This window comes from Alligator mississippiensis, chromosome 2 (assembly GCF_030867095.1).
Source record: "Alligator mississippiensis isolate rAllMis1 chromosome 2, rAllMis1, whole genome shotgun sequence".
NCBI lineage: Eukaryota > Metazoa > Chordata > Crocodylia > Alligatoridae > Alligator > Alligator mississippiensis.
Window position 1 is genome coordinate 82074075 of NC_081825.1, and position 144179 is coordinate 82218253.

Below are 144179 nucleotides of genomic sequence, written 5' to 3' on the forward strand. Positions count from 1 at the left end.
AAGTAAAATGTGGAGATAATGCTAACTTGGGCTTCTTGTAATGGATAGGCTGAACCAGAACTGGGGTGTTTTAAATCATAGTCACATTTTGTACAACTCAGGGAAGTTTCTACAAGGTATCAGATAAATCATTCTAGCCATGACTCATCTCCAATACTTCAATAGTACTTTACTCCCAAATGATCCCACAGTGAGTCACAAGCTTTTACAAACTAATTATGCTAATAGTGTGCAGGATTTTGTACTTGCCAAAAATACTAGTAAAGGGGAATTCAATGTGCAAATGATATGCACTCTCGCGTAAATAATTTTTTTGCCATCAGAGACAGACCAACTACTTCTGAAAATTCAGCTGACCCCAAATTTAGCCTTTCTCCACTTCAGCTCAAGTGGTTCTCCTGGGAATTAAGTCATATCAGAAAAGTGTGTTTTAATATCTACCCCAAAGCAGTTCCTACTGGAACTTTATCTTCCTTCTTGTTAATCTCCAGTAGATTTGCAGGAATAGTTTAATCATTAGAAGGAAGCTTTCTATTAATAAAAGAAAGTACAAATTTGTAATTCATATTTTGCTCTATGGGTGCTGACAAACAAAGAGTTCACAAGGAGCCCTTTCTTCAATATTCTATATTCATAATCTGCTATTTAAGATGAGTGACTAGCAACATGAAACATATTAAAGAAACTACTGAAATATTAACTCTCAGTGAGACTGGGGAGTGTCAGTGGCATGAGCTTAGTATACAAAAGAGAAACTAATCTTCTATTTTGTTTTACTATTTCAGAGAGGGCATTAGTATTTCACTATCTAAATGGGTCCCAGGGTTCAAAGTAGCGCACTGCATCCTAACATAGCAAAAGAGAAAGGCATAAGCCAGGTTTTAAAGCATGGCTTCTATAATTGTGTTCTCTTGTGTACATCTAGAGGCTTAACTCTGAAAGTTGTAACCACACTCTTGCCTGACCCATTTAATTGTGTGCACAGAAGTTTTGAGCAGCAGCTTCCCTCATGGAACAGTAAATACTGTGCCACATCCTCACCTTGGATGCAGTCATGCACCTCCAAGACACTTCCAGGATGTTCTCACACTTTCCATGGTGCCCTAAGGGCATCCTAACTCCTCTTTGCCATCTTCTGCTTGGCCACTGAAGACAGATTGAGATGCTCAAAAAATCACTTCCCTGCCTAATGGTGCTTTAGCTTTATGCACCTCACCCAGAACTTGCCAGATCTTAGGAGAGGGATTTTTTCCAGATAGGAAAAAAAAAAGAAACCCACACCATTGCCTGATCATGCACTCAAAAATAATAGATCCTTCCTCTTTGGAAGACACCTGCGTATGTGGTCAAGTGCTTTGAAGTAACACGTTACCACTGATAATAAAGTTATACAAATAACAAAAGGCTTTATTATAAACTAGACATTTTTTTTTGTTATATTTATTATAAAAACAAGATCAAATATAAGCAATCAGTAACCATGTGTTGCTTTCCATAAGCATAAACAAATATAAATAAATATACAATAATCTGATTTTACCCTGCATTTCATACCTAAGAATGTAGCTCCTCTCAGCTCAAAAGGCTAGAAAGCAGCTCATGCCTCTGACCTCCCTATCAGGGCCTTCTGGAAATTCTATTAGCCTACTTCACTCCACAGGGGCTAAGGAAAGGTAATTAGCTATGTTAGTCAGGTCAGATTCAGACCTTACTGTGACTTATTACAAAACTAACCCTGGGACAAGGGCAACATACAGCCACCAGCTTAAACACCTAATCTCCAGCCTCTCCTAAAACGGGGTTACTGTCTCAAGGTAGCCACAGGAGACCAACCTGTCCAACCCCCCCAACCTGAAACAGCATCTCTCAAACAGCAGACTAATGAACTCCCATCTTCACTAAGGCACAAGCCTGGCAATGGACCCAAATGCCCACTGTGTCCCCACATCAGTACAGAACACATGATCACTGGACCTAACAAAAAGGAGTACAACATCCAAGGTTCATTCACTTGCAGTTCTACCAATGTCGTATAGGCCATCACCTGCTTACAATGCTCATTTGCTATCTACATTGGACAGACAGGGCAATCTGAGCATGTAAGAATGAATGGACATTCATCAGACATCAGCTACAAAAAGACACAAAAACCTATATCAGAACACGTCAACCTCCCTGGACATTCCAGGTCCAACCTCAGGATTCCTGTTCTTAGGCAGAAAAAATTTTAAAACAGTTTGAATAGGAAATTGTGGAACAAGAAATCATCCACAGACTGAGCAGTGTTACATATGATTTAAACAGAGACTACAGTTTATCTCATTATCTGGATTATTTTTTGTGACCCCTTTGATCTTGTGGGTTCTTTGCTTACATGCCTCTTGTAGCACTCCTCCTCCCCATCTCTCCTGGCTTTTCCATCTATTGCATTCTAATTACTCACTCCACTTCATAAACCCTGTTCTGTCTTTCACAGCATCTGATGAAATGAACTTGGATTCATGAAAGCTTGTATGTGCATGATGTGCTATGTATGTAAACCAAATTAGTTAGTCTATAAAGGTGCATATCTATACTACCTTCTGGGGGGCCCAAAGTCATTCCCTATGACCAGGAAAACTGAAGAAAAAGCCTTTCAAAGCAAAGCATATGTATGGTTTCTTATCTGTCTATTTACATACCTTATCCAATGGATCCTTGGGGAGCCCATACTATGCCTTTAACTTCCTGCCACCAAGGGTGCATTTGTTTACCAAATCAGGAGTTTTCCCATGATCTAATTAACACCAGGAGAAGGTTTGCACTAGGGTTGAGTGAAATTTCAACAGGTGTTTCGTTTCGAAGCTGTTTCAAACTCAAACAACAAAACCAAAACAAAACAAAAGGCTTTGAAACAGCTTCAAAATGAAATAAGGGAACTCAAAACATTTCAAAATGAGGGCAGCAGCCTCCTGTCATCCCATGCGCAGATGCAGGGGCTTCGCACCCCCGGAAGGAGTCCAGCACAGCCCCACAGCCCTCCCGGGGATACAGGCCTCCAGATCTGCACATGGGATGATAGGAGGCTGCCACTGCTGCCTGGGGCCAGCAGCAGCAACAGTATTCCCAGCACTTGGTGTGGGCTGACCTAATTTTTTTTTTGATCATGCTCATGTCTACCATTCCGTACAATTATCACATATATCTTGTCCTCCGATGTCAGCACCAAGGCTCTGGCTTTAAGGATGAGTTATAGAAACTCCCTAGGCAATGATGCCACAGAACCTGAGCAAACGTATTCACCAAACATGGATATTACATTTCCTAGGCATATTTTTTTCCTGTCTCTATTCATTATCATCACTGTCAATTATGTACATGCTTTGACCTTGTACTGGTGAGAGACTTTTTGGCTGTTGGTCAGGAAGGATCTATAGAACTAATTGGTGCTTATACTCTGGCTCAATATCTAACCATATTTCTGATGCTGAAACGTGAACAGAACATCTCTAGAACAGGAACCCTTCAGCATGCTCCAGCAAATTTCTCCTTCCTATATCCTTTTTGTTGCTGCTCAGAACTGAAGTTGTATTCAATCCCTGTCACCAAACAACCTAATGTTCCAAATAGCAATGCCACTGAATTTTTCAGGGTAAGAGAGAAAATGCAAGTTTTCATGCAGGTCTGTTCATTAAAAATAACTGGATTTGCACAAGAGAAAGTACTTTCACAGCCTATCCTGTGAAGAAATTATCAGGGAAAAAGTCAACAAAACTGGGTTTGGGTAAGATCAAGTTACACTGCAGTTCAGATTGTCTGAACACATTTGTGAATAATTGCATGCAATTCATTCTGCATGCTGTACTGAATAGCCCCACAGAGTTGAAGAGTTTTAATGTTAAAGATGGAGAGCTGTAGTCCCAGATTTGTGTAAAGTAATGCCTTAATCATACACAAAAAATCGTCAAAGGCTTTGAAACTTAAGGTTTAATAAAACTCATTGTAAAAGATCTCCTTAATTCCCATCCCTTTTAAATGTAGAAAGGGAAAAATTATTTCCCAGACAGACTTTTAGATGTTATTAAAGATGTTGATAAATGCCCTTGCTGAGAAAAAAGTCAATGTTAGGCGGTAGCTTTTAGATTGTTGTTGTTGAGGTTTGATCCTGTTCCTTTAAAAGACAAAACACACACAGGGACAGAGAATGAAAAGAACAAAAGACAGAAAAAGCAGCATTTGTAGCTGTGGTTGCCTCATTTATAACTTAACTAGTGGAAACAGCATAAGGTAAATATCACTGTTCACTTCACAGTTTGAAGAAGTTCAGCTGAATTAAGTTGTATTATCTTGTAAGCAAAGGGCATTTTTACAAGTGCTCTGGGAGGCACGTGGCAGGGTGCGGGGGGAGGGGGGAAGGGGGGTACTTTAATTAGTGAGCTGCACTAATTAAAAGTGCCTAGGCATCATGTGTATCAGCATCCCCTGCACTGAAAAATGGCAGTGAGGCACTTAGAACTAAAGCTCATTGAATGAGCTTTAGTTCCAAGTGCTCCACTGCCATTTTTCAGGGTGGGGATGTTGATACATGTGATGCCAGGGTCTGCTGGAGCATGTTTATTTCTGTACTGCAGCAGACTTGATTAATCAAATCTTCTCTGGCACGCTGGATTTACCTGTATGTCTATAGGATCCCAAAGAGTCAAACTAAAACTATGTTGCAAAGGCAGATGCATCCTTGCTGGACAAGTTAAACTCAATTAGAAGTGATATCTACATAGTAAATTTACCTTGGAGATACTATGCTGCTCCAGGCAAGCTGCTTTCTAAAGCAGAAGCTGTGTGACCAAGTCTGCACAGTGTTTCAGGCAGGCTAATTAGCCATGCCAATTAACCTACCCTTTCTAAGTAGGAAAGCCTGCCCAGAACAGCTAGGTCCTTGAGGGATCCACTCTGGAAAACACTAAGTTTTATGTTTAGACATGGCTAGAAGGCTTATTGAAAGAATGATATGGTCCATGATCTCACATATTAGTGGCATCATCTCAAGAGGAACATATTTTGTGATTTTTCAAAAAGCTACTACTATTTAATAGAAAAAAAAATCCAACATGTGAAACATAAGGTCTTGCAGTACACAGCAACTTTTGCAGTATGTACCCATTAAATGGAGTCACTTTTTTAGCTTAGAAAAAGAGTTTAAGAATACATTATCATTATCTTCAGCATTTATTTTTAAGGCAGTATAATTACTTCAAGATTACTTTGAAAAGATATAAGTTTAAGAGTATAAGCAGCATAACCAGGGTGACCATACATCCTCGTTTGGCTTGGACAGTCTCAGATTCTATAAGCTGCTCCCAGCCAGTTGGTCAAAAGTCCCATGCTGGAGTCCGGTAGGGAACTGGAATGGCATGGTGAACCTGATAGGCAGCTGAGCAGGCACCACTGCTGCTATGCGGAAGCAAGGCAGGCAGATGTATGGTCACCCTAAGATGCTATATCTGAGGTCCCTACATTCCTTGCTCCTGCCACTTACCTGGAGCACAAGGTCACTCTGCCTTCCTGCTGGACTCCAGCCTGGGACTTTCGAGCAACCAGCTAGGACTATCCTATGGAATCTGGAACTGTCCTGGGCAAATTGGGATGTATGGTCACCCTAAGAATAATCCAAGTTTGCAAAGAAGTCAGCTGCTAAAGCTTTGCACACCAAAGGCTGTTGACCCATTTTATAGACTTGCTCTTTGACATCCTGCTATATGCATTTTCTGCACAGCCTTCACCCCATTATACTCTTTAATGCAAAGCTCACCATCTAAGACTCCTCCCTCCCTTGACTTCTAAATTCATACATGTACTGTCAGTCAGGTGATGAGGGACTGAAAGAGTACATAAGAATTGACATAAACCTCTTCATTTAGAACTGGAACAGAAAAAATAACCCCTTCAAAAACTGTACATCATTTTCCTTTTATTGACTTAAAAACACACATTATTTAACAACCATTCCTCTCTAAAAAAAACCAAGAGTGCTGTCAGCTTCTCAAGTACTAGCTGTTTGAATAAACCTATCTTTTTGAATGACTTATTCCCATTTTGGATATAAAATTCTCATTCCTTATGAGAGTTTACAATGTTTATACCTTTGTTACTTTTGCATAAATTACAATGCAACTCAGATTCAAGATGTACAGTTCTATTTTGGATGCAAGATTCATGATTTCCCAGTACCATCACTTCTTGAAATATTGTTTTTAGTTGTTTTAAAAGTTGTATATATGCAGCATATGAATATCCTCTGGGATACAAGGAAGAAATATGACAGAAGACAGTTAGCATCTGTAACTTTCTAGGCTGGAATGCATTCATCAGTAAAGCTTGATTCTATATGAATGTCAAAACTAAACTTTTTTTTAATCCTCTTGTGGGTACCTCTTGTGTGTAAGATTAAAATAGAGACTGTAAAGTTTCGCATTCATGTGCAATATTTTGAGTTGCCATAGATTACTTTAAAATATTTCCCTGCAGAAAAATCAATCTTTTGAATAACATAAAGGAAAAAATCCGGAAATCTCAACAATACTTAATGTTCTCCATAGTCCAAGCAACAACAAGCAATTAACATTTCTTATAAATTTCTACTGGAATTAAGATCTTTATCAAACCTTTACTGTTATACCTTCCTCATACTTGTCTCAATCAGTCCTATCAGTTGCCATCTGCTGTGGGACAAACACTCTTCAACTGAAGTATTTCTAATCCTATTCTAATTAGAGGTATGTGGATGTTGAAAGTATCCAGAATTAGTGGCAGGCTAGAGTGGCTTGCTTACAGATAACCTCAGAACATCTGCTGCTATTAAGTGATCTGACTTCCTTGCTGCTCAAAAAAAATCAAGTTGATTTTTTCATATCCAATTCCCCCAGGATGTATTCAGCTAAGCAATACCATAGCAAGTAGAGGGACCTTTTAGATAGGGTGATTGATCATATGTCCCATTTTAGCTGGGACAGTCCTAGATTTCAGAAGCTGGTCCTGGCAGGCTGTTGGAAATAATAATGGGTTTCCCAGAAATGCCGGGGCAACACTGACATGCCTTGGCTTCACTGACATGCCCTCTGACGCAGGCTTTCGGTCTACCACTTCTACACAGAACTAGAACAGCACATCCTGCGAAGAGGCTCTTTGTGGCTCTTGAAAGGAAAAGAAAGACCCATGCCAGAACTTAGCAATGACCGCAGTCATGACTCTGAGGCGAGGAACCCTGGCAAAGCCAGAACTTTGTTTACTTAACCATTGAGCTAACCATTGCATACTCTGGATTGGTTTCCCACGCAACACCCAGTCTTTTTCTGGCCAGGAACTTTACCCAGGAGGAGGCTTGCATGAGGAGAGAGAGCCAGAGCAGGAGACATACTCTCCATAAAGTCTACAATACCTAGCCTCAGAAATAGGGTTTGAGTCCAGATGCCAGTCATTGAACTCAGAGGAGCTCTGACAGAGCAGCGTTCTGCTGAGCAAGCACCAGCTGAGATTAGGTTCTGGGAGCCAAAGGACTGCAATGAGAAGACCCTAAGGGACAGGGAAGTTTTCTTTTGATTACTCTTTTGCATGGATTCCAGGACTATTTAGCTCCTAAGAGGGTATTAATGCTAGTAAATAAGAGATTGGTTTGAGCCCCTGGAGGAAACAGGACAGACTCAAGAAAAGAGGAACAGCTTAAAGAAGCTGTATTTTAGAAACTGACAAATTAAGAGTTTCTTTGTTTCTTTTTCTTTTTTTCCCTGTTTTTGTTTGAGAGGAAATCCTTGCTGTGGCAGGTCAAGTTAAGGACCAAAACTAGAAGAAAAAGAAGAGGAGAGAGAAAAACACCAGGAATAGAGTACAGGGAGACTCAAATAATCTCAAAACTAGTACAGGGGACATGGTCAAGATTATAAAATGAATGTAAAATACTCGGTGCCTGGCCTCCTGGGACATCCTCACAAGTGTCTTCAGTGGTGCAGGTGACTCCCTTGAAGTGTGAAGACAGGCAGGACAGTAATGAAATAACCTGTGAGAAAGATTATAGAAGCCAATTTTGGTGAGAAGGCTAAATTAGGTTTTTCTTTGAGAAGTTATCTGACAGTGCACACTAATAAGATAACGACTGGTTGATGTAAGGCTGGCATGTAAGGGGAGGTCAGAGGCCCAGTGGGAACAAGCCTAATGCCTTAGTGATCGACACTCACCAAAACACCACCTCCCATAGAAAAAGTTCCATCAAGTCATGGCAAGAGAGAAATTGGGCCATGAGCTGAGTCTAATCACTTAATGCTGGCAGGCATCAGCTAACAACGTATACACCTAAGTCACCAGGATGTTGAGGGCCATGCCCATACACTGTGCCCCTCTGACACACCCCAGCTAGGTTCCAGTTTGAGCCCCTTCCCCCTTCCTCCCCACCCCAGACTCCTTAATAATATAAACACAACATTTTTCAGAATTCCATGTTGGGATTATTCACCTGGACAGTAACCACACACATACACATGCATGCACACACACACCCCCTCTGTAATGGTTCCAAAAAACAATCACTCTTTACTCTAGATAGCAGAAGAAATAGTCCTGTTAAAATGTCATTACCAATATAAAGGGCTTCAGTCAAAAACAGCTTTGAAAATGTATTGTATATAAACCATGTTTTATATTATAATAATAGGTTGCATTAATGCACTGCCTTTCCAAAGATATACACACCAAGACACTGGTGAAGCTATACAACGGAAAACAAGAACATAGACTATACTTATCAAAGTGTCACCTTCTTAAAATAGAAACATACACAATTAAATTATGGAGTTATTTAAAAAATTAAAGGACATGACTGGGAAAGTGAGAAATTCTAGTGAATAGCTATCCTTCTAAAATCATCTCTGGAAAATAAAGTTTTTAAAGGTGGATAGAGCAAAAATTAAATGGATTATAGCGGGAGTGGAGGACAGTTCTACTCTAAGAAAAGCGCAATCATTGCTGAATAATTTGGACACTGGTTCTAGGTACTAGGCCTGTGTGAAGCTGCTAGTATTTGCTTCAGATTTGGATTCAGCTGATTCAGGGAACAGTGATTTGATTTGGTGATTTGAACCACTGTCCCAAATCAATTCGGCCAAATCTGATTTGGAGATTCGGTTGCTGCTGAATCTCTGAATCACCCAGGCTAGGCCCACCCCCCGCCTCTCTCCCAGACTGGCAATGGCTGCCCTGCCCACCCCAGCTCCCAGCATTTTTGCGGGGGAAAGCCCTCACTCATTGGGTGTGGCCAAGCAGGGGGGTGATCCCCACTGCCCCTCCCACCCCACGCTGCATGGGGGACTCTGAACAAGTGCCCCAACCCCCCCTCCCCCCCAGTCCCCCAGTCCCCCTCACAAGGCTGCCCCGCCCACTGTGGCTACAGCCCTTTAATTATTTGGAAATTATAATCCTACTTGGCTTTACAGTTATATGGATATTCTAATTAGCTGTATTTATGCAATGGGATTTTTAAATTTAGAATCACTAGATTTTACACCCTTCAGAATCTGCCAACCAAAGTGATAGCTCTTTGTTCTATTGTCAGAAAACAAAACTCTCAAATTTTTTGAATAATACTGAAAAAGATAATCGTTTGGCCATCTGGTAACATTGATTAATTCACCTAGAAAAAGCAAAGTTAAAATGGCATTTTCATCAAATGTCACATGTCTACTGACAACAAATATATATAAACAATACCATTCTCTATCTCTTTTGAAAAGAAGCTAAACTCAAGGATATGTTAATGAAAGAAAGATTACTTTGGCTTAGAACATTCAATTTCCATGTATGGAAACTCATAATGCAAGCAATCATTCCCCCCAAAAGTATAATTATTATATTGGAGGTTTAGGAATGGAAGGTATTTGTGCAAATTGGAGTGGGGAAAGGTCTTTTGTTTAGCATGATGTACAGCTGTGTGTCATTAGATTCAGTGTTTTTGCTGTACAAGGTAAGTAGGTGAGTTAAGACTTTCTCATTTCCTTTGTTGGGTGCATAAGCTATTCATGTTGCTTAGGAATCTCTTGGCTTTCCTTGTAATATAAATATATTCATTAGAGAGGATGACATGCCACTTCATAACAGCTGATAAATATTAGAAAGAATAGCATGACCTACCTACCTTCTGTTTACTTTGAAATGGAAATTAATACTGGATTTCTTCACTGCCAGCAACAAAAAGGACTAAACAATTCAGAATGCTCTAAATGCACCTGATGATCAGGGACAAAGATACTTTTTTACTTATCTAGAGATAAACTTGAATCTGATAATTTTACTGTAATTTTTAATGTAACCTATGGTATCAGATAATGTCAAATGAATAATTATCAAGCAACTTTTTAAAAAGTTGCATTATATTACTTAGTGCTTATACAAATACAGGATTCAGTTATAAACTTCTCCCAAACTCATATAGATTCATGTCACCTGACCTTGGGTCTTTAAGAATTAATAATTAGTACTTATTATGTCTTTTATTAATAATAAACATGTTTGGATTCAGTAATGCTGAGCATAAGTGTGCTCTACTCCCAGAGTTTCAGAGGTCTGTTCAAATTAATAGTTGTTAAAGTTACTGAAATACATTTTCATAATATGTTTAATACAGCTGGTCAGAAAATGGAAAATTTTGACTTGTTGAAAAACAAAAAACCCAAAAGCTTTCACCCCCCCCCCCAAATTTTTACAATTAAGACTCAAATATTTAAAGGAAAGTATATAAGTATATAGGGGGACACACCAGGATCTGGGAGAACAGCTGTTCACCAGGGCTTCCCAAGGGATAACAAGGTCTAGTGGCCATGAACTTCTGGAAGGCCAATTTAGACTGGACATAAGGAAAAAACTTCTTTACAGTCCGAGTGTCCAGGGTCTGTAACAGACTCCCCCCCAGAGGTAGTGCAAGCACCTACTCTGGATTAATTCAAAAGGTATTTGGATGCTTATCTTGCTGGGATCATTTGACCCCAGCAGACTTCCAGCCTATGGCAGTGGGGCTGGACTTGATGACCTTGCAAGGTCCCTTCCAGCCCCCAATGTCTATGAAGTCTATGAAGTAGGAATTATGTGACAAACAACAATGAAAACTCATGAACTCAGTTTTTTTACTAAAATAAAAATTTGACAGAATTATTTTGACTAACCCTACATAAAATGTAATGGGGGAAGATAGCTGAGAGGTTATGGTGCCTTGCTATAGATCCAGCACTGCTTGGGACTTGCCAATTGACCTGTATATTTGCATATGGAGTTACAGTCATTCTTCCCGGTGCTGAAGAATTGCTACCATCACTGCCTCTCCTGGCTCCCTTCTAGGGGAGGGATAAGGACCAGGCCAGTTACCGTCTTGGAAACCCAAACTGAGGGAGAAGGTCCTAACCAAGGAGGGGGTCTTTGAGCAAGGAGTGGATGGTGGAAAGGTTTCCCGTATCTGGGTGTGAGTGGCAGTTGGGAGGTGTGGTTGGGATTACTGGGAGGGTTTGCTTGTGTAGGAGTTTGGGCAGGAAGGTGATGGTTGGGTGTAGGAAGGGTGTTAGAGTTCTCAAGTTTTGGGATGTTGCTCAGGGAATCCTGTCTGTGGGTTTTTTTATTGTAAACCACTCTGGACCTTTTGGATAGGGCAGGATATAAATCTATGTATGAATTTATTAATTATTTCTTAATAAATAAATAAAGCAGACAAAAGTGATTCTAGTCATATCACTCCCTCTTATCATTGGCTATAGAAACTGTTGTGCCTCAATGATGTTAGTCCTTTAAGCTGCTAGGCTTAGGAGGACCTTTGACTCAGAGGGTGCAGACAGAAGTGCAGTTCCCCACTGTAACTGAGACTGCTTTTAAGGAAGCGTTCTGACTTACAATTCTACGGACCAAATAGAAGTTTCACTGTTGGTTCCAGGTGGGGAGGGAAATCTAGCTGCTGGCTGTGAGCCTGTAGGTGGTTTCCTCTAGTAATGCCCACTCTTCCCCGATCAGATCCCTGCCACCCGCAACTGTTTTCAAAATGGGAAGGGGGAAAGGGAGCACAAGGAGCTCATTTTAGGTGTTCCCCAGCCAGTGTGGGAGGGTAGGGTGGGTGAATTGGAGCCCACCCCCCCCCACCATGGGGGAGCTCCAATACACCCACCCCACCATCCAGGGGGGGCTGAGAAAACCCCAAACCAAACTCCCTCTTCTCCCTTCCCCCCTTGCATTCTGCAAATAACACAGGCTGGGAGGCAGCACAGGCAGAAGTTACAGAAGATGCTATGTTTTAACATATCTTCATCTAGATCCTCATGCAATGAGGGTTCCCATTTTCACCTGATTGGCCATTTTTTAAGTGGTCTGCAGCCGTGCACTTGTGTTTGGTCACAGCTATAGACCACTTTCTGTGGCCACATTGAGTGAAAATTGTCACCTCTGTTTGCACCCAGAATGTATTAATTCTTCCATATAGGAATCCCAAGTTGCAGGGGACAAAGGCATAAGGGGAGTTATAGCTGGAGGTAATCTAAAAAGGCAGCTCAGCTACTGGGGATTAGGGATGGAAGTACCAGATCTTATGTGAAGGAAAGCAGGACAGGATTTTTTTCAACAACATTTCATTTAAACCAAATGTTTATCTATTAGGCTCGTCTTAACTACAATCAGGGAAGCCTATGTATATAATACACTCTATTTGGACTGTCAACAACATTTCATCAGGATAACTGTCTGTTTTGTGAGTTTCTCCCTCTTATTCATCAAAATGTATTGAAATTAAAAAATCTTAACAGGATAAAAAATGTATGTATTCCCCAGTTAGCTCTAGCATGAAGAACATAGTCTTCATGTAGATGGCCACTTTCCTCCTCCAGGTCCCCACAGATTCATTAGTTTTAGAAGCAAACCTTGCTGCCTTTTCTGAAGAGAAAAAAAAAATCCTATTTCCACCTTGACCAGTTTGACTTGAACGACTTTCAACAGTCCCTGTGAATTTTAATGCAGGAAAGGGCAACTAGATACTATCAGCAAAATGTTCACAAGCATTCCAAATGCATGAAAGCCAACCTGTTTCACCCGAATAGTCAATACTATCTTTTTGTGTCCAATTACTAGTCATGCTATTTCAAACTGGCAAGCTTAAATATTATTCCTTGAACACAGTTATGAATCACATAAAGGCATAGCATCCCAGAAGAGATCAGCAGCAATACGAGGACACATTCTAAACCATCTAGGGACCCTCTTTTCACAAGTGGCTATGGCTTTGTTCATGCCACTTAAGTACTCACATTCTGAAGAAAAATGGTCTCATGGAGACTGTAATGAAATCTGTGAAGTCTCTTTAATGAAAACTGATGTGTTACTATTTTACCGGGTAATGCCACTTTCAAATGGTTTCAGCCCAGCTGAACCACTCATGGGCAGTCAACCCTGTACTCCAGCTCCAGTAGGCCCAATACAACTTCAACCTCACATCCCTCTTATTAGCACTATTTAAGGAAGGGAAGCAATTGGTTAGTGCAACAAAAGGGAAATTATGGGATCCTGGATAACTCAGAGTACACGAACATCCTGAACTCCAAGTTAGTTAGTTTGGATGACCAAAATGCATACTAATGGACTAGTTAAGGAGATACATTCCTTTACAAGACTGTAGTTGGGTTGCTATATAGAAACATATGTTCCTCTATGTCTCATCCCAAGAATCTGAAAGAATCACAGAACTCCAGCAGTACATCAACATTCATTCCTCATTTAATTGTTGAGTGAACTATTGCTGTGGCACTTCAACTTGTAATGCCAGTTGATTTTTTTTTTATCATGAACCAAACTCAGGAACTGATGTTAGATAAAATCTCCCTAGAGACTACATCTCCAAATGCATGTTTCATTTATTTTCAAATTGTGTACCTGGGCTTTTAAAGGGGGAGATGTGTAGTAATTAAATTTATTAGGGCATATTCTGGCCAAAAGTTGTTAGAATACAGCCATCCTGTTTATCAGGGATTGATTGCCTAGGTCTATGGTAGGGACAAGGTCAAAGCACATTATACTGACTAGAGAGTAAAATAAAGTATTACTCGGCTCCTATACACATGCAGGGAGCCTGCTCTGACATGCTGGAAATCCAGCGTGTCAAAGCAGGCTCAATTAATTGAGTCTGCTAGAGCATGGAAATTAATGCACTTCAGCAGACTCTAGCATCACATGTATCAGTGTCCCCGTTCTGAAAAATGGTGGTGGGGCACTTTGAACTAAAGCTTGTCAAATAAGCTTTAGTTCAAAGTGCCCCACCACCATTTTTTCAGTTCGGTGATACTGATACATGTGATAATCAGGAGCTTTTAATTAGCACAGCTTGCTAAACTGCCTCCCACCATTCCCCTTCCCCCCACCCACCTCCTGGAGCACATTGAAAAATACCCATTTTTCCCACTACTGGGAAAATTGTGCTTATGTTGTTCAGTCCTAAGTCCCAAGTAAAGCAGCTCTTTCTGCTTTGAAGAAAATATTGCATTATAGTCAGCTATCAGACATACAACAGAGTGATAAAGAAGCAATAATAGAGCACCAGTCACATACAGCATTAAAAGCAAAAAAAGTGCTGAGCAAAGGCACAACACAGAATTGTTCTTGGCTATTAAACAAAATAAGAACAAATACAGTAGATGCATATTGCTGCAGGGCACTAAAATGTGTCTGCACCTTTAAGGGCAGGAGCAGCTTAGCCAGGGAACTCGCAGGCTAGGCAGGACACCACAGCTATAGGCTGCCTGGGCAACAGGCTAATGCAGTAATTAGCTGACACATGAAGATGGTCAGCTAAATGGAAGGAGAAAGAGCCTTGGGAACAAATAAACTCCAAAGCTGAGGCTGGCAGGGGTTAGTTCTCTGCCAACTGCCAGGGGAAGGAGTTCCTGCATGGAAGAGCCAACCTGAAACATTAAGTTGTCTGGTCTGCTGCCTACAGGACTCATAAGGTTCCAGGAGTTCATAAAGTACCCTGGGCTGAGAGGCACGCTATATTAGGGGAGAAGTTTGTCCTCTTAAAGGGGCAGAGCGTGGCCCCATCATTATTGTTATGTTATAGCCCAGGAGCTTATGTTTGTGTTGTCGTTTGAACTGGTGGTTTGGGATGAGGCCGTAATGGGAGGTACGGAGGCCTCACTAGTAGCCAGAGGGGGCATGCAGTCACCTTGAGCCTTGCCCACAGCAGGCTCAGACTCAAGCAGCTAGAGAACCTGTAGCAGGCACAGTGGGTGCAAAGCACACAGCCACATGGGGTCAGAGGACCAGGCGCCAGTGGGGTATGGAAACACAGGGGCCAGAGAGCCCAGCACCAGAGTGCGCCTAGGCTAAAAGTCCTTGCCAGATAAAAGGGACCAAGGCTGAGTCAGCTTAGACCCCAACAGAGGGAACAACATCTGTGTAACATGCACAAGGCATAGGGCATGGTAAGGGAAAGGCTTAGAGCTATGCAATTAGCCTACAAGGTGTCCCGTGAGGCACCGACTTGGAGAGGGACCTGGCGAGGGTCCCAAGGACCAGTAGGGTCGAGGAGGGTTCTGTGGGACCATGGCTGCACAGAAACTTGTAGACAGCCTCCCTACATGTTATTTTTTTCCAACAAGAGGTGGCAGGTGAAATTAAAAGGCACCCTCAGAGTGGAACTGGCAAGGTCATGGAGCCCCAGGGTTATCACAGCCACCCCTCAGGCCTCTGCCCTGTGACAACTCGTGCATTGGCTGGGAACCTAGCCATGCATGGGGAAGAAGCCCATGGCAGGCTAGCAGGGTCACAGGGTGGGGTTGGGGGCATTGGCAGGATCAGAGTGGGGCTAGTGGGACTGTAGGAGGGATGGTTTTTATGCAGGGGGTGGCTAAAAATAGCCCTGTGAAGGCAGGGGAAGGGTAAGAAAAGAACAGTCCTGGGTTGGGGCAAGTAGCTGGGCTTTCCCAGCCCCTGAGCTGTGCTTGGATCACACTGCCCATTTTTTGCCCAACCTAACCTTCAGGGAATATCTGTACAGTCTGACACTTAGATCAACCTAACTAGGGATCTAAGTGTAAGGCCTGCGTTAGCCTGGGCAAACTATCTTAGATCAGGCAGTTATTTTTTTACCCGATTGAACCTCCTAACTTCTAACTGTAAATTCTGTATATACTCTGAGTCTGGATGCTGAAGCTATGGTGAGAAACAGGGTCAGAGTCCAGGAAGCCAAAGCTGTGGTCAGGGAGAAACCAAAGGTAAGGAGCCAGAATCATGAAAGCCCAAGTCTAACTAGAGTCCGAAAGTCACAGCTCACATAAGCATGAGTTCCTGAATGGGTAGCCAAGGTCAAGAGCCAGAGTTAGGAATGGTCCAGGGTTGTACCCTGAAGCAAGTCAAAGATCAAAAGCTAGACAGAAGTGCCAAGAACATAGTACCAAGAGAACTACTTCGACAGAAAAATCACTGTAAGTCTACAACATGACAGCAGCATCCCTCAAACCTGTATATACACTGGGAGGCTGTTTTCTAGTGTTTCTTGGAAGCTACTCTCAAGTACACCAGTCTCAAGAGAGGCTGCAGAAGGAGTACCTGGAGTACCTTCAGTGGTATATTTCTGGGTTTAAATCACACTAGCAGGAATGGGTGAGCAGGGCATTCTCAAGTATATCTTGGCCAAGATACACTGCTGGCACTGCTGACCTTACTCTGCTTATAGCTCTTCTTTCAGTGCTACTATCACTGTTCGAGGTAGCATGTTGGTTTATGTTTCCAGGCTAGTAGTCCATTCATCTTCTGCTCCAGTGCTATCCATTGAGACTATGGAGAATTCTATATGAAGAATTCTTTTAAATTAATGGTGCTGTGGTCACTCCTTTTTCACATGTTTGACCCACTCTATCCACATTTTTTTTCCAAATGTTCAGCATTTTTTTACTTGTGTTTGCTGTTTTTATGGATTATAACATGAAATGTGTGTTCTTTTCAGTCTCAGGTTTTTCTTCTTGTCATATTTGGGATTCTTTTTCATAATCCAGTGTCCACAAACACACTGTCTACCCTCTATCAACATTAGTCCAATTTAGGTGATTTCCTTAATTGGCAAATTTTAACATCTGTTTGATGGTCTAATTCAGGGGCTTGCAGTAGTGCTTATTCAAGTTTCTTTGTCCCAGATTTCAATCATGATCTGGATTCTTACTAGGGATGTAAGTGTGTGTGGGAGGCGGCAGCTGAGTGGAGCCGGGCCGGGTCAAGCCCCGCCCAGGCCCCTACTTCGCCCAGCCCCCCAGGGAGCCACGCGACCGGAGCCGCACGAACAGGCTGCACAAACAGGCGCGCTTCTCTGCCGGCGCGTGAGTTAGTGCGGAGTTCGCGCGGGAGGGCGTGCGGGAGGGCGCCAGACCCTGCCTGCGCACCCCCCAGGGTAGACAGTCCCAGCCGTAGCCAGCCTACCTGAGGCATGACACGGATGGGCACGCGCCGCACCCCGAGGGTCCACTCGGGCTCCGCGGCCCCCCCCCCCTCTGGCACCTCAGAGACGGCCACCCAGACGGAGCCCCTGGTTCCGGGCTCCACGCAGACGGAGCCCCTGGCTCTCGGCTGCGGGGGCTGCCTGTCCCTTTTTCAGGCTCTGGGGCCTGGGAGCATGGCGACCTCCCCTTGCGGGGTCTGCTCCCTTTTGGGGTCTCTGGCACGCCAGCTGGAGGAGCTCCAGGCCACAGTCCACAGACTGCGTGCCATCAGGGACTGCGAGCAGGAGATAGACTCCTACTGCCAGGCCCTTCTCCCCCGGGAGGCAGAGGGTAGATCACAGTCTCCCTCCAGGCCAGAGGAGGACTCTGGGACCTCCTGCTGTGTCCAGCCAGGGGCATGGACCAAGGTGGTCAAGGGCCCTAAGGCCCGCCGCACCAAGGCCCCTCCCCCGCCAGAACTGAGCAACAGGTATGCACCTCTTGCTGCCCCAGCAGAGCCTGCTGAGTTGCCGGCCCCCACAGGCAACATGGGCCTAACTGCAACTCCCGCCCCTGCTCTCCCCAAGACAAAACGTAAGGTTTGTTGTGGGAGACTCCCTCCTGAGGGGGACGGAGGGCCAATCTGCCACCCTGACCCCTTAGCCCGGCAAGTCTGCTGCTTCCCAGGGGCCCGCATCCGGGACATTGCAGAGAGGATCCCCAAGCTCCTCAAACCCACAGACCACTATCCCATGCTCCTTATTCATGTGGGCACCAATGACACGGCTCGGAGCACTCCCAGCCAGGTCATGAGGCGCTACAGGGATTTGGAAGCGGGGCTTAAGGGTCTGGGGGCACAGGTGGTGTTCTTGTCGATCCTCCCAGTGTCAGGCTATGGGCTGAGAAGGGACAGGAGGATCTATGTGGTCAACCAAAGACTGCGGCACTGGTGTCATCAGGAAGGCTTTGGCTTTCATGACCACAGCCCGCTCTTTGGCGAGAGAGGCAGCGAGCTGCTGGGAAGAGATGGTCTCCACCTCTCTCCCCTAGGGAGGAGGCTCTTCTCAGCCAGACTGGCTGACCTGCTCCACCGGGCTTTAAACTAAGCCCGCTGGGGGACGGGGGGACTACCGCCACTGCTGGCCCGCTGAACAATCCTTGCAAAGCCAGCGGATCACGGCACTCAAGGGAGCCCACCCCAGCCCCAGCCCTGGTAAAATCTGTGGGCAAGGAAGGAGCCCCCCAGGGGGCACTTGCCTGCCTGTACACAAATGCCAGGAGCTTGGGAAATAAGCAGGAGGAGGTCATCCTCCTGCTCAGTGCAAACAATTACGATGTCATAGGGATCACGGAGACCTGGTGGGACTCCACCCATGACTGGACCACGGGGATAGATGGATATACCCTGTACAGGAGGGATCGTGTAGAGAAAAGGGGCGGGGGTGTAGCTCTCTATGTTAAGGAAAGCTACGCGTCCCTGCAAGCCGATATTGGCGACCAGGGTGGACGGCTGGAGACCCTCTGGGTTAAAATCCGTGGGGAACACGGCACAGGGGACACAATGGTGGGAGTCTATTACAGACCTCCCACCCAAAGTCCTGAGCTAGACCAGGAGTTTGCCCAGGAACTGGCTGAGGCAGCTTGCTCCAGGACCATGGTTGTCATGGATGACTTCAATTACCCAGACATCTCGTGGGAGGATCGCTCAGCAAAATCTGAGCAGTCGCAGAGCTTCCTCTTGTGCGTGGATGACCTCTACATGACTCAAGAAGTCTATGGGCCAACGAGAGGCAAAGCGCTGCTCGACCTGGTGCTGGCTACTGGGGAGGACCTAGTCGGCGACCTAGTGATCGATGGGAAGCTGGGTGACAGCGACCACGAGCTGATCACCTTCACCATCCGCCGAAAAGCTGGCAAGTCAGTCAGCAACACGCAAGTCCTTGACTTCAGGAAAGCCGACTTTGACAAGCTCAGGAGGCTTGTCAGTGAGGCCCTAAGGGACTGTGACCGCAGGGAGAGGGGAGTTCAAGAAGAGTGGTTGCTCCTCAAGGGAGCGATCCTCAATGCACAAACTAAGTCTATTCCATCTCGGAGGAAAGGCAGCAAGAGGGCACAGCAGCCCCCCTGGCTCTCCAGGGACCTAGCAGACCTCCTGAGGCTAAAAAGAAAGGCCTACAAAGGATGGAGGATGGGAGTCACCTCCAAGGAGGATTATTCTGCACTGGTCCGGTCCTGTAGGGAGCAGACCAGGAAAGCCAAGGCTGCAACTGAACTCCAACTAGCTTTGAGCATCAAGGACAATAAAAAGTCCTTTTTCAGATATGTGGGGAGCCGGAGGAAAAGCAGGGGCAACGTTGGACCCCTGCTGAACCAGATGGGGCAACTGACAACTGACGCCCAGGAAAAAGCCAACCTATTAAATAGGTACTTTGCGTCGGTCTTTCATCAGCCCCATGGGACGCCTGTGCCTGCTACAGGACTGGGAAGTCCGGGTGAGGGTGATCCCCTGCCCTCCATTAATGCTGACTTTGTGAAGGAACATCTTGAGAAGCTGGATACCTTCAAGTCAGCCGGCCCTGACAATCTTCACCCCAGGGTACTCAAGGAGCTGGCGAGCATCATAGCCCAGCCTCTAGCGCGGATCTTTGAAAACTCTTGGCGCTCTGGTGTAGTGCCCGAAGACTGGAAGAAGGCCAACGTGGTGCCTATCTTCAAGAAAGGGAGGAAAGTGGATCCGGCTAACTATAGGGCCATCAGCCTGACTTCTATCCTGGGGAAGATCTTAGAAAAGTTTATTAAGGAGGCCATCCTTAATGGACTGGCCAATGCCAACATCTTAAGGGATAGCCAGCACGGGTTTGTTGCGGGTAGGTCTTGCTTGACCAATCTCATTTCCTTCTACGACCAGGTGACCTATCACCTGGACAAGGGAGATGAGATTGATGTCATATATCTTGACTTCAAAAAAGCCTTCGATCTGGTGTCCCATGATCGTCTCTTGGAGAAACTGGCCAATTGTCGCCTTGGGTCCCCCACGATCCACTGGCTGGAAAATTGGCTCTGGGGTCGGACCCAGAGGGTAGTAATTGATGGAAGTCACTCATCGTGGTGTCCTGTGACCAGTGGGGTCCCCCAGGGCTCTGTCCTTGGACCCATACTGTTCAACATCTTCCTTAATGATGTGGACACTGGAGTCAGAAGCGGACTGGCCAAGTTCGCCGATGACACCAAACTTTGGGGCAAAGCATCCACACCAGAAGACAGGCAGGTGATCCAGGCTGACCTGGACAGGCTCAGCAAGTGGGCGGATGAGAATCTGATGGTGTTCAACGCTGATAAATGCAAGGTTCTCCACCTTGGGAAAAAAAACCCGCAGCATCCTTATAGGCTCGGCAGTGCTATGTTGGTTAGCACTATGGAAGAAAGAGACTTGGGGGTCATCATTGACCACAAGATGAACATGAGCCTGCAATGCGATGCTGCCGCTAGTAAAGTGACCAAAACGCTGGCTTGCATCCATAGATGCTTCTCAAGCAAATCCCGGGACGTCATTCTCCCCCTGTACTCGGCCTTAGTGAGGCCGCAGCTGGAGTACTGCGTCCAGTTTTGGGCTCCACAATTCAAAAAGGATGTGGAGAAGCTTGAGAGAGTCCAGAGAAGAGCCACGCGCATGATCAGAGGTCAGGGAAGCAGACCCTACGATGACAGGCTGAGAGCCCTGGGGCTCTTTAGCCTGGAAAAGCGCAGGCTCAGGGGTGATCTGATGGCCACCTACAAGTTTATCAGGGGTGACCACCAGTATCTAGGGGAATGTTTGTTCACCAGAGCGCCCCAAGGGATGGCGAGGACGAATGGTCACAAACTACTACAAGATCGTTTCAGGCTGGACATAAGGAAGAATTTCTTTACTGTCCGAGCCCCCAAGGTCTGGAACAGCCTGCCGCCGGAGGTTGTTCAAGCGCCTTCATTGAACACCTTCAAGATGAAACTGGATGCTTATCTTGCTGGGATCCTATGACCCCAGCTGACGTCCTGCCCTTTGGGCGGGGGGCTGGACTCGATGATCTTCTGAGGTCCCTTCCAGCCCTAATGTCTATGAAATCTATGAAATCTATGAAATGTAGTTAGTTAGCCCTTCAAGATTGGCTAACTGCTCTTCAGCCTTATATCATTTACAAACTCCTTATTTTTCATCTTCTTTTTGCACGCTCTGTTTAAAACCATTGCTTTCATATGTTTCATTTTTATACAGAGTGCAACACTCCTCAAATTTCTGTAATACAGTTGCAGAGTTAGACTTCTCTCATTAAAATAAATGTAAGTTATTATTAACATCAAGTGCTTCAGAACCAGCTATTATTGGAAATAAGGCAACCTTCTTATTATATCGCTTTTTGCTGGTGACATGATTTTTAAATCTTCTCCAGTTGTTCTCCCTATTTCTGTGCAGTTTTAATTCTGGCAGAGTTTTGAATGGTTCCATTCTTCTTCTCAATTTATTGATCTCTTTTTATTTTACCTTTGGTACCCCATGTTGCTCAGTCATCACTTAGAGCCCTGTTATCTGATAAAGGTCTACTTTCTTTGGTGTTGGGGTTCTGATCAACATACTGTAACATGAGCTTCTGTGAAATGTAGAATTTGCCCCAGAGGGTCTGAAATTTTCCTCTATATATACTGGGATTTACAGTACCTACAGACATTCAGGGTCCCATCCTAATGCTTTACATAAAGTGCCATGAGTTAGAGCTCTCCCCCCACCCCAAACCAAACAGATGTTCACCTGTTGGGTGGAGAGAGCTAGAGCCTGTTTCACTGGCCCTAGCCAGCAGGCAGGGGCACTCCAGCAGCCTCTGAGGAGGCTGCCAAACTGCCCCCCTCCCCCAGATCCAAGCCTGTCACTGGGGGAGGGAGAAGAAAGGAGAGGGAGCCAGCACAGAGCCGCCAGCTGCTTTTGAATGGCCAGAGCGGGGGGGGGGGAGGATGGAATAGAGCCCTCTCATGTCATGGGCTTCCCCCCCCCCTCCCCCATGACCCCAGCTGGGGTATTGGGGGGGAGTCGGGCTAGGCCTGCAAAGTGAGGGGGCTCCATTCCACCTTTTGCCCCCCCCAGATCTGGCCATTCAAAAGTAGCCATTAGCTCTGTGCTGGCTGTTCCTTTCCCTTTCTCTTCCCTTCCTGATTAACAGTTCCATGGATGGGGCTGGGCTGGTGCTGCCAGCATGAATACCAGCCCAGCCCTGTCCCTGTGTGAAAAATAAACCCTGGAGGGAACACAAGTTCCCTAAGGAACTCTGTTTTAGAGTGCCTTAATCTCATACTTCATCTGACCAAGGTTAATTTTTCATGTGATTGGCTATTTTAAAAGCACTCTGTATCCATGCACATGTATTAACTCATGACTGTAGAGCATTTTCAGGGGCCAAACATGCAAAAATTGCACTTACATAAGCACCCTTAGTGTGAGACTCAGAATTCTGCAGCCCTGAAACTTAATTTTGTGTTTTAGAGCCTAATCCAAGGCCTCCTAAAATCAGTGGAGAAACTCCTATTGATAGCAATGACCTTTCTTTCACGCCTAATCACCAACCATTATAAACTAAATGGGAGAAGGTGGTATCATTTTCATTGCTAGAGGAAGACAGAATTTAAAAATCTGATGCAGTCAGTCTCATAGTTTGAGCCCAGGATACTCTTATCCTGTAAGCAGAAACCACCTTCAATTTATTGTTACAATAACCATAAAATGCCAAGCCTTTAGCATGAAAATCAATAGCAGAACATACCATTCACAAAAAGGATACAGAATTAATCTCATAATTGTGTGAATCTCATAATCACGTGAGGAAATGCAGACAAGAGCTACAGCATGAGAAAGTGAAATCTAGATTCAATGTAAATGCTAAATTGTGCCTCTTAATGCAGATGCTCTGTCACTCTTAAGCAGGAGCTGTTCACATGCCTCTTTGGGTGGAATTTGGTCCAGGCAGAAGCATGAGGAAAATGGGAAATTATGGGCTTAATATCATGTTTTAATCATTTGATAATACAGGATTCCCACCACTGTCACCATTTGGAAGACATGTGAAAAGTGGCTTCTTTTGTAAAAAAAAGTTTCAAGAACTGACAAACAGCAGCAGTAGCAATTAGTTCTTTCATAGCATTTTCATCAGTAAATCTTAAAACATTTTCATGCACTGTCCAATCCATAGTTAAGTAATGGATTGTTTTGCTGGTTCTAGAATATGGCAAAAAAAAAAAAAATTAGTATGAACAGAAGATATACTAAAACCTGTACCATGAAATGAGCATTTATTTAAAAGGGTGAGGGACCATTGTGTTTTGAGAAAATACTGACATTTAATTATGTCCTTTCATAAGGGAATTGTAATCACCTTTCTTTTGTACAAAAATTGTGTTCCTGAGTTACAAACAAAAGTTTAAATATTTAAAATAGTTGATGTTCTTAGAGATGACTTATATCTATATAATTTATAGCACACAGCCAACAACTTGGGCCATGACCCTTCAAACAATCATGCACAGTTTCAGTGGGGCTACATGCAGTGTGGTGGCAGAGTGATTAAGTTGGTTCACCCTGGTAGAATTTGAGCCTTGTTCCACACTTCGCAAAGACTGTCCCATGCCACCCAACTGCTAATGGGCACTTGCTCATTTGGGCTTGGGATTTAAAGGTCGATGGCTGTAACTTTAGCCACATCACTCCTTTGTGTGCTGCTGGTTCCAGAAACTGGCAAGTTTTTACCACATTAATTAGGCTCAAAAGATCTTTGCCCTTTCTGACTCACAGCAAGCATCTTTGTATCCTTAAGGACTGTCACTATAAGCAGCAAAAAATATCTACACATGTACAGAGGAAAATAGGAGTTAAAAAAAAATACTAAGCATTCATGCAGTTATTCCCATACAGTTAATACTGTTGCTCCCTGACTTGTATGTGTATAACTTGGTACCTTAAAATTACAAACATGAAATGTCCTGAATTGTTTTGCTGCAGAAGAAAAAGTAAAAAAACAAAACAAAACAACCCCCCCCAAAAAACCTCCTTAAATGGATTCAAATTAACGACTATGGATCAGTAAAGCTTAAAACAGTGAATACATCCAAAAACATTTTTTTTAAATAAAAAGGAAGACATCAGGGAGTACAATGCAGTCTGACCCTGTTAATATAAATGGAAGTATTGTTACTATGACAACCATCTTTGATAACCAGATGGAGGTAGTTACCACATCTTCCTTTTTTCTTTATTTTTTCTTTTATTGTATAGTCTCCCTATAGGGTAAAAGGGGAACCCAGGAAATATATCTTTTTTGGATGTAAAATTTGTGTTTCAAAGGGTATTTAAGAAGTTTATGTATCATGTGGCATTATTAGTCTGAACTGAAAAAGTAAGGAGCATAAAATGGCCATATTTATTACTGGTATAAATAGATATCATACCATTGAATTCAAAGGGGTTGCATTCAATTGATCAGTTGTAAAGTTGGGTCAGGCTTTGGAGTGCATACAAATCAGAGGATATACTAAATCCCTAAGCCTAAATTAATTTATTTTTGCATACTTTTTTTTTTTTTTTAAAGAGCTATCATCCTGTAGTTATGGAATAGACCATGATGTTTTTAAAACTGTTCACATTTTATTTCCTGTACTGCCAAAGTAAGAATTCAATGTCATGGTAACAGATGATGAAATCTCTCACTGTCCTTTGTTCTCCCTTTGTTTGAGATTAGTTAAATGGTTAATGGGATATAATGGCATTACCACTGTGAAAATTAGTTTATTGGCTTCTTAGCCAAAACAGCTCCTGTGGCTGGGATGCTTGGTGAAGTGAGTAGCGTGCCAGACAAGTGCATTTTGCTTCATCTGCATTAATGCATTTCTGCCCAGACAGAAAATGCCTGGGTGAGCAAAGTGAACTTTCACAGAAAACAGAAGGAAAACATGAGTTATCTAGGAATATGTGGGCAAAACTGCATTATTTTCTAAACTTCAGATTTCTATAAATTGTTTCAGCTTGAAGAAAGATTAAGGCCCAAGTGAGCAGTTTCCTTTGTTGTCATGTGGGGCACTGTACCAAGAAGGTGTTTTGCCAACTGCTGATATAACAAGTGCTTCCCGAAGCCACTATGTTTGATAAAAATATTGACACACAAGCCATTTTAGCATTTGTGTTAAACTACCAATAGTTTAGCAGGGTATCACGATGCAGTTGCCATGATAAATTATCCCCATAAAAGAGTCACTGTATAGTCAATCTATATAAAATAACAATACTACAGTACTTTGGGTGATCACAAAAAGAACTACAACATCACACACTATGGGTGTGACGAACAGCAGCAATGGCCAAAGGAGAGGCAAAAAGAGCCTATGACAAAGCTCTGATGCAGTGGTTAGATTACTGCTTTTACCAGATCTTGCAGAGTAATGGTAGAAAGTCTTCTTGTTTGATTTCAAACAAACACCTGTCTGAGGGAAACAATGCAACTGTGGGACTCCACCATGGTATACCAGCAAATAATATATGTAATGAAGGAATGCTGTATGTTAAATTCAGACTCCCACCCTATACTATCACACTTGAACTTAGTCACTATATTTAAGTGTAAAAAGCTGACCTTTCAACTATGGAAAAAGCTGAAGAGTAAAAAGTTTAACACTTCTAGGATAAGGAATAATTTTAAAAAAACCAAAACCTTTTAATAGCCTTTAGACCAGATTTCAATTCACTATATTTGATATACATATATTTCTATAAACTGACTGCATTACTAGGAAGGACTAATTTCTAGGTAAATTTAAAATGCTGGAATCATCTATTTTTGAGGGGGGGGTTGTTTCTTTAGAATTAGGAAAATCATGAGGTGTAATTAGCAAAACTTTATGAGGAACCAGAATACTTCAAACCAAAAGATTAACTTTTCTGAAAGTTATATGTAACTAAAAACAAGGCTTTGTAATGAAAGACCCATTAACTATAGTGATCACTGCCAATGAATGTTATAATTATCTCCTTTAACAAATTTTTTGACTTGATTTAAAATGTCAGACTAGATTTTCCTTTATTTAAATTTTCATTACCAATTGAACATTTCAGATTCAGAAGAACTCCAATTATAAAACCCAGACACTTTGCTAGAGATATTCTTTATCTGGTCCTAACTATGAACTCACGTTGCCAGACAGTTTAATATAAAGTTGTAATCCTCAAGGCTTTCTCCTTTGTTTTTCACTTGACAATTCTTCTTTTATAAGGGTCATAAAGGCAACAGTCTGTAAAATCTATTTCAGATTTTCTTGCTTGGTTGTACTAATCTTGGTATCTTTTCCCTTTTATAAGAGGCTGATATCTTCCCTTTTTCAATTAGAATTCTTTGAATGATTCTTCATGATGTGGAAAGTCTTCATCTCTTCAAGGAATCTGATTCAGTTAACCTAAAGTGACCTCAATTTTGTACACAATAGAAATAATTTGTTTTCTTTACCTCTACCTTTTAACACAGTCATGCTTAGATGATCTTTTCTGGTAACCTCAGCAGGAACTTAAAAAGGGGATTTAGGTAAAACATTATAGGAACAGAAAAGGTAATAGAAATTTCAATAAAAAATTAATTGTCACATCCCACTACAATAAAGAGGTCAGGCCATCCTCTTATGTTCGTAGTGTACATTACCAGAAATACATTAAAGTAGAAGAGACTGGTGAAGACACAATGTATCTTGTATTCATTTGCAACTGAAAAATGTTTTGTTAACCCTTCTCTCATGACTGTCCACTGAACTAATCTAGAACAAAGGTGAGCAGTCTACAACTTATGGGCCATATCTGGCCTGCAAAGAGGTTGGACTGGCCCACAGTGGTTCAATCTGGCCCTGGGGTGACATGGGGAATCAGCAGCACATGGCTGTGCCATGCTGCCCAGCAGAGCTTGCCTTAGGGAAAACAGTGCTCTGGGTGAACCTGTATTTTGCCCCTTTTCCTCCTCCCCCACCCAAGTCAGCAACACTGCTTCAGACTGAGGCAGGTGGACAGAGGTGCAGAGGGCTTTTCATTCCCTGATTCCCGTGTAAAGGCCAGTTTCCCCCTTCACTGCTCTCTGTGGAGAACACCCGGGCACACCACTCTGTTACCCCATGGTTAGGCCTGGCATCAGCAGCGCTCACCTCAGGCCTTTTCTGAGGGAAGTGATATCAGTGTTACTCCCAGCCCACTGAGATGGGGCTGAGCACAACCCAGGGCAGCCTCAGGCATGGAGAGCCACTGGCTTGCCATGCCCTGCCCTGCCCTGCCACCTCCACTTGGGGACACTACCAGGCCACGCAACTGCAGATCACTGAAGCTTGATGGGGCTGGGAATGTGCAGTGCCCAGAGGGATCCCTGCAAACCCCTCTACGCCCACTGTGCTTCAGCACCAGGACCACGGGTTGCACAATGCCTCCTGCAGGGTCACTGGAGAAGCTGGTCAGGGCCATCTCCAGTGGTGCCATGAGGATGCTGGCACACTGCAGGTGAGGCTTCACCTCCACCAAACTGAGGAACAGTGGCGGGGCCGGGCTCATGGTGGCAATGGTGGGCACCCTGCATTCACTGGACAGGCTGGGGTGAACCTTAAACAGCTCTGCCACAACCTTTAGTGCCCACCTGGCTCTGGGCTGTGCTCCAAATACCCCTGTGATTCCCCCTCCAGTGCTGCAGCAGCCAGCAGTGCAGGCACCCCCCCTAGCAGGTGCAGCGGACAACTCAGCCTCAGCCCCCAGGCAGCAACACTGCACTCCTCAGGGTGGGACCCTCCTCAGGAAGGCCTCATGGCATCTCCGCTATGTTCAACTGCCTATGGCAGTCTTGCTTCGGGCATGGCGGGGGGCAGGCATCCCTTTGGATAGAACAATGCTCAGGTGATGTGTGGGGTGGTAGTCAGTCAGTCCCTGTCAGGTCCAGTCAGACCTGCCCCCCTGCAGGTACAGTAGGGCTGGGTGGTGCCTAGTAGACCAGATCATCCAGAAAGGCATAGTCTAACAGCAGCAGCTTCAGAGGCCATGCCATGAAGAAGGTCTTGTTTCTCTGAGCCCACTGGTCTCAGAGGTTCTCCCCTGACCTGGTATCTGCTCACACTATCAGCTGTCCAGCCCCAGCCTCCTCTCCTAGGACACTTTCTTTGAGCCTGCCCACACAGCAGAGGCCATGCCCTACCCTGTGAAGGACCAAGCATGGGCTCCCTCCTGTCCCAGAGCATGTTCTGTCCAGACCCACAGAGCCAGCCTTAGGGAAAATAGCACCCCCTGACCATGGCACCCTGGACGGTTGCCCATGTCACCCACCCCTAAGGCCAACTCTGCTGCCCAGCCTCTCTGTGATACCCCGCTTCCTCAGCTGTCCCTGCTGCACTCTTGTGCCTGAGCTTACCCATGCTGCAGAATTTATCCCTCCCCGCATTGCTATTGGAGGTGGGAATGAGTGACAGGGAAGATAAGGACAGCTTGGGTACTCTAAGAGGTTGGGATTTGTGTGCTGTGGACAGGACCAGGGAAGAAGTGGTAACCTATGACGATAAATGTTTGTGAACCCTCCCTGATTTCAAAGGATAAGAACCACATCATTTAGGAAAAATGTTTGGATATACAACGTGAAATGCTGTACATAGAAAATATGCCCTGTTCAACTCATATAGACATTTAAGCTAAGTACAGGTATTCAGTGAGACTAGGGGGAGGTTAAATCAATTCAAAATGGCTGCCTGATATCAGGTACTCCAGGATGGTTAGTAGAGGGGGTTGGGGACCTGCCAAGGGATGGGGATAGGCTTGACCCATGAAGGGTGGGGCGCAGGCATGAGCTACAGGTGGGGTAGACAGGGCCAGCATGACATGCAGGTGTGGTGGGAGGGCAGGCACAATCCATGGGTGGGGTGGATATTCTAAAGATTGGGACAAAACAGTAGCCCCATCTTCTTCGGGGGATAGGGCCACAGGAGGACTTGAGGACACCTCCCAACCAAGACAGGTGATGTGCACAAAGAGTACCCAGGTAAGCAACAGGGGTCCAGATAGTCCTGGGAATTGTGGGGTGGTACACACACCAATTCAAGGCCTTAAATGCCTCTACAATGATCATAGTATGGGGAAAAAGCAGGAGGAACTCACCCTCCGGATAGCTAGTTCAAACCCAGACATAGTAGGGCTCACAGAAACCTGGTGGGATTTATCCCATGATTGGGCGGTTAACATTAGGAGCTATAGTCTATACAGGCAGGATAGAATGAGGAGGAAAGGCTGGGGTGTGGCGCTCTACGTCAAAGAGCAATACACATCCTCAACCAGCAGGATGGGGTCTGAGGAGGGGCAGGCTGAAGTGCTCTGGGTTAAGACACAGGGGAGTCATGGGGAAAGGGACTTGACGGTGGGGGTCTACTACAGACCTCCCAACCAAGGGGAAAAGCTGGACTGTGAATTTTCAGGTCAGCTTGCAGAGGCACTTAAGGCAAGGGATGTAGGTGTCATGGGTGATCTAAATTACCTGGACATCTGCTGGGAGGAGCAGTCAGCCAGGTCTGACTGCTCATGAAGTTTCCTTGCTGAAATACAGGACCTCCACTTCACCCAGGAGGTGTACAATCCCACCAGGGGGAATGCCCTGCTGGACCTGGTCCTGGCCACAGGCGATGACCTGGTGAGGGGACTCCAGGTTCTCAACCACCTGGGCAATAGCGATCATCACTTGCTGGAATTCACCATCCAGCGCAGGGTGTCAAGGGCCTGCAGCAAGGCAGTAGCCCTTGACTTCAAGAGGGCCAACTTCAATGAGTTGAGATTAGTGGGAGAGGCACTGGGGTCCTGGAGAGTAGGGGAAGTGCGTGCCCAAGATGAGTGGTCGTTCCTTAAGAAGATGATCCTCCGAGCCCAAAGTGCTGGCTCCTACCTTGGGGGTCTTTAAGAGGAGGCTTGACATTTACCTAGCTGGGGTCATTTGAGCCCAGTTTTCTCTCCTGCCCAGGGTAGGGGGTCAGACTAGAAAATCTATAAGGTCCCTTCCAACCCTGCATCTATGAATCTATGGGCAGGACCAGCATGACCTGCAGGTGTGGTGGGGGGCCAGGTGCAACCCATAGGTGGGGTGTGGTAGCAGGCATAACCTGCGAAGGTTGGGGGGGCAGGTGCTACCCCCAAGGCGGGGCGGGGCTGGGGCAACACACCGATGGGGTGGGAAGGGCCAGCATGACCCACAGGTGGGGGAGCAGGGGCAACCCACAGATGGGGTGGGCCGCTTCAACCCATGGATGGGGTGAGGGAGGGCCAGTGCAACCTACAGATGCAGGGTGGCATGACCCACAGGTGGGATGAGGGTCAGGTACAACCCATCACAGGTCAGGGAGGGGCTGGTGGGACGGGGTGGCAGGTATGACTTATGGGTAACGTGTGTGGGGCCAGTGCAACCCATATTGCAACCCTCAGGTGGGGTGAGGTGAGGTATGGGAAAAGCCATAATCCATGTGTAGGATGGGTTGGGTTGCAGCCCCCTCAGTGAACTTACACCCCCATCCCTTCTGCATATGCCCCAAGTGGAATTTACTTGCTTAGATCCAGCAATGGTGAACACTGCTAAAAGCAGCTGCACCCTGAGCAGCTTGTGAGATGAGGGTTGTGAAGGCTGGCTTCTTGGGGAGGAAAGGAGCCACGGGGGGACAAAAAATAGCCCGATGTGGGTGTGGGGGGGAGGTGAAAAGAGCATCTCCAGGGCTGGGGCTAGTGGCTGTGTTTTCCCAACACCAGGGCTGCACAGAGAAAGTGTACAGAAGTTGCATAAACTGGTTTGACTAAATCAAACAAATCTGATACTACATAGATCCAGGTTTACGTTAAATGGGGTTCTGCCATTTTTAGACTGGTTTGTGTGCATGAAACTTCGGTAAAGCTACATGTTTAGACTGATTGCCGGTCACTGAGTCCAGGTCTGTAAGTGTAAGGTCAGCACTGGGACGAGCTAAGTTTAAATCAGGTGGTCATTTTGAACCCAATTTAACCTCCCCAAACATCTGTACTTAGCCTTAGAACTAAAGGAAACTACTCTGAGATATGTCTCATTATGAAACTGCTTTAATTTCTTTGAACTAAGAGAAAATGTTGAAAACTGTCAAGGAGTTCATCGTACATTTTTTTTCACTGGCAAGGTACAGGGCTGCTAAAGCTTCCCTCAGGGTATAAAAGATTTTGCCTTCATACTTAATTTACTGAAGAGAATGTGCAGGAAGAGTGACCAGAAATGCTAGCACTTACAATCCAACATTTCCTTCTCTCATACGTTTACTAGCAATGCAGATCCACTGGGGCTATTTTATCGGTTCCTTTTTCTGGCCTTGGTTCCTCCCAGCAACACTTAAAGGATTCTTCTCTAGTGCAAAGGTGGTCCCCTTGGGAAAATTAATCAAACTTCTATAATGTTTTGCTGTGCTGAGCTTGTCGGGCTACCATGCCAGTGGCAGCACAGACATACATAGCCTATGGAGGCAAGCAAAGAGGTTTCCCAGGGACTGATAAAACAAGTAGAAGGGGCTAAGGTATTGATTTGTGAGTTTGACTGAAGGAGAAAATACCAGAAAAGCAAGGCAGAAAAGAAATACAATCAGTGCAAGCACAGGGAACATGGCCTGAGAGCTGAGAGAGACCATATTTGAGCTGAAAGCAGACTAAGAGCTGGGAACTGAGTCAAGAAGCATGCTCTTGTTTGATTCCCACTTGCTAAGGGTTCTGTAACTTTTTTGTAAGCAAACAGGATTGCACAATAGGTAATTAATAATGCTCGCATATTTCACTTCTAGATCTTGAAGCACTTTATCAAGCCAGATGAGCAGAATAAGTTACTTTGTACACAGAGAGAGAAACCAAATCAAGAGAATGAAGCAAGTCACCCAAATTGACCCATATTAGATTAGTGGAAGACCTGGACCCATAATCCATTGTCCAAGTATTCCAACCATGGTAGTGATACAATAAGGTAACATGCAACAAAATATACACTTAATATAATTTTCTGAAATAAACACATCTTTTATACACATTATTATGTATATAAATGTACAATGAAGAAACCACCCTACGTGTCTGAAACTGAAAGTGTCACAATGAACATGAGATGAGCAGAAGAGGAAAGACACACAAGGTACAGAAGGCAAGGATTGTAAGAGGATATATTTGGAGAGGGCATCTTCTTAAATAAAAAATTAAAATTGTGCAGTGGTGAGAATTAGAGATTGCTTCAAAGAAGTCAGTGGTTCTACAGCAGTTTTAAATTTGTGAGAGATCAAAACAATGCCCTAAAAACTACAATTGTTTCTAGGGCAAGAAACAAACCATTCTAAGTCTTATTTATGTTGTTGCTAGAATCTCTTGATGGGAATCTAGCTTTATGTATCACTGGGAGGAACAATGTTCATTAATTAAAATAAAATGAGTTTAAGAACACTGTAATTTGGCTGAATAAAGCACAATTGGACATAGGATGAATTACATCTGCATTATGTTTCTTTAACAATTTAATTAATTAAGATGCAGTTACTTTATTTTTATTCTGCAGGTGGCTATCCCATATTTTCAATATTTACATTCAAAAAGTCCCCATGTGTAATTAATAATACTAGCACATTTCATTCCTGGATCTCAAAACAGAAATGGCAAAGTCCTGAATCTCTGCCTGAAGCTACAAAGGTAATGTGGTTGCTTCATACAAAGATTGAAGCTATTTACAAAAAAGGAGAACAAAGTGATTTGCCCAAAACCCATATTAAGCCAGTGGAAGAGCTGGAACAACCCTCTAGACACTGACCATTGAACCACATTGCCCAAGTATCTTAATCAGCTTAGTGGAACAAAACATGCTGAATAGAATTTTTTTAAATGAATGCTTATTATTAGTGACTGAGATTTAATCAATTTGGGTAGACTTTAGCAGCTATTTTTTTTAATTAGAGCTTTATAAACTAAGATATGCTAACTGTATATAATGTCATATATCAGAACAATACTACAGACTATAACAAGATCACATTAGTGGCACAGGAAGCATTAATAAAAGCATATGTTGCTTGTAGTTTAAAACACACAAACATATGCATAGTAGGTGGGCTTTTCTCAGCCCATTTTGCAATGCAGTTAAAAATTTGACATCAGTGTTACAGCTCTATGGTTTCCAGCAACTGCAGAGACTTTGCCACTTTCACCTGTCTTCTTTAAGAAATATCAACACTTAAAAAAAATCTGAAAGTCTCCATGGGAATTTAGGAAGCTGCAGCCATCCTATCATTTGTGAGGAACCATCACTTCTATTACATGGCTAGGAAGGGCGATCTAAAATATCCATAGAAGGTCTACCATGAATTCATAGTGAATCCTTGCTCTGCCTAATTGCTGGAGATTTTGATGGCAAAAGCTCTTTTCCTCTACGCTTCTTTCAGCACCAAGAAATAACAACATGCATGGCTCACTTGTAGTGTAACCATTGCTTTGAAATCTCATTCATAGTAAAGTGGAAGAGCTGGGGCTGATCACCTAGTTTTCTCTAATTAAAAAAAAAATCCAAAATTTTCCAATTTAAAAAATAACAAACCCAAATCCACATATTTCTGTGATTAAAATAAAACACCACATATATGGTGTTTCGTTTTGATCATGGAAAACTGTGGATTTGGATGGGGGTTTTTTAAATCAGAAAATTTGTGATTTTTTTTATCACAGTAAACAAGGATCCCTGCTGATCACAGCAAAATTAAATATATCTCCCTCTTTTTTTTCTTCATAAAGATGGGCAGTAGGACCAGCATCTCGCCATTCAAATCAAGTACTATTAATTGCACACTTGCCAAAGGAATGCAGCATTTCTTCAGGGGTGAAGGATGACTATTCCATATTGAATTTAAACACAGAATTACAAAGAAGATAGAGACAGAGTAGACTATGGGAAATCAGACGGCTTGAGAAAGAAAGGACAAGTGTGGTCATTAGATCGGAAGTGTGTATGTATACAGGAGGTTTTTAATTATGTGAACAAATGAGGTGGCCCAAGGACAGGAAGACAGTAAATCTCAGAGTCGTGAAAGTGGGTAGAGAAGATAGGAAGAAGCAGAAGTATAACTGAGACAGGGTGTTTGGAGCAGCAGTCTTGGGTGCCATCTTGGGAGAGGGTGCAAAATTAGCCACTGCCAGTGTCACACCTGGCAACTAGATGCATTACCACCACCAGCAGTGCAGCAGCCACTTGTTGGCACATTTATTGCTCCTGCCTAAGTGCAGAGCTGCCATTGCACCTCTGGGAGGAAAACGTAGTGCTTGGCTGTAGAGGTAGGAGACAGATTAGTAGAGTATGCAGTATGGACTAACAATGATGGTCAGGAAAAAAAGAAAAAAGAAAAAAGAATTGGCTGACTTCAGAGAGCCTGAGGAGGTTGGGAATGAAAAATGTTCCCAATGAAGTCCCATGTGGTTCCACTATCCCAAGACCTTCCTGACCTGATTCTCATTTAGAATACCACTCTCTGCTGCAAATAAAAAGAGAATAGAAGCTTCATATGGGGAACTGCAAAAGGTTTGTCATGAATAAATCACTATTTTTAACATGAAAAATCAAAATCTTGACAACCTAGAAGTTGGCTAGACTGATAAATGGTAGCTGGCACTGCTATTGACAGACTGAATGTTTGTACCACCTAACCTGCAATCTGTACTGAACTGATATTCTGAGATTTTGGTCTTACCTTTTATGTGCATTTACTATAAATTACAGAAACATTACTTGGAGCCAAAATTCTCCTCTTCAAGGAGAGTAGCCTAACCACTAGGATTCATTATCATGCTCCCCCTTGCTTCCTCTTCCTGAAAGATGATTCATCTTCTGCAAAGTGGAACAGCTTCAAGAAGAGTGGTCACACCCCCAAGGAAAGTCCAATCACACCCAGCAAACAAAATCTGTCATAGGCTAAGTAAAGAAAGTCAAAAACACTGAGACTGAATTGATTCAATCTTTGCAGGTTTCTGTAAACTGCCTAGATTGAACTGATTAGAAAGTGAACTGTTGTTCACTTTTCAAATCTGAAAGGCAATCAGACCCCTGCAGTGGCCAATACCAGGAGCTGCAGGGTGCTAGAGTACGCTTCACAGCTTGGAAGTCACAGCAGCGAGACAGGAGACGAGTGATTCCCCCAGCCATGCCCACTCTTCAGCCTCCAGCCAACTGAGGACAGGGCACGGGGGAACTCCCCATCACACCGGACCCCCAGCTGGGGTCTCCCTGGTGCGGGAAAGGGGAAAGCCCTCAGTGGCATGTTTCTCCCTTTCTCCTCCATGCCAGGAGCTGGTTCCCCTAGCCATGCCCCCTCCTCAGTCCTGGCCAACTGAGGAGGAGGTGTGAGGGGAACCCTGCCACCCTGCACCAGACTGCTGGCTGGAGTCTCCCTGGTGCAAGGGTAAGGGGGAAAGGGGGAAGCCCCAAGTGGTGTGTTTCTCTCTCTCTCCCTCCACACCCCGCAGACCCGAAGCCAGAGCCCAGCAAATTACCCAGCCATGCCCCATCCTTGGCCTTGACACCCCCCTCCCCAGCTCCAGACCCCTAGCCAGGCTGTGCTTGGTGCGGGGCAGAGGAGAAGCATGCAGTGGAGGCTGCTTTTCCCACCTTCATTCCTCCTCAGCTGGCCTGGCCTGCTGAGGAGAGAATGAGTGGGGAAAGCCCCCTCCCCCCCCCCTTCTGGATTACCAGCCAGGCTGTGCCCAGAACAGGAGGGAAGCCTGCAGTGGGGGCCATTTCACCTCCCAGTCCCACCTTAGCCAGCCTGCCAGCTGAAGAGGGGTCATGTCTGGGTGATCACCCTGGCTGCCAGCTGTGGGGAAGCTTGCAGTGGGGATTTATTCTCCCTGCCTGAGGCAGGAGGCACGGCAATCACCTGGCCATGGTGTCTCCCCAGCTGGAAGGCCAGCTGAAGGAGTGGGAGGAAAATGGCCTCCACTGCAGGCTTCCCCACCCCATACTGGGCACTGCCTGGCTGGGGATCCAGAGCTGGGGCATGGAGGGCTTTCCCCCTGCACTCCCTTCTCAGTTTACTATGGAGGAAGCATGGCCGGGTGATCACCCCAGCTCCCAGGAAGCCTGCAGTGGTGCTTTACTCCCCCTGCCCACGCCAGGAGCTGGGGAGATTACCCAGTCACACTCCCTCCTTGGCCAGCAGGCTACTGTGCAGGGAATGGGGTGGGGGGGAGGGCCCCCCACTCCTTGCTCTGGATATCCAACCAGGCTGTGCCCAGCATGGGGGGAAGCCCAGTGGAGACCATTTCTCCCCACCCCCCACTCCCTCCTCAGCTGACCTGCCAGCCAGGGAGACAACTTGGCTGGGTGACTGTCCCAGCTCCTGGCTTGGGCAGGAGGAGTAAAGCCCCCACTGTGAGCTTCCCTGCAGCTGACAGCCAGGGAAATCAGCCATGGGGCCTCTTCAGCTAGCAGGCTAGCTGAGGTGGGACTGGGAACTGAAATGGCTGCCACTGCAGGCTTACCTCCTGTGCCGGGCACAGCCTGGCTTGGGGTCCAGAGCCAGGTCGGGGGCCGTTCCCCCCACATTCTCTCCTCAGCTGGCCTGCTAGCCTGGGAGGGGGCATGGCTGGGTGATTACCCTGGCTCCTGGCTGCAGGGAAGCCCACAGTGGGGCCTTTACTCTCCCCACCTAATCTGGGAGTTGAGCCAATCACCCGTCCAGGCCCCCTCCCCAGCTGGTGGATCCATCTGAAGAGGGGAGGAATGCCCCCCCCTCCACCTGGACTCCCAGAATGTCCCCCCCCCTCCCAGCTGGGCTATGCCTGACACAGGGTGGGGGAGCCTGAAATGGGGGCTTTACTCCCCCCAACCTGAATCAGGAACTGGGAGCCAGGGTGATCGCTTAGCCATGCCCCTCTTGGGGGCATCAGGTGGGGGTCTAGGACAGAAGTTCCATAAACTGGTTTGACTTAAATCAGTTAGGTCTGATACTACATTCAACCAGGTTTATCTTAAACCAGTTTTGGCCATTTTGAAAGTGGTTATGTGTACTGAACTTCTGTTCTGTTACAGGTTTAAACCAGTTTCTGATCACTTAAACCAGTTTATGTGTAACTTCTGGCCCTACCCCTAGGGTTTAGAGATCTCTCCTGGAAGGTTGGAGTTGTAGATTTAAATTCACTTAGGCAGAGGGTCTTCCATATCTAGATGAGTACCCTACACAATGATTCATTGTATAAAGGGGGAAAGGGATGATTTTCCCCTCAATGGCCACGTCCAGACAAGTGTGGCAATGTGGTATGCGGCGCTGCAAATATGTCTGCAGCACCACATACTGCACAATTGTATGTTTTCTGTACTGCAAGGGAGCACTGCTTGTGCTTGTGGATATCCAGGGGTAAAAAAAAACACACGGAAAAAAAGCAGAGCAGTGGCAGCATGTGCCCCTTAAAGGTAGACCTGCACTGCCCAGGGCCATGCTGCAGCTGCTGGCCAGGCCTGGCAAGCCAGGCCAGGCTTCTGCTGCAGCCCCGGGAAGCCCCCAAGCCTCAGGTAAGGCTGCTGGGCCAGCCCAGTGCTGGCCCCAGCTTTGCCTACTGCCCCTGTGGTAACTTGTTGCATGCCAAAGCACATGTGGCACGGCCATTCTCTGGGGACAAGTAACGGTAGTGCAAGGCACACTGTCGCTATTTGTCTCCAGGGAACCAAATATTCACCCTTGTGTGGATGCAACCCATCTGTATTTTAAAGAAAAGAATGACATAGGATCCAATTTTTAAGGAAAAAGTGCTGGTTCCTTTTTTCAAGAGAATATACAAGGTTGTAAATCCTGAGGCGAATAGGGGGGAAACGTAGCATGAGATAAGGAATAAGAGCTTCAGAGAACAGAAGGATCTTGGAATTTAGGACACACCCTCGCTTCAGTGATTTCTACTGTCTAGCTCCTTGCAGTTCACTGCTCAGCAGGGTAGGTTTTTTGTATTTTTTTTCAGATCTCATTGTAAATCAGCTCTCTCTCCCCCAGCACTGTTGAGGAGACTTAAGCACTTAACTTCAAGATTTTCTGAAAGGACCAGACACTTAAAAGGTTAGGCATCTCTTTGCTTAGCACTGTAACACTTATGTCCCTTTTTATATGCACAAAAATATCTGGGTTTTAATAAAACAATAATGATGATTTTTCTTTTTATTTTACAGTATTATCTATTATTACAGTATACAAGTTTGGTCAAGAAAATAGAAATCCCAATATTAATTTTTCACATTTTGGCTAAAGTAGCACAGATCATAGAGTTTTAAAATGAAATGTCATTAGATTTGTGGTTTGTATTTTACCATTCTGGATCCTGAAACCAAACAACTGTATACCAAAATGAACACACGTAAAATCTACCAAAGACAAAAATATCCAATTACATGTGGGCTTACATTTTTCACAAGACCATCACTCACTCTCTAATCTCTTAGTTCTAATCCTCAAAGGTAATTTACCAAACACCTTTTGTAGACTAGTTTATGAACTTCACTTCATAAATGTACTGAATACAAAAAATCATGGACTAAATATAGACATTGGATTTATGGCATATTCTAACCTGCCTGCCATCTGAGAACCCCAGACATGCATTTTGCATACTGGCTTCTATTCTACCAAGGAGCACACACAATTTACCAGCAGACTCTCTGCCTGAAGAAGGGTGTTTGTGGCTGAAAGCTTGCAAAGAACAATTTTTCCAACTATTTAGTTGGCTTAATAAAAGATACCACATCTACCTAGAGAACCCTGTCTGCCTAACTTTACTTACAGGCATTGATGAGAGTTGCTAATCTCAAATGTTTTGGATGTCAAGAAAAGCTATTCTTCCCTGCAAGCTGACATTGGTGCCCAGGGTGGACGACTTGAGACCCTCTGGGTGAAAATCCATGGGGAACATGGCACAGGGGACATATGGTGGGAGTCTACTACAGACCCCCTACCCAGGAACAAGACATTTTTAAGCGCTTATTAGCACTGAAAGGTGAATGTAACATTGTGCTAAGTACTGTGATGCATTTTTTCTGCAGCAAAATATTTGACAGTCTGCCCTTGTCATAGAACTTTTATTTTCTATCCTTTCAGTTTGCTGATGTCCTGATAAGGGAGATCTGTGACAGTGGATAAAAATAAAATGCGCGGTTGTATTTTAAAGTTGCTTCCTCTACTAAACTTTAGGCCAATAACAATATAACAATAGTTTAACTAGAGGTAGGCAAGCCCTGGGTGCTGACTGTAAGAGGTACAAGAATGTCAGCTGCTGCCTCTGCCATCCCAGCAGTCACTGCTCCAGTCTCCGCTGTCACCCAGGGATAAAACTTCTTAGTTATGCCTCTGCATTATAGTAAAGACATTACAAATTGCTAACTTTCAATCTTGTTTGCACTGTTGCAAACACATTTGATGAGGAACAATAGACATTTTTTCCCAAATCTCTATAGTCAGTAATAAATTACGTATACAATTTCTTACCTGATGTCTAATAGCCAGCCAAGGAAAAATGTCAAAAAATATCATTTTCACCTTTAGTGTACAACTTTGTTTCAGGAAGATTATGAGAAGCACAAGCAAACGTTAAAATGGAACCAAAAATAAACAATTTTAAAAATAATCTTTAAAAAAGGTTGGCTCAGTTGAAATGTGAGATAAAGAGTTTTTTTCCTCTTTTTAAATTATCCAGATTGATTCACTTTTCACTAATTATATCCTAGGATGATTTTATCATCTTAGTGATAAGTGAATGGGGCCACAGTGGGCATGGATTCTTAGATAATACTGTACTTAATGTAAAATACAATTAAATTATACTATTTTTATGTCCCAAATACTAATTTCTCTGATTCATAGAATGTTTTTATGTCTTTGAATCCATAATTGATCTTCAACTGAGACTTCAGTTTTGAGTCATTGTGCCTTTTATGACAGAATATGAAATGTTCATATTGGAATCCATACTGGGTTCGTGGGATCTGATATAACACTTAAGAAGCTCCTGTGTTTTCTCTATGGAGATTCTACAATGAGACTTTCATTTCAAGGTTATTAAGGTTACCATCTATTGTCAAAGAATGTTTAATCCTCATTTCACTGACATCATTTTAACCTGTGGAATATCACCAGTGGCTGCCAAGTATACAAAAAGACATAGTTAAATAATTTTAGGAGGGAAAAAAGAAGATATTGTTTCAGAATGGGGACTATCAGCCTCTCCATTTGTTTTATTTGGCATAAACTGTACCAGGTGCCCATTGCTCCTGTGCCCACTACTACTGTGACCAGGTCAGCTGATCAGGACTCCTGGCCATGGGAGCACATCCAAGCCCTTCAAGGCTCCATTGTGCTCCCCAGGTCACTGGTCAGCTGAGGAGCTGTGATCCCCAGTCACTGGTGAGCTGATTGGCACTGGCCACATATTCAATTTATGATGTAATAGGGACCAGCAACAAAGCAATTACACATTTTTCATGTTATAACTTTGTGGCTTGTTCCCAGTTTAATCACGCCATCAACTGAATGAATGTGTGGCTGGGTTACTACGTGATTAACCAGTTAATCGGGTCTAAAGTGTAATGTCTGTCAGGGGCTTGAGGACTATATATCACATGTATTTCAGCTCATTTTTTTCTGTTAACATTCAGTGCTACTGCCAATGCTTGCATCTTGCCGAGTAATTTTGTCATCTCTATCTTTTAGACTATAACCTTCTTGGAGTAAGAAATGTGTCTGGTTTTGTATAGCACAGTGCTTAATGCACAGCTGATGCTTAAATTAATAATTATCTAGGAAATTTTTCATCTTGAAATGTTGCAGCTCCTACATGTAGGAGGGGCTTCCAGGGGGAAGTAAAACAAATAAAATATCTATAAAAATAATTTACTTACCAGACTTAAAATTCAAACTTGGATTTAGAGCCTTTTCTGGCTCCATACTATACATTGATATAGCAGCACAGAGCTCACCCTAAACAGCAATAATTATACACTGGGCAGGATGATTTGGGCTGTGCAAGGATTTTTACTTCATCATTCAGCACTTACTGCATCAGCGTAATAATTCTACAAAATCAGCACCAGTTTTTCAGGTAGCACAACAAAAAAATAAATATATGCATGTAGCTGCCTGCTTATGGAAAAGCATCAAAATGTTCAGGTACGTGTATTGTTAATTTAAGCATTTTTGGAAACATTAAGGAAAAGAAAATCAACAGACTTTAAAATTAAGTTCCAGCACTATTCAGACAAAAAGTGGCCATGTAGTTACAAAGCTCATGGAAATTAAGCAATCTTGCCAATTCTACAGCAATGCAGACTTTTAAGGCTTTTTCTAGGAAGTCTGTTCCAGAGAAGATTATATTATGTTTACAAATACATTTTTTGTAAGAAAATGCCATTTTCAAGGAATCTTTTGTTTCCAAAAACTGTCAGCTTTTATAAAATTCTGTATAAAAAAAGTGGGAGTGCAGGGTTAAAAAACTGTCATAATGCCTCCTCAGAATATTTTCTAAAGATTTCTGCCACTTCCCCCTTAGAAAACAAAACAGCTTTTCACATAGACATTTACTTAATGTTTAAAAAATAAAAAGGTCAAAATCTAAGTGACAAGTTGTCACTGACATCTCAGTATATTTCAGAATGACACCCAAAGACTGAGGCAAGAGAAATTCTCACAAGGATTCAATTAGTGAAGTGGTATTTAGTCTTTGTTAGGAGAATTTTGGGCATGTCTACATGTTGCCATGCTCTACTACTTCCTTTGGAAGTACTAAAGCACAAAGCGATATGGGTGGTATATGGGTTGTTACTGCACCGTGTGTGAGGCACAGTGTTAGATTTTGCTGCTACATCGCTGTAGCAATGCACTATACTGGGGCAGCATGCTGCTATGGCAATGTAGCTGCCAATAACATGTAGGACCACATGATTGCTACATCACCATAGTGCACTGTACAGTGACATAGTGTGCAACTACATCACTGTAGGGTGGCATGTAGACATGCCCTGTGTGTCAAGTAAGAGACCGTAGGCACTGAAACAGAGCTTGCTCAAAGTCTGTGAATAAAGAACACTGCATAAAGAGCTACACACGCACACACACACACACACACACACAAAGACATTGCCTGAACACAAGTATTACCATATTTCTTTGCATACCACATGCCCCCAAGTAAGAAAGGTAAAGTACAGGAAAAAAAAATAATTTCAGGCATGGCTGTTGTTCTGCCTGCATGGAGCAGGGGCAGCACGCTCATCAACATCACTTGTCCTTTTCTGCTCATCCAAAAGCTGGAAGTATAACCCCTTCATAGCCACTGCCAATTTGGCAGCAGCTTTTTTCCTGCTGCTTCCATATATATAGCAGCTCACCCAAGAGCTGCTGCCAATTAGGCAATGGTTACACCTCCAGCTTTTGGCTTTGCAGCAGACACTGTCCGTTCTCCATATGGCTGGAGGGAGCCAGCCCCTTGTAGCCATTCTGTCAACTGTCTATTCTGGATTAGAAATCCCATTTTTGGAAGACTAATCTTGGGGGGAGGGGAGAAGGTGTATATGGTATGTCAGTAAAAACAGTATCATTTCCCAACCTCTTGTGGGCTAAGGTCAAGTCTAGTCCTGCACAAAACATACCTGGTTGCTCCATTTTCTTGACCATTATATGTTGATACCTTGGGCCATATGTAGACAAAACAACAAGCATGTGCACGACACTTTAAAGCCAGCTAAATGCTTTTGACCATTTTAATAGTGTAGGAGTTTGCATGCCTCAGCGGCGTATTGCACATTAATTCCAGCTGCCGTAGGAAATTCAATGGCGTAATGCGCCTTAAATGACTTGGGGTGCAGCAAACGAAAACTCCCTAGAGGAGTTTTCGTTTGCTGCCCCTACAGCTGCAGAGCGAAGCACTGGGCTCCGTGCAGCTCCATGGCTCTGCAGGAAGCGACATGGGGGTTTAATCAACCCTAAATTGAAGTGGCATTTTTTTACACCCACTGCTTCAATTTAGGGCTCCTTCTAACTAGTTATACATATGGAAATCTCTCTCATTTTTTAAAACAGTTCTCTAAAAATCTCTCTTATTAAGAAAGCTGAAAAATTTCATTTAACTATGTAGCCCTGAAATTACTAGACAACTTTACAGCCTTTCCATTGGATTCTAATGCTTTTCACTTTTTGTAGCTGTGTTTTTACTTGCTTACTGTTGCTGCAAATACTAATACCATAAGTTCCAACTGTGACTACTATAGTGACATGATCTTTCTTCATTATCTTTGGTTCCTAAAATCTCCAATAGATTCATCAGTAAGTGTTCCAAATTGACATAAAGAGGCTAGTTCAGGTAGCTTGGTTCATATTACATTTACTTTGAGTCTGATATGTGCATTTGAAATATAATTCCCATATATTGCGTTTCTTCAAGGCTCAAAATATTACTCTGAACTACATAAGATTGTAGATACAATCATTACTGTTTTCATCTGCAAGATGTGAGTGATTATAGGCAAGGAAGACCATGTCTACTCCTATATTCAGTGTTGCCAAACAGCCCTGTTGAAGTATGCAATCTATACAGATGCTGGGGAGCCAGGTCAAACTAACTCATTTCCTCTTCTGGTAAAATGCTGGGGGGGGGGGAACGGGACCTCCTTCATATCTGTCAGCACCCTAAGTAGCAGGAGGAAGGAGACTTACTTTCACTTAGTCACCGCTGAAAAAGTGGGGAAGCCTTAGGCTGCTTGTATGTGCCACAGGGGTTTACTTTGGCTTAATTCCCCCTAAACTGAAGCAGTGGGTTTTTAAAAATCCCACTTCAATTTAAACCAAAGTAAACCCCCATGGTGTGTACACAAGGGTTGGCCCCAATCCTTACCTGCACCGCAGCCACAGAAGGAAGCACCAGGCCCCTGTGCAGCTCAGGCAGTAAGGCAGGCTCTGGGGAGGAAAAAAAAAAAGATCAGGCTCACCATTGTTTTTTTTTCCCTTTGGTGGAGCCTGCCTGCACAGGCTGACTGCACAGCCCCTGAGCTGCATAGGGCCCAAGGTTTTCCTCCTCAGCTGTAAAGTAGCAAACTAAAATACCTCGGACATGTTTTATTTTACTACATCCCAAAGTCATTTAATGAGCAATACGCCACCGACAGCATAAACAGCAACCCATTGAAACAGTGCAAAAGGGCATTTAAGCCATTTTACAGGACAATTTCATGGTGTGTGCAAAGGCCCCTTATCTTTCAGGGAAGCATGGAACCAGAGCATCTGAAGAGTTGGCCAGCTCCAATTGAAGTGGGATTATTTTATTTAGCTACCCTTCAGCCCTGAACACCAACCACAAGGATAAGCTGGTCTTAGGAGAAACACCTGGGAAAAACTGATTAAAGAGATTTATTTTGTTGGATTCTTGTGGTCAACCCAGCTTTTTTCATTGTGGGGGAGGTTGTTTGTTCATTTGGTGTTCTTGCTACCTGAGAGAGAGAGAACTCTCTTTACTTGGGAATTAAACCAATTTAAGTTGAAAGGAAAAGTAGAGTGGTTGCAATGCCACAGGATCAGATGCCATCTACATCCTTTGCAGTTTTAAATCATAGCTCTTTTTCAAAGTGGCTAGACCAGAACTATAGTGGCCCTCATCCACCATTTTTCTATTTATCTTTATCCCAGTTTAAACTTTGAGTTTATCTATCTATTGTTTGTACGTAAATGCTCATAACAAATGGAATCTCTTTTCCCCACATGCTGTATAGTTGTTTTTATTTGTTTCCTGGTTTTACTTGCATATTAGTTTTGTTTTCCTATGCTCATCTAATTTATCTAGTTGAGTGTTTTGCACCTGTTTGTATGGATTCTTCAGGAAGCCAGCTGGAACCACCGGTGAGGTAACCGGGAAGAGCCGGCAGGAACTCCGGTGAGGGAACCGGGAAGAGCCGGCAGGAACTCCGGCGAGGGAACCGGGAAGAGCTGACTGGAACCACCAGTGAGGGAACTGGGAAGAGCCAGCTGGAACCACCGGTGAGGGAACCAGGATAGAGCTGGCAGGAATTCCAGTGAGGGAACCGGGGAAGCGCCGGCAGAGATGCCGGCGAGGCCATCGGGAAAGAAGCCTGCAAGGGCCAGAGAGCCCACGACGCGCAGTCCTCGGGCCGGGGACGAGGAGCAGAAGATCTGCGACCAAGGTGCGGTTGGCCGGGGTATAGGGGAGGTCAGAGCCCTGTGAGAACCCGCCCAGGGGCGCTTTGGCACTGGAGGCCGCAGAGAAGGGGACCCCCCTGCTGTTGGCCCAGCCGAGACCTCGGTCAGCGAGTTCCGGGGACCTGCCACCGGCTCCCGGGGTACCCTCCGGGGACTTTCCAGTGAGACCAGGGCAAATCCGGTTAGCTGCCCGCGCAAGAGTTGCCCAAGAGAGCCAGGGACCCTTGGTGGCAGCCCCACGAGAACAGGAGCGCAGGCGTCCGCCCGACCGAGGGGCTCCCAGGGATACGGTATGTTTCCGGTGCGGGCAGAAGGGCCATTTTTCCAGAGAATGCCCGCGGCACTCCACAGAACGATGGGTCCCGGATAACAGAACAAAAGCCCCAGCAGAACGGTGGCGAGGCCAAGGGCTCGGCGAGCCTATGGACTGCAGTTACGTGGTCGGCGGAGAGAACGTGGCTTGGAAGCGCCCGGTTGTCACGGCATGGGTGGAGGGTCGCCCCGTGCGAGCTACCCTGGATTCAGGGTGTGCTCAATCCCTCGTCAGGGGAGATTTGATACCACCGCATGATCGTGGGACGGCTCCCCCCATGAGAATAGCCTGCCTCCATGGGTTGCGAAGCAGACCGAGCGCCAATGGGTCTGCCTGCGGGTAATGGAGCATCAGGGAGAACTCCTGGTGGGCGTGGTGCCCCGGTTAGCATGTGAAATGCTACTGGGGCGCAACTGGGCGCCAATATACGACATCCTAGACAGGGTGAGGGATGCAGAAGTGGCCCGTAAAAAGATCCCAAGCCAAGAGGGCTGGTTGGGCGAGCTTGAAGAAGGCGAAGGGTCAACCGATGAGGCAGATGTGTTGGACCTCAACAACCTTATGAGTAGTCTCCTGTTCCGCAACGCCCAAGAGAAGGATCCGGAGATCGGGACACTTCGAGAACAGGCCCAAGGTACCCAGGGGGCCTCTGCGTCGCCGCCAGAAGGACGGGCCCACTTCGAGGTAAGGGACCGGCTCCTGTACCGCCTACAAGGGGGCAGGGGGGAGGAGATCGAGTGTCCGCAGCTAGTGGTGCCCACCCAATTCCACCAGGCTATTTGGCAGTTGGCGCATGCGAGCCCCATAGGGGGGCATCTGGGCCGGGACAAAACCCTTGCGAAGGTGAGCAGATGGTTTTTTTGGCCCGGGATGGGGGAGGAAGTAGCCTGCCGATGTGCGGCCTGCCCCACTTGTCAAAAGACAAGAACAGAACACCCTCCTCGGGCCCCCCTCCAATCCATGCCTGTTATCACCACCCCGTTCTCAAGGATCGCCTTAGACGTCGTGGGCCCAGTGCCCCGCAGTAGCTCGGGTCACCAATATATCCTAGTTATCGTGGACTATGCCACCCGATACCCGGAAGCAATCCCCTTGCGAACTGTAACTGCCCCGCATATCGCGGAGGAACTAATAAATTGGATAGCCCGAGTGGGGATCCCACAAGAGATCCTGACAGACCAAGGGAAAAATGTCATGTCTGGAGTTCTGAGGATGGTATGCCGGACCCTCCAGATAAAACAGCTCTGCACCTTGGTCTACCATCCCCAGACCAATGGGGTGGTAGAACATCTTAACGGAACCATAAAACGGGCATTGCGCCGGTGCATACAGGGGGATCCCCGGAAATGGGACCTCCTCCTCCCCTTAATACTATTCACTCTCAGGGACACCCCCCCAAGAATCCACTAAATTCTCACCATACGAACTAGTGTAGGGGCATCGCCCGCGAAGCCTATTACAGGTCCTAAGAGAAGAATGGGAACAAGGAGAAGGACCCTCCCAGGAGCCGAAGACATACCAGCAGACGTTCCAAAGGAGAATCAGACTGGACTGGGACCAGGCCCACGAGAACCTAAGAGAAGCCCAAACCCGCCAAAAAGGCCAGTATGATCGCCGGGCCAAGGAGCGAGAATTCGAGCCGGGGCAAAAAGTCCTGGTATTGCTCCCCACGTCCGCTAGTAAGCTCCTAACGCAGTGGCAGGGGCCGTTCGAGATCCTCCGATGGGTGGGGCCAGTGGATTATGAGGTTCACAGACCCGGACACCTTCGGGAGAAGCCGATCTATCACGTAAACCTCCTACGGGAGTGGCGGGATCCCGAGGGATGGGCAGCTTTTTCCAAAGCTGAGGACGAGGACCTAGGACCCCGAGGGTCAGAAGGAGGGGCAGAGCCCTCTTCAGAAAATACCCCAGTCAGGCTGGGGGAGGAATTAACTTTTGCACAACAGCTAGAGGCCCAAAACCTGGTAAGCGAATTCGGAGGGGTCTTTCGCGAAGAACCCGGTTGGGTTCGAAACGTGTGTCATACCATAAAAACGCCCCCTGGGGCAATAGTGAGGGAGAGGTGGTGACCCATTCCCCACCATCTCCTAGAAACCGTCCATAAAGAAGTTGAGTCCATGTTGCGACTAGGAGTTATTCGGCCATCTAGAAGTCCCTGGAGAAGCCCACTGGTACCAGTGCGTAAGCCAGATGGATCGTTAAGACTTTGTGTAAACTACCGGCACTTGAATGCCATGGCAGTTTTTGATGCATTCCCCATGCCTCACGTGGCAGAGCTGATAGAAAGGATAGGGGACGCACAGTATATATCAACCCTTGACATGGCCAAGGGATATTGGCAGATTCCGGTAGCCAAGAGAGACCGGCTGAAGACGGCATTCGGCACCCCGTGGGGGCTGTACGAATTTGTTAGAATGCCCTTCGGATTGCACGGCACCGCTGCAACGTTCCAACATCTAATGGACCAGATCCTGGCGCCCCACGCCAAATATGCAGCGGCGTATATAGATGATATCATCGTATACACCCGAACTTGGGAGCAACACAAGAGCGCCCTTCGGGCCATCCTCACAGAATTAAGGCACACCGGCCTAACCGCAAACCCTCGGAAGTGCGCCTTGGCGCAGAAGGAAACAAAATATTTGGGATTCTTGGTTGGCAGGGGCAGAATTAAACCTTTGGCCGACAAAGTGGAAATCATTCAGAACTTCACGGCCCCGCAAGATTGCCGCCAGTTACAGTCCTTCCTAGGACTAACTAACTATTATAGGCGATTTGTACCCCATTTTGCAGAGTTAGCAGCACCCCTGTCAGGGGCCCTCAAAGGGTGGAAAACAGGAGTAGTCAGATGGTCTAAGGAAATGATACAAAGTTTTGAAAAGTTGAAGAGGGCATTATGCGAAGATGTCATAATTCATACCCCTGACTTCCGAAAACCCTTTATCTTGCAGACGGATGCCTCAGAGATGGCGGTGGGTGCAGTCCTCACCCAGGAAGAAGGGGGGGGCGAAAGACCCGTGGCATACGCGAGCCACAAGCTACTACCGGCGGAGAAAAGGTATGCCACTATCGAGCGCGAATGCCTGGCAATTCGGTGGGCGGTGGACTATTTCAGGTACTACCTGATGGGCAGGGAGTTTACACTAGTGACGGACCACACCCCGCTGAAGTGGCTAAGTACAGCCAAGTCCGATAATGCTCGGATCACCCAGTGGGCATTAACGCTCCAACCATATAAATTCCGCATCATATACCGACCCGGGAAAACCAATACCGTGGCGGACTTCTTATCTAGGTGTGGAAAGGAAGACCAGACCGAGGACCAAAAGGATCCAGTGAAAGGATGGACCGACCCCACAGGTACGACCCGGAGGGGAGACAAAGCAGCGCCCCAAGGCATCTTAAGGTGGGGGTTATGTCCCAGGAACAACGGGGCTAGAGGGAGACCCCAGCCCAGAGCCAGAGGAAACGCTCGCTTACGCTTCGCAGGAGGTGAGAGCGGTAGCGGCGTGCAGGCCGGGGAACCACCCGCGCGGCTCGTTAGCCACGCCTTCATACAGCTGGAGCGGAGTGACGTCAGAGAGAGGCGCCGTGCGGCGGAAATAAAGTGCGGCCCCGAAGGCAGAGGGGGCACACTGCGGGAGGATGCGAGGCCCGGAGGGAAGCCCGGGACCAGAACCGGGCACCCACAGGGGGCCGTTGTTGTGGGCCAGAGAGGCTGCAGCAGTGCCGGGAGCGGCGGAGGCTGGGAGAGCCACGGAGCCGAGGAAGAGCGGCGAAATTGATGAGGGAGCCGGTAGAAGCGCCGAGGAGGAACCTGGAGAGAGGGCCAGCTGGAACCACCGGTGAGGTAACCGGGAAGAGCCGGCAGGAACTCCGGTGAGGGAACCGGGAAGAGCCGGCAGGAACTACCAGTGAGGGAACCGGGAAGAGCCGGCAGGAACTACCAGTGAGGGAACCGGGAAGAGCCGGCTGGAACCACCGGTGAAGGAACTGGGATAGAGCCGGCAGGAATTCCGGTGAGGGAACCGGGGAAGCGCCGGCAGAGACGCCAGCGAGGGCGTCGGGAAAGAAGCCCGCAAGGGCCAGAGAGACCACGACGCGCAGTCCTCGGGCCGGGGATGAGGAGCAGAAGGTCTGCAACCAAGGTGGCGTTGGCCAGGGTGTAGGGGAGGTTGGAGCCCTGTGAGAACCCGCCCAGGGGCGCTTTGGCACTGGACGCCGCAGAGAAGGGGACCCCCCCTGCTGTTGGCCCAGCCGAGACCTCGGTCAGCGAGTTCCGGGGACCTGCCACCAGCTCCCGGGGTACCCTCCAGGGACTTTCCAGCAAGCCCGGGGCACATCCGGTTAGCCGCCCGCACAAGAGTTGCCCGAAAGCGCCTTCTGGAGCAGCAGCGGGCACAGAAGGTATAAAGGAAAGGAAATATGGCACCAAAGGTGCTTGGTTAGACATAGTGCATGTGTAAGAGTTCAAATAAAAACACCAAGCCTGTAGATAATACTGACCTTTCTTTAAATGCAATCACCAGTTCTATTTCTACCTTCATACCTACTGTTCTAGTCTATTTCATATTTGTCATTTCCTCAATAAGTTCTGTATATTTTTGTGAAAGATTCTTTTCCTACATTAAACTGTCATGACTGAATGCAGAAACAAAATTAATAAGCAGAGCTTGCTGAATTATAAATTGCAAATTTAGTCCCTTCTATTGTTTGCAAACCAGGCCGGATTTCTGATAATGTGTTAGTTACTCATTGTTCTGCACTGAATGACACACTGAATAATTCAGAACATCTTTCAGTTTCTCAATTGAATGACAAAAGAGAAATAATCTAGTTTTCAATATGAATTTTTGATGAATAACAAAATTCATGAAACATTTGCGATTCGTGAATATTTTCAAAAATACTGTACATATGACTAACCATTCTTGAGCAATGGATAATATGACCTGACAAAATGCTAGAAGACTGAAGATGTCCTATTTATTTACAAGCATATAGGCAAATTTATTTTTTCATTATTCAACCTGCTCTATGTATAAGCTAGTTCACAATCTGTTGGTGTATTATCAGCATTGTTCTTTAGTATGTTATTCAAATACTGGATTGATAGTCTTTTAAACACCAATGTTCATGACTATGTCCATATCTCCTAAGTTATATTTCATTTGGATTACTTTCCTATGTGCCTAGCCAAAACATGGGACTGATTTTAGCTTTTATAGGCTATTCTATGTCATAACAAATAGAATGTTAAAAAAATGAATACTACCAAATTTTCTAGATAAACTGGCCAAACTGACCTTTAAAATTTATCAGCTCACAAAATATAAAAATAAAGGTTTGTATTATTAATAAGCCTTTGTAGCATGAGAAAGATCCTAGGATATGTTGAGCTATTTCTGGTCTTCAGAAGCTTTCTCTAGATACAGTGGCAAGAGTGGAGGTTAATCAATTGTTAGACTATGCTAATACTTGTCTTGATTAACATACCATATTTACTTGAATACAAGTAACAGGAGTTTTTTTCCTCCAATTGGCATGGGGCAAAAAGCTCCTTATCTTATAATCACATACACAGAAATCTCACTAAATACACTGTCTATCTGTTCAGCAATGAAAACCAGCTATGAAGTTAAATACATGTAGCCAAAACTGAGCATGACTATAAAACACATGGCCCATGATGGGTAAACGTGCTGACAGGAACCTACCACAAGAATAATTTGTTTTAACCTACTGCCCATTATGCACAGGCCCCTCACCACTAACTCTTTCTTTCCAAGTCATGATAAACAATGATATTTCATACATTTCACCCAGAATCCCTCTGTTGCTTCCTCTCAGCCTGGCATATATAATTAGTGTGGTGAAGCCAGACCAGGTTGCCCTGCACCTCACCCGCGTATACATTTTGAAGCATCACAAGACTTGCTGCAAGACCACCCAGTTCCAGTCATGAGTAGGGGCTAATTAGCACTGGATTATTTTTTTTGTGGGAGGTGGGGGAAATCTGGAGTACACACACATACTAAGCAATACAGAGCAGTTGTGGGGTCACCATGGCTTGAAATGCTGTTGATGTTGGTAGGGCACAGCCCAATGAACTATGTGATAAATTACGAGCCTGTGGCTTTGGACTAATATCATGCATAGCTTGCACCTTGAAAGCCGCATGCCCCCAGAGACTGGGGAGGCATGGTGAGCTCCCACAGGTGGCAGTGGCACTGTTGGTGGTGGGAGCATGGCAGCAGCAAGCAGGTATCTCCCACAAGTGGCTGCAGCTCTGTCGGGGGGGAGGGTGAGCACTGACCGGCAGTCGGCAACCACCCACAGACGCTGCTGGCAGTGTCAATGGTGGCCAGTGGCAATAGTGGACCACCCGCAGATGCTGCTGGCAGTGTTGGCAATGGAGGGGGAGAGCGGGGGGGGGCAAGTGACAACCGCTGCCTTTTCACAGGGGGTGCACCACCACACACAGGTGGTGCATGTGCAACCATGTGCACCCCGTATGCATCGCCAATGGCTTGCACTACATATAAGTAGGTGGCAAAGTACTGCTCAAAAATGTGTTACGGAGTACTTGTGCTAAAAGCTGCAGCTGTTTCAAAAAAAAGTAACATGCATCAACTCTCAATGAACTAAATGCATGAGTACCATATACAAATTGCTAAAGCCATGTTTAATTGCAAGGTAACTTGTTTTCACATTCGCTCCTTCCTTTCATATACTCAGGAAAAGCAGCGTCTATACCTGGAAAATTATAACAAATTTATAAATTTTCCGTGTATAGAATCTAATTACTGGGGGATTATCTTCTATATAAGTACATATGGTAAGTAATGACATTTACAAATCTTAAGATTGTGACTTTGGATATGTTAGTCTCGAAAGGCCACTTATTTTAGTCAAAAAATAAGTGGTGGTAAACTAAACAGAATCATAGACCGTTAGGCAATTGGCATTTCCACCCACAATTTTTTGGCAAGTGCCCAGATCCATTGCTCATTAAACTCAGTGTAGGTCTTTTCATTGCTTGTAATAGGTTATGGATCAGATTCTCTGTTTAAATTACTCACTTCTTTATTTGCGTAATATATACATTTTGCAGGTCAGGCCATTAATTCAATTGCACAGTTAGCCAATGACAGCCAACCTTTTTTAAAGTCTGTCACAAATTAAGACCTGTACTCTCTGATCCTCTTCCCCTGCTCTAGGTCCTGTTCTTCATTCTACTTCTGGTACTACTTCTGTGCTGCCTGTTCCATCCATAATCTGCTGCATGCCACACACACAGACTGCCCAAGCCACTTGTGGTACACATGCTGCAGGTAGGTCACCTCTTAACTATATTACAGGTGAGCAGGTACTAATGTTACTGCAGATATAAGCAGTGGTCATTTTTTCAGAATATGCTGAACGTTCAAAACAGTAGAATAATTAAACTATCATAAAAACAAATTCATATATAAAACATATTATGGTAGGCCACCTAATATTTGTTAAGTTAAAATTTTAGAATTTATGTACTGATTACTTATTATTTCAACTATGTTTTTAACTACATCCAATTTATTCTGTCAGTGGCCGTTCTATCTTATGGCCATGATACTCATAAAAATGCATTAAGAATTACATCAGGATGACTTTGTGCACCGTCATCAAGATCCATTAGGATGAAAGGCTTTTAAAAGAAATCCCTTTGATTATGTTATACAACGGAATGTCAAGTATTAGTCCACATTTGTAATAGTTCAATAAAGATCTTTCAGGCAGGAACTCATAAGACAGGAAAAACTATCATGGATTTATAAAAAAGAATATCAGTTTGAAAGCATATCCTTGACAAGAAGGCAAAGACAACCTGTTTAAAGCTATGTTTCCATTGTTAAAAATGTAAATAATAAGAGAGGCAATTTGAAGTGTTCCCATTTGAAAAGGAGTACTTTTTTTTCTAATGGGAGAGGACAGTCAACATTTTCAATTAAATTATGTGACACCAAATAGCAACAGACGAAATGACTATTGGGTATAATATGGAAATTAATGGTTACTTATACACATGCTTGTTCACATTCTAGTTAGAATTTCCCAACATTGCCTCTCCATCACATGTATTAAGCCCCTGCACATTTGAAAATGGCTACAGGGGTGCTTTATCTAATCTCATAGAATGCACTTTAGATAAAATATCCCCCAGCCATTTAAAAACACACAGGGGCTTTATACATGTGACAGTGAGCCAATTTAATAAAGCAGCTGTCCAGGAACCACTCTAATTAAAACAAGTTAAGTCAACATTTTAGTTTAATATTGTACTTAAATAACCCTAAAAATGTGATAGTGCATTTTAAGCTGGGGGAGGGGGGAGGGGTGGAACTGAATTTAGTCCTTGTTATATCTCCAGCTTGTGTGCCAAAAAGCAAGGGAATCCAAGAAAAACTTGATGAAATAGAAAATTATTCACAAACAGTGAATTTTAAATTTGTGTGTGCATTAGAAGTTTGATTCTAAAATTCTGCTTTTCTAATCAAGGAACAGAAGCCGTATCTTGTAACCCCTGCTACAAATTAAAATTTACGAATCATACTTGAATTTGTATTTTGAATACAATCAAATTGCTCATAAACAATAAATAGACTATGAATCATTTTCAGAAATTATTTAAAGTACAAGTTCAAATATATTTTAGAAGACTACTATATTGTTCTAAGAATTCAAAACAATCCAAAATAAAAATAACATTTCACTCAATGTATATTGGGGAGGAGTGGTTAACCAACCATAGAGCCCACTATGGTCTTGAGTTTTCCTCTTTCAGTATTTTTGTACATGCAATAAAAATACTAAGTCATAAATTTTTTCTCAGTGTAGTTTTATGTTGCTATTTTTTGGGTATTTAACACTTTGGGTCCTTTCCTTGGTTATTTGATTCTCCTGCGATATTTTGTGGGGCAACAGAAGCTCAAGGTTGTAATTGTAATTAGCTATAATTGTCATGTGGTTTTCTTGATCAGGCCTACCCTCACCAGTCAGCCCCTGGATCAGTTGACTCTCTACTTCAGCCTGACCCTACCTGCCAATGGTTCTGCAGCTTGCCTGACCCCTTAAAGTGGCAGGCATGCCAAATGCCCTGCCACAGTCAACTTATGGGCAAAAGCAAATCATAATTGGAATACAGGTACTCCTCACTTAACATCATCCTGGTTAAAGTTGTTTCATTATGTCGCTGATCTATTAGAGAACATACTTGTTTTAAGTTGTGGAATGTTCAGTTATAATGTTGTTTGGCCACCGGAAAAGCTGAGTAAACCACGGATTTTACCTTTTACCAGAGGCCAACTCAGATTTCTCATTTTCCAAGAGAAACCCATGGATTTAGCCGTTTTGCAGTGAGCTCCCTGCAGGGAGCAGTGCCAGCCTGCAGGGAGCTGGGAGGGAGAGGGAGGAAGGTGGTAAGACAGGGGGTGCCAGGCAGCCTGCAGAACAGCTCCAGCAGGTAAGTGGAGGGGGAGGGGGATTGAGGCCCTTGTACGGAGGGAGCTGGGTAGGGCTGGGGCTGCTGCTTAGAAGGGTGGGGCTTGGGGCCTAAGGCTGCAACGCATAGCTGCAGAACCCCAGTGGGAAGCAGGACTGGGCCACTGGTGGCTCATCTTGGGGAGGGCCAACTCCCTACTGCCGCATGCACTCCTGGGGGGCAAGGAGGACCTGCGCCCCCCAGATCTGTGCATGGGGCAGGCTGCTGGCACAGGCTCCCTCCTTGCTTCCTGGCCCTGTGACCTTCGCAGCCCTACAGGCATGACCCGGCACAGCTGGGGACAGTGGAGCTGTGTGGGGATCTCCTCACTGCTGTGAGCTCTCCCTCACTACCCTTAGGCAGGGAACTGCTTTTAACTTTGTTTGTTCAGCATTTTTACAGAAGTTTATTTTGAACTACAAAACTACTGGCATCAAAATTTTATCATTTTTGGTAAGTTCAGCAGAAGTCTGCAAAGAGTAGGTAGGGGGGATGGGGACTGACTGAATCAGTGTAATAGAAATAACAGGCAGACAATCAAATATCAGTATTTTCCAATAGACACTAGGCTTCTTTGTAGGAGACAGGAAGTGAACCCCTGAAAGTTGTTTAGCAATAAGACATATATCTTTAGTTTCTCTTCAATCCAGGGCATACTATTTTATTGGGTAATTAGTTATGGTGGACCAAATCTTGGGAAGCTAGGCACCTACTGAGTATCCAAAAGCTGTCAAAGGTAATGGGAAGTAAAAGGGCATGGCAGCTGTAAAAGAACTGTAGACAAATACGTCTAAAAATCATTTATTATTTTTCTGTGAGGCAAATAAAACTCATGCGGTGCTCTATTATCCTATTGTAACACTTCCATTGTTATGCAATATATGACAAAAGACCACTTGCTTATACAAGCTTTGAATCACAAAATGAAGATGGAGAGAATGTAACAATATACAAACAAAGTAATCAAGATAATGATGGACACAAATCTTCTTTGTGCTAGAATAGGTTTTTTAATGGCATCTGTCTTTATGTGCTCTGGTTACTAAAAAGCTTATGCCAGAGCTGTGAAGGTTTTCACACTATGTATATGAAAACTGAGTAATACAGTCCTATAGAACAAGCGCAGAAATTGGAAGAGGAAGCAAAAAAAACAAACCACCAAAAAACAAAAAAACTTCACTCATCATCTCCCAGCCCTATATATTTAACCAACTGATTAGCTTAATACTATGTGAATAGAAGTCTGGTGGTATCATTTGCAAGGACCCAATGGTCACTACATTTAAGTCTCTTAAACATACACTTTCCATTTTTCTTGCACAAAATCTGATTGACTTGCTTATAAATTGTGTATAATTTATCTATTTTTGCTCTCATTCCCTTAACTTTTCTACTTGTCTGTCCTTATACTGTGTTTCACAGAGTACAGATTGTCCTTGGGTGTTTGGAAAGACTAGCACATAGTGTAATTCAATGAGCCTAGTCCTGATTTAAAAAAGCTAATTCAAATCAATGTGAGGGAGTAGAAGCTGAAATGAAAGTAGGAGACACAGTCAACGAAGCATTTTTGAGAAACAGGGATAAAAGATACAAATTAGTGAATCAGCTCCTATAAACAGACAATGTTTCAGTCCATCAGCAAGAGTCCATCATAGGGACAATTATCCTCCAAGAAATTTATGGTCAGCATTCATACAAATGCTTTAGCAGAACTCAAAAATCTCCTTTAACTACAGCAATTATTAGAAATAAGTATTAGAAATAGTTTCATAGGCCTCCAAGTCTAGCGAGCCTACACTTTGGTACAGTCTGTTCTCCCACCACTGATTACCCAGGACACATAGGATTTCAAGATGTAATCTCTTACCTTCTGATTGCCCTAATTCAGAAAGCCTTCCTCACTCATTACTCTAAATCTTTCCATGTCTCACACTTTGAGACAAAGAGTTTGATCCTGTTCCCATTTAAGTCAATGAGAAAAGCCAACTGAATTAATCAGCAACTTCTCTATTCTGACTCTAAAGAGTAAGCACTATGAGCTAGATCCAATAAAGGACATAGGTGCATAGAATGTAGGGTTAATGTTCACGCTATCAGCCATTTTTTAAGCAGTCTGCAGCTGTACACTTGTGTTTGGTCATAGCTGTAAACTGCCTTCTGTAGCCAGATTGGGCAAAAACTCTCTCTCCTATCTGTGCCCCAAGTGGACAAATTTTGAAGTCTCACTTGAAGCCTGGTCCTGGAGTTTTGCATTAAGCATGTGTCCACACCCATTGAATCAGATTTTTTTTCCCCTTAAAAATGTGTTTGTGGCCATTTTCCTTCAAACACAAATTTCACATTAAACAGAATGCTGAAACAGCGGTGGGAATGTGGACCAAAACCTCAAACTACACCATCTTACATGAGGCTAGAGTTATGGTCATGTTCGTGCTTTCTTCCTGTCTCCTTGGATCTCGCATTATTTTCTGGACATAGGCTGAGCTTCAACAGGAAGGATAGAAAGTGACCGTTCACCCAAAGTAGCCTACTGCCAAATGGATAAATTGTTCCTCAGACAGGAGATGTGGATTTGAACCTTCTCAGCTCTGGTTCCCCCTCATCACTCAGATTTTTTGAAGTGTCATTCTGAGGCACCATATAGAAAGCTTAGGTGGCTAAATCTGAGTTCTGGCTCCCACAGGGGATTAGAGGCTTAAAACTTCCTTTATTAGATCTGGTCTAAGTCTAAGCCTAACAGCAATGATGGCACTGTTAAGTCAAAGGCACATGCAGTGTTTGGCCGCTGCAGCAGGAGTGCCCTTACAAATGTGCCCTTACAAATGATTCCATCCAGGAAGAGCACACACCAACTGCTGCAGCTTCCTTAGCCTGACGAAGGGTTTTTGAACCCAAAAGCTTGCTTAATAACTATTCTGCAGCCATTTAGGTTGGTCTAATAAAAGATATCAAATTCACCCAAGGAACCTTGTCTTACAAATGTCAACACTCTAAGCATTGTAAAGAAGCAATTACATAAAATGAGAAAAGGACCACTACATATAAATGAGCTCTTGGAGCACTCAAAATGTTGGCTCTTCACACACATTGCCTGGACTGATATTGGAGGTCACTCTTACATGTCGTGCATGGTATGGCTAACTGCAATTGGTCAGTGATCTTTGAAAGTATCAAGTCAGTTCCTGTATAAATCTGCTCGCCTATAAAATTAAAATGAAAGTTTCAAGAAATTGAAATACTAAAACAATCATTTTTTCAAGTATCTGAATAATATTCTGTGTCATGTGGAAACCTCATATTTAATTTTATCTGTGATACGGACTGTAGATTTATTACTGGGTACCTAGCTATCTTCCTACTAGATTTGCTAATATTTTTTTCAGTGCCCAATGGACAATGATAAATTATAGTAATTGAGATTAAGCTAAATGAGACTGAAGACTTTTATTTAATGTCTGTACTATCAGACTTGTTTTTGATGAGTAGTTCTTAAAATTGTGTGATAGCAATGAACAGGTTATATTACAGCTTAGCTAAAAATGGTAAAATCAAATGCTGCTAAAAATGTCGTTTAAAACGTGAATTAATTTTTCTTCATTCTGTTTCTTATTAGGCAGCAGACTTTGGAGACAGAATATGAAGGAAGGAAATTCTACTTTTCTTTGCCCTTTCATAGATTTAATAGATTTTAGGATCAGAAGAGACCTATTAGATCATCAAGTCCAACCCCCTGCCCTAGACAGAAAAGAGTGCTGGGGTCAGATGACCCTAGCCAGATGTTTGTCCAATCTCTTCTTAAATACTTCCAAGGAAGTGGACAGCACCCCCGCTCCTTTCGAAGCGTATTCTGTATTTTGGCAACCTTCACTGTAAATAATTTTTTCCTGACGTCCAATCTAAATCTGCTCTCCTTCAGTTCGTGGCCATTGTTTCTAATTACCCCGGTAGACACCCTGGTAAACACTGTATCCCCTATTTACTGCTCCCCCCCCACCCCCCGATGAGTTTGTAGACAGCCACAAAATCACCTTTCAGCCTTCTCTTGTGGAGGCTGAAGAGATTCAGGTCCCTCAATCGGTCCTCATAGGGTTTTCCAGACGGATGGCCCACCTCTGAACCCTTTCCAGGTTATCTACATCCCTCCTGAAGTGCAGCACCCAAAACTGGATGCAGTACTCCAGGTGCAGCCTGGCCAATGCCGCATAGAGGGGAAATATCACTTCTGTAGACCTGTTTGTGATTCACTTATGCAAGAAAGAGTGTGGTTAGCTTTACTTATTATTTTATCACATTGGTGACCCATGTTCATTTTGGAGTTGACTACGACTCTGAGATCCCTTTCCGCAGTTGTGCTACTTAAAATGGTACCTCCCAGGCTATAGGTGTGTTGATGATTCTTCCTCCCTAGGTGGAACACATGACACTTATCTTCGTTAAACTGCATCCTATTCTGTTCCACCCAGTTCCCCAGCCTGTACAAATCTGTGTGAATTCGCTCCCTGTCCTCTAGTTTGTTTACTGCCCCCCATAGTTTGGTGTCATCTGCAAACTTGGACAGGATGATTTCTACTCCCTTATCCAAGTAACTTATGAAGAGATTGAACAGTACCAGTCCCAGGACAGAGCCTTGGGGGACTCCACTGCCCACATTTCTCCAGGTAGAAACTGACCCATCCCCCACGACTCTCTGGGTGCATCCCATAAGCCCATTTTCCACCCACTGGACTGTGTAATAATCTACACTGCACCTGTTTAGTTTATTTATAAGAATTGGGTGTGACACTGTGTCAAAGGCCTTTTTAAAATTTAAGTAAATAACATCTACCTCTATTCCTTCATCTAAGCATTTTGTGACCCAGTCATAAAAAGGATCTGTCTGCTATGAACCTATACTGGTTGCCCCTTAGCATTATTTTACCCGCTGGTCCCCCACAAATGTGATTCTTAACAATTTTCTCAAAAGTCTTGCCAAGGATAGAGGAGAGGCTAACCGGCCTATAGTTACCTGGTTCCTCCTTCTTGAAAATAGGGACCACATTGGTCCTTTTCCAGTCTTCTGGGACCTGTCCTGAGCACCATGAGTGCTCAACCAGCCATGCTAGTGGTTCCACTATGACTCCAGCTAATTCCCCAAGTACCTTAGGATGAAGATCATCAGGGCATGTTGACTTAAATACATCCAACCTCTCCAAGTGCCCCTTTACTAAGCCAGGGCAAACAGTTGGTGAGTTGGTATCTATCTTGTACTTACCTAACGTCCCACTGGGATGCATGCTTGTATCCGTGTCCAGGAACACAGCTGCAAATAAATCATTTAGGAGCTCCACTTTGGCCATCCTGTCTATTACCAGTTGCCCAAGTCCATCTTGAAGGGACCCTATTTTACCCTGCATTTTTTTTGCTTCCTATGTATTTAAATAATGACTTTTTGTTATCCTTAACTTTTGCTGCCAACCTAAGCTCCATTTCTGCTTTGGCTCTCCTCACTGCTTCCCTGCAAGCTCGAGCCAAGCAGGTATACTCCTTCTTGGTGGCTGCCCCCTGCCTCCACAGCCTGTAGGCCTCTCTTTTCACTTCCAGGCTCTCCTGGATTTCCCTGCTCAACCAAGAGGGTTTCTTTGCTCTTTTGCCCCCCTTTATATGTGCTGGGATGGTCCCTTTCTGTGCCTGCGGGATCAGTCCCTTGAGAAATGCCCACCCTTCCTGAACTCCCATCTCTCCGATGCTTTTGCCCATCAGTCCCTCCCTAACTAATCTCCTGAGCTTGTTGAAGTTGGCCTTCCTGAAGTCTAGCACTTCAGCCCTATGAGTTATCTTCCCCACCTTTTGCCGGATAGTGAACTCTATCAGTAGGTGGTCACTATCCCTTAGGTTACCGTGTACCTGCAGAACCCCCACCAAGCCATCCCCTGTGGCCAGCACCAAGTCTAGTAGGACATTTCCCCTAGTGGGAACATTTACTTCCTTTGTACTGGTTAACATGAAAGCTGTGGGTACATCTATACGTACACTTTATTTAGGAGTAAACTAATTTGCTCTGAGGTAGAGCATCAACATCTACACATATACCACTATTAGATGGGAGTAGACTAATTTACTCTGCCATAGGACAGTCCCATCAGACACAAGTACTATCCTATGGCAGAGTAAATTAGTGTAATAAAATGCATGTATAGGTGGTAATAAGGGTGCAAATAGCACCCAGTAAGTTAAGCCAGCAAAGGGGCCAGACTGCTGCCTGCTGTTGAGCCACATGGCTTGGAAACTAGCTGCAGGAGACTTATGGTATGGGCAGCTCCTCTGCCACCCAGTGGAGCCACCTAACCCCCAATGCCCCCTGCCAGCCTGGGGCTGGCACCTAGGTAGCTAGTGGCCAGAGCCTGGAGCTCCCCAAGGATGCTGCAGTGGGACAGAGCATGGGAGGAACATCCCCTCTCTGGCTCAATTTTCTCCTGAACTAGGCACATGTGTAGATGCTACACCTGGGAGTAGTTTAATGCAGAGCAACTTGCTCCACAATTCATTCATGCACATTAACTGCACGTATAGGTGCACACTGTGTCATTTAGTTGGTGCTCTCTGATGGCATTTACAGGTTTGCTTTTGGAAACTGGTTTATAGGTAAAGTAAATATGCATTAGAATAATGGCCCAGGGCAACAGCAAGATTTAATTGATTTCTAAAAGCCTGGTTGTCACAGTTTCACAGCCTTCAAAGCAGATAGAGATAAATACACCGGCTGGGAAATTGTAGGCGTGAATGACACTATTCCATAACATGAGATAAGGTGGCACCAGGTCACAGTGACTAATGGTAGAGCCTTTGGGCTTTCTGGTTTTGGGGGAAAAGACCAAATTAGGAAGATAGTGGGAAAGCCCAAATGTGCATGTGATGGGTGTGAAGATGAGGAAAAGACCCCACATGCTTCCACAGCAGCAGGGGACTGACCAGACACGCTGGACCAAGTAACAACAGCAGAGAAGAGGACACTGAGGGGAACACATTTTACGAGCAGCCTCTCGGTCTGAATTGAATCGCCCCATATCTGCTCAGGTTTTTTTGGTCTGAGCCAGAGCCCAAGCTTTAACCCATGCTGGGAAAGAAAACAAAATAGGGCATGAGAAGGAGGAGCCAGGGGAGCTGAAAAAGAAACAGCTCTGGGAGAAACAGCTCAGGAGGGAGCAGAACCAGCTATCAGCTGGCAGTGAGGCTTGGGGGAGCTTCAATTAGCTGGAGGCACTGGTAGTGAGCCTGCAGTGAGGGAAAGCTGTGGGATCCAGCCAGAAACTCTGCCTGGGGGAAAAAGCCAACTGCAAGGCAGGCAGATGCGCCAAAATTAAGGTCCGGTGTTTTTTGTTGGTTTGGACAGAAGGAGGGAGATACTGGAAAGACACTGCAGAAACAGAGCCCACACACAGGCATACTTAAGATCCAGACGGGTCAGGACAGATTCAAGTCAAAGCACCCAAGGATAGGGCCTTCGCACCCATGGGAGTTTTTCTTTTAAATTGAAGGAATACCACCATGCTTGAAAGGGAAGCAACTCCATAAAAATAACAGACTATCGAACTACAGCAAGAAGGCTCTGCGTATAAGCTACCACGTCTCCCGCCCCAACAGAATGGGACTTGCTTTATTTTTTTTCATTTGCTTCACAAGTTCCCAACAGGAGGGCTGTTAAGGCCCAGAGGACTATTATATCAGGAAGATGGGCCAGATACAACCACAAGCCCATATAACAAACCAGAGAATGAGTCTGCCCATAAAGATCTTAGTGTGTGACAGACATGTTTACATCAAGGTAGCACATGGCCAGGATGTAGGGGAGGTTGGAGCCCCAGAGAACAGGATAAGCCCAGCAAATCAGAGCCAAGCTACAAGGGTAATTAGTCTCCTAATTAAAATATCTTATAAGATCAAGGTATTGCAGGCAAGAATCAGGTAATCCCTTGGTGACGCTAAACTCTTACAAACTAGAATCTCCCTGGTACAGTCAGGCTGGGTACAGGGCCGCTGGGACCCTATCATGGGTTGCACCCACAATGGGCTTGTGAAACAAAGGAATATACTGACAGGACAGAACATGGACAGTATGACAACCACAGAAAGACCAATCAGCAATGCCCACAGATGAAGAGTCATCAGGAGGGGAAAAGCATACAAAAGAAGTGATTTTAGAATGGGTCCCTGGGAGGGTAACCTGAAGCACCATGGAAAGAGGGCATACCACCAGCACGTCTCATCCATTTCACCGTGCGTGAGGTGGGGCAGCGTGGGGGGATGCAGCTTCTGACCTCCAGGCTGATGATATCTGACATTCAAGAGAGAACTTCAGAGTAAAGCTCATGTCTTGACTCTACAGCCCTAGGACTGATATAGAATTGCTTGTATTACCTGCTATCACTATGTATCAATAAAATTTCCCTATTATCAAATGGAAAGGTCATAGTCCGTCTGAGGATTTGGGTCCACCCAGAACAAGGAACTTGCATCATAAATCCAGTGCCAAGACTCTCAAGATATTTTGCTTCAATCCATGTTTTAATTTCCTAATCCAGCACTTTACCTTTCTTTCACTTCTTTTCTGTTTCATATGCATCTTTTCATTCATTTATTTAACAGATCATTTCAAATGTGTCATTTAGCCACTAGGATAAAAATAAGGATGCTCAATCTCAGTTGTCATTAGCTCTGCTAGTTTATAACCCTGTAATTCATTGCTACAAGGCTTAGCACATACATTACTTTTTTTAATTAAAAGCCAATATCTATGAGTAGCTTTATGCATGCTCCAGAGTGAGGGTGGGGGAGACATTTTAATTGGAGTGACTCTCAGGAGCCACTCTAAAATGACCACAGCATCTCGTGTCTTCAACATCCCACTCTTCAAACTGGCGATGAGGGAGCTATAACTAAAGCTCCTTCGATGAGCTTTAGTTCAAGCACCCCTGCTGCCATTCTGAAAAAGGGAATATTGAATGCACATGATGCCAAGGCTGCTGGAGCCTTCTTATTAGAACACTCCAGCAGACTCAGCTCTGACGAGTGTTCTAATTAGAACATATTGAAGCAGGCATCAGGCACATATATAAGTGCCTTATATGAGTAATACTACACAGAAATATAATCTTGATATTCCCTAATAAACACTATGGTTCCATTTATGGTATGTTTGACTTTAGGAAAATATTCAGGCATCTATTCTGCGAAGCCCAGTCAAGACACTAAACCACCTGCTTCATTCAAATTTCAAAGTGCTTTTAAATTCTTTCACTTCATATATTAATAATTTCCAGGAAAATGTGTGACTAAATTGGTGGCTCTCAACCTTTTTAGACTAAAAGCAACCTTTGCTAGGCTCAATGACCCCTTTCATAACTTTTATGAATTAAGCAGCACCCCATATCAAAAACTAATATATTTATTATAGTGCTTACTCCCTTGCAGAAGGGCCAGGCAGTGTGAGTGGGGGAGCAGCCATACTAAGAGAACCTGAGCCTGCCCTTATCTGCTTATCTCCTCATATTTCCTGAGTCAACCTTCAAAAGGATCTCATGGGACTGCAGAGTCACTGGACTAAATATACACAATTACAGTATTTAAAATTACAGTCTAAAACAAGTACATAGCAGTTTATGTATGCACAAAGGCAAACATATACATGAACAATACTAACAAATTTGCATAGAACTTATGACCTCTCAAACTGAAGGAAAAGAAACATACATGAACATTACAAATAATGAACAAGTCAATAGACCGTGATTTCACTGTGTTACTTGAATTCTTCATGGACAGTGTGTAGTCTGCTGATCAAAGTAGGAAGAGACAAGTTTTCAGCCTAACTTCTATTGTATAGCACTATAGGATGTCCAGGTCCAGAACAGGAGTGGCCGCATCTTACCAACCTGCCTAGTGACCACCTGGATCCTCCTCTTCCTTTGCTGACTGACCTCTCAGGCAGTCCACCCAGCCATCTCACCTGCCATGTCTTCATGTTATAGTTGGATTGGGAGGTTGCCCCTAGAGGTCAGCAGGGTTTGCTTCAGGTCTTACATCCTTGTCTGTCCTGAAATCTCCTGGCATTGGACAACTTTACTTTGGCTGGATCCCTCTGCCTGAGGTCCACTGTCTCAGGATCATAGGCATCCTGGCCCCAACTCTAGCCTCGCCCTTCATGGGCTCTGGGCCCCTCAGTTCCTGTCTTGGCCTTTGCGTGCCTCTGTCTCACCCTTCCTGGGCTCCGGGCTAGTGCCCTCAGTCTTTTCTGCTGCATGCTACAGCCCTTCCATTGGAAGCGGTGCTCCCCCCAGGCACTGCTTGTAGCCCCCAAGCTTCTTGGGGCTCACAGTTGGCCCTTGGCCTTAGCCTACTAGTGCCACCTACCCACTTCTTGAAGGGTTTAGTATCCAGAGTGTCCCCTAGCACCATTCTTGGTGGCTTCATCCTCCCCTACAGACACAACTTGGTCCTCCAGTTCAAACTTCAGTACAACAAAAAAGATGAGCATCCACTTCCATACATGAGGTTTCCCCTCTAACTCTTGGTCAATGTCATACTGTGATAACAAGCTGAAGCATAAGGCCAAAATATTTAGCTCCAAAGCCCGCAGGGGTGATGAAGGGGGTTCCTTGCAGCTACCTGCAATCTGAAGTCCTTCCTCCTTGGTAGGTGAGACCCACTTTTCTGAGGCCTCAGCCACAGTCCTGGCTGACCTCTCTGGGTCATATGACCCACCACTGCCTGTCAGTCACTAGTTGCATTTTGCTGGCTACACATGGGGTAGGCAGACATTATATTAAAGGGCTGTCCACCCCTACTAGACGCTCCAGGAGGCTTGAGCCAGCCAGCTGCTCCCTCTCTCCTTCAGTAATGTGGGAGGGGACCCATTATAAGTACCCAAAGCACGAGATATACATATATCCCAGCATGTATCTTCCTACTAATAATAACAAAGAATAAATTTACTTACATTTTTTGAGGAAAGCCAATAGGAAAAGATGAACCAGGAGCCTACTCTGTTCTCTCTGATTTATCTGTTGTATATAGAATGGCTTCTGATAAACATTTTTTGATTGGTAAATTTGACTTTTCTTTGATGTCCAACAGTTGAAAAGCAGTATGAAGAGGTTCTCCAGCAGTCCTGGGATAATAAAAAATTAGCCAAGATTAATACTCTTGTGAATTTGCAGGTATTAAGAGAACTCTCCTTATGTTTTAATTATACTACAGGTTAAAATTAGAAACATACTGTAAGTAAATACACAAATCACTACTTGTTAGTATACTGATGCTTAAAAGTGTTTGCTTCTATTTTGGTTTGGCTAAGATGGGCAACACTGACTTAAAAATTTATTAAAATATATTATATGTGGGTTAAGTGCTTTTGCTTTTTAAATGTCATATAGTTGATATTTAATAAATGCCATGGAATTTCATCAGATACAAAATGTGCTGCTGGATCACTTAGCTCTTGCCCTTGGCACAACTCCTCTGCTGCTGTAACTCTATACTTGTCTAACATGTGGCATTATGTACTTTTAATAAATTAAGAGAATAATTGTTGAATGTTAGAAGTTCCGTAGGTTGGACATATGCATGGTTTTATCTGTAGCAAATCAGCCTGTCCAGATATTAGAAAACTGAGAACACACGCACTAAAAGGAGTTTGACAATACCTGAAGAGTTTCACATTTACCTTAGAATGAATCAGAATGAATACATTAATCACACTTTCAAATGCCTCCCTTTCAGTGCTCAAGCAGCTTGTTTCTGCCTTTGCCAATTCCTCACAGTCAAGGATGACTGCTTTCCACGATTGTTTTATCTGTGTGTCCAAAGATGGCTGATGTGACCTATCCTGGTTCAACAGAGTCTACTGCACCTCGGATATGTGTTTGTGTGTCATGCTAGATTCTTGATCCTGTTCATAGCATGCTGTTTCTGCCACTCCTGCTTTTCCATCTCTTGTTGCTATTGTGATGTTTCATAGTACTGAAATCCCTGAAGCAGACTCTTCTTCCATTTTGAGCAGTCCTGAGTGAGTCTCCCCTGAGATGACATTGATGTTGCAGCTTATGTTGGCCCAGAGGACATCCCTGAAGCACTTTTTCTGCCCTCCTCTTGAGTGTACGCCTTGGCTGACCTGGGAGAATAAAACTTGCTTCAGGAGTCTGACCTCCAGATGATACAGCCAGCCCAACAAAATTGATGTTGGATGATCATAGCCCCAGTAGTCATGGTGTTTGCTTGCAGGAGGAAGCTAACATTGGCACACCTGTCTTCCCACCAGATTTGGAGGATCTTCCACAGGCAGTATTGATGGTACTTCTCCAGCAACTTTAGATGTCTCCTGTATGTTGTCCATGTCTCAGCTCTGTAAAGCAAGGAGGGGATAACAACTGTTTGATAAACCATGATCTTGGTTTTGGATGTGATGTCATGACCTTCAAACACCCATTTCTTCAAGCATCCAAAGGTGGCACTTGCACATCTGAGGCAATGTTGGATTGGTATTTAGATGTTTGCTTTTGGAAATTGGCTTATAGGTAATGTAGATATGCATTAGAACAATGGTCCAGGACAACAGCAAGGGCTAATTGGTTTCTAAAAGTAGGGCTCGACGAAACAGCACTGTTTCGTTTTGACTTCCATTTCGTCATTTCAACAGGACAGTGTTTCGTTTCAAGTTTTGTTTAATTTTGAAAGCACTGTTCTGTTTCATTTTGTTGAAACTTTTTTGCCGTTTCAACGTTTCGTCCATAGACTATAATGGGGAATCATAAATGGGGAATGCCTAAAACTTTGTCATTTCTTGCCTGATTCAGACGAAACTTGCAAGGATGGTAGTCCCTTCTGAGGACATGAAGTCTGCCAAGTTGCAAGGAGATAGGTGCATGGATTTCTGGGAACCTGCACTTCAAACAGATCATAGATTTCATAGATTTCATAGACATTAGGGGTGGAAGGGACCTCGGAAGATCATCAAGTCCAGCCCCCTGCCCAAAGGGCAGGAAGTCAGCTGGGTTCATAGGATCAAGTTCAAAGCAAAACTCATAACACTTGCTGGCAGCGGCAACCCCATGTCATCTGGCCTGCAGATCTGGGGGACCGAACCCCTAGGAGGGCTGTGGGGCTGTGTGCCCTGTACTGCAGCCAATCACAGCCCAGGTGGGGCTGTCCTGCCTCTCTGTTGCATCACCGAAAAGCAGGCACAGGCAACCTGGCATGGGCTCTGAGTGGCTGCATCACAGGGAGGGGAGAAGATGCTTTTCCACATGCTGAGTACCAGCTCGTAACCCACTGCTGCTGCTAGCCTGGGTCCCACACTGGCTCCAGGCTCGCCTGTCATGGCTGAGCTGTGGCAGCAGCTGGGCAGAAGCTGCTGCTGGGCTTGGAGGAAAGCCCGCCCCCATTCACCCCAACCAGGCAGTGTTTGGTGCAGCCACTGACTGGAGCCCGCACCGTGATAGGCTGCAGTGTGGCTGCTTCACCGCCACCTCTATGCCACTGGCTCCCATGGGCCCGCTCGCTCCCAATGCCCCATGGTGCAGCCACTTGCTGGGCTGCACCCTGTACCAGTCCCAAGTGACAGCAGCAGCCTCCTGTCACCCTGTGCTGGCCCTGGATCTGCACACCAGATGACAGGAGGCTCCTGCTGCTGGCTAGGACCGCCACTGAAGCCAAGTAAGCCCGGCTTTGAAACTCAAAACATTCAAAATGCTTTGAGTGCCCTTGTTTCATTTTGAAGCTGTTTCGAAGGCTTTTGTTTTGTTTCAATTTCACTGTTTTGAACTCGAAACACATTGAAACAGCTTTGAAATGAAGATGGCTAATGGCATACTGGGCAGCATTAATAGGAGTGTTGCCACCAGCTCAAGGGAAGGAATTATTCTCCTCTATTCAGCACATGTGCAGCACTGTGTCCAGGTTTGGGCCCCTCACTATTTTAGTCTACTATTTTAAGAAATTCATAATCTACTATCCAATCCTTCCAATGGAACCATTTGTCAAAGAAAACAGGGGAGTAAAGAGGGATCCAGAGTGCTACAGATTTCCTGCCAGTATTTGTCATTTTTGTGTGGTTTTTGATTGGGGCAGATGGAAAGGTGGGCAACTAGTGTCCTCTTGTGCAAGGCACTGTATAAATACATAACCAAAACATGAATTCTGTTTGGAGCAATTTACACAGAATCATAGAAAGGTAGGGCTGGAAGGGATCTCTAGAAGTCATCTAATACAACCCCTCCTTCAGAGGCAGGATCATCCCAACGTTCTGTACAAATCCATTGTCTAATCTCTTTGTAAAACTTCACAGTCAACCCTGACAAAACCAAGAGACATAAGACATAACAGCCTAGCCTGCTACAGATAAAGCAGGGGGACAACAGCAGGCAATGCCCTACTGCTATGAGAGTAATTTTAAAAAGTCTCAAGAGATCCAAAGAAGAGAGCCACACTTCCTGTTACAGGAAAAACTCCCAGTGTCTCTAGGAATATGACCATGGGATAAAATTCCTTCCCGACTCCAAATACAGAAATTGGTTTGACTATGAGCAAGGATAAATACCCTCTAGCTAGGAACCTCTGGGTTTAAAATCCAGCAGGATCATTAGCACACACCAACAAAAACCCCAGTCTTGGCTGCAACCAACCCAAACACAGTAGTAACAGGAAGGGGAAAAGAAATCCTTCTTGGTCCCATTGGGCAACCAGTAAAGCTGAGAAACACAGAATATGCCACAGTATAGTAATAAAATAGTAAAGCATAGGCACAGCTTGACCAAGCTGACCAAGGCTTAGTCACAGCTGACCAAGGCTTGTCCAACCTCTTCTCGACTTTGAGCGGTCTGACTCCAGTGATGGAGATTCCACAACTTCTCTAGGTAGTCTATTCCACTGCCTTACTGTTTCAACAGTGAAAAAGTTTTTCCTAAGGTCCAGTCCAAACCTGCTTCAAGCCACAGGTCCACATCCTGCTCTCTTCAGTAAGAGAGAAAATGTGTTTTTCCCTCCTTTGTATGGCTGCCCTTCAGATATTTTAAGACTGCTATCATGTTTCCTCTTAAATGCCCCTTCTGCATGCGGAGTATGCTGATTTCCTTCAACCTCACCTGGTATGGCTTGCCTTCCAAGCCCTTAATCATTTTGTCACCTATCTCTGGACCCCCTCTAACTTCTCCATGTGTTTTTTTTTTAATCTAGAGAACAAAACTACTATATAAGGCCTAACCAGTGCCAAGTTGAGAGATACTATCACCTGCCTTGCACCTAATGCTTCTGTTGATGCAGCCCAAGCCTGCATTTGCCTTTTGTGCAGCTGTATAACACTTCAGACTCATACTGAGTCAGTGATCTATCAATACTCCCAGATCATTTGCCAGTGTTGGTATCCAGCCAGGTGTCACCCATTTTATATTTGTTTTGGATTATTCTTCCCAAGATGCAGCACCTTGCATTTGTTTGCATTGAATTTCATCCTGTTTGCTCCAGCTCAACTTTTCAATCTGTCAATATCCTTCTAAACTGGGATTCTGTCCTCCAATATGTTCCTGAGCTTTCCCAGTTTCAAGTTGTCTGCAAATTTGCACCCAAATCATTAATAGATACGTTGAACCAGCACCTGGGTCAAGACAAACCTCTGTGGGACTCCACACAAAACCTCCTGCCCTTCTGACATAAATCCATTTATCCTTTACTTGTGGCTATTGAGCTAGTTGTCTACCCACCCTGTAGTTCCCTGGGTCCTTTCCTTCAGTAGCCAGTTCCTTCAGTACTCTTGGATAAAGTACCCTCTTCAGGCTGTGCTCACTTCATTCAAACCCATCCAAAGCTCTCTAAACTGTCTCCCATATCATCTCATCCCTCAGCTTGTCCCCTTCTTTATCAAAATAAAACTAGTTAGCTGTCTGGTTGGAGTCTAATTTTTGGTGAAGACTGAGACAACAATGTAGCTCTCCCTTCTTTGCATCTTCTGTTAAGAGTTCACCCTGGCTATTTCACAGTTGACTCATAATTTTCTTTGGTTTTTCTTTTCTGGTCAGCATACTTATAAAACTCTTCTTGTCTTTAACTTACCTTACCAGTAAACCTCAGGATCTCCTTCTCTTAACGAAAGAAATGAAGAATACTTTCCCCACATATCACAGAATGATTTGAGAAAAAATAGACAACACAAAATTCAAGGTCTCATGCATTTTTCAATCTATCCTGCCATTTATCCATGACAGAGAGCAATTGAGACTTTTTTGCTTTGTATTGTATAATTATCTCAAGATCAAAAGTTTTCTTGGGCTAGTTTCAATTTCTTATGATTTAGGTGCATCACAGAAGGGTCACTCAAAGGGAGTTTTTAGTTATTAGAATTTCAGACTGTGTACAACAGATGGACTTGACTAGGGTACATACTGGTGACAGTAACAGAATGAATGTTAAAAATGGCAGCAGGCTGTAATGAGATAGCTGTCTAAGATGCATTCCCTGCTATGTTGATGGTAGCCTGACAAAGAATGAATGATATGGACACAAGCTGTCAAGAGGGGTGCAAATAGGCAAGGTCCTCATTAAATAAAGTAATGTTGATACTGATAGCTCCCTGCAGTGACTCATCATATAGATAAATGGCCAGATATGGGGGCTGACAGATGGTGAATAACAGTTATATAATTGGAAAGTATATTTGAAGCTTGCTGAGGATGTTTCTGCAGCATTTTTATTTTTTATCCAGTTTGGGGGTAACTTTGATGTTTATTTTCCAAAAGCTTCATGCTTGTTTTTGCACTTTCACCCACATCTTAACCCTTGGCGTGTTGATTTCATTTATCTATTATGCATGCACAAAATTATTTTTCACAGTGCCTTTTAAAAAGTGTCTGCAACTACTATGGCTCTAAATGGAGCATCAAAATAAATGAGAACAAATTTAAATTAACAACACAATTCTCTTAAGATCGTCCATTGTCTGTTTTCATAAACATTTTGTCAAGCATTTAAAAAAGTAAAGCCAGCTGAGCCAGAGCATTTACTAATCAAGTAGTGGAGAAAAGGATGCTAGATATCCAGCTTAGAGCAGTTGAGCAAACCTATATCATTGTATCAAAGATTCTTAGAATGAATTGCCTTCAAGCTGAAATGTATTGTAAATATTAAAATTCTTGTTTCCAGAACCTCTTAAAATTATAATTTAGTTTTATTCCCAAAGAAATTATCTATGCAATTACCATGTTCAGTGAAAAAATGCTTATTAGAGAAGCAGAGGGGACCTGATAGAAACACAAAGGAGATGAAGAGTCAGTGGCTTATAATACTGAATGACCGTTAGCGGATCTTTATTTGAGCAATTTCAAATGTTTGTAGTGCATGTATAAACAATGGGCTAAGCTTTCAGTTTGCAGAACAAGGACAAAACAATGACTGATTTGAAAACACCACACCAGAAGTCTTTTTTTTCTTAAATATTATTATAGTCCACAGTTCATTAATTGTATATATGGGCCTGATCCAGCTCCCAATGAAGTCAACATAAGTCTTCACTGCTTTCCAGAAAGACTAGGTAAAACTGATTGTTAGTATTTTATTTATCCCTTTAATTCCTTACAGGGTGCATCTACACCATACAGATTTACATAAAATCATACATAAATGATATGCGGAACTGACTGACTAATCAGCTTTGCAGCAAAGTGTTACTGTCTACATGTGTGCCAATATTAGGGTGCAATAAATTAACTAACTCCACTGAAATGCATGTGTAGATGGTGGCAGGGGCAAGCTGAGGCATAAGGGTACTAAAGTATGGGGAGATGCCTGCTGCCTAGCCCTGCACTTTAGCACCCTTGTCACTCAGTTGGAACCATATTCCATTGCAGACCTTAGCTAAGGAAGGTTAGATTTAACCATTTGGAACCTGAAAACAACATAATCCTAGAGTCAAGGTTGCATGATGCTTTCTTGTGAAGCTTTTCGCTCTGACTTTTTGACATCTGCATTAGGAATCCAACCAGTCCCACAAGTCCACTCCCTGAATGTAATCTCATTGACAACAGATTATTAATAGACAAAGCAACTAGCTGAAATTTGCCCTACACTGAATTTTGAACCACCACATAACAGATGGTAATGTGTTGCATTTTTGACCAACTCGAGTAAGGAATTATTGTAGGGAAAAAAGGACAAATATCATCTAGATTTATCCTGGGCAAATTATGTTTATGGTACATATCTGAAGATGTCTTTCTGTTTTATACTATAGTAAGAGTTGTATAGCTTACCAGGCATTACCTCATTATGAAACCAAATTGGCACAGTTGGGGACTGATGAGTGAGTGAATAGCAGGGATCCTGGTTTTCCCTGATAAAAAAAAATCACAAATTCTCTAATAAAAACCCCAAAGCTGTGGTTAAAATTAAAGGCCTCCCACAGTCCCCCTGGCCCTGCTGGTGCCCTTCACTCCCCACTCATAGCTCCTGCTCCCCCAGCCCTGCTGGAGGAGGGCCCCAGCCTCCAGAGCTATGGACCCGGTTCTGCAGCCTCCTGCCTCCACTTCCCCCTGCTGCAGACTTAGGTGGGGTGGCTCCCTGCCACTGCACACACTCCTGGGGGGTAGGAGGGACCCGCCCCCAGATCTGTATGTGGGGCAGTACCAGGCTGCAGGCTTGGGCTCCTGCCCTGATTCCTTCCCCTAGGGCCTCTGCAACCCAGTGAGCATGACCCAGTGTGGCTGACAGCAGCCAGGCCATACAGGGATCTCCTTGTTACTGTGAGCTCTGTGCTGCCCTGGCAACTCACCTCCTGCACGTGCCACTGCTTTGAGGGGCGCAGCCCCGTGCATAAGGGGGCATGTCACCAGGGCAGCACAGAGCTCACAGTGGCAAGCAGTTTCTCCATGCAGCTCCTCTGCTCCCTGCCTTGCTGGGTCACGCCCACTGGGATGCAGAAGCCCCGGGGAAAGGAAACAGGGCAGCAAGGAGCAGTGGGCCTGAACAGAGAAGTTGTTCCATGCTGCAAGCTCCACTCTGCTTCCCTGTCCCGGGGCCTCCGTAGCCTGGCAGGCATGACCTGGCATGGCAGGGAGCAGACTAGCTGCACAGAGAAGAGACATGTTCCTACTCTCCACTGGGGCCCTGCAGCCATGCGTTGTGGCCCCAGGTCCCAAGCACAACCCACTGGGCAGCAGCCCCAGCCCTGCCCAGCTACTTCCTTCTCTCCCTACAGGGGCCTCAATCCCTCTTCCTCCCCCTACTTACCTGCTGGAGCTGTTCTGCAGGGTGCCTGGGGCCATGTGCGTGTACATGCATATGGTGCCTCTGTCTCACCACTGTCCTCCTGCTCCCTCCCAGTTCCCTGCAAGCTGGAATTCTCCCAGCCTGCAGGGGGCTCATTACAAAATCCGCAGGTTTCTCTGGTAAAAGAAGAAATCTGCTTTTGCCTATGGTAAAAGATAAAATCTGTGGTTTACTCCACTTTTCCATGGGAAATGGAAAACCCGGATACTTGGTGAATGGTTAAATGATGCAAGAACAATTGCCTGGTGTGTGTAACAATGAGTGTGAAATAGGTGTGTGAGAGAGAAGTGCAGGTATATGTGAGAGATTCTCAGAGAGGGCAAGTATCCAAGTGTTTGTATTTTTGCGTGTGAGGGACAATGTGTCCAAATGTTTGTAAAATAATTAGTATTCTGGCATGGGTGCTTTGGCATTTATAATAAACATGGGCTAGTACATTTTGGACCAAATTGCAAATTTCTTGGCAATTTTGCAAGGCTGGGCTAGTGGCTTACAACCTCCAAACCTCCCTTACAGGCATGCCCATGCCTCTCAGGTATTTCCAGACATCACTTAAGTGGGCACCTTGCCCATACCACCAGGCCACCTTAGGCCTCTACTCCCTTTTGGGGCCTCGGCCTTCGCAGCTTCCACCACAGCTCTGGCTGGTCCATTTGGCCTAGACTCCCTATATTGGACTAGACTCACTCAGGCTTCAGCCCCTGTCTCACCCTCTTGGGATCTTATCTCTGCCCTGCCCAGGCTTGTGGGCGCTTTCTGGGCTATGGCCGCCTAGCCCCAAGTTCCACTCCTCTCTGACCTGTGAGCTCACTAGCAAACAGTCTGGCCCTGAAGGTTGAAGGGAAAGGAGCTCTGCTTCAAGAGGCCTGCTCATGAGAGACTAAGATTCTGCTATGCCTATTGAGCCACAGGTAGAGAACTGGCAGCTGGCAGGGGACTGGAACAAGTATAGATGATGATTGTATTAGAGAGCCAGTAGTCTCAGAGAATTAAGTTACAGCCAGTGTACTTATGCTTGTGGGTTGAGCTTAACTAGTGGTTTGGATGGGATTAGAAAGGGGTGACTGGAGGTGCCAGTGATGCCCAAGGAGCACCCGGCTGTTTAGAATCTTACCAGAGGGCAGGGGCCTAATCGTAGCAATAGAGAGAGAAAATCCTGGGAAAGGCAAAACAAGGGTCAAGGCCCCTAAGCTCCTTTCCTTTCAGCCTTCAGGGCCAGACTGTTTGCTGCCCTTGGCTTATACGTCCCACAGACCTACCCCCTTCCAGTCACATGACTCCCTGGGCAGTCTGTGGGTGCTCTCTAATGTGCTTGGTTTACCAGCCTTCAGGATGGCCTATAACAGCAGAGCTAGCCCAGAAGTTGTTCTCTTTCTGCTTCCCCCAGGTTACTCTCCTATTGCACTAAGCACTTCTCATTTAAAGGGCTGCTAGCCCTCCTCATGACTGCCTGAACACAGTTTGACTTTATTTTTTCTCTCTCAGTAACAGGAGCTATACTTGGACTATAGTCAACTTCATGAAAACCAAGATACTTTACCAACCTACTCCAAAATATCCAGCTGCTCTTCCACATATTACAATTAGAGCACATCCCCTGAATAATGTTGAATATTTCCCCTAACTAGATAGTCACCTTTCCCAAAAAGTAAACATAGATGATGGTACTCAACACTGAAAAAATCTTCCAGTGCTGCTTTTGGACTTCTCCAAAGTCATGTCTTTAATGATTGTAACATCAGGACTCCAGCCAAACTTCTTGCCTAATAGGCTGTTGTCATCCCTACCCTTTTCAATGGGTGTGAAACCTGGACAATAGATCAGAAACACCTAAAAGCCTTGTACTGTTTTCATCAACAATACCTTCAGAAAATCCTCCATATCAATTGGAAGGACAGAGGAACAAATGCCATCATTCTGGCTCAAGTAAATACCACCAGCATTGAAGCCGTGTTTATATGGTACTAGCACTGTGGGACAGGACACATCAATAAGAATGCCTGACAACTGCCTTCTGAAACAGGTCATATACTCCCAACCTGCCAATGGTCACCACCCTGGAGGTGGGCAAAAGAAGCGATTCAAGTACACCCTGAAGGCCAGTCTGAAGAAATGTGATATTAGGGCATCAATACCTAAAAGACTAGAGCACTGAATCATCCCTGAGGGCACCATGAAGTATGACAAGGCATTAATAATTTTGAGCAAAACTGCCTCACTGTGGAATAGGTAAGGGAGACAAAGAAAAAAATGCTCTTTCCACCTCTTCCTTCTGGAACTATATGCCACATTTGCAGTCAAATATGCCCCTTCTGTTATCTCCAGACTCATCAATGACTTTCCTCTTTACTGGAAGACTGTCATCCTTGTATCAAGGGACTGATGATGACAACTAGTACAAGAGAGTGAGATATAAATGTAATAAGAAGTATTGCAAGTACTATATTTTGCCTCTTTCTAGTCACACTGGTGAAGTACCAAAAGTAAATAAAGATTAGGAAAAGGATATTTCAACATTTTTAAATAGTTAAATGTTTTACACAAAATTTTCATATTGGATTTAACCTAATTCACTTGCTTTACCTATCCAATTAATGTTATTCTTTTCCTAAGTCTTGTCTAAGGAAAGAAGATGAGTTTGTAATTTAAACTCTAGAGTGAGACCCAGATTCCTGAGTGTCACAGACTTCCCATGTGACCCCCCCAAATATTCATATCTGTGAAAAAATCTCCCATTTGTATGCATCCAAACCCACTCAGCTCATTTAGATTTATATCCAAATACTACAGATGCTCAGTGTTCGTAATTTAACCAAGAAATTAAGAATTAGCTCAAGTATGTTCTATAATGGGAAGATTTCTGATAAGAGTAGGCCCCCAACGTAGCAAACAAAGCCCCAGGACATCTGGGGCTGGAATATCAATGTTATGCAAATTTCAGGCTATAAATAAGTAGAATTTTTTTCAATTAAGGTAATAAACCATTTGGGCACTTTAACATATTGTGAGGTCCCTATGACTTGTATTCTTTAAATCAAGACTGGCTAATTAAAAAACAACAACTTCTATCTCAAACAGAAGTCAGAGGCCTTGAAAAACAACTATTGGGTGAAGCCTGTTATTTGAGTTATCAGGTCAGATGATATATAATCATAATGGTTCCTGCTTGCTGTGAAATTTATGAATCTAAGCAGTAAAATAATAATAATACTGTCCTTTTTCCACTAGCCTCAAATTCCAGTGTGAGGCTAGCTGGCAGGCAGCCCCTGCGCTGAAGCACTCTCATGTCCCAGCCAGCCAGTTTAGCATCTATACATGTGCTGCTGTGCACAAAAGAACTCTGCTATGGAGTTTATTAGTTTCCTAAACCCTAACAGGGAACACATGTAGATGTTGAGACATTTATTACAGAGCTAATTAATCAGCTCCACAGTAAACTTGTCATGGAGATGCACCCTGTTTGTGAAAAGTTTATTCCCGCGTCACCTCTTAGCAATTTATTAACCAATTGCAGCTGCCATCAGACATATTAGCTTTGATTAGTGTTATTTGTAATTTATGTTGTATTTAGTTGGTCACCTGAATTGGAATATTGTTTCTTCTCCTGTGAATGACATTCATTTTATGGTAGTTTGTGATAGATTCATATGGATGGTATACACTGAACAGGATAAGAACACCTTTAGTAGGCATGATGGGAGTTCTCTATCACTTGGATTCTTTAAATCAGATTTTTGGATGAAAAACTGTTTGTGGTAGTATTCATAAAGCAATGGTAATTTATGAACATTTATGCGAATACCCAGTAATTGTCCATATTCTCAAAAATAATTAATCTCACACAATGCAGTGAACTGAACTCAGTGCTCTTACTCATGAAAACAGTCACAAATATGAGATTTCCCCCCCCCCCCTCCGTTTTAAGCATTCTACCAGCTGTACTTGGTAAGAACAGAAAACAAAAGAGCAGTGCAATACATAATGATGTCAGTAATTAATGCACCTAGCTAGTGGATGACAAATGCAGGTAAATGTAAACTAATGAGTTCTGGACCCAAAAATAAAAAGTGTATTAAAGCTAAATCGAAAATGAACAGCAGGTTATTGACCAAAAAAATATTTGAGAGCTATTATAGACAAATCCTTAAGTCCTTTAGCCCATTAGTTAGCTAAACTGAAAAAATAAATGAGAGGCTGGAATGAATAAATGCTACAAGTGTACAAGCAAAATCAAAGTACGTGGTCATGTACATTGTTTAATGAGGCCTCATTCAGATTGTAGAACATAGTATTGCGAAGTAGTAGAGATGAACTCAGATCAATACCACAGGGACAAGATTTTCTAAATTTCATAGATTTCATAGACATTAGGAGCTGGAAGGGACCTCGTGAGATCATCGAGTCCAGTCCCCCCTGCCAGAGGCAGGAAGTCTTCAGGGATCAAAGACTTCCCAGCAAGATAAGCATCCAAACACCAGAAGAGTCTAGGGTAGGTGCTTGCACCACCTTTGGGGGGAATCTGTTCCTCAACTTGGACACTCAGACTGTAAAGAAGTTTTTCCTTATATCAAGGCTGAATTGGCCTTCCAGAAGCTTGTGGCCATTAGACCTTGTTATCCTTTGGGGAGCCTTGGTTAACAACTGTTCTCCCAGATCCTGATGCACCTTATATACTTATAGGTAACTATGATTAGCCTGCAGGATTCATATCCAGGTAGGTGACTAAAAAGCCTAATGTTCAAGAATCGTGAGCACCCAGAACTACTAATTTAAGCCCAGACACATAAACCTCTTATCAATAATTTATGATCTCCATGACCTCTCTATACGTTACTAGGAGCCATATGCCTGAGCCTTTTCTGAACATAAGAGACTGTTTCTAATATATGTAAATAGATTAAATCAAACCAAAAGGTGTCCCCAGGGTGAATCATTATCCTACCAACAATAACCAGACTCCAGACTTTCATAGATTCATAAGTATTCATAGATATAGGGTCAGAAAGGACCTTGCAGATCTTCTAGTCCAACCCCCTACCCTGGGCAGGAGAGAAAAGTGGGCTCAAATGACCCCAAGCTAGAATTGCCATTCTTATAGCAACAACATAGTAACCCAGGTTTTATATTACCTAGAAAAATATGCAGCTTTGCCTTCATTTCAGATACCCGCAGTCCTGCTGCTATTGGTGGGAGAAGAGGCCCTCAAACTGTTTGCTTTCAGTACCTGTTGAATTCATGTACTGAAAGCAGGATGAGGACAGAGCTATTTCAGCAGTGTGGATTTTGTCACTGTTGGTAGCTCTGGGAGGACAAGACATTAGCTAAAACAGAATCTGGATGTAAGATTTGTAAACTAAGAGAAGATATAATATTTCATTCTTGCTGTAAAAGTTTTACAAAATAGTTTTATTACATCACCATGACTAGATCTGTACATAGTCACCATAAAAGCTGTGTGTTTAAATTCCAAATTGCCTGCTAATGTCCTCCAATATAAAACCAGCTTCAATTTTTCCCATCTATAAATGTCACAGTATATTACTTATTGATATTGAAAGCAGCTATCATATCTTTGATGGGACATCTGGCACAGTAGACAGGCTGGCATTCTTTTATTCAGTTACCGAAGACCTCAGTTAATAACATCTGAGTGAACCCATGACTTAAAAATGCTTTTGTTTAAATACAGTCATTTTCAACGGTGATAACTACAATGTAAAAAACACAATGCCATCAAATTCTAAAGAAAGTGATGAAGGGTGCTGTGTTGAAAAAGTAAACTTAAATATATTCACCTCTTAATGTGGCTTCACTGCACTATATGGCTAGGGCACAAAAAGACTCCCTCATCTACTCATCTAGAAAGCAATTAATAATCCTCATATCAGAATCACTTTGAAACATGATGTGGAGGGCCATGAAGTATCATTATGATTATATCAACGTAGCAGCTATTTCCTGAATCTGACCAAGTCTAACCTATAGCAACCACAGAGAGCTCTTTCTCCTTGCAGCTTGAAATATCTGCTTGAAACTTAATGTAACTGTCCAAATACCCCTTAGGTCAGAAGTGGCTATAAAAAGTAACCTGAACCTTCAAGAGTCTATTCCTTCCTCAGATCCAGAGAGATTCAGGAAAATCTAAAGCCAGCCACATCGCTTTTAAAAGTTTAGTCTATATAGAAGATGATCGGGCCCCAAGTTTTAAGCTTAAAGGAACATTGCTCAAAGAAAACTTGTTAAATATTATAGACCTAATAATTTTATATATGTATATCTTATTTTATACATCGTCTACTAAAATTTTATTACAAAGGAAATTGCAAGAATATGGAATGTTTAGCTGTTCATCTCTTCTGGATATTTAGGCTCTGATCCAGCAAAGCACTTACACCCATGTTAAAACACATAAGGAATCCCATTGATTGACTTCCATGAGAGTACTCATCTACTTAAAGTTAACCCCCTGTGTAAATGTTTTCCTGGATTGGGGCCTTATCCCTCATCATGAAACATGGTTCTGTTTTTAACCATTGCATTTTTCCAATAGGATTTCATATAGTTGAACAATGAAGCTAAGCAAGGGCTGGATCCAACTCTCATTAATATTTGTGGAGGAGCGGACTGATTTTGGACAGCTTAATATCATTGCCCCAAATGAACTGCTCAGCAGCATAATTTTTTTTTATGCAAATGACAACGCAGGTATAAAACAAAGTGCCTCATCCTACATTGATGAGAATTTTGTTACCACTTTCAACAGGGGCAGGTCTGATGGAAAACAACAAAATATATATGGTATCATTTAAGTAGAGGGGTATATAGGTATTGGACTAAATTTTACACTGGCATCAATGAGGTACTTGGGATGTGTCAGTATAAAACTTAACCTGTTTAAATTTAGAGTAATAAGAATTATCTAGCCTTAGGTTATATCAGTCTTTTATTGATTTTGTCATTGCCTTACTATGCGTGTTTTAACAGCAATTATATTTTCTGGTAAGCTTTTTTTCTCTCTCAGCATTTAAATTGTTGCCTCTTGATTAGTCAACAGGAAAAATCAATACTCTATACATTTCACTTCAAACCTTTAATTCAATTACAATTTATGAACTAATCAAAGGTTGATCTAGCCAAGCTGTGTCAGTAACAGAAAGGCAGATTTTTAATGTCAGAATCTCTCTTTGTCATTAAAGGTTAAATTTTAGTTCATGCATCGTAAGCCTAACTGTACTGCGCTAAAGAAGAATACTTGCTAATACTGTTGCTTTTTATGATCTCCTTTAAATTGGTGGATACATCTTGCTTGAAATGTTGACACCACAATCGTACATACCATTCATTTTGTCTTTTATTTTACTTTCAGTTTATTGACACTAGCATCATGGTAACTTAACATGTTAATCACACCATAAACAGTAACAGTGACACATATTAAAGCCAATTTATGGTGCAATAATGTAGCAAACATGGAACATATCATGTGGATGCTACTTTGGTGGCTTATTTGTATCACACCTTCAATTGAATGAGCAGTTTGTTGAGGCTACACCAGATTCTGATGCTCAGCTATAATTGGTACGTTTACTTATGCAATATTCACGGGGTGTTTTTCATGTTTCTGGATTTATACCTTGTAGCTGTATTTAGTTGAAACAGTGATTATGGGGAATTCTAATGGAAAGGGCTACCAGAAAATGCAGGAGACAGTGGAATTGATGGCCCAGACTGCCCCTTTCTGACCAGTGATGTTATGCGTGAAACTAAGGACAAGCTCAAAGTTAAAGATGTGTTTGCATTTTGTCCTGAATAGAGTTGGATTTAAAAAACAGACTGAAGTGCTCTCCTGAAATGGGGTGTAAAATATAAATAAACAAAATAGATCTAGTTAAATCAGGGTTGTCCAGCTTGAAAGCAACTGGGGGTCACAAGCCTCATGGGCTACACTGATGGAGGCCAGGTGCCCCCAGGGCCACATGGGTGAACATCTCTCCTGGGCCACATTGCTTGCAAATGTTCCCACCCCTCCCCCACTATGATGTACCATGCCCTGTGTGAACACTCCCCTCCCACTGGGCTACACCAAACCATGCTGCATGAGTACTTCCCCCTCTTTCCCCCCCCGTGAGTCCTCAGTAGGATGGTCATGTGTCCTGATTTGGCTGGGACACTCCAAGATTTCATAGCTCAGTCTCAGCCTGTTAGTCAAATTTCCTGGGTCAGAGTCTGGCAGGGAGGTGCAGTGGCATGGTGTGCCAGGCAGGCTGCCAGGCAGGGACCACTACTTCTAGATGGGAGCAAGACAGATGGAGCAGGTGCCACCCCACCCACACATGGAACATACTTAATCCTGCACAGGAGCAGTGATGCCTGCCACCTGCCTGCCTGGTGCACCATGCCACTCCACCTTCCCACTGAACTCCAGTCCCAGACTTTTGACCAACTGGCCAGGACCAGGCTATGGAATCCTGGAATGATCCAGCCAAACTAGGACGCGTGGCCACCCTAGCCCTCAGCCCTCTCCCCAGCTCTCTGGTTCATAGGCTCTGCTACCATGAGCCATGTTGCCTTAGGGCCAGGGCAGGAAGTGGAAGAAGGAGGGACCTATATCCCTTGGCCACTGCTCTAGCCAGAGTAATGGGGACCACAAATTAACCCCTCACAGGCTGCATGCAGCCTACAGGCTGCCATTGAAGGGTCCTGAGTTAAATAATCACTTAACTAAAATTTTGTCCAAAACTGAAAGTAATTGTCTTGGGGCTGGGATGAATTTGATGATCTTATATTTTATGATGTAGATAGGCAATATGCTTCATCAATGCATCAGTGAAGTGAACAAATTAGGAAACATGAATTTGATTCCCAGCTCTGCTTATGACTCACTGTCACTCTTGCATTTGTTACTCCAGGAAGTCCTATTAAAGTCACTGGTAAGAATAAAGCCAAGTATGAAGATTACTTGATACAATATTTCTGACTGTTACAAAACATCCCTTGTACAATTTGTATGATACGTTTCTCAATTATGGCTGCTTCACAACTCCTTTCTATTCTATAATTCAGTATAAGTATTAAATTACTTGTATCAACATTTTGTACGGAACTTTATGAATTTTCTCTGTGATATCTGTCAGTAGATAGATATATATCACACAGAGAAAGAGAGAAATCATTCAGCATGCTGTTTAGTCACTGCTGGCTTCAGATCTTGGATTTTTAACATGTAATACCTAGTGTTGACCTATGTACTTATAATCCTCCTCATAAAATAGATTTTGTGGAAAAGAGTCACTGAATCTTGCTTTCTTCATTGATAGTAATAATGAGATTGTTCCTACTCTAATTTTGGTAATACTGCAACAAACTCACCTCCTACCAGGCATCTTATACAAATTACTCCAAACGTAATGGTAAATGTTATTTTAACACTTGCTCTTGGACTCCAACATAGAATTACATTACATATTTTATTAGCTCATTTACCACCTATGCAGTTAAATTATTAGTTAATTCATTGAACATCATGTGTGTTTAGGTAGCTTTGTTTACCATTTAAAAGTGACTCTTGTCTAATATCTGAACTAACCTTTCCATGAAAGGCACACCTGCCATGCCTTGATACAATTAGTTGATCTATGAAACAGGAGGTTGCCATAGGATCCCAGAGTGAGCCCTCATCCATTTTTCTGCCAGCAGGTCCCTCCTGGACCCTGTTAGACTCAATTCTGCCTCTCAAGTTAAGTGGGCCCTCCTGGCCTGCCTGTACCCCAGGGCACCTGTTGCCTTAAAGACTAATCATGGCCTCCTTCCACCTATGCCTTGTAGTTGTTATTGGTCAATCATTCTCAGGTCAGGCCTCCTTAGGCCTCTCTGCCCTTGTTGGGGGCCTAGGCTCACTGCAAGAGACCCGGCTCCAGCCCCACATTGCCCCTTCTCAGGCACTGGGCCCTTGGCCCTGGTTTCACCCCTCTTGGGCTCTGTCCTGTGTCCTTCCTGGCTTCAGGCTGACTCTATTGTTTCTCTCCCAGCTCAGGTTTTGATTCTCTTGGTTTCAGCCTGTCTGTATCATGACCCCTGGCAGGGCTCAAAACTCCTTGTGCCCCTTGGGCATGTTCTGTGGCCTCCAGATCTCCCTTGCTAGCCATAAGCGGTTCTTTGGTTTAAACCTTAAACCAAAATACAAGACCACACCTAAAACTATCCCCACACTGGGGACCAAAAATAAACACCAGCTCCCCAGTTGTAAAATAAAACTCCTCCCTACACTGGGTCTTACTTCCCTGCAAGCTCTAGGTACCTTGCTTGCCATTCCCAGGGCAGCTCAGGTATCAGTCAGTCACTCTCCTGCAGCCATCCTGTTGTAAAGCCCTTCTCCCTGCTGCCTGCAGAAACCACCTGATGGGCTGGGTTCAGGCACCGACTTTGTGTGCCTCCTAAGCCCTGCCCCCTCGTGTCAGGTGACTCTCCAGCCACCTACAGGAGTTTTCATTCTGGGTCTAATGACCAGGCTGCCTTTAGGCAGCTTAGTGCTGCTATCCTTGCCACCTCAGCAGTGTCCCTACTGCTCTAGCAGGACTCTGCCCCATTGTACTATTGCTGGGCAGCTAACCCCGCAACAGGCACTTGCTACCTGAGTCCCTGGCTGCCTATTCCCCTGCAGCCAAGTCAGTCATAAGCAGTCTTTTCTCCCACCTGGGGCCTCCCTGATGCTACCTACCCCTTCAAGTAACAGGAGCCCTCTGGCTCCCTGTTACATTAGGACATTTAGGAAATGATGAAATTGCTATTTCAGGCACTGTCACAGTGAATATCTTATTGTGCAAGCAGACCCACTGAATTCAATTTACAGAGTACAATTCAATTTACAGAGCCCTGATCCAAAGCCCATCAAGGTCAATGGAAGTATAGGATCCAGAAATGAAACTCTGATTCCATTTAAGTGAATGGTAACATTCCTATCATCTTCAGTGGGGTCATGATTTCATTTCATGTCAGTAAAGGTGAAAGGAACTAACCTTAGAGAAGCCGCACTGAACCTGACCTGCAGTTGGACTTATGCTCCTAAATCCAAAGGTCACTAATAAACATTCTCACAAGTATCCATAAAAAGAATTATCAATGAAATTTTGATACTTTGGCTCTGCTGGGTATCTCTGTTATAAAGCTGCATGTCAGTGTATATTTGCAATTAACTAACTAAGTTTAAGTTGTCAGGGGTAATCAATATTCACACATGCTTGGCTTAATACAGAGATTGTCATCTGTGATACTTGGTGCTTTATTAATTGAATATGTGCTTACAGCACTACTGTGCTTTTTATGTTTTTCATGGTATAAAATATCTTGTAGTATAATATTTTTACCACATTTTAAGCAAAATTAGCTTTTAATATATAATTCTATATTGTCTAAAACAATCTTGTTCTTTTTCATTGTGAATAATCATGGATAAAATCTTGGCCTCTCTAAAATCACTGGGAAGTTTGGCACTGACATTCTTGGGAATGGCATTTTAACCCATGTAATTGAATCATAAATTTGCACAGCACCTAAAAGAGTTATTTCTGAAGAACTCCTCAGATATTTGTCCTCCAGGGACTTCATTTACTTTTTCTGACAGCATCAGATGTGAAGATTGCCCAAAAGCTGAGGCAGTTTTGCTCTCTTTTATCCTAATGTCCATTTGTAGTATCTAATGAAGTAGACTGCAGCCTATGAAAGCTCATGCCTCGCTGAACAAGTACCTCCCTGCCTTACCTTCAGCGTAACTTCCCTATTTTTCAGTGGAATCTGAAATCTGAAGAACCAAGAAGGAAATTATCTTTTGCACCACACGAGTCGTTAAAATAGTCCCATTCAACTGAAGGCAAATAGTTGTCAATGAAGTGCATTAAATATATATATATTCTTAAACGTATATGTAATTCAGAGTGAGAATCTCTCTCTCATACTTCCCTCTGGATTTCATTGTCATTCAAGTGAAAACCAACAATAAGGCCCTTCATGACAGACTTGTCCTTCCAGGACAAATGAAGAAAGGGGACTCGCAACATAAGGGATTTGGTAATTAAGATAACTTTTATCTCAGCAAAAGAGCCGCCTAAGGCCGACCAGACACAAGAACGTGGACCTATTGCCTGAGGTCCCAGTTAACTGAAATTAACTGTCCAGGTCCCCAAAGTTTTGCAGATTCCTATATGGATTTCAGCAAAATTTAGAATTTTCCTTTATTTTTAATTATTTCAAAAGAAAATATTACAATTTTTCAAATGGAAAGGGAACCAAAGTTTGGAAAGACTTTTCCATGATACAAAAAACTATTAATAGCAAATTATAGCTGAGTGTCTGTAACTTAATTCCCTGTATTTAAAAAGGAAAAAAAGTTGTAAACATCTCCAAGTCCAGAATATTTAAAATAAATAAGAATGAAAAAATGCTGTACTATCTTTTCCACCATAATTGGAAGTGGCAAACAGGGAATCCAACACCAAAGACAACATGTTTATTTACCCTTTGAAGTTGATTGGTGTGCTAAGTGTACTTGATGCCTCAGCTACTTTCCCAACTGAATTTTCAAATAATAAAGGCTCAATTTACAAATTTGATAGCATGAGCAGTACTGATAGGTTGCTACTATCTGTCATATTATAGGGAGTATCTGCACCTTTGTCCCCTTTCTTGTCTTTCTGGGTGTTTTTACATGTGCAACTAACATTCCTGAATTTTCTGCGCAGAAAATTCACATGCATTAAACTGTGCTCCTGCACGCATTTGAACGTGTTCCCATCAGGAGAAAATTTGCTCCCATTGGGAAAAGTTCACTCTAGGGCTGTTCCTTCCCTGCTCTTCCCCCCTGAAGTAGCCAGAGGGAGCTCCAGGCTCTCCCAGGTGCCAGCCCCAAGCTGGCAGAGGGTACAGGTGCTGGTCCCAATCTCTGCAGTGTAGGGGATAGTTGTCCCAGCTGCTAGGCAGCTGCCTCCCAGCCATGTGGAGATCAGGATAGGTCCCAATCTCCTGGCAGGGACAACTGTCCCTGCCCTGTGGGAGTTGGGTCAGGTCCTCATTGGCATCCTGCCAAGCTTGGACAGCTCTCCCCACCACCCATAGTCCCCTGCTGCCTAGGTTAACTAGGAGCAATTTGCTTCCAGTCATCATCTATATATGAGCATCAGCACATTAGTTTAATGCACTGATTTCTAGTACCTGTGTCTACAGGTACTAGAAAATGGTGCATTAGATTAATGTGCTGCACAGTAATTGTTGTGCATGTGTAGATAGTGACACTTTACTATTCATTAGATTAGTCTAATGCACAGTAAAGCATCTCATGTAGACACACACTCTGATGCTTGCCCTGCTTTCACTGATCTTAGATCAAATTTTATAATTCTGCTTCTTCTAGTTGAGATTCTGTGAACCTTAGAATTAGAAAAAAAGGTTTATTTTACAGTCAGAACATAGCATTTAAGAGACATAAAAAGTTACCTAAGAGCTCACTATCTCCTGATGATAATCTAGACAAGTCTAAATTCTTCTGGTGGTGTCTATGTGGGTATCCCATTACCCTGTATATCAATCTTATTTTCTCTTGAGGATGTGTCTTTTTAAACCTGCCACAGTTCTTCTGATCCACCATGTCCATATTTGCTTGTTAGGATGTTGTTTGTTAATAACTCATAAATGCTTTCTGAAAGGCACTTGTTAGATAAACTTTGAATCATTGTTTTTTCTTCCTGTTTTTATGACCCTAGTAAACCACTCTATTAATGCAGCAGATATGCTAGTAATACGTTCACATACAGTATTCACATCTTACCGCAGAGCAGCTCTAAATCTGTCCCATCATCTTGCCATAATGGTTTCTGGTCATCTGGGATACCTGGGCCATTTCTTTTCTGCACATTTAGCCAGAAGAGTTGGTTGCACCCAGACAGAAGTGGACACTACAGTCTTTTCAAGAGTAATACAGTAGACTAGCTTTCCTGTGCACTCCCCAGAATTCTTCTGCTAAGATAGAAAACTGATCTCCACACTCCAAAATTTTTCGAATAGCCAGACTTCCTCCAGGACATTTTAAAACTTCATTAATGAAAAAGACTCTTGTGTCCTATTACTGCCCACAGGTGAAATAGATTAAAAGCACATTTTCTTTATTCAATAGCATTATCAGCAACTGCAGAATGTCTTAAATTATTTTCTTCAAGAAGGCAGACAAATGGAGAAAATATGCACTGCTATCTGCTCTATACACCAAGATTCTCATAGTACCAATGAAGTAGCTGAATCTCACTAATGGAAAAATGATAACTGGGGATGAGGGGATGGAGGGCAGAAATATGGTGTTGTCATTCAGGCGGGGGGGGTTATTATGCGTAATGTCTTGATACTCTGTGATATCGTGTATGTTTATCATGGCGCTATTTTGTGTAATGTAAATTCAGAGATGAATAGTCACATTAACCTTTTGGAGATTATAAGACAAATTAGCCCATATGAAAGTGGTATAATAAAGTAATAAAATTATTTTTAGTGAAATAGAACAGCTTTCGTTTTTTTTGTTTATCCAATGGTTTGACCATCAAATGAACAAGTAAACTAATCAGCAAAGATTTACAGCAGCTTATGCATGAACAAATGCATGCAATAAAACCTCTCTTGACATTTCATCCAAGTAATGGAGATGTGCAATTACAGAGATGATAATAAGACATTTTAAAAAGTGCTTGAAAATTGTTCCAAAACCAATTTCAGTGTCAAAAACAGAGCTCCTGTTCCTTCAAACAAAATTTAAATGCATAGAGGCATCCAATTCAATCTCCTGAAAGGTACTAAATTAAGGAACATTTTTTCCCCATGTTATTAATAAACTTTCAAGTTTAGTGCTATCAACATAAAACAAAAACATAAATTATAATGGGAAATGAATGGACCAAAAGGAAAAATAAGCAATAAAATCCATGTTACTGAGACCATTACAAATGCCTCTACAAACTTCAGATACCTAAAGCGGAATCCTATTTCACTTTATGTGCTTAAATGGTCATTTTCCAGCTGCATTAGTAGCATTTTGGCAATCCTATTCCCCATGCAATGTGGACATGTTAAATATCTGCTTGGCTATTAAGTAAGTCCAGTACCCAATGCTTTGAAATGCTTTGACAGCGTATGTATGCAACTCTGTATGCATGTTTGCTGGGGCAGTATGGCTAGGGACAGAATATATACATAAATTGGTATAAGTGATCAGAAACTGATTCAAATCTGTGACACAACAGAAGTTCAGTGCACATAAGCTATTGTCAAAACGGCCAAAGCCACTTTAAGATAAAACTGGATGGATGTAGTATCAGACTTAACTGATTTAAGTTAAATTGGTTTGTTGAACTTCTGTCCCAGATCCCTTCCACATTCAAGTTAACTCACAGTCCCCCAGCATCCCAGGATGCTTTGCATCTCTCCTGCAACACCCCCCCTCCAGAATAAAAATGAATTTCTGTTCACTTGCTTATCAGTTCAAATCTACACAGTTTAGACTAACTTGTGAAGATTGAATCCATTCAGTCTCGAACTTTTTGACTACCTGTACTTACCCTCAAAGTTACAAAATTCTACTTGGCAAAAACCCATGATGGCAGATGACCCTAACAAGTGGTTGTATAGGGACCTTGTCCAGGAATCAAGAGAGACAGATTCTAGATTCATCCTCAAACAGAGGAGGAACCACATCCCTCTGATGTTACAGATTCACTAGAGACCATAGGTTAAGCATTTTGTAGTCCCTGCTCCAGATCTCCCCTTGAAACTCGCTCCCCTGGACAGTTATGAGAGGGAGATCTGTAGGGCCAGGAAGAAGACAAGATAAAGGAAACAGATGCTACCCAAGAAGGGAAGGGGGTGAGGTTGTGTTGTTGCCAGATTTCTTGCTAGAATGGGACAGAAGCCTCCCCAGTGTTCTCTTTCCACCTTTTACAATGTATATTGAATTCACTTTCATAGATTCATAGAACTTCATAGATTTCATAGACATTAGGGCTGGAAGGGACCTCGGAAGATCATTGAGTCCAGCCCCCTGCCCGAGGGGCAGGAAGTCAGCTGGGATCATAGGATCCCAGCAAGATAAGCATCCAAATTTCTCTAAAAAGTGTTCAATGTAGGTGCTTGAACCACCTCCGAATGTAAGGAGTGACCTAGAAAACACTACCCAAGACAAAGCAAACAGAATGTTAGGTGACGAATGCCCATCTGCAATGATAAGAAGGAGACAGTCTGAGATAAAGGGGGCTTGAAAACAACAAGGAAAAAACAGGGAACTGGGTTAAAAGGGCTCATTAAAATACTAAAAATCACGCCCCTAGGTGGGGAAAAAGTATGCTAATGAAACATACATGTATGTAAATGAGATACATAGCTAAAACACAGGTATAGAGACATGCTCAGTAAAGAACTTCTTGCGTCACTCCTTACAACCAATTAGCAAACAAGGATGCTTCTGAAGGTCCAAAACCCCTGTATAAAAGATGCTTAGAATTAGAAATCTGTGTGCTTGTTACGTGAAATTATTCCACTCGCACCTTTTATTGCTAGCAATAAACCTTCTTTATACTTTCACCCCTGGTATCTTTATTGGCCTTTGCATACCGGGCACGAACCCAAACTTGAGCTGGGGCTCAACACAATGGCAGGCTATTCCAGACCTTGGGGGCTCGGGCAGTAAAGAAATTCTTTCTTATGTCCAGCCTGAAACAGTCTTGCAGGAGTTTATAACCGTTCCACCTTGTCATCCCTTGGGGCACTCTGGTGAACAAACGTTCCCCCAGATACTGGTGGTCATCTCTGATAAACTTATAGGTGGCCATCAGATCACCCCTGAGCCTGCGCTTTTCCAGGCTAAAGAGCCCCACAGCTCTCAGCCTGTCATCATAAGGTCTGTTTTCCTGACTTCTGATCATGCACGTGGCTCTTCTCTGGACTCTCTCAAGCTTCTCCACATCGTTTTTGAATTGTGGGGCCCAAAACTGGATGCAGTACTCCAGCTACCGCCTCACCAAGGCCGAGTACAAGGGGAGAATGATGTCCTGGGATTTGCTTGAGAAGCATATATGGATGCAAGCCAGCATTTTGCTCGCTTTACTAGCCACAGCATCACATTGAAGGCGCATTTTCATCTTGTGGTCAATGATGACCCCCAAGTCTCTTTCTTCCATAGTGCTAGCCAGCATAGCACTGCTGGGCCTAGAAGGATGCTGCACGGTTTCCCTCCCAAGGTGGAGAACCTTGCATTTTTCAGTCTTAAACACCAACAGGTTCTCGTCCACATGTTTGCTGAGCCTGTCCAGGTCAGCCTTGCTCAGCTTCAAAAGAATGATAGGAAGAGGAACTGGATAATGCCTAACCTGTAACTTAGTGGTTAGAGCACTATGCTGGGAAATCAGAGCAATGGAGTCTTAAACACCCTCTGGATGAGGCTGCCTTAGAAACTCAGGTTCCACTTACTGTCCTAAACCACTTTGCTTTTGGGACTATAACAAAGGTGGGTCCTCAACCCCATGCTAATAATGGGGTTTACCTAGCTGCAATTTAACGACCTATGCTTACCCAGGCCAGGATTATACAGAGCCACTTGGATCTACTGGACATGCTCAGTAGATGTGTGAATACTTATGAGTTCATATTGCAAAATAGGATAAAAAACTATGAAAATACAAAAACTGCATTTTTAAGGCTAGAAATCTACCTTTTTGGCATGTAAAGGGAGATAGAGTTATGCCCATAATGTATTCTTATTCAGCTGAAATAGCACTTCTGACATTTTTTTTAAAAAAGAAAAATCACTCATTCTTCCTTAAAATAAAAAATAAATATTGTAATAGGATTTTTTTTCTTTTGAAAGGCCAATACCAGTTCATCAGATACAGGTTCAATGGGGGAAAATGTCTAAAATACCCCCTCTTGGCTGCATGTACACAATACACTTTACTCAAGATTAAAGCAAATTACTGCACACTAAGCATCAACATCTACATATGCAGATGCTTACTGCACAGTAATTTGCTCTAATCATGAGTAAATTTCCTACCTGTAGATACAAGTAGCAAATTTACTCATAAATAATTACTGCACGGTACGGAACGTATAGATGGATGACTGGGATCAAATGTGCTCCTTTTTAGCTGTGCAGCAGCGGGCAGGAAAATGCTCCCCGTCCCTGAAAGCTGCCTGCTATCAGGGTGGGCTTTCCCACCAGAGCCCGGGCAGGGACAATGTCCCTCTACCCCAGCAGCAGGGAACTCCCAGAACCCACTCTGCAATCACGATCAGGGAGCAGGGATTGGGAGATTCTTATCCCTGAGCCCCAGCTTCGTGACCATGGAGCGGGAACTGGGAGATTCTTATCTCTCAGTGTAGTTGCAGAGCCAAGGCTGGAAGATAAAAATCTCTAAGCCCCTGCTCCACAGTCAAGGAGCTGGGGCTGGAAGATAAGAATCTCCCAGCCCTACCTCTGCAGTAGTGGAGCTGGGAGATAAGATTTTCCCAGGCCCTGCTCCACAGTCACGATCACAGAGCAGGGGCTGTGAGCTCCATGCTTCTGGGGCAGGGGGACATTGTCCCCACCCAGTCTCCTGTGGCAGAACCCACCCCGGCAGCAGGCAGCTCACTGGAACAGGAAGCAATGTCCCAGCCCTCAGCAGAAGAAAACTGTCTCCTGGCCTATGCTCCCTGCCCTGCCAGCCCCTGGGCTAGCACCCAGGGGGAGCCTAGAGCTGCCTCTGACTGCTGCAGGGGGCCAGTGCAGGGGCCAGAAGGGGTGGAAGCAGACTGCTGCCATGAGCAGCAAATCTGTTCCCGCTTCCCTACATGTATAGACACCTGCCCGGGGTAGGTTTACTCTAGACTAAATTACTCTAGGGTAAACACACCCCAGAGCATTTGCATGTGTAGACGCACCCCTTGAAAATGTAATGCTATTACAATACTTGAAATTGATAATAATAACCAAATTGAAATTATCAAGTGCAAATTTTAAACCGAATTCCTAAATACTAATTTTCTTGCATTTCCAAAATAGAGTTATCTATTGCAATTTACAACCTGCAGAGGGACAATCTCAATTTGGTCATCATCAGCAAAATAATGTAGCTTTGTGATAAGGTGTTTTTATCTATCACCTTTAATTGCTGCCTCCAACCCACACTAAACCTGAGCCATTTGGAAAGGTCCCCATTTTTAATAAAATATTAAAAATGAGATTCCTGTTTTTTAATCATTCTTAACTCTGCAGCTGAAGAACTCCTATTATATCCTTAGACAAAGATTTTTTTAAAATACTTTTAAATGTTGCATATTTTAAAAGTTCTGTTCCATCACACTGCAAAATTTGATCATAAAAATAACATGAAATTGTACTACAGACATTCACCTCCCATCTGCCTTCCCCTTGCACACACTAACTTTATTATCCTCCATGTCACATCTATATTAAATTTAAAAAGTTTAGGGCAGAGACCATTCTTCATACTTTTATTAGAAGGTATCTAGTGCAATTTTGTATCCCTCAGTTTTGGCCCCAATAGTGTTAGCAGGGTGGAGGCATGTCAACTGCTGTAGCTAGTGGCACACAAGGGAATAATGTAGTTGCCTTTGATTCCCCAACCTGAATGACCAGGTACTCATTTGCCATTGGGTAAAGCTGGGGACAGCTTTTGGCATATGTGAATAGTAGAGCTTGAACTCACATTCCTGGAGTCATAGCAAGACACTTCCATTGCTTTACCACTGCATCCCAATTTTTTGTGTTTTACACTGAATAACAGAAAGAGCAGAGATTTTTAAAGATTTCACAGCTGAAACCTTAAATTTCAAAATTCAGACGAGACAAACAGAAAAGCAAAATCCACTATATTTCTGGCCTCAGTACCCTCTTTGAAATCCCGGACTCGGACTTCTCCAAGACTGTACCTTTTCTTTATTCTGTTCCGAGCAGCTGAAGGGAGCGTAATCTGCTTGGCTAATTTCCTGCTGGGCTAGGCCAAGATGGTACCCCTTAAAAGCTGCAGAAACCAGCTCACAGGAACCAGCTCTGATAATACCCTCCAACTCTTCTGCTTCTTGGTTCAGGCATGCATCACATTTAAATTTGAATGTTTTACCTTGCAACCAAATGTGGACCAATTTCTGTCATGCGGGGCCATCAAAGGAGCACTCTTCAAGGCAGAATATGAATAGCTATTCCAGAGGTGGCCAAACTGTGGGTCAGGAGCTGCATGTGGCTCGCCAGCATGGTATGTGCAGCTTGCCAAAAACTGGCCAAAGCCCCACCCTCTTTTTCTGGGACTGCCAGTTCAGGTGCCAGGCTGCCAAGGCTGGGGCTACAGCCTTGCTGCTTATCCTGGGGTGTGCTCCACACAGGGAAGCTGGAGTGGCTCCAGGTCACTCAGCACCTCCACCCCTTCCAGAGAATCAGATGTCGCTCCCAGGCTGAGTAACTCGGGCCACCCCTGAGCTATTCGTACGTGTTTAACACCATGAAGGTCAGTGGCAAGGGGAGGGTGTTTCTGCCTCTGGTGATATGGTGCTTTTGTTCCTGACAATTGTTTTATGCTCACTAGGAGGGCTACACATTTTTGCAACTTCACCTTATTTTTTATACTTTTATAAGGGTTTTAAAAGTCTCTCTCTCTCTACACATACACACGCACGTGTGCTAATATATCACAGTAACACTATACATAGATACAGTGTTAATTCCAAGAAATTGTGTATAACATGGTTATCTGAAGGCACTTGAAAGTCAGCTGTTTTGAACAAATGAAGAAGTGAAATGAAAATATCCACAACAGCAACAAGCAAAAGGGAGCACAAGCAAAACCTCCAATTTAGTGGGGAAAAAAAGAAAGAATAAATCAATGTCATTTAGTGTCAAATGAATCCACCTAAAGGATGCTACAGTCATCCATTATTGTCAGTGCTTGTTTAATTTATTGAACAGTTGAGGGTTTGGAATGGAATAAAGTTGATCATCCAGGGGTTGCTGTAAATTTATGGTACCAAGATGCTCACTTAACATGTGTGAAAACAACCCGTGAAAGCACCATCAGTGCCCTCATTTCTTACAGAAACAGATACTGTATAGTATGTCAAGTCTGAAACATCAGGACAATGTGCATCAAATCATGTTGACAGTTAACTGACATCAAAGGGAGTTACATGCATGAGACTAAGGGCAAAATTTGCTTCTGTTCCTTCCTATACATTTGTCATTATTTATGCTCTTCTTCAGATGTACAAATGCAAAATATAAGCAACTTGATATATTTTGGTATAAGTATAGCTTTTCCTTATGTATTTTCATCAGGATTCAGTGAGAGATGTTTAAAGGAGGAGAAGAATCAGAGTAGAGTATTAAAACAGACCTGTAGGAGGAGGCATTAATGTCTGTTGGGAATAGTTGCCTACAGTGGCTGTTCCTTTTCTGCTATGAAGAAACATCTTTCATGGTTTGCCAGAGATTTAAAATTTATCTTTTTACTTGCTTCAGCACATAATCTAGGGCTCCTTTATTCTTCTCTTCGTCTGAGGTGACAGCAACAAAGTTCTGTGGAGCAGCAGCATAGCACCAACACGTAAAAGATTTCAGAAACTCTTAAGAGTATAGCAGCACAACATAGTAACATGATGTCTTGAAGCATTGGAGTTACATGTGGCAATTTTTCTATTTGTTACAACAAAGAAAAAGCCACCCACTTAGTTCAGAAAGGAAATGGTCACCAGAAAAAAACGATTATTTTTCAGCAGTTAGCACAGTTAATTTGTAAGACACCACAGATATATCCTAGTCTGCTTCCATAGGGCTAGTGATTAGTACCATTGTAAAGACAGTTTTGTGTTGGGGGGGGGGGGGGAGGTTAGTTGTGAGGGTGAGCACTGTATATATCATATTCTAGAACCTTTTTGGCAGACGTGCCACTGTTACTCAAATTGCCAATTGCTCAAATCACAAGTGAGACTTTATAAAGTGGGATAAGGCAAGGTGCCATGTTTATTGATCACATGAGTTAGGTTCAGGCACACCATTCATACAAACACACACAAATCATCATACACATCATTACACACAGGCATACACATACACAAAACAACCATTTCATCCACACATACACCAGATACGGTTACCAGCAATAGTTGTTCAATATCAGCCCAGGGTGGCCAACCCAGGCTTACTGAGTAGATGATGATGATTTGAAGATAGCAGGTTTGAGGATAACAGCTGGAATGGGGTGAACAGATGCATCTGTGCTCCAATGAAACAGCAGTAGAGAAAGAGACTCACCCAACTTGGCGTTTTCAAAGTGTTCTTTTATAGGGACTGGCATCCTTTGTTTCAGTGCTTTAGGGTTTTTTCATACCCAGCTTCTGTTTTTGCAGTTGTTCTTTTTTCTTCAGCTTATCTTACCCTTGGAATGTTTTTGCTGCCTGTCTGGCAGGATGGGTGCATTTCTTCTCCTCATTATCTTCTTTGTGCCTAGGCCTAAATGGGATTCTTCAGCCATTCATTAATAAGTTTACTGACTGGTAACTTACATTTGGCACCTTGTTGCTTACATAAACAGTTAATCTTCTTCTTCCATCTCTATGCCATTCTCTCACCATTCACCCTTTTACACATACTCATACATAAAGGCTATGCAGTTTATTCACTTCTGTCAAGCAGAAGGATACAAAATGGAGTTTTCAAGTTGCATACAGGACAAGACTAACATAATCTTGGTGTTGTCCAAGGGTGCCACTCCAATCTCTTTCCCTTGCCTGGGTGCTTCTGGCACCCAGCCTGGTATTCCCTGCCCAATCTGCCACATGCCACACACAGAGGCTGTCACTTGTGGCATGCATGGGCCGGGCTGGCCACCCCTGTTCTAGAAAACAAGCATGTGCTAGAGTGTACTTAATGTGTAACACAGAATTCAGTTTAGGTTTAACAGTTGATCCCTCACTATGCTTTTGACTTAAAATTAACTTGATACAGAAAGAAAAGTTCTTCAGATTTTCTGTCTTTAGAAGGAGACTTTATTTCTAAGCATATGTGCATTACTCATATAACAGTATGCATATTGTGTCAATCTAATCATTTTATTAAATGACTGAGGCTTTTAAGACAGTCTGTATTGCATTTAAGGCAGTCCTGATTGATGTGAGCCAAAATCTGAGACAAAAGAGCACAGCCCTACAACATATACAGCCCTTCCAAGTTGGATTACTGCTCAGTAGCTAGGAAGAACATGACTGGACATTAACTTGAATTAGTCACTATTAACTCACACAGAGGGGGCGGGGGATGAAGAAGTGTTAGCATACTTTATCTCTCATACTTCACAGGTACTTAGTGAGACAATGGAATGATAGATCTGTAGGATCTGGGAACAAAAAGTCTTTCTCTTGGGAGAAATGTGATGGCTGTTTAGGCCAGGGGTGGGCATTTATTTGGCCACAAGGGCCACATAGACTTTTGGGTGAGCCATTGCAGGCGGGTCAGCACTCCTCCCCATGCCCAACAACTCATCACAATTCCCTACATGGGCCCCTGATCAAGGTGTTCAGGAGTGGTAGGGGTGGGCAAGGCTGAGATTACAGGGTAAAGTTATGGGGCAGAGATGCTCTGGGACCTGGTCCGAGCCATGATCTGCTGCTCACACACCCTTGTAATAGGCATGGGTTCTGTGGGCAGGGGCATGCAGCGAGCATATCACAGCTCTGCCCCACCTCAGCCCCACAGTGTCAGCACCCCATGATCCCAGTCCTGGTCACATCACATCTCTGCACCCACCTGTGCATCCTGCCTGCACAGATCCCCAGAGCGGCTGGGCAGGAAGCTGTATCTGGAGCCAGGGCCAGGATTTTGGGGCAGTGACAGCATGGGGCCGGGGCTCAGCTGGAAGCCACCACTGGAACTTGTTGGGGAGCTGCAGCACCCACAAGGTGGAGAGCAGTGCTGCTAGCTCTGTGGAGGACGCTTGAGAGGAATTTAGCCTCCTTCCCCCCTCCCCTTGCCCATCCCTTCCCCTAGCCTGGGGCACACAGCCAAGAGGCATGAGAGAAAGGGGGTGAATCTGGCAGCAACTCCACACCCTACCACTTTCAGCAGCCAAGACTGGGCCAGGGCTGGGAAAAGTGGGTAGCACTGGGACACCCCCACCGAGTTCCAGCCTACAACTCAGCCCAGGATAGCCACACACTGGCAGCAGCCTCCACCCCCCTTAATTTTGGCATGGGGTGGAGTGGCCCCTGGCCCCAGATACAGCTCCCTACCAAGCCGCACATGGTCTCCATGGAGACTGGTCCCCAGCCTGGCTCCAGATGCAGCACCCTCATCAGGGCTTCCACCACTACTGCTGCCCCCACACTGCACCACGCCACTCTACGCCATGCTGAACCGACAAGGCTGGGGGCTGCTGCCACCAAATGGGCATTCTGGAGTGAGCTGCAGCCTGGCGTGGGATAGGAGTGTCCCACCACAATCCAGTGAGGCTAACAGACCCACCGCAGCCTTGGTAAATCACTCTGCAGACCAGATTTGGCCCACAGACCATATTTTGCCCACCCTGGGTTTAGACCCTGAAATATTAGGCTTTCAACTCAAAAGCAGAGAAGAAAGTAACAAACTGACAGAGAATGGCTATCACATAAAGGGTCAATAGGAAATGTCAGGTGTTTTGAAAATGGCCGGAAGGGGAAGAGGGTAAAATGCCAAATATGGAATACTATTGCTTCCAGCAGAAATCTCAGCAAGACTGACATACATGTAAAAATTATACACACACACATGCACACACGTGCATGCATGCATATGTGTTTATGTGTGTGTGTTTAAAAAACAAATAAACACACACACCTGGCAATGCTAGAGAGGGCTTAAAAGTAGTTTAGGAAGCAACAACATATTTCCAGTACACATGAGCCCAATCCTTGGAGTACATTTCTCACAAAACTTCCTCTCTGACCTCACTATTTTTGCACTCAAATTAAATCTACTTAATACTTTTAACAGGCAAAAATTCATAAGCTGACTGGACACTAAGAACCAAAGACTAAACACGCCCATCATATTTTGCCAACCTCCTGAAAACTTTCCACACAGGAAAGGTGAAAATGACCCTCCTCCCTTTTGATAGGCCTTGGTCTCCCAGCAATCAGCTTCTTTTCTTCTACTTTGTGTCTGCTACCCCTGAGAATTTCTTGCACTCCCCTCTCCCCTGCTGTTTTATACTATGCTGTACCTGGCCTCCTGCAATCAGAGACCTGACAAAGAATGTCTTACATTCAAAAGCTTGTCTAACTTTATCCCAACATCACAGTTGGTCCAATAAAATATATCACCCTAAAAAATCCTCCCCTATCCTTAGAGGCATCTACTTGACTTTCCCTTATTATAGTTAGTTAAATGGAGATGCGATACAATTCTTCGCAGAGTGTGATGGTATGGAAAATTTCCAAAAAAAATTCTGCAACGACTAACTTCCAACCATCTTTATAACTAATACTGACATTTTAAAGCCCTTTAAAACATGTTCTGACTACCTGAAGCAAACACCTGCTGATCAATCCTGGTAGCATATATTACAGACAGTACTTTAGTATCTGGAACAAATCAAGAAAATAATTTTCCTACCACATAAAACATTAAGAAAGGAGTTCTTCTCATCTCAACCTCCTGAAGCACAACCTGCCAAAAATGTAATGAACTTTTAGTTGTTTGTAATTAGTGCATTAGTTTGATATTTTTCCACTACCATATGGTAAAGTACCTTTCAGCACAGAAACTTGTTAACCCAAAAATAGCTGAGATGGGTCAGGATGGAAAGATAAAGATAAAGCAACCAAATGCTATGTTTACTCATGAAATGGTCATGCCCATGTAATGGCTGCACCTCTAAACATTGCCTCAAGATTTTGAAAAATAAATTATCTGTATAATAGTCACACCCAAATTGCTAAAGAACCAAATTCAAACAACATTTATCTTAAAAGACTTGATTTGTTGAAGAATGAAATATACCCACATAGGTAACTTGTGTCAGGTGATATATTAAGTTACACTGCATATTCATTCATGTCTGTAAGATAATGTACAGATAGATGTTTGAACATGGAATTACAACTTGTTTTAAGTGCTGATAGTTTCTCAGTCTTGCTCCAGGGTGCATCATTGCTACACACTAGTTTTGACAGAAAAAATTCAGGGGAAAAGCACAGTATTCTGTGCATATGTATGGAATACTCTTATTTTTCAATTTTTCCTTACACAATTCCTGTTTGATTAATAATAATATTTGGGTCTTTCTATTAAGAAAGATGAAAGGTACAAAAGCACTGATGAAAAAGAAACATAGCTCATTAACCCCCTCTGGATCATGACCAAATTCAAAGTTAGTAATTCCATTCTGTCTAAAAAAAATCTCCTATTGTTTCAACTAGATGAGGTATTCTTAGTTTTCTGTCTTACACTTGACAGTGTTTGAGATCCAGTGGCAACTGAAGTGATTTTTATATACAACTTTTACTTTGCAAAACAGATTGGGAAGTGCCAAAGTAATGCTTGTGAATGAAGTAAGCGGTGTAAATCCTAAAATTAAGTGCAGCTCTGAGGTACACATTCAGGGCTCCTTAGGGTCACTCCCAAGCAGTCTTTGCTGCCTGTCTATCTCTGGTGTGTCAAATGAAAATAAGGAGGCAGAACTTACTCAGTGCTGGTCCTTTGGTCAGTAGGAAGGTAGTAAAAACATGTCCTTGGAAGAGCTATCTAGATGACCATCCAGAAGAGCTGCGCTTGTGAAATACTGAAGTTGAGAGTGCTCAAAGCTGAACAAGACGGCCATAACTCAGAAGACTTAACAGAAGAAAATCCTAAATATAAACGTATGAAAATACTCAGTTTTCAACAAAATAAAAGGAATATTTGAGACAGAGAACTTTGAATGCCCAAAAATTTCTATCAGGAGTATGACAGAGCAACGAATGAACAGCAGCGTTTGTAAGGTTTGAAATTATATGGCTGTGTGTCAAAAACTAAAACATTAAGTGAAAATCCAGTGGGCTTGAGAATCTGTAAGGGCAGCCAGCACCCATGACAAGTATCCTGAGCATCTACACAGACAGTCTGAGTCTTCTCTATGACTCCTCTCCTCCCTGATTACATGGCTTTTGCAGCCACTGGTAGCTCCATTATTTCTCTCTTCTGCTAACCTTCTCTCACCCCCCTCCCCAAGTGAGGGAAGAGACACAGAGCAGAAGGTAATAGCATTCTGAGCATCATTAGCATTTTCCTTATAAGTTTCCAAGGAAACAATCTGCTTGAAGCAACTGTTCCCCTGCTCCTCCTCTTCTCACTTCATTGTTGCATAGGCTACATTCCCTCACCTGCAACTGTTTGCTGGGGCCCCATGTTCCATTTTTGTGCTGCTTTGCTCCCATGTGTCTGGCACAGTTCAGGGATAGTTAATTTAGGGTGTTAATGTGAGTGTGGCTTTTCAAACAGACACTGTGGAGATGTTTAGAAATACAATGATGGAATGGCCCCTTTCCCTGAAAAAATATCAAATCTGAGTCTCAGCAAATAGGTCCAGATTTTTCCCCCACAGCAAACTGGGAAACAATACAATGGGGATAATATAAATGTGCTATGTATAAAGTACAGATGGATTTTATATTTTTTCAAGTTATATGTCTATGAATGGACCTTTATCATTTAAACAATGTTTCCTATAATTCATTATCATATTGAATAGGCTACTCTGTGTTTGTCCTTTAAATCTTTTCAAATAGGAAAATCACAGGTTTAAATATAAAAGCATACATGTTATAGAATCCTATTCCTTGATTGTAAAGTGAAACAAGATCTTGATGTTTATGTGGTTAAATAGGATTTACACTTCTTGCCTTTGAGGTGCAGCCATAGATCATACTGTATTATTCATCTTGCTTACTCTCACTGTTCTCAATAAATTATTAAAATGTGTCTGCAAGTGTGCAGCCATTCACAAGAAGTTCCTTACAGAAAAGCAGAACAGATAAAAGTATTGAGATAAAACAAGTGACTCTATCACACCACACACTGCTAGCATAGGAAAGGACACATTTTGCTAAATCCTCCTATCAGTTGCAGCAGGACATCCTCATTGATTTCCATTCATACTTTGGAACCAATTCATCAAGTAGGTAAAAAAGTATAATTATTTATCTAAAGGCAAAAGAGTCACATGAAGCAGGGAAGTGTAACATTCTTAGTAAAAGAGCAGATGGGCTTCAAGAAGACTGAGGCAAGATCAGAGTGCAGTCAGGCAATTATTGGTATATGTAAAGTAAGACATAATAGGTATGTCTTTTTAAGATTGTGGAATAAATAATGGAGGGTGGAGAAGTGAGAAAGTGAGACCAAGACTGATTTAGATCTGGCTTCTAAGCAACTGGGAAGAGAATTCTGGAGTATGCAGGTGGTTTCACCACTACATCTCTGCAGAGTTTGCATGATTCTCCCTGTTATAAGATGCCATATGTGGCAGCCAGTAGAGGGCACTCCTGTACTGAGCCGCCCACCTCACTGCACGCAGCCAAATGCTAGGCTTCAAGTGCCTCCCTATAGGAACCTATATATGGCCAACCCTCTTCCTGGAGCATACCCTCAAGCCTGGGGTAGTGCTGCCACCACCCAGACTCTGGGCTTTGTCTGGGCCCTGTGCGTCCCAGCATACACAGGCCCTGTAGACCTTGGGATCTTGGAGTGCTTCTATTAGCCTGAAGCATAGAAGGTAGCTTCCCTTAGTCAGTCGAGCAAAGGGAGCAAAAAGGCATGCCCAAACCCTCTCAAGCATGTACCAGAAGGCTGGCTACTGGATTGGTTTATTGGGTACAGAAGGCAGGCTTGGGGATAGGTACAAGTCAGAGAAGTATCAAAAGAACCCTGGAGCAAACGGAAATGGCTTGGTAGCCTTTTGACAAGTGACTAAAACACTAGATTCTAAATTGCCTGATACGTTTCATGTAAGTTACTCACAGTTCCATCCAGAAGCTGACTGAGCCTGCTCTAGAGGCTGCATGGCTAGCTGGCTGTGCACCCAAAACATGTTTTCCCCCCTTCCAGGAAGAAGGTACCTTATATATCCATGTCATGACCTCACCACTAAGTTCCCACCAGAAGCAGTCCCATTGGCAGCTGACCAGTGCTTCCAAATGATGTAAGACTGACCAGGTGAGAGAACTAGTCACATGGCCTGCAAATTCAAACGGAAAGAAAGGGAGCAGGTCCCCCCTCCCTTAGGAATGTCTCCAGCCAAGGTCACAGCTCAGTGGTAAATGAAACAGATGGGGGGAGGGGCTGCCTGCTTACTGTGAGACAGACAGGGGAGGGTCGTGATTCTGAGATCAAGACTGATTTAAATCTGACTTCTAATAAACTAGGAAGAGAAATCTAGAGCATGCAGGTGGTTTCACCCCTACATGTCTGCAGAGCTTGCATGATTCTCTGCATTATAAGATGCCATATACAGCTGCTTATAATTTTGCCAAACTTTAAAAATTCAGTCTGAAATTTTCCAGCCCAGGTGTCTATTTTAGACTTAACAATTTGGGAATTTGCAGCAGCAGTGGTCATCCACTTCTGTGAAGAAAGTTAGGAGGAAATATGTTGTTTAGATCATGTTCAATTCTTAGAATCATTTTAATTAAGTAGCTCTACAACTCTATACTTCGGAGCAGACCAGCTTGTAATTTGGGGGGTAGAGGGAGTCACTTTGTTTTCAGCTGTTTTAATGACAATGTCCTTAAATTTGGCCAAGTTATAAAACTAAAAGACCAACTTGCACATACTTAAGTAGAGTCTTGTCAGAGTTTGGCAGTATGTACTAAGTGGCACACTGCAATTCTTATGCTGACCAGACAATGGACAGATCCAGAGGCAGTAAAACAGTACAGTCACACACTGCTTCCCACAGTGTAGCTTGGCTTCTGAGACTCCCAACAGGCCCAAACACCTGGGTACCCTGCAGAGTCCAGACCATGCCATGGGAGCAACAGCCAAAGACATTAAGTCCCCAAAGCAAGTAAGAATCCTCTCCCTCCATCTCCATGCTCAGCAGCCTCTCCCTTTCCTTCCCTTTTGTTCCCTTCCTCCCACCCCCCACCCACCACTGTAGTCCCTGACCAAACTAGATCCCAGTGCAGCCATCCCCTACAGCCATGGCTGAAGCAGGGCAGGAGTGGTTGGGACAGTGGAAGCAGCAGGCAAGTCTCCCTTTCCTGTACCCAGAGGTGCACTGCAACCTCAATCATCTCACGGTCTGAGGGCTGGGGAACTGGATCTGGGGGTCGGATCCAAAGAGTAGTAGTTGATGGAAGCAAATCAACGTGGTGCAAAATGGCCAGTGGAGTCCCTCAGGGATCAGTACTTGGGCCAGTACTCTTCAACATCTTCATTAATGAAGATTTGAGTGTGAGCATTAGATGCGGACTAGCAAAGTTCACAGACCACACTAAACTGGGGGAAGGCGGTCACACTGGAAGACAGGCTGAGGATACAGGCTGACCTGGATATGCTCACAAGTTGGGTGGACCAAGACCTGACGGCATTCAATGTAGAAAAGTACAGGGTGTTCCACCTTGGGAGGAAAAACCAGCATCACACTTATAGGCATGGCAGTGCTTTGAGCACTAGCACCGTGACCGAAAGAGACTTGGGGGTCTTTATTGACCACAAGATGAACGTGAGCCACCAATGTGATGCTATAGCCAGCAAAGCAAACGAAACACTGGCAGGCATCCACCCATGCAAAACCAGGGGCATCATTCTCCCACTGTACTCAGCCTAAGTGAGGTTGCAGCTGGAGTACTGCATCCAGTTTTGGGCCCCCCACTTCAGGATAGACATGGATAAGCTTGAGCGTGAGTCCAAAGGAGAGCCACTTATATGATCAAAGGCCAAAAGAGCAAGCCTTATGAGGACAGGCTGAGGGACATGGGACTCTTCAGCATGGAAAAGAGAAGGCTCAGGGGTGACTTGGTGGCAGCCTATAAGTATATAAGGGGGGTACATCAGGACCTGGGAGAACAGTTGTTCACCAGGGCTCCCCAAGGGATAACAAGGTCTAATAGCCACAAACTCCTGGAAAGCCAGTTTAGACTGGACATAAGGAAAAAACTTCTTTAAAGTCTGAGTGTCCAGGGTCTGGAATAGACTCCCCCCAGAGGTGGTGCAAGCACCTACTCTGGATTAATTCAAAAGGTGTTTGAATGTTTATCTTGCTGGGATCATTTGACCCCAGCAGACTTTCTGCATATGGCAGGAGGGCTGGACACAAAGATTTCATGCAGTCCCTTCCAGACCTTAATGTCTATGCAGTCTATGAAGACAAGTGGGAGACGGGGAAGTGTCACTGAGCACAGAGGGGAGGAGAAAGGGTGATGAATGTTGGATGGGGGTGGTCTGCCCCATGCTCTGCCTAGCTAAGGAGGGGGGAGCTGAAAGCAGGAAGTCCAGCAACCCCTATAGCACTGGTGCTGCTCCCACACCCCTTTCAAAATCATGGATCCACCTGTGGACAAGACTGTGCATGCAGCATCTCTGCAGAGTGACTTAGTTCTCTCTGTCCTAGAGCTCAAAGGCAGAGGCACTTCCCATGACTGATCCTCCTGGAAGAAGCTATGGAAGCAGCAGTCAGTGAGACTGAGAGCAAGGAGACAGTCAGTTTCAGTGCTGCTAATAGCACAGCACTGGCAGCAGTTGAGAGATTACTGGGTTGCCTGGATGTCAGGCAATTTTCTGATTGGCAAATGAGCCCATTATATGCAACTTGGACTGTAATTGGTCTAAACCAAAAAATTTTTAAAAAATAGTAATTCTATGTCAAACAACACAAAACATATATTTTTCTGAATCCTATATTCAAAGCCTGCTTTTAAAACATTTACTTGAGCTCTTTTTTACTAAAGGACGTTAGAATTTGCATACATCAAGGAGCAATACATCCATGAGCTCCTAGATAGTTCCTAATATGATGAAAACATTATAGTGTACGTGATTTAGATACCATATAAAAGATGATTCCAAAATATCTGAAATCTTTAACAATCTGTAAAATGGACCACATAAAAAAAATGACTTGGGTTCCTACAAGTTAAGCACTAGTGTGCCTGTCCCTTAAAAAGCAATCCAGGTCCCACTGAGGGTCCGTAGGTGCCTAAGGAGAGTACCTCAGACCTTAGGTACCTCAGATTAGGATTCTAGATGGAACAGATTAGCAAGAAACCATCTAAAATCATCATACTCCTCCTACAGCTGCTTAGAGCCATCTAAGTCCCACTTTATAACTCTTATGATTTTTTTTTTTTAGATCTCAACCTGTCAGTGTTAGCTGTTTAACTTTCTGTAGAAGTGACCAAGCAGTAAAAGCCCCCACAGATTGCCACCTTTTTATGTACACTTTTAGTGTGCCTTCAGGGAGTGCTTCTCAAGTTTGTGATAGCAAGGTTTATGTGCTCTAAAAGGTAAATCTTATAAAGATTCAGTCAAGATAAGGTTTGGATTTTTTTTCTTTTTGAAGTAAAGGCATATGCCAAACCTTTAGCGATTCACCAAAAATCCAAAGCAAATATCCTTAGAGATACAATGTGTACGGATGTGGAACTTTTTGACCTAAAATACAATCCCTTAAAATGCCTCTCTGCTTTAATTCATGTCGACTGCACCTTGTGACAGCCTCTATACTGTACACGACAATTTTCAGCTTAGTGAATTGTATATATAAGCTTCGTACCAGTGCTAATGGGAAAGTTGGGCATCTAATTCCCCTTGCTAAACTACTTCAATATATCTGAAAGCCTAATATTAAAATATCAAACAATCTAAGGGATTAATAAGAATTCTTTTGTTCTTTGTTCTTTCTTTATACCATCTGCTTATGTGCTATGCACCTGTAGTGCTAAAGCAAACAGAAAAAGAATAGGTAAATAAAATGCAAACAGGTGTACAATGTAGACAGAAAAATGTCTAGATTATAGGTTTTAGAAAGCCAAATATGCAATTATTAAACCCAAGCACCACAGGTATAAAGTCTTGAAAGCCATTAAGTACTCTGTGCATTTTCACAGTGGATAAGAGGCAAATCACTTAATACACATGCTTAATGGTAATTAATTACTTAAATTCTACAGTTTCCATAAACAAGAAAAATTCCTATGAGTGATTCTTAAGAGCAGTTCATAAAGAGCCCTACCTGTTTAGGGCCTCTCTGGGAAGGTGCTCCAGGGCTGCCTGCCCCATCACGCTGCCACTGTGCCCTGAGCATGCCCCTTCTGTGTGTGCCCCAGGTGGTGTGTGATGAGTTGTTTGTGCAGGCTGAGGGATGATCCTCCTGGTGCCCCAGGCACACCTGTGCTCTTAGTTTGGGACCCTGAGCTACAATGGTGTGGGGGGGGGCAAGCCCAGGCTGCCCAACAACCTCCACCACCACCTGTGGCTGTGCTACATGTCCCTGGCCCCCCACTGCTCAGGAATACATTACTGCCAGCAGCAATGCCTTCCTCAGGGTGTGAGAGGCCTGTGCCTGCCTAACTGCAGGAACCCAAGGCCAGAGGAGTGTGGGTGGGCCACGCAGGGAGCAGGGGCAGAGGCCAAGACCAGGAAATGGGCAGGGACTGGAAAGGCCCTCCTCCAGTGCAGGATTTACCATGTGTCTGGGGCTGGCGAGGCTGGCAGCTCAGCGCAGATCTCCCCATTGGCAAGCGCGACCAGCTATGCCCAGTGTCTGTGGCCCATGCTGCGTGGCAGGCTAGCACCAGGCCAGGGCCCTCCCTGGGGAGGAGCTGGTACTGCTGGAAGCCAGTAGTGACATTGCCAGCCACTCCTCACAGTGGGGTCTCGGGCTGCACCAAGGGCCAGGCAGCTGCTACTGGCCAGGGCTCCCCAACCTGCTAGTGGATGCAGCAGCTGGGGAGGGTGGAGTTGGGTGCTGAATGCCCAAGTTCTCCTCCTCTGGTGACGTATCACCAGAGGAATCAGAACAAAGCAAAGGCTCAGGCAGGCTGCTCCTGCTGGTGACATTTGCAGGGGTACGGCCTGGGTCCCAGGGCACGAAAACTTGGGTCAGCTCCCACATAAAGGCCATGGTCTTGCAGGTACAACCAGACTAATGATTGTAGTCAGTCATGACCATCCACTGCGCCTGTAAGGCCTTGACATTAATGCGGCATTGCCGCACTGACCAGGAGTGCTCTTGTTCCTGTATGCCACCAAACAGGGCCTCATGAATGTGGGCATTTGAGCAGCCACCCCACATGAACTACCTCAGCAACTCGGCACCACCCCAGAGCAACATGAGGTCACCAACCTTCTCCCACTTCCAGCTGGAGGCCCAGGCAGTAGGCATGGGCATGCACATGTGGGCAGGGCTGGAGCTCAATAGGGAGGATGGTGAGGACATGATGTCACGCACTGGCTCTCTGGGCCCCCACTTGGCTGTCCCTGTGATGCCGGTCCTGGACAGCTGCTAGCAGTGCCTAGCACAGGGGCACAGCCAGAGACTGGGAGCCCTGCAGCAGAGGCACTTTGTCACAGCACCTATAAGGACAAGAGACACTGCTGTGTGTGAGCAGAAGCAGAGAGCAGGTGTTGGCCCTGCTGCCAGAGACAGCCAGCCAGCAGCCTGGGAGGTTATCAGGGCTGGGCAAGGGGTATAGCAAGCTGCAGACCTTTGTAAGACTCACCTGTGGGCCAAGCAGCAGCTCTGGAGAGGGGACAGACCAGGCAGAGGCAACCTTTTCTACCCAAAGGGCTGCCAAGGAACATCCCAGTCCTGGGCCAGGAGAACCTCCAGTCCAGAAGCCCTGGGACTGGGGTCAGGCTAAGGTGCATTAACACATCAAGTGTAGATGCACCCATCCAGTAGTATTAATGGATGCAGTATTACTTAATCACCTTACTGAAAGTTTACAATACAAAATGATCTTTATAGCTACACAAGCAGCTCTTTGGAGTACTGCTACTTTTAGATAGCAGCTGAAGGAGTCAAATGTTATGTATGGTGACGGACAATGGCTGACTAACCAGCTACAGAAAAATAGAAACATTTTTCAGATCCCGTGGATACTTTTACACTCTGTTTGTGTCTCTTTTTTTGTTTTCCTTGTCTATTCTGTGACAGGCTATGATGCAGCCATCTGAGCAATCTAAATTGTGGAAATGTAGAATTCAGTCATTTTGTGTAAAATTACAGATTGATATTTACATGATTGACTAACTAACACTTTGTTTTTATTGAATAATAAAGTTCATATATATCATGCTTGTTAAATGTTTCTGCAATGCTAGACAAAATATTTTTGTTTAAAGTACCATAGCAATTATCCCCTATCCTCCTATATGTTTCTAACATTTGAATGTTTGATATTATTCTTTAGAATTAATTAATGCAAGTTTTATATATTATTCTTCACCCTTCTAAAGTTCTCCATTCTTTTTACAAAGAACTTCCAATTATGTTTTTCCTTCAGCATTGTTGAAGATAAAATTTAAATTAAGAGCACTTGTATTTTCATCATCTAATAACATGGTCCTGACCTTGCTGGAAGAGACATCTTTCTTCTGGAAATCTATAACTATTGTTTCAGTACTATCCCCTGTGGATGTTGTTACTTCTCTGTATACTTTATCTGCAGAACTTTCATTTACAATGTAAAATAACAAAGAACAAGCCACCAGTAAATCCCACTGGACAGCCTCTTTTTTTTCCTTTTCCACTGAAGGACAGATTGTTTCTGAAGAAATCACCACACAGTTCTGCATGACCTGCGTTATATGTCCTTGTTTTTTATTTTCTAATTTTAAAAAGAATGATTGTCATTTCTCTTTAGACTACTGGGTGGATTGATGTCAATATCTGTCTTCAGTATTTATGTGTGCGCGCATGTAATTTGTTTGATTTCAAGGTGAAGAAGTCAAAATCCCTAGTCTTTAGGTTTTTTCAATCCATTTGTCTTTTTGTTAGATGTAAGCTTTTGCTGGTAAGGATGGATTGCCTGGTGGGGATGGGAGTGAGTGAAACTAGAGATCTGAGGGAATTGATCACATAATGGAAATACTTGTTAGGACACCCATGTGAGTGGCAAGTTTAGCTACTGCAGCAGTTATCTTTAAACAAATCCTCTTCATTCTCACTGAAGACCAGGAGTAACAGATAAATATAATTTTTCTTGCAAGATATTTTGCTTGCATTGTATTAGATCATCCACAATTAAGGCCAAAATTATTTATGGTGTTATTGAAGCGAATGACTTAGATGTGACATGTATTAACTGCAGTTTTGTTCAGTCATATTTCCACCAGGTGCTGCTGCCCAAATAACTAATTATCCATTAAACCCATGTAAAATGAATGTGGGATACAGAGTATCACTGATATCTACCTATCCGAGTCAAATTGTATCTGAATGAAATGAGGGCTAAGGACCATCTTGGTTGAATGATTTTTGTGACTTCTTTTTAACTTGCACTAGTTTTTGGCTCATTACAATTCTGTTAATCAAATCAATTATTTTTCTAATATTTACTAATATTGCTTGAATTTCTGCTATCACTACTTAAAAGTACTATCAAGAAAGTTTCATCTGAACATAGTAAACTTTTCCTATGTAAAATATTTTTACTGAGTAACAATCCCTTAATGAAACTGTAGGAAACAAGATATATTTTTATCATTTTATTATTTTGGCATGCACATTGTAGCTTCATGGAGCTGCACACGAGGGTATGGGTTTTTTCATACAGATGGCACTTTAACACCTACTTCACTACAGTCTGCTACTAAATATTTGCTTAATGAAAGAATGCTAATAAGCTTTCTCTTATCAAGACCCATAGTTCTAAATGGGATCCCCTGTTGATTTGTAGATTTCAAAGCATTTAATATTATTAAGGTCTTTCTCTCTTCTAATTGCAGGCACATAATTATCAAGGGAGTGTTTGCTTATGGATTGCTTCTCTAATTGTATGTTCACATGACCAACTTTCACAACAAGAATCACATCAATACACTTTTGCACTAGCTAAATCCTCTAATAAAAAGCAAAGATTATGCAAAGGCAAGGATTTTAGTAGTGATATCTTTCATGAAACAAACTGCATAGTTGCATAGTTGACAGAGATGTTAGGCAAGCTTTTGAGTAGCTTTTGGTGACAGTCCAGTCCTACTATAAGATTATGTAGGTCAGCTTTACCTGGATGGATAACATGGGTTGCAAGAAGTGAACTCCACACATCCCATTCCAAGAAAAGAAACTTATAGTAAATAGGACATTTTCATTACACATTGGCAAACTCTATCTAATTTCAAACCTGTTTTAATATAAAGGGATGAAATTACATGAATATTTTTAAAAAAAATATGTAGACAGTGGGAGCAGTAATACTAACACATTTCTGTGCTTAGCTTCTCAGACTTTTGAACAGTAGCTGTAAAAAGAAATGTAAAGATCACCAGTGGCAGAACACAATAAATCACTGATAATATAACTGAGTGAAAACTTGTATCCTTGGAGAAGGAAAAATGCCATGGATCAGGGTTCCAGGGGTGGCCGTGATGCCCCCTGGAGGCTCTGCAACTGGGCCCACTCCGCCCCTAGGATACCTTCCTATCTCCCCTGCCACCCCTTGATGGAAATATAATGCTAAGAGTGTGGGAGGCTGCCCTGATCTTACTATAATGACCACCAAGATTGTGGTCATAGACTTGTGGGCCAGTTGCATGGCTCTTTACCTCCCCTACACTATGTCCTATGCCTCACAGATCCTTGAAGATGCCAGACCCCTTGGTCTCTCCTCTGGCCCCTCTCTGTGCCCTCAGACCCTTCAGTCTCACCCAACCTCTCCCTGGGCTACCAGGCCCCTCAGTCTCTCTTCTGGCCTCTCTCTGGTGTGTCAGGTCCTCTGTACCTTCCCGGCTGCTCTCCAGGCCTTCGAATCCATCTGGCCCTGTGCTCTATTCCCAGCTCTAGTCCCCATGCTCAGTCACTAGGACCTTCTGGTACCACCATGCTCCAGCACTCTATTCCTGGCCCCTCACTGGGCCACTGGACCCTTCCAATTCACTCTTTACTTTCCTAGCTGTTCTCCAGGTCCTCAGCCCCATCTGGCCCTACGCTGTATTCCCAGCCCCTCACTGGGCCTCTGGACCCATGTGGTCCCAGCTTTCCCTGGCCCCTCACTGGGCCTCTGGACCTACATAGTCCTAATCTCTCCTGCAAAGTGCTTTTCTGTTGGGGTGTGCTCCCTTTAGCCTTCCCCCTTCCATGAGGCAGTGGGAGCTAAAGCTTTCCAGTACCCCATCCTTGACTTCCCTGGAGTGGCCCGTGTGTGGCATTTCATGAAGGCTGCCCCACCACACCAACTAACTCCAATAGGGTGCAATTTTAGGCCTTACCCAGGACTGGTCTTCATGCCTACCTGATCTTGTTCATTCTATGCCCCTCCTGGGCTGCTAAACACCATGCTCCCTGGCCCTGGCTTCATCTCCTACCCCAAGTCCTCTATCTCTAGCCCCAACTCACTTTCAAACTCATCAGACATTGTCATCCCAGGCTTCATGCCCCTTGACCCCTCCCTCCCTCAGCTGTGGCTTCCTTGGGACCTTTGGCCTCCTCTTCTAGGCCCTGGCCCCACCTCAAAGCCAGATGAGAACTCCAGGCTCACCTGGCTCTGGCGGCTTTCATTGTGGTCTACTTCACCTTTTGGCCCTTCCTGGGCCCTGGGCCCTGCACAGGCCAGTCGAGATTTCCAGATTCAGTCCTCTGGCTGTCAGTCTCCTCATCTCTGTCAGCCCACTCTCTCAGCCTCTCCATGGGTTACTCTCTCTCTGTGGGTTCACAGCCCTCCACAGGTCTTCCTACACAGCCCCTTCCTTCTCAAGGTATAGCAACTGTCTCAATGGGCCCACAAACTCTCAGCCCCTCTACCAGGACTTGCCTGGCCTCTTATTAGGCCCTTGTGCACTTGGTCTCTCTCTGTCTGGGCTTGTCTCGCCTCTCAACAGGGCCCAGGCACTCAGACTCTTTCTCATGGCTCACCTGTTCCCTCAATAGGCCCACAGACTCTTAGCCCCCTTCTCAGAGCTCTGGACCCCACACTGGGTCCCAGGAACCTCGTCCACCCCCTTGGATCCTACCCAAACCTCTGAATGTCATTCTCCTTGTTGGCATTCAGGAGTGGCAGCCTTCCTGCTGGGTGATGGTCCTATACCAGCTCCCAAAATGTTACTGCCTGCTCCACTCTCAAGGTTTGGGCTTATACCTAGTCTATGCCCAGCTTCTCCAACCAAGAGATTCCCTTAGCATCAGGTGACTCCCTTGCTCAGACCTAACCTCACCTGTCTGCCCCTGGGTCAACTGACTCTGCAATTAGCCTTAACTGTCACCTGCTGGTGGCTCGGGAGGCTAGCTGAGCACTTAAACTGTCAGACACATCAAGTGCCCTGCCACATACAGAAATTAAAGAGTATAAATAACTTTACCCCTTCCTGAGGAAATAACTTCTGGACATCATGTTATAATCTTCGTGATAATTCATCAATAATGAACAAACACTACATTTATGCTTAAACGATAAGTAGTGAAATAGCATCATGGGGCATGTGTAGGTGAAACAGAAGTTTACTTCACCCTAAATTGAAGCGGTGAGTGTTTAAAAACACTGCTTTAATTTAGGGCAAAGTAAACTCTCATGTTGTGTATGTAACAATATGTATGGATCTCAGAGGCAAAACCAGCAGCAGCAGAAAGGAGGAGTCTGAAGGAGAAACAGGACGTGAGGGTGAAGAGACAGGAAGAGGAGGTGAGTTAGGGAGTCTAGGGCAGAACAGCAGGCCCTGTAACAGCTCTGTAAGTAACTGCTATAATAAAGACATTGTTTATATTAAGTAGGGAGCTGTTCCTTGATTACCCACACAGGGGCACATGAAACATGGTGGCAGCAGAAAGTTTGTGAGGAAGCCCAAGAGAACAGAGAGACTTGAGCCCCAGCAGTGATTCAAACAGATTGCAAAAAGCATGGAGGGACTGAAGCCCCCCAGACAGCTGGATTTCAACACAAAGAGCCTGACATAGGAATGGAAACAATGGAAGCAAGAATTCAGTCTGTATGCAGAGTTAACCATGGCTGATAAAGAAGAGAAAATGAAGCTAAATCTGTTTTACTATCTAGTGGGGGGAAAAGGCCGTGAAGTAAGTGCAACACTGATGCCAGGGAACCCTGACACACTAGAACACTTAATAGCAGCATTTGATGCATACTGTGACCCTAGGAAAAATGAGACTGTAGAGAGATATCAGTTTTTCACCTGAAACCAAGAGGAAGAAGAAGAAATAGAGACCCATAGCACAGCACTGAAAACTCTGGCATCCTCATGTAAATTTGGAGACATAAAAGACTCCCTAATCAGGGATAGGATTGTGTATGGCACATGGGACTCTGCCCTGAGGGAGAGACTACTAAGAGAGGTAAATCTAACCCTAGAAAAGTGTCACCAAATTGCAAGGGCAGCAGAATTGTCTAAACAGAGGATTAAAATGATATCAACAGCCATATGTACAGGGCAGGTTCACAGGCTCAACCTAAAGGACTGTGGAAAGCAGGAACCTGACAAGCCAACTGCAAACGCCGACAGTATGATTCAGTGCATGTACCGTGGGAAGCTACATGAAAGGGGAAGGACAAATGCCCAGCCTATGGAAAAGCGCAAAAAATGTGGAAAAAATAATTATTTCAGGGGTCAGTGTTGTAGCTACCCAAATAGGAAATAAACAGTCCACGCAGTGATGAGGGATCAGGAGACTACAGATGAGGAAGAAGCTTTCAGTGCAAATTTGACAGATTCACAGACTCACAGGATACACACATTACACAAAAAAGTGGGCAACAACTCAGCCATATTTGCAACTATGATGCTAGAGTAAAGACATACGTGATTCCAGGTGGACTGTGGAGCCACTTGCAATATCCTTCCTGTGAATCTATTGAGTAGCAGCATCAGAATGGAAAAATGTCACCAAGTCCTGTTAATGTATAATAAAACAACTGTGAGGCCACTGGGAAAGTGTTGGCTGACTATAATAAACCCACACAACAAGAAACAGTACTGACTAGAATTTATAGTGATTGACAGGGCAGACACCCATCCACTGCTGGGCAGCCAGGCAGCACAGGCCAGGGATCTAATTACAGTGCAACACCACAACATCCTCCAGGTCACAGAAGAGTAAGAACAATCATTAGGTTCACTACCTAACATTCTGTTAAGATATGGAGACATATTCCAGGGTACTGGACTCTTTGAAGGCAAACTGAAGTTAGAAATAGATCCACAGGTGCAACCAGTATGACTACCAAAACGCAGAGTTCTGCTAGCCCTGCTAGAGCCACTGAAGAAAGAATTGACAAACCTGCAGAAAAAAGGCATCATCACACCAGCTGAAAAAAGCACTGACTGGATCAGCAGCCTAGTAGTAGTAAAGAAGCCATCAGGCAAACTGAAAATCTGCATTGATCCAAAATCGCTTAACAGGGCACTCAAAAGAAGCCACTACCTGCTGCCAACAATTGAGGATGTACTACCTGACCTGTCTAGGGCAAAAGTGTTCACAGTCTGCAATGAATGTCAAGAATGGATTTTGGCATGTAGAGCTAGATGAATCTTCCAGCCACCTGACAACCTTTAGTATGCCCTTTGGCAGGTATCACTGGTTAAGGATGCCCATGGGGATCAGTCCAGCTCCGGAAGTTTTCCAGAGGAAACTGAACCAGGAGCTGGGAGGTCTTCCAGGTATCAAGATTGTGGCTGATGATATTCTTGTCATAGGAGAAGGGGATGATAAGGAAGAGGTGATCTGTGACCATGATGCCAAACTGCAACAACTCCTTAACAGATACTGGGAGAGGAACATTAAACTGAATGCCGACAAAATACAGCTGAGAAGAACAGACCCTACACTGGACATCTGCTGACTTCGGAAGAACTACAGCCAGATCCAGAGAAGGTGACAGCCATTATGGAGATGCCTAGGCCACTAGATGTCAAAGGAGTCCAGTGCCTTATTGGGATGGTTAATTATCTGTCCAAATTTTGTGCAGACTTGTCTAATGCTTGTGAGCCACTCAGGTTGCTAACACACAATGATGCAGCCTGGGAATGGGCACAGACCCAAGAGGAGGCATTCAAAAGAATTAAAAAACTCATCAGCGAAGCCCCAACACTGAAGTACTACAACACAGCTGAGCAACTAGTACTACAGTGTGATGCATCAGGAGGAGGTCTGGGAGCAGTACTGATACAGAACCAGCAGCCCATAGGTTTTGCTAGTAGATCAGTGACTGAAACCGAAAGGAGATACACACAGATAGAAAAGTAGTTACTAGCAGTATTGTTTGGACTAGAACAGTTCCATCAGTTCACTTTTGGACAGAGAGTAGATGTGCAATCAGATCACAAACCATTAGAGATCATAATGAAAAAACCCTTGCTGAGTGCTCCTAAGAGACTTCAACGCATGCTGCTGAGACTCCAGGCCTATGATCTGAATATGAAATACTACCCAGGGAAGTCCCTGCAAGTGGCAGATGCACTAAGTACAGCATACCTTCCAGAGTACAGCATAGATGAATCTGTAGAACAGGAGATAGAGCCCATTAATATGGTATAAGATCCAAAAGCAGGCCCCCATCTCCAAAAGCAGTCTCAAAGCAATACAACAGAGTACAGAACAGGATGGTGTGCTACACAAACCATCCTAGAGGGTTGGCCACAGCACAAGGCACAAGTACCACCAGATCTTGCTGCATACTACCAATGGAGGGATGAACTAGGTACACTGGATGGAATTCTGTTCAAGGGAAACAGGGTAGTGATCCCAGCAGCTCTGTGGTAAGACATCATGAACCGACTCCATGCTTCACATATGGGAATAGAGGCATGCCTGATGAGAGCACAGGAGTGGACCTACTGGCCAGGCATGAAGGCCTACTTGAGAACATGCTTGGAGCAGTGTGAAGGGTGCAAGGAATACAGTGACAAACAGCAAAAAGAGACATTGAACCCTCATGACATCCCCTCTCGGCCCTGGGAGAAGGTAGGGACTGAACTTTTCAATGTCAATGACAGAAACTATATGGTCACCATAGACTACTATTCCAATTTTTGGGAGGTGGATTACCTTGAAGACACTCAGGCAAGAACAGTGATTAGGAAGCTGAAGGCACATTTTGCGCGGCATGGAATACCTGGCACAGTGTTCTCAGACAATGGCCCACAAGAGAATTCAAACAGTTCTGCACTAAATGGGAATTCCAGCACAAGACATCGTCCCCTGGGTGCCCACAAAGCAATGGGAAACCTGAATCAGCGGTAAAAGCAGCTAAGAGACTCTTATTGAAGTCAAGACTTCAGGGGATCCCTACCTGGCTCTATTGGACCATCGCAACACACCCTCCCAATTAGCCTACCCCAAAGATTAATGGGTTGGAGAACTAAGACATTACTCCCCATGAGAGACTGTTTGCTACAACCCCAGGGGCGACAGAACATGGAAGCAGCTAAAAAAGCAACAGTCTCAGGAAATATCACAGTACAACAAAGGAGCCAGGGACCTGAGACCACTGTGCAGAGGGGAAAAGGTCTGGGTACAACCAGTAAGTCTACATGTGAAAGAATGGCAAAAGGCCACCCTTGGGGGTGCAGTGGGAGATAGATCCTACAAAGTTGTCACAGATAGTGGACAGCGACTGAGACGTAGCCGGAAACAGCTGCGGACTGCTGGCAGAGTCCAGCCTGCAAAACAAAGACATGGACAGAACAGAAGCAGGCATAGCACCCAGAAAAATCAACCAAACAAGAAGTGGGAGGCTGGTACAATGACCAGCATACCTGGATGACTATGAGTCCTAAAAAACACAGCAGACATAGCCTCCACCGTGGGCTATGTGCTAGCAACCTCTGGCCCAAACAGGGGAATAAGTTAATGATTGTTTTGAACTGTTGAAAGGAAAGATGTAACAATATGTATGGATCTCAGAGGCAAAACCAGCAGCAGCAGAAAGGAGGAGTCTGAAGGAGGAACAGGATATGAGGGGGAGGAGACAGGAAGAGGAGGAGAGTTAGGGAGTCTGGGGCAGAACAGCAGGCCCTGTAACAGCTCTGTAAGTAACTGCTATAATAATGCATTGTTTATATTAAGTAGAGAGCTGCTCCTTGATTACCCTTACATGGGCACATGAAACAGTGTACACCCGTGTCTTACCTGCCTCTCCGGCAGTGGGGAGAGGAGGGCAAGCTGCCTGCAAGCAGAGCAGTCCCTGAGCTGCAGGAGAGTGGCTGATGTTTCCCTCTGTGGCAGTGGCGGCCCTCCCCCAGGCAGCACCCACCTGCAGGCACCCGGCTCAGGCAGTTCCAGGGGGCACCACAGCCGCAGAGGGAAGAACCGGGTCCCTGCACAACTCAGGCAGGCTCCGGGGAGGGGGAAAAAAAGATCAGGATTGCTGTTTTTTTCTTTTTTCTTCGGTGGAGCCTGCCTCCCTGGGCTGCTGCCAGGCTGCCTGCACAGGCTCCCTGCAGAGCCCTTGAGCTGCACGGAGCCCTGTGCTTCACTCCACTGCTGTAGGGCACCTCCTCAGAGGTGTTTTAGTTTGCTGCGCCTCAAAGTCATTTAAGGAGCATTATGCCTCTGAATGTGCTACAGCGGCTATAATTAATGCACAATACACTGCCGATGTGTTCAAATGCCAACACCATTAAAATGGTGCAAAAGCATTTAACCCTCTTTAACGTATTGTACACACATGTCCCTCATTTCATCTACACACGCCCATGTAATCATTGTCATTAGGCTCCATATTTACCTCCCCCCAAAAAGATGAGTGGCACAGTTCACACATCCTAGCACAAGTGAGTCAAATTAATCTCTGTTCCTCATTTTATTAATGGAAATTATATTGTGAGGGGTTGACTCATTTCTGCACACTGTGGATAACAGTACTTTGTATAGAAAGTTTCCTTCACAGGTATAGAGGTGGAAACATTGCTTTTTAAAATAAATGCTGAAATTCTGCCAAAAATTACAGAGCCACTAGCAAAGTATATTTGATATTGTCATGTCCTTAAAATTGCTTTCACATCCAACCAAAAGGACCTAATCTGGCAAGTTTAGAAGCTTACACTTTTAGCACAGCTCCAAAAAGCACATCTTTATATTTTCACCTCTCAACCTATCTTCTTTTTTCCAAAAAAGAAACAGGAAGGAGCTAGAATTAGGTATGATTTTAATGTGTGACTGCAATTACAATCGTCAGGCTTATTGGCCATGACCCAATGAGCAGAGGCATTCAATTGCCACAGGGGAAAAAGCAGCGGCACAAATTCATACCACTGCTTTTAACCCTGGCACACACCCCTGCATATGAGGTTAGTACAGGGGAAAATGCTCTGGGTAGGGTAGGGTAGGGTAGGGTAGGGTAGGGTAGGGAAGGCTGGGGCCAGCACCTGGGCTAGTCTTTCCTGGAGCCAGCAGCCTTACCTGGAGTCCTGGGGGCCTCCCAGGGCAGCTGTGGTAGTAATCTGGGCACACAGAGCCTGGCTGGCAGCTGGAGCATGCCACTGGATGGCCATGCTGCAATTTCAGGTAGCACACGCTGCTGCCATGTGCACCGCCCCACTTTTTTTCTGGTGCAGGTTTTTTGTGACACTAGGATCTCCCAGTGTCAAAAAAACCTATCACACTACAAATTAGCAATGCAGCAAATGCCTGCATATGAAGTGCATGTGGTTTGTGGTGCTGCAGACAGGGCTGCAGCACCCCAAACCACACATGTGTGCTCAACTGGATGAGCCCACTATGGCCAAATTTCATTAGCAGTTTCTCAGATTAGGAGATAGAGACTCAATAGTATGGATGTGGTGCAAAACCCATGAACTTTGTTGGTCATATATAACCACTATAAACCATATTCTCCAAATATCATCACAAAGGCACAGTGGGTCACCATAAAATCTATACATTATTATTTCAGTTCATTCTTTCCTTTGCTTGCCTCAAATCCTAGTTATGAATTTGGAACCAATGTCCATAAAATATGACAGTACTGAGTCCTTGGCCATGTCCAGACAAGCGCACATGTGCAGTTTGCAGTCTGCAGTGCTGCAAACCATACGCAACACATATGCAGGCATTCATTAATTAGCAGCACAGTGGGTTTGACATTTCAGTGTCAAAAGACCCACACCAGAAAAAAATGGCGTAGTGCTCATGGAGACAGCATGACTGTCCAAAACTGCAGCCTAACCAGACAGCATCAGCCAGGCTCTGCGCACCCAGATTACCACCACTGGAGCCCTGGGCGGCCCCCAGGAACCCAAGTAAGTCTGCTGAGGCCAGCCCAGGCACTGGCCCCAGCCTCCCCTATCCTACCCAGAGCATTTTCCTCTGTGCTAATCCCATGTGCAGGGGTGTGCACCGGGACAAAAAGCAGTGGTAAGAATTTGTGCCACTGCTTTTTTCCCCACAGTGACTGCACACCCCTGTCATGGGGATGTGGCTCTTATGACTTTTCTGTTTACTCAAATGTAACGAGCTCTGGCTAAATATTCCTTTTTGATTGATCTCAAGCAGTCTTGAAATAAGTTCGAAGCTTTAGAATTCCACTGCTATCGTAGCTTTAAGTTGAGAATAGATCTGCTGGACTTTCAGGGGGAGGTGGCAAATCATTTATTATCTAAAAAAAATGCAGTTTCAGGAAGGCTGAAACTAATTCTTATATAGTTTGAAATGACAGAATGTTTCAGAAACACTGAAAGTTCATTTCAGAAATGTCAAGGTGTACTGTTTCGACATTTCTAAAATATTTCACTTGGGGGGCAGGGAAAAATAGGAAAGCAAAGAGTACTTGGAGAATATCTGCCTATTTTTTAGACTTAGAGACTCATGTTCAAGTCCTTCATCCACCTGAGTGGATTTGACCCCACCACTATCATATTGCTGAAGAGTCCTATGAGCTATGCCCTCTCAATTGTCTGATCTCCTGCGTATGCAGGACTGTCTTTCTTTAGCCTTCTCATGATCCCATCAAGATCTAAGTAGTCTGAATTAAATTCTCTTACTTCACAATTCTCTCCTCAGACTGAAGATACTAATAACCTACAGCACTTCGCATAAGGATGTAATAGAGGAGCAAAGCACAGACACTGCCGCACTAAGACGACAAATCTCCTCAACCATTATGGGTGTAATTGACCTGAATTAAAAATAGCACTCTAGCTTAAGTCATCTTATTTGGGTGACACATTGGAATTGATATAATGATGAAGGGAATATAACCAGTAGGCTGCACTAAGTAAGTGATCTTTCCTATAGTTTTACGGTAAACTCAGATAAAATTTAAAAATTGCAATACATTTCACTATATTTGGAAGCTGGAAACAAGAACAAAAAAAAAGTGAAATATGTTCTATAACTTATTTTTTTATATAATGGCTCTCTGAAAAATGATTTATTTTTCTAATCAGTGTGGAAATTCTGCATTTTATCACTACTCAAAATTTGCCACACATTCCACAAAGAAAGTTTAAAACCACCCAGAACCATCTGAATTTTTCTTAGTATTTCTGAAACATTAGTTGAAATTAAATCAACAAAAATATCTAATCATATTGTTCTGCTATTTATAAATCTATATAAATCACTTGGCTAATAAATAAGTGTCCTATCAAACTTCTGAGCCTGAACTTTTCTGGCAGAGACAGATCTAGTGGACTTTCATTCAGCTAGGAACAGCAGATCTTGTTTTAAAAATGCAAAAAAAAACCTTAGAATTTCATAACACAACATATTCAGGAGCATGACTCTGTGATGTGTTTCGGCCAAAGCTGAGATAAGGCAGCACAATCTTATAATTGTTGCAGCTAAATATACATATATATGTTTTTAGGAAGTGATTTTTTGGAGTTCCTAACTATTCTAACATTTAATTCTTAATGTTGTTTAAATGCATTCACATTTTATATTTTAAATCAGATCAATGATGATTAAAAATGCAATTTCTGATATTTTACAAACTGCATTCAAGAGAGAGAAGATATCAAATTCAAAGACAAGCCGATGAACTTCATTTCATCAATCTACTGGATACAAAAAATCATGGACTAAATATAGACATTGGATTTATGACATATTATAACCTGACTGACATCTGACTCCCCAGGTAAACCCTCCACTTTTAACCAGCTATTCTTATTCTCCTCCCCAAGCTAACTCCTCCTGTCTCTCATCCTTTGACTATAGCTACATTCATTCCCCCTTCCCCTCCCCCACCTGTCTCTCACCTACCAACCACCTCAATTTACATTTTAACTAAGTGGCTTTCTTGCATTTGTACTGGCCTCTGGCTGCGTTACCACTCCATACAGGAAGAACACAGACCACCTGCAGATGCCTGACAAAGGGCGATTGTGCCCAAAAGCTTGCAAATAAGAATTTTTCTAACTATTTGAGTTGGTCTAATAAAAGATATTAGATTTACCCAGAAAACCTTGTCTCACTTAGAACAAAGCATTTAGGGAAGATACATCAAGTAAATCAAAGCATTTAGGATTCTCAGTGAAGCCAGTAGCTTAAATTGCACAAAGACAATGGTTTGCAAAAAAACCCCACATTTGTGAAAATAAAATGTGACTTTGGGCCTTTAAGAAGGAAAATAATCTGCCACATAGAAATCTAGCAAAGGGATTTTAACATTTCTATCTCTTCCCACAAACTACCAACCCATACCTGCCTCTCATCTTCTCAGTGATCAGCATTTCAACCCTATGTCTGTCAAATTTAAAGAATAATGACTTTATGAGTTTTGGTTTTATGACCCAAAACTTTTAAATTAGGTATTGCACACTTCTTTCTGCATTACACTAACATTTCATATCACAGCTCTGAAGAGTGGGAAAGAACATAGGGATATTGATAAACCACTGGAAAAATACATCATATCATTTAATTATTTTGAATAATTTACCTCACCAGAAAACCTTTCATGACACAATATAGTTATTTTGGGATGGCCAAAGGTCCCCACCCTGGGAGCCACATCCAATTCTCCACAGAAGTTCAAGAGCCAGAGAGCGGGGATGAGCACTCATTAGCCACAATTTCGCTACCTATGTAGTAGATAAAGCGGGTTATAGAACAACTTTCAGGTAACTACTAATTGTACTGTTCCCACCTGACTTCGTGGAGCCTCTCCCTTGTGGCCCTAGAGCGTGTGCTAGGGGTCTGCCTCGCGGGTGGCTCCGATTGTTGTGGTGTGGTGTCATGCTCTCCATGGGGAATACCCCAGTACTCGCCTGCCACATCTTGGGTGTTCTGTTCAGTAGTAGGGCTTTCTTCCATCATGGAGAACATTCCAGGCATCATCACTAGCAGGCTTTCCTGGATCTTCACCTCCCCTACACCCCAGCCATACACCAGCCTATCGGTGCCGCTGAACAATGGGTGATTTGGCCTCACCTTGATGTAGTTTCCTCCTCCCTCTCTGCCCCTCCAGCCCTCGGGGCTCTCAACAGTCTTTCTTCCCACTTCCTGGGTTTGCCTGGGATAGGGTGATGGGCTCACTGGTGGGCCTGCAAGGAAAGCTGAAAGAGTTAGGGTTATTTCATCTGGAAAAGAGAAGACTGGGAGGGATTTGATAATAGTCTTCAAATACCTGAAGGGTGATTAAAGAGAGGATGAAGATAGAAAATTCTCTGTGACTGTGTGGCTATTGTGGACAGGACTATAAGCAATGGTCTCAAACTGTGGCAAAGGAGATTTAGGTTGGAGATCAGGAAGAACTTTCACACTATTATGAGACTTATGCAGTGGAACAGGGCCCCTGGGGAGGTTGTGGAATCTCCATCCAGGGAAATTTTCAAGAGCAGATTAGACAGACATGTGACAGGAATGGTTTAGTCAAGGATGATCCTGCCTTGAGCAAGGGAACTAGATGGCCTCATGAGGTCCTTTCCAAACTTAATTTTCTATGATTCTAACTTAAATTTCCCTTGTTGAAGTTTATGACAGCTACTCCTTTTCCTATCTTCTGTGGATGAAAAGAAGATTATTGTCTTTATGTATTTGAAAACTACGGTCAAATCCCTGCTCAGTCTTATTTCTCTATCCTAAATATTCCCAGTTCTGTCCAAACTTCCCATGTAACTTATGGTTACTAGACCTCTAACTACTGTCGTTAGTCACACTGGATTCTTCGGAGGTTGTCTGCATCTTTCTTGAAGTACAGTGCCCAAAATAGGACATAGTACTCCAAATAAGGCTTCATCACTGAGGAATAGAGTAGAAGTACACTTGCCATAGTTTACATGCAACACTCCACTTAATACAGCCCAGATGTTATTCCCTTTCTTTGCAACAACAGCACACCGTTAACTCATATTCAGCTTATGATCCATTATAACATCCAGATCTTTTACTGTAGCACTTCCACCTAGCCAGTCGTTTCCGAATTTGTTCTTGTGCGTTTGATTGTTCCATCACAAGTACTTACACTATTTTGTACTTGACCTTACTGGATTTTATCTGATTATATCTGCACCATTTCTCCAATTTATTAAGGTCACTTTGAATACTAATCCTATGAATATTACTCTCCACCTAGCTTGCTACTTACCCATGCAGGTGGAGCCCAGGACTGTGATTCTCCTGCACCTGCAGTAAGACATAATGGGATCTGATGTTCAGTCCCACAATTACGCCTCCTGCCATGCACATGTAGCATGTCAGGAAGTGTGATTGTGTGAATCACACATCAGACCATATTGTACCTTTACCTGCATGTATGGTAGGGGTCTCAGAAACAGGTTTGACCCCACAATAACTAAACCAATGAAGCCACAATAAATAAAATAAAGCAAAACCTTTCCTTCTTCCTACATCAGGTAATTTTAGCTCTGAACTTCTAAGCCTCCTGGTGGCTCTGTTACTCTAAGTTTAACTGGGGTTGTGAGTGAAAGCGATGACCAGTGAGAGTACTGTGGTCACAACTTGAAAATGTTATTGGGATACAAAACAGCAAAGATTTATTTGTATTAATAAAGACAGTTCCACTGTTTCTCTGTTCCCTTGGGAACTGTCACTGGTTTAGATCCTCTTCTATACTGAACTATGCCATTATATATTTAACACAGGATTTACCATATTTGGTTATGGTCTGGCACTTTGCAAATCCTTTTCCATTTGCTTGTATTATGTTAATGCACCTTATCACTGTCTACAGTGTATGCTCAACTCATGTCATTGGTATATAGGTGAAGCCCAGGTCACATCATGACACAGTCTATGTTACACATGGCCCATGCTGTACACAGTTTATGACATATAGCCTACAGCTATATGTCTACACCACATACAGGCTACAGCTCCACCTTCACTGGTAAATTATCACTTCCAATCTCTCAGCCAGGCAAATTATCATCTGCTAACTGCATGTAGCTGGGTTTTAAGGAGAGCATTTTTTAAAGGCACATATCAGGAAATTTTGTTTTTATGCTAGGCAATATTTTCTGTTAACTAACTGCTATAGACTTCAAGCAGTAGGCAACTGTTGAGCCTCTGCATCATGGTGTACATGTATGAGGTATAGTCATATGGCTGATGAATTCATTTGTGGCTGACAAGCCCAATTCATGAGCGACACAGCTTGTTTCAAGTTTCACAGATCTATATTTTGTCTAAGTCGGAGTCCAAATTTATAGCATGCTTTTTTCTCACTTTGCTTCCATCTTCTGAATCAAAGCTGCTTCATGTTTAGCTGCGCGTAGTTTGAAATGTTTCCTCCAGATCAGAAGGGATTTTCCATGCTCCTCCCAGCTTTCTACTTTGAGGTTGAATGACTTCATATCATTTTTGCATTAAAAGCACTAAAGCACAGCCAAAATGTATTTTAAAAAAAATAATTGGTTCTCTGTCTATGACCTGACCCAAGTTGGGCATTCAAATACTGAACCATACAGAAGCATGCCTGAAAATGCTGGCCTGCCCAGGGACAGAACTGGGGCAGTGAGGGGTAGAAGATATTGTGTTCTTGCCCCAGTAAACCAAATCATTCCAATAACTTCCCCCTCCAGCTAAGTATATTTATATGTGGGATGCAAAATATTCACCTTCTTTATTTCCCAGGGACAGAACTGGGGGTGGGGCACAGCTAGAGGGGATACAGTGATGCAGTTACTTCCTGGCTTGATTCTTGGCTTGCCTAAAGTTTAAAAACAGCTGCTTGGCAGGGGCAGCAACATTGCTATTCAGGCAGCACGGAGGCAGCATTTCATGGCACATTATAATCTACTTGATGCCTTCTAAACTCTTCATCACGCAGGTGTTAGTGACCCTCACTCCTTTTTTAATGGTCTTGATGTTCCACTAATCAAGCTAGGCTTTCTTCTGGACTTCTGATGTTAGTGGCTCTGGAAATATATCTCCTACAATATTTCACAGCCTGAAGACGGTGCTTAGCTAAAAACATGAACTCAGCTGTGGAAATATTAACTCAGGTGAAAGTTAACTCAGGTATGGACATAACTTTCAGTGAAGAACTGAATGTACTATCAAGATACTGAAGAAGGCTGGGTTTTATTTTAAGAACCTGAATAACAGATATGCATTTAATTTTAATGACCACAGGATTAATGAAACAAAGTTTTGCCAAGTTTGTTATAGTAAAGATATGATATAGTAAATTAATGTACATTCTAATAAATTTTATATATTTTTTTTTTTTTTTTTTTTGCTTTTCTCTTAAAAGGAGTAATATAACCATAGGTCCCTAGTATATTAGTAAAATTTCTTGTTTCTTTTTAACTGGAGAAAAATGTGTGTTGTGTTATATGCGATGCTGCAGCACACCATCTCCACCTTCTTTTCAAAGTTCTAGATCTGCTCCTGGACCTGTACCAAGTATGGGTATAAGTCTATTGATTTTTCATCATTTAAACAAGAACTTTCTAATGTGTCTTTGTGTCTCTAAGCCTCATTTTAGAAATATTAGTAAAGCTCCTAATATTGATTTTTATTAGCTGTTTCAGAGAAAATTGAGCAACTCCCCAGAGATCTTCAAGGCCATCAATACACCTGGCATTAAACACCTTTTAATAGAAGTTCAGAATTCATTATAAAAGCCCAAAGTCAGATGCTGAGCAAGTCCTAATTTTGACTCTAATGTCTTGGAGCATTTAAGTCTATTCTGGAGGAAGAGCTATAGAGAATGGACCTTTGAAAGAGAATGAATGGACATGGTCTATCTAGTGTGAGATTAGCAGCCTCTTATGAGAAGAATAGTCTTATACTTATCTAAGAATACATGTCAATGGGTGTATCTACACATACATTTATGATAGCTTAAATTTACTGCGCAGTAAGCAGGAATAGGCCAGCATCTACATATACAGACATTAAAGCACATTAGTGTGTGTAGACTGACTTGGAACTAAAGTTAGTCCTAAATCAGTCCACGCACACAGTGTTACTATGCAGCAAGATGTCTACACATGTGTTACTGTGTAGTAACTAATCAGGCATGATGCAGGTATCAAATTTACACTCAAGAAAGCATAAGTCACTATATTTACTGTGCAGTATGGTGAGCATGTATAGGCATGTGCCCGGACTGTGCAGAAATTTCAGTTACTGCACAGTAAATAACATGTGTAGATGTGCCCAATGAGTCTTACATTTTAACAAGAGAGAAACTCCTCCTCTCTCAACATTCAGTATGAAACTCAGACTTAGATGTGGAAGTGGGCACACTGATCTCAGCAACAGATTTCTGTCCATAATCGGTAGGTAAACAATATTTTTAAAGATTTTCCTGTGCTAATAAATAATTATAGGTACATAAATAAACTTAATGTAACTGGTAAACTAATCTCTATTAACAACACTCCTTTTTTCTTTTGTACAGATTTTTTTTTTCTTTTTTAGGGCTGGAAGGGACCTCGGAAGATCTTTGAGTCCAGCCCCCCACCCAAAGGGCACAAAGTCAGCTGGGGTCATAGGATCCCAGCAAGATAAGCATCCATTTTTTCTTGAAGGAGTTCAATGTAGGCGCCTGAACCACCTCCAATGGGCAGGCTATTCCAGACCTTGGGGGCTCGGACAGTAAAGAAATTCTTCCTTATGTCCAGCCTGAAATGGTCTTGTAGTAGTTTATAACTGTTCAACCTCATCATCCCTTGGGGTGCTCTAGTGAACAAATGTTCCCCCAGATACTGGTGGTCACCCCTGAGCCTGTGCTTATTGGTGGCCAGGGGTGGCCATCAGATCACCCCTGAGCCTGCACTTTTCCAGGTTAAAGAGCCCCATAGCTCTCAGCCTGTCATCGTAAGGTCTGTTTTCCTGACCTCTGATCATGCACGTGGCTCTTGTGATGGCCAGAACCAGAGGGATTAATAAGCAATAAATATGTGCTTCTTAGAGGCATTTGGTATTTTGCCTAAACAGGTAATATTAGTTAATATAAAGCTTGTAAGTTTGTAAACCGCAAATGTAACTTGTCTGTCATAAGTTTAATCAAAATGAAAAAATTAACTGTTCATGGAACTGACTGGGCCCCATAGACAAAGCTGGAGCTGTAAGATTAGGTGACCTAAAGGTTTCTGCTCAGGGTTCAGCTTTAATGATAAAAAACTGGATCCAACTGCCTGGCACACCCAACACATTCCAGGAAAGCACGTCCCAAGAAAGCATATTCAAAGAAAACCTAAAAGGGGTTGGGGCTTAGGTGAAGCAATGTCAATTTCAAACCTAAAGGTGCTACATTATAATTTGCTTATTGGATAAACCCAAGTCTAGGTAGTAACCTTTTATGATAATTTTTAACACCTTTCAATCCCATAGGGTAACAGCTATAGGGCAACATTGTGAGTGACTCTAAAGCCAACAGATTAGCATAAGACTAGGTATAAAAAGTGCATGCATCAGGTGACCAGCAGGAAGGAGGTAACAGAACAGTAATTTCTGTTCCACTCCTGGACCCCGGACTCCCAGTGTGAATGAGGATCAGATCCTGATCAAGGGATCTTCCCCGGTAATCCCTCTGACAGTGTTGATCAGGAATGCCTGACTTCGCTGGAATCATTTGATGTGTACCTGGCATTGAGGGACTATCAATAAGTTGCCAGCCCATGTCTGTCTCTCTGTTGTTTTGAAAAACCCAGTGGCTAATACCCTCGCAGTGCTCAGTTGGCCTGTGACAGAATTGATCCATCTATCTGTTGTTATCTGTTATTATTATTTACTATTAACTCTTTAATACTGCATTATCTGCTTATCGCATTTATCTTTCTGTTAACTGTTGTGTGTGTGTAAGCTATAATAAATTTGCCTTTACTTCACTCCCAACTTTGCCTCCTCAATCCAAAACTTAACCAAACAGCTCAGTTGGCCTATAATAAAATTGATACACTCACAGAGCCCAGCTGGCCTGTGACAGCTCTTCTCTGGACTCTCTCAAGCTTCTACACATCCTTTTTGAATTGTGGGGCCCAAAATTGGACGTAGTACTCCAGCTGCGGCCTCACCAAGGCCGAGTACAAGGGGAGAATGATGTCCCAGGATTTGCTTGAGAAGCATCTATGGATGCAAGCCAGTGTTTTGCTCACTTTACTAGTTGCAGCATCGCATGGAAGACTCATGTTCATCTTGTGGTCAATGATGACCCCCAAGTCTCTTTCTTCCGTAGTGCTAGCCAGCATAGCACTGCCAAGCCTATAAGGATGCTGCAGGTTTTTCCTCCCAAGTTTGATTGCATTTTTCAGTGTAAAACACCATCAGATTCTCATCTTCCCATTTGCTAACCCTGTCCAGGTCAGCCTGGATCGCCCTCCTGTCTTCAGGTGTGGATGCTTTGCCCCAAAGTTTGGTGTCATCAGCAAACTTGGCCAGTCCACTTCTGACTGCAATGTCCACACCATTAATGAAGATGTTGAACAGTATGGGTCCAAGGTCAGAGCCTTGGGGGACCCCACTGGTCACAGGGCACCATGATGATTGACTTCTGTCAATTACCACCTTCTGGGTCTGACCACGGAGCCAATTTCCCAGCCAGCGGATCGTGGTGAACCCAAGGCCACAATTGGCCATTTTCACCAAGAGGTGATCATTCATAGATGTTAGGGTCGGAAGGGACCTCAATAGATCATCGAGTCCGACCCCCTGCATAGGCAGGAAAGAGTGCCCGGTCTAGATGATTCCAGCTAGATGCATATCCATGATCTGGTATCATGGGATACCAGATCAAAGGCTTTTTTTAAGTCAAGATATATGACATCAATCTCTTCTCCCTTGTCCAGGTGATAGGTCACCTGGTCATAAAAGGAAATGAGATTGGTCAAGCAATACCTACCCGCAACAAACCCATGCTGGCTATCCCTCAGGAAGTTGGTGTCAGCCAATCCGTTAAGGATGGCCTCTTTAATAAACTTTTCTAAGGCCTTCCCTGGGATAGTTAAGTTATTGTTCTTGACGGTTCAGCTGATTATAGTAATTGTCCTCAAATGCTCTGAGTGCATAGTTTATTCCTTCCTTGATGCTACTTTAGGAAAGTTTGGTTGGAGTATTTTAGGTATTCCAGTTAGTGCAGAGAAAAAATATTGCCATTTTCAAACACAAAGGCATGTCATTTTTACATTTTCTGTGAATATTTTTTGACAGTGAACTGGGGTTTCTCATTATCATCATCATCAGGACTTTCATTAACACAGTATCAGATAACTATTTTAAGTTCTCCCATTATGTTACCAATTATATTACATGCAATACAGTATTGGAGGGGTTGTCAACCAGGGGTACACGTACCCTTAGGAATACTTAAAAGGCAGTAGGGGGTACATAGACCTCCACATGCATATGCACAGCTGTAGTGCAGCACACAGATGGCCAGGAATGGCCACCTGCTAAGTTTGTTGTGGGGGGAGGGAGTGGGGCTGGGGAAGGGGCTGCCTAGCCAGGGTGGGACACAGGACTGAGTCACAGGGAGTGGGCAGCAGCTCCTGCCACTACACAACCCTGGGAGGGCATGGGGGCCATGTGCCCCCAGATCTTCACATGGGCTGGGCTGGGCTGGGGCCATGTCAGGCTCTTCCTGACAGGGGTTTGGGCCATGCTGAGCTCAGGGCAGGTGATGTTGGCACTGGGAGGGGGATTGGGGGGGCTACAGTGAATTTTGAAGTAGCTGCAGCCTCCTCCCAATAGCCCCACTCCTGTAGGCCCCTGCAGTGAGGGAGAGAGTGGGGCTGGGGCTGAGGCTGCCCAGTCAGGGCAGAGCATGGGATGGAGCTGTGATTGGTTTGTCCGAGGGGGGGGATGCAGCAGGTGGAGATTTCTGCCAATGTAAGCACTGTGGAAGGGCATGGTGGTGTGTGCCCCCAGATCTGCATGTAAGGCACGGTGGGCTGGGTCTGGGGCAGCATAGGGCTGTTCCCGGCAGGGGACTGAGATGGGCTGCACTGGGAAGGGGAGTTGGAGGAGTGTTGCAGAGCACGGAGGTGCTGCTCCTAAAGAGGGGAGAGTGCTGGGGAAAGAGCCCTAGCAGTGAGTAAGGACTCCAGCTGTGGGTTGCCAGGGCAACTGGAGCCAACAAGAGATCGCACCTGCTGGTGGTCAGCTGATTAAAAGGGGCAGGGCCTGGCTCCCTTATAAACCTTAGGAGCTGAGACCAGAGGCAGTTCCCTGCCAGCAGCTCAGGAGGAAGGAGCTCTCTGCTGTGGAAGAGAAGAGAAGCCTGATGAAGGAGCAGTGCCTGACACAGCTGCAAGATGAAGAATCTCTGGTAGGCTTGAACATGATTATAGCCACGCGGCTTCTGTTTATGTTATAGCCTATGGGCTTGTGTTTGTGTTACTGTTTGTTACCGGTGGTTTAGGTGAGGCTATTAGGGGTTGTAGGAGGCCTCATATGGGATTCACGGCAGTGTGAGAACCCCAGCGCCAGCAGGGGTGCAGCATTGGGGGTGCACAGACCCCAGCCCCAGAAAGGGGCAGTTGAGAAGCCCCAGAGCTGTGGCATTGCTGAGAAGCCCCAGTGCGGGTGTGGTGAGCTCCAGAGAGCGGGGCAGCCTTACTAAGGAGGCCCTGGAGAGAGGGCAGCATTGTGGAAGGCCCCAGAAGAAGGCAGCTTTACTGAGAAGGCCCTGAGAGAAGTCAGTGCTTTGAGAAGTGTCAGACAGAAGGCGTGGAGAGAGACAGGGCTGCGGAGAGCCCAAGAGTCAGAGAGGGTGTAGACCCAGACCGGACAACATCTATTCCATCGGTGAGGCATAGACTGCAGTGTAGGGGAGGAAGCAGAGCCGCGGATGGCACCCCCTGGCACCGGGGCAGTACAATAGGCAGCCTCCCGCTCGCAAGAACATCATCATAATTTCCATCAAGACATGGCAGGTGAGTACAGGGTGGGACACAAGAACCCTAAAGCAGGATCCAAGGGTGCCCCACACAAGGCGCGGAGTACTAGGAAGATGGCACTAGGAAGGGTGACCTGTTACAGGGAGCTATGGAGAATTCTGGGGTGGCTGCAGCCCCTCCCATATCCCCCTTCCAGCACTGCTACCCACTCCAAACACAACTCATCCCAGCCCCAGCTCAGCTGTGCCCCACATGCAGATCCGGGAGCACATGCCTCCCATGCCCTTCCAGGGTGCATGCAGCAGCAGGAGCCATCACCCCCCACACCTCCTGGATGAGCCACTTGTGTTTCTGCCCCATGCTCCATCCCAGCTGAGCAGTGCTGCCTGCCCTGCTCCAGCCCCATCCTCAGCCCCACTCCCTCCCTCACCATGGGGGCCTACAGGAGTGGAGATATGTGGGGGCTGTAGCCACTCCACAATTTACTGTAACCCCTCTCAACTCTTCTCCCACAGCTGCCACCACCCACCCCGAGTGCAGCTTGGCCCAGCCCCTGCCAGGAAGAGCCATGTGCCCAGCCCACCCACCCCCTGCAAGCAGATATGGGGACACACGCCCCTCCCCCATACTCTTTTGAGGTGTGCATAGTGGCAGGAGCTGCCACCCATGTGGCTTAGTCCTAAACCCTGCCCTGCCTGGGCAGCCTCTGCCCCACTCCCTCCCCCACTGCTGGGGCCTTGATCTGCTCCCCCCATCAGCAGTGGCCTGCTCTTGCCCTCCACATGCAGATCTAGGGGTACATGCCCCCCCATGCCTCCCAGTGTGTGCACAGCAGCAGGAGCTGCCCCCCTCTCTGCACCCCCTGGATGACCTGCTCATGGCTCCATCCAGCACCCCACCATGCCCTGGCTGAGCAACGCCTGCCCCTGCCCCACTCCCTCACCATGAGGCCTCGATCTGCCCCCCCCCCTTAAAAAATGAGAAAAAATATAAAGGGGTACATGAGGTGAAACTTCGAGACGGATACGGTACACTTGTTTAAAAAGGTTGAAAACCCCTGCTGTATTCTTTAGAAGATTTGGAGCATGGGAACAACTGATTGGCTACTAGATGTATCAACTGCAAATTACTTAGCTACATCTATGGGGTACAGAATATTCCTCTAACAAAGTACCTCATCACATGTTTTATCAAATTAGAGCCTTGCTGTTGACTTGAAAGGGAGCAGAATCAGGTCTAAAAGATACAAGATAACAAGGTCCTAAGAATATGCAATATTAGCCAAATCCTTGTCTTGGTTATGCCAGGCAGTAAAATCCCTATTGAAATTCAGTAGTATGGAATTTTGTCCTCTGGTACAATAGTGAATATTACAATCTAGAATTTTGCCCCATGTTACAAATCATGAATGTTAGAATCTTGATTAATAAAAATAGAAGATATTGTGTTCTTGCTCCAGTAAACCAAATCATTTCAATAGCTCCCCCTCCAGCTAAGTATATTAATGTGTGGGATGCAAAATAGCCACTTTCTTTATTGTTCCCTCTCTTTCTTTCTCAGTCTCTCAGCAGGATTTCAGGTAATGAGGTTTTGGGGTGGATTTTTTTATTTTGTTTGTTGTAATTTTGTATGCTACATTTGCCCTGATGTTAATGAATTCTTCATAATACAAGAAGCTATTCTATTTAGGTGGTAGGGCAATTATTTGTAAAATAATTTTCACTGTTTTCAGAACTGCCCTATAGGATGAGATATATAAAGCTATAAAACATTTTTTTCCTTCAAACCACACAACCTATTATGTATTGGTTAATCTAGTACATGGTACTGTGTGGTCCATCCAGAACAAGACCTGGGTAGGGCCACATGGGGAAGACTGAACTACCAATTCCTCATACAGTATTGGCCTTACACATAAAGGTGATGTTCTCAAGAACCTCTAAATCACTTAGGAGCATTAAGTTCTATGGAAAGTCAAGTGCTTTGGAAAATATCAATTAAAAAAGAATACCTGTTTCTCTGTGCCTAGTAGTTTTCATGAGCTCCAAATATATTTAAGATTAAGATTATGGCTGCTTGCAGATGCTAAAAAAATGAACACGCTTAACTTTAACTTGGCACATTCCTGCGCCCAGCCCCGCACATGCCCAGAAGAGGCAGAACCTTAACTTGAACTGGATTGCCTGACATCAGTAAAGATTGGTGGTTTACTGGGGGCTTTTTGGCACTTTTATATAATAGCTGATTGAATCAGCTTTAACTAAAAGTGCCAAAACACCCTTCTGAAGCACCCAATTTATACAGATTCTGTAGAGTGGGTTGAAGTGATGTGCTGCTTCCTCCTGGAAAGCAGGGAGTTTTTTTAATGTCTGCAAGCAGCCTATGAGACATGCTGAACAAAAATGTGCTGCTAGAATGTCCTACTAACCTAAATTAACTTTGCAGGTATTCAGCAGTATGCAAGGTAAATTAGCCCAGGTGCAAGGATATATTCACACTGCTAAGCTGCTTCCAGTGGGTAAAACAGCATTGCTTATATAGCACTGCATAATGTTGTCTAGACATATACTTTCTTGCAAATATATTTTGCAAGACAAGAAACATTCTACTATTGTAACAATAAATCAATGATAAAAATAAAAACATTTTGAAAAATGCATCTTTTCCTCTTTCTAGTATTTATAATGCACCAGGTGAAGATTATAAACTGTTGTTGAAGTCTTTTATAACCAACATCCCACTCTCAGTTCCAAAATAATTCCCCCACAAACAAAAGAACTTTTTTGGCACCATAGAAACACATCTCTTTTGAGAAAAGGTAATTAATTATTTATATTAGAGATCCAATACAAACTAAAGACTATCCTTTTCATCATACTGTTTATTCAAACAAGGTTTATGAAGAAAAGAAAAAGCAGCAAATCAAAGTGGCAACCTTCAGAGTACATACAGACATTTAGGGAGGTTAGATTGGATTAAAAATGGCCACTCAATCTAAGGTAAATTGGGATGGCAGTTTAGTCAGGGGGTTTGAGAGGGATAGGGGGATAAGAGGGGTGTGGGGAGTGAGGGGGAAAGCAAGGTCTGCAGGGGGGTTTGGGGGAATTGAGGGGGTGAGAGAGGTCTTCAGTGGGGAGGGGGGCTATAGGAAGGTTTAGCAGTATTAGGGGGGCTAGTGGGGTCTGCAGGGGACTTAGAGAATCAGACAGCCAGCAGAGGTCTACAGTGGGGGCTAGGGCATTGGGGTCCATGGGGGGACATGGGGAGATCAGGGAGCTAGCAGAGTCCACAGGAGTGTTGGGAGGGAAGGGGGACTAGTGGACTCTGGGAGGGTCTTGGATTCCACCACCCCCCTCCTATCCTGCCAAACCTTTCCATATCCCTCCCCCCCCACCCCCAATCAGTGGAGGGGTTGTCAGGATCAGGGAAACTAATGCCACCTGCCCTGGACATCCCAGTTATCCCCCCCAGTGCTGCTGAACTGCCTCTGATCCTGCATACTGCTCTTGGGGGGCCAGATTTACCAGCATTCACTGTTCCTGGCAGGCTGACTCAAGTTGGTAGGGGTGGGGGGGAGCAACAGGTGGATCAGGAGGGCTATCCCTGCAACAACCTGCACTTGTCCAGGAGCAGGGCTATTTTTAGGCCTTCAAGCCCCAACCCTCAGATAACGCCCCCCCCCCCCCCAGGAAACTAACCCCCTGATCTACCTTCCCCTCCCTCCACCCTGACTTAGTTCCATTGGTTCCTGCCAATCATAGGGTAGCCATCATTGGTTAATATCAGTAAAACCATCACTAGGAGCAGCTGGCAGGATAGGGGCTTGCCAGACTTGGGGTGGGGGGGGCCTGGCTGGATGTTCCATAGGAGTTGTCTGTCTGGGATTGAGGGGAGGGGTTGGGGGGCTAAAAATAGCTTAGTGCCAGGAGAGGGTGGGGAGAGGTTGGAAAATTGCAGCCCTGGGCAGGAGCCAGTGACTGGTCTTTCCTACCCACAGGGCTGTGTTGGAAACCGTGCAGAAGTTTAGTTAGATCTGTCTCGCCACCCCCAGTCTAAGTCAGACTACCTCCAAGGTCCAGTTAACTCACATCGGGTCAGCCATTTTCAGACTGATCTAACCTTCCTCAATGTCTGTACAATTCACACTTAGATCAACCTAACTAGGGATGTAAGTATAAGGTCAGCCCCTGAGTGAATGTAGTTAGATTGTGTGGCCATTTTTAATTCAATCTAACCTCCCAGAATGTTTGTACCTAGCCTCAGTTACACAAAGTTTTATTGTTAGCCTGTTTACAGGAAATGTTGCTTTTTGCATGCTTTTGGCCAAATCCTGTGATGTGCACAGGGGCAGGCAATTACTTTGGCTGGAGGGTCACTTACCAAGTTTTGGCAAGCTATTGAGGGCTGCATGGGTAGCCCCTCCCCTTGACAGGTGCCCTGCCTCCTGGTCACCATCTTGTGACTGGAAGTCCCAGCCCCTAAACCCTGACCCTTGCCACTAGACATCCCTCCACTTGCCCCTGGAAGTACTCCTTTCAGCAAGGGGTTTTGCCATCTCAGAACCAGAAAAATACCAAATTTATATTCTAAAAAGTGAACATCTACAACATTCATTACTTTGATTTCAAAAAATATTTTTGTCCTGCTTTACATGTGTTTGTGTAGTGTACATAGAGTGGACTGCACAATAGCTTAAAATGAAGTCTTACTCTTCTATATTGTTGGGGGGTGGGGGTCATGGGTGCAGGTATAGGTTTGTGGGGGGCTGTGGGTGTGTGGGGGGGAGGAGAGGGTATGGGTGTGTCTGGGGGTTTTGTGGGAGGGTACGTATGGGGGGTGTGGGGTAAGGGAGCATGTGGGCATGTATGTGGATATGTACAATGTGGCTGGGTATGCAGTTTGTGGGAGGCTGTGTGTGGGAGGAGGGTGGCTGGGGTGTGAGAGGGGGTGTGGGGGTCTGCATGTATGGTGGTTAGGGTAGCCATCATAAAGGACATTCTGTTTTTCTGCTACTCTGCCCTGTATTAATATGAAACCTGATGCCTTTGTCATCTATTTTTTTTTTTCTTCAAGGAAAAAATAGAGAACATAAAGGCATCCAGTTTCATATCAATAGAGGGCGGAGGACAACCAGACTGTCTTCTATGATGGTCACCCTAATGGCAGTGTGAGGGGGTGTGTGGGTACATGTGTATGGTAGGGTCAGGGCCAGCCCACAATTTTTTGGGGCCCCCTGCCCCAAAGAAGCTGGTGGCAGGGGGGGAGGCAAGCAACCAGACATGAGGCCGGGGGGGGGGGTGAGCAGCCAGACGCAGGTGCAAAGGTGGATTAATGTTTACTGGGGCCCTGGGCAAACACAAAATTGGAGGTCCTCTCTCCCCATGGGAGCTGGGCTTGAGGGGGTGGGGAGGCAGGGCACCTTCCCTTCCTGATGCTGACACGGAGGTGGCAGGGACCATGCCAGGCTGGGGGATGTGGCACATGCCCACCTCTTCTCCCTGCCCCCCCCCCCATCCCACCATGGCCAAACATGCACACACATACAGGTGTGCACACAGAAGGGCACACATTATGCTCACTCACTCTGCACATGGACACACAGACACAAGCATATGCTCCCTGCCAGGAACAGAGAGGCATGCATGCATACATGTACACACAGATACACATGCACACAGGTGCGCACTCTATTCACTCACTCTCTGCATGTGGACACACAGACACAAACACACTCTCCCTGCCATGAACACAGACACATGCATGCACACACAATGAATCAGTACCCTGCATCCTGCCATGGTGTGTAGGGACCCCCCCCCCCCCCACCCCTTCCCAGGCTCCAAACCCTACACATACACCCATAGTCCCCCACACCTTCACAAATACCCCCCCCCACACACACACACAGTTCAAAAATAGCCTCTCATGATTTACATACCACATTTCTTGATTTTTAAGTTTGTCTCATGAATTTTGACAGGTGGGGGTGCAATAAAATACTGCATTGATTTTATGCCCTCCCCCAATCTGGTTGACATCTGATACCTACATGTAAATAACCCACTGTTCCCTGGAGCCCTCCTAATTTTGCATTCCTATAAACACCTACTAATTACATGCAATATCTGTTAGCTTATTTTGTAACTAAGCATACTCAAAAACTCTTGAGACTGAAAATGTTATTGTTTAATAGTTTGGGGAACTGCTTTTTACAAAAAGATAAGAGGATATATATCCTATCCTAAAGAATTTATAACCTAGCAAAGGCACACACAAAGCAGACTAAACACAAAATGCTTGAATCTTCCCTTATTTTCAATTTTGCACTGTTGTAATAACATATAGTAGCATAAAACCAGAATAACAGAGTAGCACACTGGCCCATGTAGTACAACTGAAGCATTTAGCAAGGTTCATGTTGAAAAAGGTTCCTTGAAGAAGTCCTTTCTCTTGAACATTCAATTCTGTTCCCTATACTACTTTCATATTAATTCTTTCTGTGATAAGAATGAACTAATCTTCCTCCATAATGAGAATATTATATCTCTATATAATCTCTAAAGAATTTATATCTCTAAAGTGTTCAAGAAATGCCTGAGAGACACTAGCATTGGATTTTTTTAGTCTCTTTACAATGCTTTTTGCAACTCTAAAGAAAAACTTTGGAATCCTCCTCTGAACCATTTTACTCAACTGACAATCATATTTTCTTTCATTCATTTTCTGTCCATGAAACTAATGTAATACTGGTGCCAATGGTTTCACAGCAGGGGTGCTCAAGCTCCAGCCCATGGGCCAGAATGTTAACTAACACTCCCATGCTGCCAAATTTCCTGACCCGGGGGGAGCCCCTCAGGCCAGATAACATGGCCCTGTCCCAGCATACCAGGTCATTGCATGGCTAGATCCAGGCAGCAGGGTAGGATGCTGTGCAGCAATATCTGGTGTGCAGGGTTGGGCCAGTGCATATTCATATCTGGTACACAGCCATATCCAGCATGTGGGATCAGGCTAGCATGTGGCAATATTGGGCTGCCTCATGGCTAAATCCAGGGATCTGGAGTCTCATCAGCATGCAGGGTCAGGCTGGCACATGGTGAAATCTGGGTGCATGGGGTTCAGTTGACACATGGCTGGATCCAGTGTGCAAGGTTAGGCTGACATGTGGGATCACACCTGAAGACTGAATCTATCTTCCAGCACTATGAAGGATCAGGCCCACAGACTGACTCCATGCTACCTATTCAGCCTGCAATGTCCAAAGGTTGGGCACCACTACATTGAAGGAACTACGGATTACAAGGAACCCACAACATGCATGTGATCCACAAAGAAAGATTTGCTCAAGGTCACACAGGTCAGCAGTAACAAGGTAAGGAATTGGACCTGATCTTTGAGGGTTCCAGGTCAGCCCCTGACCACTGGGCTACCTTTCCTCCCTTCTATTTTTCCTTTTATATTTTTAAAAGTATATGTTTCCTTAATATCTTTTCCTTTGTCAGTGTATCTGCTTATTTGACCATCACTTCAAAACTTCCTAATTTCTCTTCATCCATATTTTTAAGTGGCAGGAAAAAAAATTAAATGAACTTGAAAGTAAAGCTGTATTTTCAAATAGGCATTTCTGATGGAAATCAACTATTTTTGAACACCATTTGCAGAAACAGAAAGCATGGGAATCCAGTGTCAGAGACTATGGATTGTTCTACATTTTGATTTATTATTGGTTTACTTGTAGAATAATTTTGCTATGCAACAATGCCGGCCAGGAAGCTGAATTTCAATTCTACAAGAACTTTCAAGATTTGGGGTTTTCATTCCAAATCATGCCAAAACATCAGAATCGCCCCACACTTTTTTTTTTTTTCTTTTCTCTTTCTTTTTTTTTTTCTTAATAGAAATGAAATTTCAGAGTATTTTGCTTCCCATATTAGGAATATTTTCCTGTTTCCAAACAAGTCTCCAATCCCTTGGAGTCCTAATTCCGTTGGGCCAGTGCCATGGTGAAATTCTCACTCTATACTTGCAAGATCAAAAGATGGACCTGGGGAGCAAATAAATATTTCTACATAATTGTACATACCTGGATGAATTGTATGATTACTGCTATCACAATAATTAAATAGGAGGAAAAATGGCTTTTATTTTAAATATTTTAGGTAAATAATTTAAAGTAGAAAAAAAGGGTCAAGTCTCATTCACTTTCCTTATTTCTTCTTCTTCAAATACTTCTGTAATATTCAAATTCATTATCCTTGGATTCCAAAACAATTTTAATGTGAGTAGTGTATGCATATATATAACATTCAGGTCTAGGTATTATTTGGTAGGATCTGCAAGTCACAATAACAAGATTGTCGTCATCAACATCATGTCAAAATGCACAAATGACCTTGGATTGTGTTCCTGATACATTCACCCAGCCTTGGCATATAGCAAATAATATCAAGCTGTTATTTTAAATGGTAATATTGAAATAGCTGAATGCTTCTTGGTTCTGTCAAGACATTGCAAGAAGAACCTGCTTCTGTGAGTGACAAATTCATTGATGCTGTCACCCACTGAAAATGAAAACTGAAAAACTTTGCTGTCCTTCAGCAGTTTGTAGGTGAAGATCGCTAATCTTGGAAATGCAAAGTACTGCATTTGATTGAGTGAACCTAATAGATAAACTCTTCTACATGTACAAAGTTTCAACAGAACTATAGCTCATGATTCAGTAATAATCAGTAGTACAATTGCAGAGTGCTTGATTTTTTGCTGAAATAATCTCTTATCCTGAACTATTTCAAAGTTTAATTGTCTAACAAATCATACGTAAACCAAACTTCTAGAGAAGTTAACAGGAAACTGATGCATTCTCTTTCAACCTGGAAATGCTAGGCTGATGATATTACAGTGCAATCCCTCTGACTTCTATTAAAAGTTATATCAGAGATGAATTTGCCAATTATACTAAAATAATTTGTGAAAATATTTAAAGTATTTTAAAGAACTCTACAATTAAAGTTGTCCACTAAACCTTTCTTTGGGGGGAGGTGACCGTTAATTGTTATTTGCTGACCTTTTTCATAGTAATTATAAAGTGTATGTAAAGATACTTTGTTCATTTTCACCATGTACTTACAGTAATGTCTCACTTGAACAGCTCAGTAGGGCTGTGCAAAATTTCTCTAAGGGTTTCGTTTTGAAGGTGTTTTGATGCATTTCGAGCTTGAAACAGTGAAATGGAAACAAAACAAAAAGCATCAAAACAGCTTTGAAATGAAATGAGGGCGCTGAAAATGTTTTGAAAGTTTCGAAACAGCCTGGTGGTGGGAGGCAAGGGAGAACCAGTCCTGCATTCTGATTGGCTCCGCCAGCCCCATGGAGCTCAGCCCAATGGCGGGAGGTGCAGCGCAGCCCCAGCTCTGCCCGCCTCCTGCCACTGGGCTGCACTCCAAGTGGCTCTGCAGCCTCATGGAGCTCAACCTGGTGGCAGAAGGCAGAGCACAGTGCTAGCTCTTTCCACCTCCCCCCATCAGGTGGTGCTATGAGTGGCTCCACAGACCTGGCTCTGCCCACCTCCTGCCACCAGGCTTAGTGCAATAGGGCTGTAGAGGTGCTCAGAGTGCATCCTGGCAGTGGGAGATGGGCAGAGCTGGAGCTGCACTCCACCTCCTAACACAAGGCTGAGCTCCATCGAGCTACAGAGATGCTCAGAGCTCAACTGCGTGGTGGGAGGTGGAGTGCAGCCCCAGCTCTACCTGCCTCTGGCCACCGGGCTGAGCTCCATGGGCCTGTGGAGCTGTTTGGAGCTCAGCCCAGTGGTGGGAGGTGAGCAGAGCCATGGCTGCACTCTGCCTCCTGCCACCGAGCTGAGCTCCATGGGGCTGCAGAGCCACTTGGAGCTCAGCCCAGCGGCGGGAGGCAGAACATAACCCTGGCTCTGCCCACTTCCTCCCAATGGGCTGAGCTCCATGTGGCTGTGGAGCCACTCAGAGCACAGCCCAGTGGTGGGAGGTGGGTAGAGCTGGAGCTGCACTCTACCTCCCACTGCCAGGCAGAGATCCATGGAGCCTGACGCTGGTTGTGTGCTGGTCTCAGGCAGCAGCAGCAGCCTCCTGTCATCTGGTGCAGATCCAGGGGCCCACACCCCTGGGAGGAGTCTGGCACAGCCCTCCCAGAGGTGCAAGCCTCCAGATCTGCATGCCGGATGATAGGAGGCTGTCACTGCCAGCAAATTTTGCTTTCAAAACTTTGAGGTGCAGTTTGAGAAACCTCTGCACCTATCTCCTTGAAACTTGGCAGGCTTACTGCCCTGAGAAGGGGCTACCATTCCTGCAATTTCCATCCAAAGCAGGCCTGAAATGACATTTCAAGCATTTTCATGATTCCCCATTATAGCCTACGGGCAAAGCGTCAAAACAGCACAACAGTTTTGATGAAACAAAACATAACAGTGCTTCAAAATTAAACAAAATGACAAAACAAAACACTGTCATTTTGAAATGGCGAAAAGGATGGTGAAATGAAACAATGGTGTTTCTCACAGCCCTACAGCTTAGGCCAGGAGAGATTAGTTTATGTATGCAGCTAGATACATCCAATTTCCAAACCTGATAGATAGCATAGTGATGGACACAAAGCACCATTCAAGCAGCATTTAGACTAAGCAGAATTTAGATTACACTTGCACTACTGTAAATAATTATGTGGGGTTCAGGCAATGAAATATTAGGCTGTATGTGAACAGACTGACCTACACCTTCATAGGAATTGTCCAGAAGAAGAGCAGGTGCAACTTTGCATTAACTAGCAAATCAGCTCTAGTAACATGATTTGGTAATGAGTTAGGCAAGTGCAGTAAAATTCAGTTTCTCTATATTGTCACATGAGGCTTATTGGTACAACAAATGATAATGAAAATAATAGCTAACTTTTG

The 144179-nt window shown here is 44.0% G+C and overlaps 1 long non-coding RNA gene across 3 annotated transcripts; it reads right to left on the reverse strand.

Moving 5' to 3' along the window:
• Positions 1-5933: 5933 nt before the first annotated feature.
• On the reverse strand, positions 5934-104011 carry LOC109281627 (uncharacterized). Of its 3 annotated transcripts, none has more exons than XR_002088329.2 (5): positions 103856-104009; positions 101547-101709; positions 100475-100528; positions 66503-66673; positions 5934-8029 (listed from the first exon to the last, which is right to left on the reverse strand). It is a non-coding gene; the product is annotated as an uncharacterized LOC109281627 (long non-coding RNA). The 3 variants fall into 3 exon arrangements; XR_002088331.2 differs by lacking the exon at positions 5934-8029 and adding an exon at positions 44378-44441 and having other exon boundaries at positions 103856-104011; XR_002088330.2 differs by lacking the exon at positions 100475-100528 and having other exon boundaries at positions 103856-104005.
• Between the last annotated feature and the right edge of the window lie 40168 nt (positions 104012-144179).